This window comes from Gavia stellata, chromosome 34 (genome assembly GCF_030936135.1).
Source record: "Gavia stellata isolate bGavSte3 chromosome 34, bGavSte3.hap2, whole genome shotgun sequence".
NCBI lineage: Eukaryota > Metazoa > Chordata > Aves > Gaviiformes > Gaviidae > Gavia > Gavia stellata.
The window spans coordinates 913,137-1,046,347 of NC_082627.1; the positions used below are offsets into that span (position 1 = coordinate 913,137).

The following is a 133,211-nucleotide window of genomic DNA, read 5'->3' on the forward strand; positions in this document are numbered from 1 at the left end:
CCTTTCCTGCTCTTCTCTACAGCATGAGGTGTGGCAGAGGTGCTTAGTTCTACCTTAATTACTTCTTAGATGCCCCTATCCCCCTGGGAAGGTGTTCTCTGCAGGGGTAGAAAGCATTTCCATTGCTATCAGTGAAAGTTGTGAGCCTTGGAGGTGTGGCTTACTGCAGTCAGGAGAGTTGATCTGCCCATGCAAGTCTTGTGCTGCCATGTGCTCTCAGCTAAAAGGCCATCATACTCGTGAGTTGCCCCCAAAAGAGAAACTGTAGTGTGCTAAAAATGGACGAGTGCGGTTTCCAAGTGCAGATCTCCCAACTCCTCTGCCTTTCTTAGCCCAGTCTTGGAGAAAGTGACAAAGAAGGAGTGATGCATAAATCTCCTGACTCGAAGGACAAGATATCACAGATATCACAGATATCACAAATACCACAGCTATTGCAAAAGGAGAGCTGTTGTTTTCTGGAAGACAGTAGCATTGTGGACGTGGACGTGGCACTGTGGGACATGGCTCAATGGGCATGGTGGTGGGTTTTTTTTTTTGGTTGATGGTTGGACTTGAGGATCTTACAGGTCTTTTCCAACCTTAGTGATTCTGTGATTCTGTGATTGTGTGGTTTAAAGGAAACGTAGGCCTCATAGCCGTATGGTGTAGGCTATAGACGTAGACCTCATGGACTGCAATGCCTGGAGGCCCACAGGTTAGAAGGGGGCTTGGGCACCTCCATGCAGACACTTCCATGGCAGGACCCACAGGGTCAAGTGTCTGAAAGGCAACTGAACGCCCCACCCCAGAGAGCCTGGGAGCTAGAACAAGAGCAGCGGACACAGGTGGGGAAAACAAGGAGCAACAGTGTCATCCTCCTGCCAAGGGAGAGACAGACGGGCACTCAGGAGGGTTTTCACCTTACCCAGCTCTGCACACCACCTTCCACAGCCACTTTCAGCCCCTTTGTCAGGCAGAGGGGAAAGGGCACAAGGTGGGAGAGGTGCAGGAGATACACTCCTCTGCTTGAGGTCCTGCTGGGGAGGAGGCAGCTCTGGGCTGTGCTTGACCCCAGTATCCCTTACTGGGCCTCATCCTGACCCCAACCTGTGGATCAACTTCCTGGCTTCACCTTGGACCTGCTCCCTCATCAGAACCTTGCCAGATGATCTGGACTCTGAACTGCCTCCAGCTGTGAGGCCCCTTGCATGTCCTGCTCCCTTGCTGGGAGCTCAGGCTGGTGAGCCCCCTCCCTGCTCACCCGGGGATACCCCTGGGTTCCCAACTTCCTGTGCCTTCCAGAGCAGTTGTCCCTTGCTGCCCCCTGACAAACCTGAGCTCCCAGTCATGTCACCATGACCGGCATCTCCACTGCCCTCCCCCATGCTCTGGTTCACTCGATGGCCGCATGATGCTGATGTACCTGATAGACTCTCACTTTGCTACAACTGACAGGGCCTCACAAGGAACAACCCACCGCTATCCCCTCTCCTGGACTTTTCCTCTGCCCTCTCTCCACGCTGTTGGCTCTAATTGGCAGGTGTAGTGATGAACCTGCTAAAAAAGAAGAAAAAACAAATCTAAAGAGAGAGGAAAATAAACCCCAAGAAGAACAAGTGATGCAAAAGAAAACAATTGCTCACCACCAACCAATCAATGCCCAGACAATCCCCGAGCAATGACAGCTGCCTCTGACCTCTACTGCACCCAGTTTTATTTCTGAGCATGACATCATGCGGTATGGACTATCCCTTTGCTAGCTGTCCTAGCTGTGTCCCCTCCCAACTTCTGGTGCACCCCCAGCCTGCCTGCTGGTGGGGCAGTCTGAGGAGCAGAAAAAGCCTTGATGCTGTGCAAACACTGCTCAGCAACAACTAAATCATCAGCCAAAACCAGTACATACAGGTTGGAAGGAGGTCTCCAGCCCAGCAGGGTCAGCTCCGGGGTCAGAGCTTGTTGCTCAGGGCTTGATCCCAGTTGCTCCTTGAAATCCTCCAAGAATGGTACCTGGATGATTTCTCTGGGTAGCCACTCCCTGTGCTTGACTGTCCTCACGAGGAGAAAGATTTCCCTTGTCCCTGGTGTGAACTTTTCTTGTGTCAATCTCTTGTCCTCCTCCATGCACCAATGTGACGCTGACTGCAGGAGATGGGGAAAGGAAAAAATTCCTCATCTCCATACCCCTACACCCAAAAGGAGCTCCAGCAAAGCTTGGTCAGTGCAACAGACAATAACTGTGCCTCACGATTGAGCTGGTGGCCATTCATGAAACTTTTTAAGAAAGAAGAGTGAAAAGGCAGGTCTTTGCTGCCCAGCTGCTTCAATCTCTCTGCTGCCATCAATCAAAATTTCCTTAACACTGGAAAACTGAAAAAGTTTGATTTTTTTAACTTAAAAACTGGAAACTTAAAAATTTCCTTAAAACTGGAAGCTTCCTGGAAGCTCCAGCCTTTTGGACCAGGTAATTTTCTTCTTAGTTTCATGTCTGACTCTCTCTTCTTATGAAATACATTGATATTCTTCTTAATTTGTTCAAAGAGGAGAAGAAATCCCAGCAGGGCACAAGGATCAAGGAGAGAACTTGACCCGTAAAAATCTGTGTGTCTTGATCCCCAGCCACTGAAAGAGGACAGCGGATCATCCTGAACAGGTAACACACTGCCTGGAGGCCAGGAGTAAGTGAAGTACTGCAAGGGTCTGTCCTGGGACATGCAAGACATTGATCAGCTGGAGCAAGCTCAGCAGAGGGCTATGAGACGGTTGGGTTGGAGCAGGCTGGAGCACTTGCCATCTAAGGCAAGAGTGAGGGAGCAAAGCTTGTTCAGCCTGGAGCAGAGAAGGCACCAGGGGATAAGGAGAAATGTTTTCCCCATGAGGTCAGTTGCCAAGAGAGGTTGTGCCATCCCTGTTCGTGGAGGTATTCAAGTCTTCTTCCACCCTGCCTGTCATCTCCTCCCATTGACCAAAACAGTCTTGCTCCTGCAGGAGTCAAGCAAGAGAGCCATGGCACCAGCACAGACTCTGCATCCCCTGAGACCTCTCTTCCCTACGGGGAAGGAGAGAGGTCTTTCATCAGCCCCACGCTTCTTTCTCCACCCTCAGCCTTTGCAGTTGCTTGTATCTTGTCTTTGCTCTGATCACATTTGACCTGGAAGCCCACGAGACTCCTGGAACTCCTAACGTGGATGTGGCGTTCACCACAAACCTGGATCCCAACCGGTCATGGAGGCATCAGTCATGCAGTGCCCCAGCTGTGCCACCCAGGGCAGATTTTGTCATTCCGCTGCCAGCACCGCTGATGCAGTGCCCATGTCCCGTCCTTCTGCCACAGAGCGCCCAGGAGCCCCAGACAGCCCCAGCTGCCTCGGGGGCTGGGATGAAAGCTTTCAGCAGCAGGCTGAGGTGGGGTGGCAGGAGATGGGCCCTTGGCACTGCCTGGGCAGGGAGAAGCCAGCTCCCCTCTCTTGGGGCTGGGCACAGCTTGTTCCCAGGAACCTCCCTGAGGAGCACACGTCTTCTGTATCTCTCTGTGCCCTTGCACAGCTGGCATGGGGACTGGGGCTCCTGGGGCAGAGCGGAAGAAGCTCAGCTGGGAGAGTGTTACAGGGAAGAGCTAAAGGTCCCTGCCTCAAGCCCAGGGTCTGGCAACGTTTTCCCTTGGGCTTTTACAGAGCATCTTGCTCTTCTTTCAGCGTGCCCCTGCCTTCCCTGTGCTCAGGGCAGAGTTTGCCCAGGGCTGGGCACAGCTTTTCCCTGGGAGCTCCCTCAGGAGCTGCTCCTGGTGATCCTCCACCTCTGCCCTGTGAGGAGCAGCCAAGCTCAGGCTGCTGGGTGGAAGTGCACAGGCAGTGAAAGAGGGACAGGCTGCCCAGGGGGAACACTGAGACTGTGCATGCAGGGGTAGAGTTAGGGCAACTCGAGCTAGAGCTCAGATGCAGCTGGAACCAGCAAGGGCTGGGTAACCAGAACAGCTTCTCTAAAGCAATACCAAAAGCTATTGATAAAAGCTAAGGAAAATATGTAGCTGTTGCTGAGTGGGGCAGGGGACCTTGTAAGCAAAGGCCTGTGAAGATCTGAGATATTCAGCACCTTTTTCCCCTCAGCTTTCACTGACAAGCTCTGCCTGGGCAGAGCTGTCTCTCTGCACTGCTGCCTGCTTGCCATGAGCTTCCTCCGTCCCAGGAGCCCAGCCCAACTCAGCAGCAGACGACCAGCCCAAGGCAGCACCTTCTCTGCCCCCTCTGGGCTCACTGGAGATGTCCCTGCAGCTCTGGGACTGTCAGCTCCTGAAAGGCAGCAGGGTCACCCCTGGGGAACGGGCTGCAACATCACCTCAAATAATCACCAACAGTGGAGAGAGACTGATTCCAGCAGCATGGTTTCTCCTACCCGAATGTGGTTCTCTATGACGAGTGTCAATGTTCCCCTCTGGACACCAACATTCTTAACCCATAACAAAAAGGAGTCACAGACAGGGACAGGGAGGGGTTGGTTTCCCTTGTGCAGGGCAGGGATTCAGCTGAGGCGGTGCAGGCATCTCTGCCTGACCAGGAAGCCCTCAGGTTGAAGCGCGGTTCGGCTCCCCCCATGCACCCCACAGACCCAGAGGAGCTGGGAACCCTCCTGCTTCACTTTGGGTGTGCACAAAAGACTTGCCAGCGTGTGAGCCCCTGCTCTGAGCCCCTTGCCTTTATTCAGCACGGACTCAGGTGCTCGCATACAGATACTCTGTGATGATCAAGGTGCCAGAGGTGGCCCAAGACATGTGCAAGTGTTCGCAAGCTCAGATGGAAAATCTCTGAGCATACCCAGGTCCTTCCTGAGCATCAGCTGAGGGCCAGAGGGGGAAGGGGGATATCCTTGGCCACCCGCAATCACACCAGATGTTCAGGACACCTGAATGTGCCTTGTCAAGTGTCCCCCTGAGCTGATCAAACCAAGGAGTGCCCCAGGAGGAGACCCGGGTCTCTCTCTCTCCAATGTACTCTCTAAAGCTCCAGTCACTCTAGAGCTAAGACACATCCACATCCCTGCACTGAAGACTTTTATTTCAGGGCTCTCATTTTAATGCCATTAAAAGAAAAAAAGCCTCTAGTGCCATGCCAGGTGCTGGGTGCCAAACACAACTCCACTCAGTAGGCAAACACAGCACCGAACCTCCAGGAGAGCCATGCCCTGCTAGAGCTGGTGTGGGGCAGAGACCCCAGGGCCTGACAAAGGTGTCCAGTGACCGTGTGCCACAACCTGAATGACAACACCACGGCATTGCTGCAAGGTCCTCACCACAGTGCCCTGCCCTGTACCTGTCTTCTCAGCCCTTGACTATTCTCCTCTCTCTGCACCTCTACTCAACTGCCTAATGCTAACAAGAGGGAAGCTGGTAAGTATAGAGTCATAGAATCATAGACTGATAGAAGCATAGAATGGTTTTGGTTGGAAAGGAACCTTTAAAGATCATCTAGTCCAACCCCCCTGCCATGGACAGGGACACCTTCCCCTTGAACAGGTTCCTCAAATCCCCATCCAACCTGACCTTGAACACTCCCAGGGATGGGGCATCCATAATTTCTCTGGGCAATATGTTCCAGTGTCTCACCACTCTCACCATCAAAAATCTCTTCTTATGTCCAATCTAAATCTACCCTCTTTTACTTTAAGACCGTTGCCCCTTGTCCTATCACTACAGGCCCTGGAACAATGTCTCTCTCCATCTTCTCATAAGCCTCCTTTATATATTGCATGGCTGCAATAAGGTCTCCTGTCACGGATCCTCATTCAGAATCCTGCTGACTACGCCAATTTGTCGTGGATGGGCAATTTAGACCGCTTAAAGAACCACTGCCAAAGGTATTGGCAAAAGTGGTTTTCTTGAAACGTAACATGTTTGATGGCCAGGCTCACTCAATTGCTTACTGCACAAAGGATATAACAATGATTCAAAGCTACCAATACAAAATCTTAGTGCACTAAGGTTTTGCGCGATATCAGTCACTTACCAAAGATCTGAATTTGCTAAGAGGTCTCTCAACCTCGAGGAGTAACCGTGAGAGGTGTCCCAGCTCAAGGGGAGATCACTGCCATGCAGCCACGCTGCCTAGCAGGGAGAGCTCAAAGAAGGCTCACTTAGGCTGTCATATTTACGGGATAAAGTAGTTGGCTTGTAGTCAAATAACATGCAGTGGAAAAGGCAAGCATGAGACTCCTTGTCCCCACAACTTACTTTGTTCCTTGATAAATGAGTCTTGGAGGAACCACCTGCTCTTCACGTGTTAATTGCATGGTCGCTGTTCCAGTTTCCAAGCCCACAGGCATCAGCGGTCACCATGTCTCTCTGTTCCTGTGTGGGTTTCCAGAGATCAGATTGGAACTAGAGAGGTTCTTGGCCCGGCTACACCTCGGCCTTTATCCCCCTTCGAGCCTGAACCAAACCACACCGGTTTGGTCAGGGAGTGGAGTGCATCCGTCACAGGGACTCAGCTCCCTCCCATGCCTGCCCCAAACCCACAGGTGGAGGGATTCCTCTTGCCTCAGTTGAGGTGTGCACACAATACAGTCCTCTGAAGACTGGAAGGAATCACATGTCCCTCCTATCTTCCAGAAAGGCAAGAAGGAGGACCCAGGGAACTAGAGGCCAGTCAGCCTCACCTCTCGCCCTGGGAAGAGAGAGAGGATCGAGCAGCTCATCCTGGAAAATATTTCCAGGCACACAGTACAGGTTTTGGCTGCGATGGAGTTAATGTTCTTCATAGCAGCCCATACGGTGCTGTGTCTGGGATTTGGGACCAAAACAGTGTTGACAACACACCAGTGTTGTAGCTATTGCTGAGCCATGTTTGCACAGCATCAAGGCTTTCTCAGTTCTCTCTCTTCCCCCCCAGCGAGGAAATTGCATTTGTTGATGAGGGAAGAGCAGGGGACGTCATTCAGCAAGGCAACAATTTACACTGTGCATTGGTGTTGTGGAATTTGGATAATGAGGTGGGATTCCTGTGCACAAAGAGCAGTTAAGACTGCCCTTGCTATCTCTTGTGCAACCCGGGGGAGTGGAGACCTGCCTGGCTAACACAGGATGCAGATAAGGAGGGGGCCCTGTGGAGGCAGGACAGCCCTGCTTATGGTCAGCAAAGACAGTAAAATAACAGGAATGTGAGGGGTCCTTTGTTTCTTTGAAAAGGCTTCATGTCCGATAACTGACTTTTGCCTCATTACCGGTGAAATGCATATTACAACTCACACCCCTGCATATGCTAATGAAGATTATAGAGGTCATGCTAAACATATATTGTTACAAATCTGTAATATAAAAACTCATCTACACAATGTATGTAGGTGAGCAGGCACGTCTTTATTGCAGCGCTGGACGCACAGGGGATCGCTCCACCTAGTGTGCGTACCTAGCTTCTCCTCTATCGAAGTTATATACAATCAAATTATACATATTCATCATATTTTCCAAGAAACAATTAACATATTCATATGATTTCCAAGAACTCATTAATATATGTAAATGCTCGTGACGCATGCGCCTTCAGGTCCACAGGTGGTCGTCTGAGGTCCTCTGGTGGTCATCCATAGCCTTCCTCATGGTGTCCTTTAGTTGAACCCAATCTTTGCGCATGCTCAGGTTGGTTGCAAAATCCTATTCTTGGAATCTTCTTAAGTTTTCCCGGGTTTACTGACCAGGCCTACAACTTATCATTCTCTTGACAAGCAAATTCTACCTCTTCACAATGCTACATTGTTCATAGCCAGTTTATGATTAAATCAGGGATAGCTCATACCTAGTTACCCTTATACAGAAAATATATATATATATATATAAAAAATCTTAATCTTTTAATGATCACTTTTCTAGCTTATAAGTTTCTGTCAATTTCCATGCCTATGAATAATCAATGTTTATTTCTATTAATATCTATCGATTGGCATTCTATTAATATCTATCGATTGGCATTCTTCATATTCATATCAAGATGGGAGGGTAAAGGGGATTTTTCAAGCAGCATCACTGGTGCATATCAGGTCACACTGTTAAAAGACTCAAACAAAACTTTTCTATTCAATTCTTCATCGTTCCATCTCATTACTGTTAGTTCCTCAGTATGGATCGGCGACTCCCTGGTAAGGTTCCTATGGTTATTGTTTCTAACTTAACAATCCTATCTTATTTATCTATTAATTATATTTAACCTTTTCTATATAATCATATTTTGATTTAAAAAATCAGAATATTTACAACAATATGACTATAGCACTCGTCTCTCCACCCAAATCTTGCTACACGTCACATATGGGGGGGAACCTCGTAGTTTTGGGGATAAAAGACGGAGAAAATGATTGTTAAGGTGGTGTCGTGGTTTAAGCCCAGCTGGCAACTAAGCACCACACAGCCACTCACTCACTCCCCCCAGGTGGGGTGGGGGAGAGAACCAGAAGAGTAAAAGTGAGAAAACTCGTGGGCTGAGATAAAAAACAGTTTAATAGGTAGAGCAAAAGAACACTGCACGGAGAAGCAAAGCGAAAGAAGGAATTAATTCACCACTTCCCGTCGGCAGGCAGGTGTTCAGCTATCTGCAGGGAAGCAGGGCTCTATCACGCGTAGCGGTTGCTCGGGAAGACAAACGCCATTACTCCGAATGTCCCCCCCTTCCTTCTTCCTCCCCCAGCTTTATATACTGAGCATGATGTCATATGGTATGGAATATCCCTTTGGTCAGTTGGGGTCAGCTGTCCCGGCTGTGTTCCCTCCCAACTTCCCGTGCACCCCCAGCCCCCTCACTGGTGGGGTGGGGTGAGGAGCAGAAAAGGCCTTGGTGCTGTGTGAGCCCTGCTCAGCAGTTACTAAAACATTCCTGCTTTATCAACATTGTTTCCAGCCCAAATCCAAAACACAGCCCCATACAATCCAAAACACAGCCCCATACTAGCTGCTATGAAGAAAGTTAACCCCATCCCAGCCAAAACCAGCACATTCTCCACCCCTTATTCCATACCATTTACATCATGCTCAGGTCTCACACCATCCCAAACGTTCTCATTCCCTATCATCGCCCTTCCCATCCTTTGATATAGTACACAGCTATCCTTCCCTTAGTCTATGGACCACCCCGGTGAAATATTTGTAAAATGTCCATAAATGTCCATTGAGTTCATGTAGTCCATAACTTTGGGCTCCATCTGTTATGGTGGTCAGTCAGGAGAGAAGAGGTGTTGTATTGCATGGAGTTACTGGGCACCACAGCTAGCTCAGGTCGGGTCACTGCTGCACTTGCACTGCTTCTTGTAAGGCTTGTCCTCAGTTGGTTCAGGTGGTTCCTGCTATAGTAATTCCTGTAACATATAACTCAAATCATGGATTAGTTTCACCCAGAATTAAATTACCTTGAGGTACACACTGGACTTCCCCATTCTTCTGCATTACCCACCAAGTGCACCCAGGTCCTTGAGCAAAAACAACCCCGCGAATAGGTTTACCTTTTCCTGAGGAAGGAATAACCCAGACTGTTTTTCCCAGCAAGTTCCTTGTATGTACTACGGGAATCTTATCTCCTTCCACAGTGCGCAGGGGTTTTGATTGGGCAGGGCCAGGTCGACTGGCAGAGCCTCTAGTGTTAACTAGCCAAGTGGCTTCTGCTAAATGTGTATCCCAATGCTTAAATGTCCCAGCACCCATTGCTTTCAGTGTAGTTTTTAATATTGCGTTGTATCGTTCAATTTTCCCGGAGGCTGGTGCATGGTAGGGGATGTGATACACCCAGTCAATGCCGTGCTCCTTGGCCCAGGTGTTAATGAGGTTGTTTCGGAAATGAGTCCCGTTGTCTGATTCAATTCTTTCAGGGGTGCCGTGTCGCCATAAGATTTGCTTTTCAAGGCCCAAGATAGTGTTCCGGGCAGTGGCATGGGTCACGGGGTATGTTTCCATCCATCCGGTAGTTGTTTCCACCATTGTAAGCACATGCTGCTTCCCGTGGCGGGTTCGTGGTAGTGTGATATAATCAACCTGCCAGGCTTCCCCGTATTGATATTTCAGCCATCGTCCTCTATACCAAAAAGGCTTCAGCCGTTTAGCTTGTTTGATTATGGCACATGTTTCACATTCATGGATAACCTGTGCAATGGCATCAATAGTCAAGTCCACCCCTCGATCACGAGCCCATTTGTATGTTGCATCCCTTCCTAAATGTCCTGATGTGTCATGGGCCCATCGAGCTATAAATAGCTCACCCTTATGTTCCCAATCCAGATCCACCTGAGCCACTTCAATTCTAGCAGCTTGGTCCACCCGCTCATTGTTTCGATGTTCTTCAGTGGCACGACTCTTGGGTATGTGAGCATCTACATGACGTACTTTTACAACCAGGTTCTCTACCCGAGCAGCAATATCTTGCCATAATTCAGCAGCCCAGATGGGCTTACCTCTGCGCTGCCAGTTGCTCTGCTTCCATTGCTGTAGCCACCCCCACAGGGCATTTGCCACCATCCATGAGTCCGTATAGAAATAAAGTACTGGCCATTTCCCTCGTTCAGCAATAACTAAAGCCAGCTGAATGGCTTTCACCTCTGCAAACTGACTTGATTCACCTTGTCCTTCAGCAGTTTCTGCAACTTGTCGCGTAGGACTCCACACAGCAGCTTTCCACCTTCAATGTTTTCCCACAATACGACAGGATCCATCTGTAAACATGGCATATTGCTTCTCAGTCTCTGATAATTCATTATACAGAGGGGCCTCTTCAGCACGAGACACCTCCTTTGGTGACAGTCCGAAGTTTCGGCCCTCTGGCCAGTCCATGATCACTTCCAGGATTCCCGGGCGGTCGGGGTTTCCCATCCGAGCTCGTTGCGTTATCAGTGCAACCCACTTACTCCATGTAGCATCAGTTGCATGATGCGTAGAGGGGATCTTCCCTTTGAACATCCACCCCAGCACAGGCAATCGAGGGGCCAAAAGGAGCTGTGCTTCAGTACCAACTACTTCCGAAGCAGCTCGAATTCCTTCATATGCTGCTAATATTTCTTTTTCAGTTGGAGTGTAATGGGCTTCAGATCCCCTATATCCCCGGCTCCAAAACCCTAGAGGTCGACCTCGAGTCTCCCCAGGTGCTTTCTGCCAGAGGCTCCAGGTGGGGCCGTTATCCCCAGCTGAGGTGTAAAGTACATTTTTCACATCTTGTCCTGTCCGGACTGGCCCAAGCGCTACTGCACGAACTATCTCCCGTTTAATTTGTTCAAAGGCTTGCTGCTGCTCAGGGCCCCATTCAAAGCCATTCTTCTTCCAGGTCACTCAATAGAGAGGGCTTACAATCAGACTATAACCTGGAATATGCATTCTCCAGAAACCCACAACACCTAAGAAAGCTCGTATTTCCTTTTTGTTAGTTGGTGGAGACATGGCTGTTATTTTATTGATCACATCCATTGGGATATGACGACTCCCATCCTGCCATTTTATTCCTAAAAACTGGATTTCCTGTGCAGGCCCTTTGACCTTACTTTGTTTTATAGCAAAACCAGCTTTCAGGAGAATCTGGATTATTCTTCTCCCCTTCTCAAACACTTCCTCCGCTGTGTTGCCCCACACAATGATGTCATCAATATACTGCAGATGTTCGGGAGCTTCACCTTGTTCCAGTGCACTCTGTATCAATCCATGACAAATGGTAGCACTATGTTTCCACCCCTGGGGCAGTTGATTCCAGGTGTACTGGATACCCCTCCATGTGAAAGCAAATTGTGGCCTGCACTCTGCTGCCAGAGGGATGGAGAAAAACACAGTGCCGATATCTATTGTTGCATACCATTAGGCAGCCTTTGATTCCAGTTCATATTGAAGTTCTCGCACGTCTGGTACGGCAGCACTCAGTGGCGGTATGACTTCGTTCAGGCCTCGATAGTCCACTGTTAACCGCCACTCTCCATTAGATTTTTGCACGGGCCATATGGGATTACTAAAGGGTGAATGTGTCTTGCTGATCACTCCTTGACTTTCCAGTCGACAGATCAACTTATGGATGGGAACCAGGGAGTCTTGATTGGTGCAATATTGTCATGGTAGCAATTGGCACCTGCTGTTCTTTAACTTGCAGCAACGCCACCACAGAAGGATCCTCTGAGAGACCAGGCAAGCTAGACAGCTCTTTAATTTCCTCCGTACTCAAAGCAGCTATACCAAAAGCCCACCAGTACCCTTTTGGGTCTCTGAAGTACCCTCTCCTGAGATAGTCTATGCCAAGGATGCATGGAGCCTCTGGACCAGTCACAATAGGGTGCTTTTGCCACTCATTCCCAGTTAGGCTTACTTCAGCCTCCAACACAGACAGTTCTTGGGATCCCCCTGTCACTCCAGAAATACAGATGGATTCTGCCCCCTTGTAATCTGATGGAATTAGAGTACACTGTGCACCGGTGTCCACTAGAGCTTTCTACTCCCGTGGGGCTGATGTGCCAGGCCACCGAATCCACACAGTCCAGTAAACCCGATTGTCCCTTTCTTCTACCTGACCAAAGGCAGGACCCCTCTACTCCTGGTCTGAGTCTTCATTACTTAGTTTTTGTAAGTGAAAAACACAAGTTCCTTCCTCAGGATCAAAGGTACAGTCAGCCCTTCTACTCTGCCCAACAGACACTGGAGCAGTAATTGTCCTGGACGGATGCTTTTTAGCTGTTGTTTTCCCTTGCAGTTCCTGCACCCGAGTTTCTAGTCTCCAGGGAGGTTGATCATCCCACTTCCTCATATCCTCCCCCTGCTCACGCAGGAAGAACCACAGGGTTGCACATGGTGTGCACCACCCGTACCCTTTCGCTTGAACAGGAAAGAGCTGACTCTTAATAGCTGAGGCTTTGGTTGGAGTGCATGAGGAAAACCTACCCTTCTCAGCTTGCTCAAACAGGTTTTGGGTCAGTCTGTGTCTGTCCACAGCCGAGACACAGGCACACATGGAGGGAGCAAGGTTATCTTCGTATTCTCGGAGTTGTCTGGCCAGTTCATCTCTAGTTGGTGCCTCAGTGTCTATCCAGCTCATTATCGCCAGGGTGTGGGTGTATGACGTCACTGCATTTCGTACAAACTTTCGCCACATGGACCGTGTGCACCGGATTTCATCCGGGTCTTTGGATGCCTGGTCATTATAGATCACCTCCAACACAGCTAATTCCCTCAGTTACTGGATGCCCCCCAGAATGTTGGTCCATTTCCTTTGAGAATTTGCAAGTTCTTCCTTGAAGGGATACCTCTCCTTCACACTTGACAGGAGTCACCGCCAAAGACTGAGGACTCCTGCCTTTTTTCCAATCCCTTTGTCAATGGCCTTATCCTTAGCAAGGGATCCCAGCTCCCGGGCTTCCTTACCCTCTAATTCCTGACTAATGGCCCCAATATCCCAGCATTGAAGCAACCAGCTGAGAATTAGCTCACCTGGTTGATGACTAAAATCTTTTCGGCTATCTCGCAGCTCACTCAGGGATAGGGAGTGGGTGGTTTCTGTCTCACTGATTATCTCAGTCTCTTCCTCCTCCTTTTCTTGTGGAGGCTCTGCTGCAGAACAGGCTGCCTCTTCTGATTCTTTCTCCTGCTCCCTCTTAGGAGAAGCTTCTTCATCCCTTACTGAACGAGCTGACTTCTGCTTCCACTGTTTCTTTTTAGTTATAGGGGCAACTGATACAGTGCCTGGTTTAGCCACAGTGTCTGTTGGTTTATTTCCCCTCTCTTCTTCCTGTGGGTGCTGCATAGTATCGAGCAGTGTTTGGTAGATACTGGCCAGGGCCCAGCACAGTCAAGAAAAAACAAGTAGGAGGCCAAGAACAATAATATCACAGGTACAAAACAAAACAAAACAAAACAAAAAAAAAAAGGGCAAAAAGAAAAAACCCCAACCACAAATTAAAAATAAAGACACATACGAAGAAAAGTTAGCCCTCACTTTTCCTGAGGTACAGTGCGAGCCCTAGTGGGATAATAGGCACTATATTAATCTGAAGTCGAGCGTATTCAAATACTTTCCACAGGGCTTCTATGATTTCCTTGTTCCTCACGCTGTAGATGAGGGGGTTCACTGCTGGAGGCACCACCGAGTACAGAACTGTAACTACCACATTCAGGGACGGGGAGGAGATGGAGGGGGGCTTCAGGTGAGCAAATATGCCTGTGCTGACAAACAGGGAGACCACAACCAGGTGAGGGAGGCACGTGGAAACAGCTTTGTGCCAACCCTGCTCAGAAGGGATCCTCAGCACAGCCCTGAAGATCTGCACATAGGACAGCACGATGAAAACAAAACATCCAAAAGCTAAAAAACAACTTAATATAAGAAGCCCAGCTTCCCTGAGGTAGGATTCTGAGCAGGAGAGCTTGAGGATCTGGGGAAGTTCACAGAAGAACTGGTCCAGGACATTACCCTGGCAGACTGGTAGTGAAAATGTGTTGGCTGTGTGGAGCAGAGCATAGAGAAACCCACTGCCCCAGGCAGCTGCTGCCATGTGGACACAAGCTCTGCTGCCCAGGAGGGTCCCGTAGTGCAGGGGTTTGCAGATGGCAACGTAGCGGTCATAGGCCATGACAGTGAGGAGAGAATACTCTGCTGCGATCAAGAAGACAAACAGAAAGGCCTGGGCAACACATCCCCCATAGGAGATGGCCCTGGTGCCCCACAGAGAATTGGCCATGGATTTGGGCACAGTGGTGGAGATGCAGCCCAGGTCAAGGAGGGAGAGGTTGAGGAGGAAGAAGTACATGGGGGTGTGGAGGTGGTGGTTGCAGGCTACGACGGTGATGATGAGGCCATTGCCCAGGAGGGCAGCCAGGTAGATGCCCAGGAAGAGCCAGAAGTGCAAGAGCTGCAGCTCCCGGGTGTCTGCCAATGCCAGGAGGAGGAACTCAGTGATGGAGCTGCTGTTGGACATCTGCTGTTTCTTGGCATGCGGGCCTGTACAAAAAAGGAAGGGACAAGGAAAAATTAGGACAGACTCCTCTGAGCAAAGCCATTCCATTTTCATAGAAATCCTCCCCATTTGAAAGACATTTCATTTCTCAGTTTTGTGAGTGGCTGAGTGTGTTGTGAGGAGCTGAGGAGTCATCTTTTCTCTGCTGCAGTGGGTACATGGAGCTGGTTTGTGACAGCTCCGATGTCCACAACCAATGCCAGATGTAATCCACCTTTAACGGAAAAGATCCATAGCCTCACTCATGACTCGGAAGGGTGTGGGCTGCAGAAGAGAGGCTCAGCATGTCCTTATAGGAATTTTGTCTTTGTTTTCTATTTTCCACTATCTCATCTGATCAGTGTTCTTTTTAGGGGTAGAAATACTTATTTTATGTCTGAAAATGTGGAGTCTTGAGACAGGAGAGGCAAAAGGGCTCATGTCTTTGTAGCTTAGTGCAGTCAGGAGAACTGCAGTGTCTGTTAGTCTGTTACCTAGCTGCTCTGTTCTTTCACTTGTGCTGCCTTGAAGACAACTTCACACACAAATTACCCTTTAAAAAAAACCCCAAAACCAGACTCTGATGAGAGCAGGGGAGCCCTGTTTCAAAGGGCAGATCTGCAAACTCCTCTATCCCAGCCCAGAGGTGGAGTTGTGATGGAGAGAGCAGGACATGACACCTCACAGAGAGAAGCAAAGGACTCTGAGGGGAGAGTACTGACCTCCAAGGGAAAGCTCAGCACTCCCTAGGATCCTACAGGAGAGCTGTGCTTTTCTGGGGCCAGCTCACAAGCCCAGCAGGACAGGCAAAGCAGACAGTCAGATGTCCTGGTGATGGGATGGCCTACAGGGAGAGTCAGACCATTGCTCAGAACAGCAGACAATGCCCAGAAGACATCTACAGTGAGGGACAAAAGAGAGCTGGCTGAAGGCAGCCTACCCCAGGGCTTGTCTGCAGTTTCCTCCCACTCCCTGCCCATGTCTCTGCTGCCTGGAGCTCTCCCTGCCAGCAGCTCTTTCTCTGTCCCCACGTCTCCTCCCTGGCAGTGCTACAGACCCCATCCCACCCGCTGTGCGCTGAGCTCTGCCCTGCAGACAGCTCCTGGCAACAGGGCACTGCCCAGGGCATCTCTATGTTGGCAAGTCCTAAAGAGAAGATCAGATAAACCCTGAAGAGACAAAAAAGGTGATGTCCATGCTTTCTGTAGGCAGAGGAAAGTGTGAAGTTACTTTATCAGGTGCCTTGAAAAACCTGTTCATAAGTCACTATAATGCTGTAGGGGTCTCAGTCTCCCGTGCAAACCTGACAGCTCCATTACCCTTTCCTCCTACCAGCACAGCAGGAAATTGAAAGCACCGACCCTGGAAAGCGCCTTTCTTTCCATGTACCCCTGCCTTGCTGTGCTTCCTGAAAAGTGCCCTGGGAAATGTCCTGGGGGTGATCTGGAGCTGTGAACCACCCTGACCCATACAGCACCTTCTCGACAGCAGAAGGACCCTGCCCTGCCCTGCCCTTCCAGGGGGTCGCTCCTTCCACCCACAGCTTCTCCCCTCAGTGAGCTCCCTGGGCAGGCTGAGTGCTGACCCTGGCAGGTGGCAGAGTCCCTGCCCTGGTACGCAGCCCCTGGGGCACAGGGACCTTGCTCTGAAGGACAGCCCTGGGCACGCCTGGCTGCACCCCTGGCTTCACAGCCATTCAAACTCACCTAACAAGAGCCTCTGGACAGGGAGTCCTCCTTACAGATCCCATGAGCTCTGGACTGTGCCAGCTTTAGGACTTGCCTCCAGGAACTGCATCTGCATTGCCCTGCTCCCAGAGACTTACCCTGTCAAGGGCTCTGATGCTTTGTCTCCCAGAGAGCTCTTAGCCATCGTCCCACTCCCGACTGCCTTTAAGCTCTCTCTGCCTCACTCCTCTCCCCTCGATGCCTGCGGGCAGTGCCCTCAGCCCTACTGTGCTTTGAAGAAAAGCTGCTCCTGGGCGGAGCTGTATCTCTGCAGCGCTGCCTGCTTGCTGTGAGCTCCCCTTGTCCCAGCAGCTCAGCAGCAGAGGACCAGCCCAAGACATTTTAATGACCCCTCTGGTGGGTTTGATGCTGAGTCCATGAACCTCAGACACTGAGAGGAAGTCGAAGAAACCTCTCAGGAAGTCAAAGTCAGATTCAAACTCCAAAGTTTCTTGGAGCATTAATGGGTCCCACAGAGGGACATTACTGATAAAGCCTCCCCGGGGGCTGGTTAGAACAGAAAACTGGAGGTACTCATGACAGGTAGGCAAAGGAAAGAAAAGGTGGCTCTGATGTTGAGTAACCCTGGATGTGTTATACTAAGTCAATGGGCCAAGCCCTGACCCCCAGCCCCTGGGAGAAGAGATCTTGTCCCTCACACATTGCTCAGGGCTCTTCCTGGGGCAGTGTGATGTGAGGATGTGCAATGCCTAGAGCAGGACTATGATACAATCTTTCTCAGGCTCACACGTTGTGACGAGGAGGCAATGAAGTCCTGGTGTTATAATGCTAAGATGTCTCCTGACAGGCATCATGAGCAGAGAGAACAGCCACAGCCCAGCAGACAAAGACCTCGGCTGTGTTGGGGCTTTCAGCCTTGCCAGTGCCCACAGCTGTCTCCACCACAGGATGTCTTATGGTGTCCTACACCTGCATCTCTTTCCCTGAAGGCTGTTGACATCCACCCTGCTTACCAACCTTGGTCTCACCTGAGCGTCTTCCTACCCTTCCTGATATCTCTCCATCCCTGCAGATTGTTCATTGAAATACAAAGCCTTGACTAATCCAGACTCTTTCTGGGTGGCCTACTGCACCACGGAACTACACTTGGAGTGGTATTTCTTTCTCCTCGTTTCCAGTGTCAACCTCCCAAGCTGCACTTTGTAGCAGTTTTTCTTTCTCATGGTGTTTCCCAATTTTCAGAAAGCTCCACCATCTCTGAAATCACCTTTCAAGCAGTCTCAGGCTACTCCCAAACTGTGCTGAGCCTCTCGGCCACTGGGCAAAAGGGCCAAAGAAGCCCAGGTCTCTCAGCCCCTCCACACTGGACGTCTGCTTAAGGCCCCAAACTCTACCTTGCCAGATCTCCTCTGGGCACTCTCCAGCTCCTCCCAACTCCATCAAAACAGGGAGCCAATAACTGGGACAAACCCCTGTGTGGGGGTCCCTACCAGTGCTGTGTCAAGGGGGATAATGATGACCCTGGTCTGGGTGACCATGCTCCTCCTAATGCAGCCCTGTATGCAACTGCCCTTGTTCACAGTGAGCGTAAACCACTGGCTCTCATGGTGTCCCTTGTAGTTCCCAGGCCCTTCTCCTCACAGTCACTCCTCAGCACATCAGGTTCCATCTGGCCCTGATGTATAGGTTTGTTATTCACCCTGAGGCCAGACTGGCCAATTATCCTTACAAATTTCAAGAGGTTTCTGTTGGCCAAATCCCTGAGTTTCTTAAGGTCCTTCTGGATTGAAGCTCCATTTGGTCAGCTGTTAAGGGTTGTGTGCGGATGCCTCACCCTGATGGTGGAGTCTCACGAGATGACAGCATGAGGTGTTGCAGGGCACTACAGACCCAGGTAGGAATTGCCATGAACACAGTCTCCAAAACACCAAAGGAGGGCACAAAGCCAGCAAAACCTGGGTCAGAAGAGAAAGGATAAAAGAGGATTGGGCTGTTTGTGGGTCAGGCTATGTTAGTGGAAAATGTATACCTATATAGACACTCAGACAATATGGATCGATCCAGCTGTGTGATCTTAGACCCTCCATCTATCTGGGACCTGGCCCTGGGACGCCCTCATCTCCCCAGTTCCCCCACACACAGACAAACACACAAACACAAATAGCTCTCTCCAGCACAGAATCACAGAACCATTGAGGCTGGAAGGCAGCCAGCTTCCACCTTCGCTGTGCTTCCTCTTCATGCTGGTTTTTTTGTCAGGACCTCCTTTCTCATCCATGCCTTCCTCCTGCCACCTTTCCTTGACTTCCTGCACATCTGGGTGGACCATTTTGGAGCTTCAAAAGGAGATCCTTGAACATCAAGGCTCTCTGCCTTGTTCCCTTCTCTCCAGATCCTCAACTCTACCTTCTCACTCCTGCCTTTTACATCCCGTACCAGTTCTTCCATTTTGAACGTATGAAGTTCTGCAGGGCACCTCACCTCATTGCCTCCTCTGTCACCCTAGTCAGGAAGATGTCATCAACGAGCTCCAAAAACCTCCTGGATGGCTTTCACCTCGCTATGTTGCCTCTTCAGCAGAGGCACTTGGGACAGTTGAAGTCCCCCCATGAGGACCAGGGCCTGCAAACATGAGGCTTCTTCCAGTTGTCTGAAGAAGGCCTCATTTACTTCCTCTTCCTGATCAGGAGGTCTGGAGCAAACATCCACCCACCACAGTGTTGCCCATGTTTTTCTACCCTCTCATGCTGACCCTTCAGCTCTCAGCTGACTCATGATTTGTGCCCAGGCAGAGCTCCACACTTTCCTGCTGCTCTCTCCCATCAAGAGCAACTTCCCCTCCAGGTCCAGACCTGTGGCCTTATCAGTACCAGACCCTTAATACAGCACAGTTTTCCCAGGAGGTGGTTTGGGCCACCTTCTCCTTCCAGTAGCCAACTTGCAGACCCTCTGGGTTCTCCAGTGTCCAGTCCAGACTTAGGGTCTCTAAATGCTGGGCTCCCAGGCTGCTGATTCTACTCACTGGCTGCCCTGTTTTGATGTTTGCTAGTGCTTACTCCCACTGACATCCACCACAACATTATATGCACAGTCTCCAATGTCTCCAGTTTCTGGGCTCCCAAAGAACATGAGCCCATATGACTTATGGTTCCCACTCCAGTGGCTGGCAATTGGACCTCCATCCATACACAAACCCAGAGATTATCCACACCCCAGAAACTTGTGGGAAATTGGAGTTGAATAAGAACATGAGACAGACTGGGCTGACTAGTTGCAGGGCATGGCCAGACAAGTGTACAGGCCACCTGTTTACACGTGACCATCTCCTTTTATCCCCTTTTCCCTCAGTTTTCCCATGCTTGTTCCTCCCCAAACCATCATGATCCCTCTCTCTTGCTGCCTTTGGTCCTTTCCTAGACATTCCCCAGGAAGTCTTGCACAATCCCCAAATGCTCTTTCTTGCAGCCCATCATGAGTCTCAGACACCCAGAGGCAGAAACCCCCACCCTCACTGTGCAAGGTCAACCTGGGAGGCTCTCCCATTGATCCACCTGCTGAGTCTTACACCCAAATATCTTGGCCCCGTCTGTGAAAGAAAGGTTTTCCATTTGGGTTTTTACTTGTTTCTCTGAAAACAGAGTGATTCATGCCCTAGAAATGGCAATTCTTTATGTTTATGGAAGTGCGGGGCATTTGCTCAGATCAAAATGCATACATGGGGCATGTGTGAAACAGAGCAAACTATTTGCCTCCCGCCTGTCCGTGACCAGGTCCTCATTACATGAGGCATTTACTAGCACTGACCACACATGATAAGGACCATAACATCCATCTGTCTGGATGACCCGGTAAGTCCTCTTCATTGTGGTCTGCCTATGTTGCTGTGTTTCCTCCCTCAAAGGCTGTGTCATACAGCCAAGCTCCAAGACTGAAAAGGAATTAGAGACAGAACTGAAGCCAGGCCGGTGATAACTCTCTATGAAAGCTTAAACCACAATGAACAAGCAGCAGGCAATTAAAGACATCCTAAAGTGTTTGAGGGTACATCACCTGTAGGATGCCTATGGACTTCTTCGATGCATCCAGTCATCTGGAGGTTGTTCCGGATCCTCTCCAGTGTGCTGCAATTTTGGAAAGTGAAGGTGATCCTCCAGAGAGTGGAACTGCTGTCACATCATGCAAGACATAAAACACCTCAGATCATGGTCTAGGCCCACTTTGCCACCGTCAGAGACACAGGGAGAAGCTGGAAGATGATTCATCTCATTCTAAGGGAGACACTGAGAAAAGCTGAGTGACTCGGTCTTGACCTTCTTTCTCCAAATGACCAGCAAGTCAGTTTAGAACAAAAGTTGTCCTACATTCAGGAAAGCATTCAAATAGGAATGGGCCTTTGGAGGTGTCCAGTCAACCCTATATATATATATATATATGAAGAGGTCTTATGAGAAAGATGGAGAGAGACTTTTTACCAAGGTCTGTAGTGTCAGGACAAGGGGCAATGGTTTTAATCTGAAAGAGAGTAGGTTTAAATCGGACGTAGGGAAGAAATGTTGTACAATGAGGTTTGCAAGACACTGGAACAGGTTGCCCAGAGAAGTTGTAGATGTCCCATCCCTGGAAGTGTTGAAAGTCAGGCTGGATGGGACATTGAGCAACCTGACCTAGTGAAAGATGTCCCTACCTGGGACAGGGCGGGTGGACTCGATGATCTTCCCTTCCAACTCAAACCATTCTGTGATTCTATGAATCTATCATTTGCCAGTGCCTGCAGAGTGCCTTGACTAGTGTTTAAACCACGCAGCCATGACTAAGCCAAAGAAGAGAGTCACTACCCCGAGGTGTGAGGTGCAAGTAGAAAAGGCTCTATGTCTGCTCAGAACTGAAGGCATTTTCAGAATAGCCCTGATAATTGTACTGTAAGGAATAACTAGAAAGGCAAAGGGAAGGACTGCGAATACCACGACGATGGTGTGTAGTGCCACTTGCTTCCAGAAAGTGTCTGCAGAGACTAGTTCTAGCAGAGGAGGTGTCACAGAAGCAGTGATGAAGGTCAAGGGATGCCCAGAAGGGCAAAGTGAATGCCTGATAGGTCTGCCCTACTTGTACTGGTATGACAGCCAGCTGTGACCCCACTACCAGTGTGACGCAGAACCCCCCCGTTCATGATGAGGTTATAGTGCAGGGGGTCACAGATGGCTACGTAAGGGTCGCAGGCCACGGCAGCCAGGGGAAGGCTTTTGGTGCCTCCAGGGAACCAGGAGATACAGCTGGGCAGTACATCCATCGAAGGAGGTCCTGCTGTCTTCTCTCAGGAAGCCCACCAGCATTTTTGGCAGAGTGATTGATGTAGAACCGATCTCCAGGAAGGACAAATTCCTCAGGAAGAAGTACATGGTGCTGTGGAGGCCTGAGCATGACGAGGCCATTCCCTATGAGGACCACGAGGTAGGTGAAAAGTCAAATTGTGAAGCACAAGCTCTGCAGGTTGGTGTGGGCAGAAAATCCCAGAAGAAATCCAGATCCAGCTGTGTGATTTTCCAAGCCACTACTCCGGGGAGTTTTCTCCGTATAAAGTAATCCAAATAACAGCTGTTGGAGGTTGGTGATGTCCCGTCCGCCATCACATACCACTCAAGCACAGGGAAAGACCACAAACACCAGCATACACTATTGCAGCAGTAGGAAAGCTAGACTAAGATCTCCAGGTATGTATGGATATATACCACGGAGTGATGGGCAGACCTGGCTGGCAGCTAAGCCTCCATGCAGTCACTCTCTCACTCCCCCTCCGCAGCAAGACAGGGGGAGAAAATAAGATGGACAAGCTTGTGGCTAGAGACAAAGACAGTTTAATGAGAAAACCAAAGGCCTCTGGCAGAAGCAAAGGAAAACAAGATTCATTCTCTCCTTCCCATTGTCAGGCATGTGTCCAGCCAATTCCTGGGAAGCATGGCCTCAGCACTCCTAGCGATTGGTTTGGAAGAAAAATGCCATATTTATGAATGCCCCTGCCCAACCCCTTTCTCTCATCTTTTATTACTGATCATGACATCATTAGATATGGAATATCCCTTTGATCAGTTTGGGTTTGCTCTCTTGGCTGTGCCCCCTCCCAACCTCTTGCCTACCCCCAGCCTACTGGCCTTTGGAGGGTGAGGGGTAGAGTAGGCGAGCCAGCCTTCATGCTATGCGAGTACTGCCCAGTGATAAACAAAACACTGGCTCATTATCTACATTGTTCTAGCAACCAGTGCAAAGCACAGCACTGCATGGGCTGCTGTGAGGAAAGTTTACTCCTTCCCAGCCAGAGCCAGTACAATCTATACCTCTTATTCCATACCGTTTGCATCATGCTCAGGTCCCACATAACTTGATATGTTTTCATATCTCCTGACCATCCCATTGTATCTATTTCTCATTCCTGAAATCCCCCTCACCAACACTTAAAACTTATACTGCATATGTAAACCATCTTTACATCCAACATAAGGATTTATACGTCCTCATTAATCACTATCCCCTGTTCCTTGTCAGAGAGATAAATGTCATTTCCCCATTCCATGGGCCTCTGCCACTCCCAAAAATGTCCATAAGAACAGGCAATGACCTGGGCCCCCTCTATCAAGGTGGTCACTCAGGACAGGATAAGCTGCATGTTGGATTGTTGGGTGCCAACACCAGCTGGGTTTGGGTCATCGTTGCACTAGCCCAGTTCCCATCAAAGCTCACTCTTCATCGGTTCAGGTGGTTCCTGCTACATTACTTCCTCGAACATACAGCTCACAGCAAGGATTATTTTCCCCCAAGGATTAAATCTCTTTGAGGCACACACCAGATTTCCCCATCCTTTTGCATTACCCACCAAGTGCATCCAACTGCTTGAGCGAAGACAATCCCATGAACGGCCTTGCCTTTTCCCAAGGGAGGAGCAACCCACACTGCCTTCCCCAGCCACTTCCCCATGTGTACTACGGGGACCTTATCTCTTCCCACGGTATGGGGGGCTTGGTTTGGGCACCACCAGGAGGGCTAGCAGAGCCTCTGGTGTTAACCAGTCAAGTGGCTTCTGCGAAATTTGTATCTCAGTGCTTCCCTGCCCCAGTGCCCAACACCCTCACCATAGTCTTTAACCGTCCATTGTATCACTCCATCCTTCTGGAGACTTGTGGCTGATAGGAGATGTGATGCACCCAGCGAATGTTGTGTCTCTTGGCCCAGGAGTCTATGAGGTTATTCTGGAAATGAGTCCCATTCACTCAATTCTTGCTAGCTTACCATTTCGCCACAGAGCTTGCCTTATAAGGTCCAAGATGGTGCTTCGGGTGCTGGCATGGTCTATAGGGTATGTTTCTAGGCAACCAGTAGTCGCTCCCACCAGGGTGAGTCCGTAGTGCTTGCATTGGCAGTGGCCCAATACAGTCAATTTGCCAGGCCTTGCCATATCGAAAACCCAACCACTGCCTGCTATTCCGGGGAGACTTCACTCACGTGGCTCACTTGATTGCAGCACGTTTCAACTTCATGGGTGACCTGTGAGATGGCCTCAATGGTCCGGCTGACCCCTTGTTTGCGAGCCCATCTGTATGTTGGGCTCTCTGAGGGATAGGAGCCTTGAAGGCTCATCCCTGATCTGATTCATTGGAAAAGGCTTTTGTTGTCTGGTGCTTCATGAGGCCATCAAGCCTTGGTGGAGGCAGAAGAAAATCAGTTCCACATGGGAAGTGTTCTACTTTTATAAATTTTACATAAAACTTCTTTGCCAGAATCCCCTGCATCAGAAATCTCCAGGCTTTGAGGCCCCAAGTTGCTGTGAGGGAGCCAGCTATTCTATCATACCCTATGGCATTTCTCAGAGGGTCTGTCAAGTATCATTGTCCCACTGTGAAATCTACTCTCTTCACTAAAGGAGAAATTAAAATCCCAATAATAGTAACAAAGAATGTTTCCGGCCATCAGCTGACTATTGCTTTCCGGATCTCCTTCCCTGGGAGGTTTCAAACTTACTAATTTTGTAGGCTTTTTTGCAAAGACTTAGCTAATTCCCATGGCAATCAGCAGTCAGGGCTTCCGCAGACCATGGGGAACAGCGGCCAGTTCTCGTGGCATGGAGCTCAGCTTGTCAGATCCTGCAAGACAGCCAAGGTTATAGCAGCAGCAAGAGCATAAAGCCCTTTTTATTCTGATAGTCCGAGCCCTGTGGCTCACGTTGCATTCGCTGTGCTGGGAGCTGTGCAATGAGTAACTCAATGAGAGAGTGAGTTCTTCTGATGTTATGATATAAACTGGGAGCGTGGGATCCTCTCTCTCTCTCTCTCTCTCAGTCTGTCTCTCCACAGTTTGCCTCTTGGTCACCAGCACTGAACTATCAGCAGGAACTCAGGAACAACTGCCTTCAGCAAGGCACCAAGAATACATACCTGGGGTGTCCTCACTGCTGAAGGTAAGCATGAACAAAGTGATGTGTGAGCAAAAATATTTCCCTTGCAAATGCAATGTTTTGCCCCTTTGAGCATGTGTGACTCAGAAATACAGATGTAGGAAACGTAGGATGAAAATAATGAAACTTACATTGTGATTTGTTGGAAAGTTTGATTGACGGCAGCAGAGAGACTGAAGCAGCCGGGCAGCCAAGACCTGCCTGTTCACTCTTCTTTCTTAAGTGAAGAGCTGTAACAAGAGTTGGTGACTGCTGAGTGGGGAGGAGTGGAGATGTGTCTAGTGAGGAAAGATCTTCCTTTGAAGTCAATGAATTGAATTTTCAAGGAGATTGTGTTGCTGTTACTCTCCCGGTGACAGAAAATGCTTGGAGAGGGGGAATATCACATCTGTGACAGAGTTCATCCCAGTGGGATTTCCTTACAGCTGTGAGGTAGAGATCATCTTTGTGGTGTTCCTGCTTATTTATGTGGTGACTGCCCTGGCAAATGCTCTTATCATTGTGCTTGTCCATACAGACTGCAATCTCCAATCTCCCATGCATTACTTCCCCGGTAACTTCTCCATCATTGAGATCTCCATGGCTTCCTTTGTGGTGCCAAAAATGCTGGCAAGTGCCTTGTCAGGGAAGAAAATCATCTCCTTTGCAGGCTGCTTCAGCCATCTCTACTTTCACTTCTCCCTGGCTGCAACAGAGCTCATTCTCTTTGCCATCATGTCCTGTGACCGATACATGCCAATAAGCAAACCCTTGAGGTATCCCACCATCATGATGGGAAGGGTGTGTAGCCAACTTGTCCTGGGCACGTGGGTGGGTGGCTTGGTCATGGTCCTGCCATGAGTGGTCCTCAAAGCCAGGCTGCTCTACTGTGGTCCCAATGTCATTGACCACTACTTCTGCGACAACGCACCTCTCCTGCACCTCGCTTGCACCAACACCTGGCTTGTTGAGCTGAACAGTTTTGTGGTGTCCTTTGTCCTGCTCCTGGGCTCCTTGGCACTGAGTGCAAGGTCGTATTCTTGGATCATTTCAACCATGGTCCGGATCCCATCAGCCCAGGGCAGACAGAAAGCATTTGCCACTTGTGCTTCTCATTTCACTGTGGTTTCCGTGGGTTTTGGCATCTGCATCTTTATCTATACCAGGCTGTACCAGAGGGACGCCAGGCACCTCAACGGAATACTCTCTGTCCTTTCCAGCATTGTCACACCTCTTTTAAATCCTTTCGTACTCAGCCTAAGGAACGAGCAGGTGAAAGAGGCCTTGAAAAATGCTTCTTGCAGACTCCTGGGGATGATTAAGTGGGTGAGAAAACATTAAGAATCCTCCTGGCCAGCAGGAATTCATGCCTGGAAAAATCACAACAGGACCCTTGTGTTACGGGTTTCTTCTGAAAGACTTTGTGAGGGAATACTGTGCTTGTACATTTTAAATGCAGGATTGGATTGGGAAATAAAAAGCTCCTTTCTTCTGCTGGAAACTAACACCTCCATCAACATAATGCTTGGTCTTGGAAGTGCATGCTGTACCTGAGGCAGATGATATGGGGGATTCTCAGGAAGTAAATGCAGAAAAAGGAGAAAGTGCTAAAGATGTAAGAAAAAGAGAATGTCCAACTGAAAGAACTCTGAGCTGTGAACACAAAGATCAATAGTGCAGGATGTCGTGCTGCATAGGCAAATCCGCAAAAGCTGAAAACCAGACAGGAGCTCTGAAAGCAGTCACCAAGCAGAGAAAAAAAGCATAAATAGATAAAGATACTGCGCCACCAAGACACTGTGTCTTCAAGTACTAACACTATTGCAAAAGCAAAAGGAGTGGGAAATGCTTAGAGAGGTGCTCAAAAACTCAAATTCTAAAGAAAAGAAATAAAAATACCATGACCTAATGCTTTTGTAGGATTATTGGGTGGATTAGGAGCATTTGCGGTTTTTTTATGGTTTTGTGCGTTGTTGGATTTGGGGTTTTTGTTGGATGGTTGGTTGTTTTTTGTGTTTTTCTTTCCAGAGCAATCCTCTGAAGCACTGAGAAGACCCTTAATGAATGAAGAATTGAATATTCACAGTATCACAGGATACTTGAGGTTGGAAAGGAACCCCTGCAGATTGTCTTGTCCAATCCCCTGATGAAACGGGGCAGCTAGAGCAGGCTGCCCAGGATGGATTCCAGTCAGGTTTGGAATATTTGCAAGGATGGAGAATCCACAACTTCCCTCAACAACCTGTTCCAGTGTTAACCACCCTCACTGTTAAACAAAAGAGAAGTGTTCTCTTATGTTCAGACTAAATTTCATCCCTCTGAGCCTTCTCTTCTCCAGGCTGAACGCTCCCAGCTCTCTCAGGACCTTCTCATATTGAGATATGCTCCAGTCCCTTCATCATCTTCGTGGCCCTTTGCTGGACTCTCTGCAGCAGGCCACATCTCTCTTGTACAAGGGAGACCAGAGCTGGACACAGCGCTCCAGGTGTGGCCCCACCAGTGCTGAGCAGAGGGGAAGGATCACCTCCCTCCACCTGCTGGCCACGCTCCTCCTAATGGAGCCCAGGACACCATTAGCATTCTTTGCCACAGCAGCACATTGCCGGCTCATGTTCACCTCGGTGTCCCAGGTCCTTCTCCACAGCCACTCAGCCCCAAACATATACCGGTGCATGGGGCAGGAGCAGGACTTTGTACTTCCCTTTGTTGAACTTCCTGAGATTCCTCGTATCCCACTTCTCCAGACTGTCCAGGTCCCTCCAAAGAGCAGAACAGCCATGTGGCATATTGGTCACTCCTCCCAGTTCTGTTTCATCAGCAAACTCGCTGAGGGTACTCTCTGCCCCATCATCCAGATCACTAACAGAGGTGTTGAACAGGACTGGGCTCACTGTTGACCCTTGGGGTAGGCTGCTAGTGACTGGCATCCAGCTGAACTTCATGCCACTAATCACAACCGGGTGATCCCAACAGTTCAGACCGTCTTCAGTCCACCTCATCGTGCACTTGTCTAGTCTATACTTCATCAGCTGGTCCATCAGGATGAGGACATCCTCGTATGAGGATATTGTAGAAAACTGATGCATTATTTGCTACATAAGGCATGGGGTGCTGAACCTCTCAGGAACTTTAGAGCACTGGGCTAGCTTAACCAACAGGCCTTGGCCTCAATCCGTGGCCCAGGTACAACGATTTGTTCATGGACACAGGTAGTGCCAACCTCTGATGGAAGAAATGAAGGCCCGGTTACCCAAATCTTGTAGATGAGGGTGTTACACGAACTGACCACATGCATGGTATTGATCTGTGAATGACAATAACCCAGGACTGGACTCAGATTGGCCTTCAGTGCTTCAGTGTCACTGAACCCTAATCACAGCCCTCCCCCTTGTCCTTTGTGGGGCAAGGACAGGATCGAGCAGAGGCTCAGAGACCTAATCCGCAGGCAAGAACAAGGTTCACTCGAGTGGCATGACCAGTGAGACGATGAATATCTTCTACCACAGGGCCAATAAACCCTAATGAAAAACCTGACGCCAACCCTAAGCCTAACCTAACCCCAACCGTAACCCTAACTCTAACCTAACCCTAATTGATCTGGACATACCAACACCTGTAAAACTACAAAATTAACACCACATCAGGCTGGGATTCTCATGGTAATATCATGACAAACACTCAGCAAACCAACAAATTTGGATACAGAGCCAAAGTGGGGTGGCCAAAGCAGCATCCTGGTATCCCCTTGTCAGGCATTTTGTTTTGATACTCTAGTGAGAGCAGAGCGCTAGGCAACTCCCTAGGACAACTCACCCTGTTCAAACTGTGCTTCTAAGATGGATGGATTGAATAATTCCCATCTGACTTTTTTAGAAGCATGCACATGAAGTATGAGGGCTTCTGCTGTGTTTCCAGGCACTGAAACACTACGAAAAATGTTGAAGAAAGCAGAGAAGAACTACTCACCAACACCTCTCATTTCCTGGGGGAAAGGGAAACAAAAGCACCGAGTACATCGGGCATCTGTTCCCTGTGGAACTGGGGGATTTCAGCTATGTTCCTTCCTTGGAGGATGATCTCTGGATTCTCTTGCAAGAGGCAGAGGAAAAAACCGTCCTTTAGGAAGAAGCAGGAAAATACATCACTTTTGTTCATTTATATGGGGTTTTTGGCTTCCGTCTGCATGTGAAAATCAAATCACCCAGCCTTAGTGCTGATGGCTAACGCTTCCAGCTGAGCACCATGTTTAATGTCACTTTAAGAGCACTCCATTAAGAACGACAGACATGCAAAGGCAGTACACTGCAGCAATTGTAGTATCTCTCTGGCTTCCTGCTGCCATTCCCAGAGGGTGGGAGGCACCTCAGCCCTGCGGTGAATCATCCTGCTCTGCACTCGTCGCAGGTACCCCACGGCACAAGGAATGGACACGGGGTCCTAGATGCAAAGAAGCACATTCCCGTGGTGGTTACCTGGGGGATGTTTCTTGCAAACTGCAGGGGCCTTGGGAAACCATCTGCCCCACACGTCTTCAGGGCACCCCGAGGAACAGCTGATGGCACTTCTGTTCACTCAAGTTCATCTCATCACACGCATGAGATGTGCAAGCATGAGTCTGTAATGCAAGAATAAACTTTTGAACCAGTCTTTTGGTGTCCCTCTCTGGAGGGACAAACCACCTCCCTGAGCTGGAGTGCATTGCCAGTGGTGGCACTGGCGGCTGCAAGGGGCTGGCCTGTGACAATTGCCCTCGGGCAGCTTCCTCAGGGTGTCCAGGGACCATGGCAGAGACCAGGTCCTGCTCTGATGGTCCTTCAAGTCTCTCCCAGGAGGCTTGGCCATGCAAGGACACTGCTGAGTGCCCCAAGCCTGCACACTCACACAGCTGAGCTGTTCACTGGTGTTGTCATTCACTGGACAATTTCCAGCCCAGCCCCTCCCCAGCCAGGGCTATGGGGTGACCTGCACTGGCCATGCTGCTCAGGGTGGGAAGCAGACTCAGACGGACAGCAATAGCTGCTGACGAGCCCCTTTCCGTCTTGCGCTTCCTGATGGACCTATGGCCAAGAAAGGTGCTTGGTAGGGCCATGGGGCATTTCCAATGCCTCTGCATTTGGGTGCTCCACTAGATCTGGCATGTGGTGTTTCAAACAGGTCTTCTTTAAGCCGAGTAGGCAGCTAAGAAACACACAGGCGCCCGCTCACTCCCCCGCTGGGTGGGATGGGGCAGAGAATCGGAAGGATGCAATTGACAACAACAGAGGGCTGAGATAAAGACAGTTTAATATAGAAAAAGCAAAAGCCGTGTGTATCACCAAAGCAAAATAAGGAATTCATTCACTACTTCCCATTGGCAGGCAGGTGTTCAGCCATCTCCAGGAAAGCAGGGCTCCAGGGAAGACAAACGCTATAAATCCAAGTAACCCCCACTTCCTTCTCCTTCCCCCAGCTGGTATGGACTAACCCTTTGGCCGGTTGGGGTACACGCAGTTCCTATTCACTGGCAGGGCAAGCCGAGAAGCAGAAAAGTCCATGATGCTTTGTAAGCCCTGCTCAGCAGTAACTAAAGCATCGGTGTGTTATCAACGTGGCTTTCATCACAAATCCAAAACATAGCTCCATAAGAAATTTAACTCCATCCCATCCAAAGCCAGTACAACAGGGTATCATGAATCACGCTCCAGTGTTACATCCCTTGCCCTTCATCTTGCTAAAGCCCATTCTGGGACTGCAGAGTCAGAGGAGCTTCGCCCTCAGCTCCAGAAAATTTATCAGAAAAGGGAGCTGAGAAACTTGATTTTCAGCTGCTGCCTTTCTTTTTTTATAAATTACAGAGGGAGTCTGGCTTCTCATGTGTATCAGGTCTTTAGGCATAAAAAGAACACTAAAATGCGTAAGAAATGAGATCAGGAATAATATTACCACAGGTCTAACAAAGAAGGAAAGAAGCAAAGAAAAAAAAGGAGGAAAGGAAAGAAGGAAGGAAGGAAGGAAAGAAGGAAGGAAGGAAGGAAGGAAGGAAGGAAGGAAGGAAGGAAGGAAGGAAAAAGCTTATGAACAAGAGATCATGCAGCTATTTTCTGTGACTATGGTGGGAGTCATAGGAGAAAGACAGCTACGACACTGATGCCGAAATATAGTATATTGCAATAGTTTCCTCAGGGCATCCTTGAGCTCCTGGTTCCTCATGCTGTAGATGAAGGGGTTCACTGCTGGAGGCACCACCGAGTACAGAAATGAGACCACTAGATTCAGGAATGAGAAGGAGATGGAGGGGGGCTTCACGTAGGCAACCATGGCAGTGCTGATAAACAGAGAGACCACGACCAGGTGAGGGAGGCAAGTGGAAAAGGCTTTGTGCTGTCCCTGCTCAGAGGGGATCCTCAGCACAACCCTGAAGATCTGCACATAGGACAGCACAATGAAAACAAAACATGCAAAACTAAAAGAGACACTGACCATGAGAAGCCCAACTGCACTGAGGTAGTCTGAGTCTGAGCAGGAGAGCCTGAGGATTTGGGGGATTTCACAGAAGAACTGGTCCAGGGCATTTCCTTGGCAGAGTGGTAATGAAAATGTATTGGCTGTGTGCAGCACAGCATAGAGAAACCCACTGCCCCAGGCAGCTGCTGCCATGTGGACACAAGCTCTGCTGCCCAGGAGGGTCTCGTAGTGCAGGGGTTTGCAGATGGCAACATAGCGGTCGTAGGCCATGAAGCTGAGGAGATAGAATTCTGCTGACATCAAGAACACAAACAGAAAGACCTGGGCAGCACATCCTGAGAAGGAAATGTCCCTCCTGTCCCACAGGGAATTGGCCATGGCTTTAGGGAGAGTGGTGGAGATGCAGCCCATGTCGAGGAGTGAGAGGTTGAGGAGGAAGAAGTACATGGGGGTGTGGAGGTGGTGGTTGCAGGCGATGGTGGTGATGATGAGGCCATTGCCCAGGAGGGCAGCCAGGTAGATGCCCAGGAAGAGCCAGAAGTGCAAGAGCTGCAGCTCCCTTGTGTCCGCGAATGCCAGGAGGAGGAACTCGGTCATGGAGCTGCTGTTGGACATCTGATCCCTTTGTTTACTGCCAAAGGAGGAAAGCACACTCACAATTTAGGACGCTCTGAGCAAATCTCTTCCCATTTGTGCCCTTCAAAACCCAACCCCTGAAAACACACAGTTCCTCTCTCCTTTTTTTCAGAAACTTCTTGCATCTCCCTGCCTGGAGCTCTGGTTTATGCTGGCCAAGTGTGCCGTGAGGAGCGGAGCTCTGCCTGTGGGCTCCCAAGGAGTTATCCCTGCTCCACAGCAGGGGAGACCTGGGAAAGGGGTGACACCTTATTCACCTCAGTGACACCAAGACAGCACTTGCAAGTTTCTCCTCCTCGAAGGTCAGGCTGCTAAGCCTGAGATCCCACTCCCTTGATGGCAGAGGCTCTACTGGGCAGGAGAGGAGACCAAGGGATTGCTCTGGGGAAGGCATCTGCCTGCAGCAGCTGTCCCTGCTGGAAGCTGTCCCCACCTCTCCTCCCTGCCAGCGCTCACAGACTCTATCCCACCCGCTGTGTGCTCAGCTCTGCCCTGCAGACACCTCCTGGCAGCAGGGCACTGCCCAGGGCATCTCCGTGTTGGCAGGTCCTACAGGGCAGATCAGATCTATACTGAAGAGGACACAAAGGTGATGTTTGGGCGTTCTGCAGGCTGAGGGGGGTGAAGGGGCTTGACAAGGTTCTTCGAAGAGTGGTAGATCAAGCACTGTAATGCTGTACAAGTCTCCTACTCTGGGGCAAACCTTACAGCTCCATCTCCATTTTCACCACCAGCACAGCAGGAAACTGAAAGCAAAGACCCTGGAAAGCACCTTTAATCCCAGGTAGCCCCTGCCTTGAGGTGCTTCTGGAAAAGTGCCCTGGGAAATGGGTTGAAGTGATGTGGAGCTGTGAGCAAACCTGACCCACGCAACACCTTCTCGACAGCAGAAGAACCCTGCCCTGCCCTGCCAGGGGTCACTCCTTCCACCCACAGCTTCTCCCCACAGCACTGTGGGGAGCTCCCTGGGCAGGCTGAGTGCTGACCCTGGCAGGTGGAAGAGTCCCTGCTCCAGCACACAGTGCCCTGGCGTGCAGGGACCCTGCTTGGAAGGACAGCCCTGGGCACCCCTGGATGCACACCCGCACTCACACCCCTGCAGCCCTCCCGGGAGAAGGCAGCTGTCATGCCCTGTCCCTCTGATGGCACAGCAGAGAATCGCTGATCTGGAGCATGTCCTCCTCCTCTACACCGGAGCAACATCCCACAGGTTTTGGGCTATGACAGCTTTACAAGATCCCTGCAGGAACTGCAGCTGCATTGCCGTGCAGCCAGAGACTTACCGTGTCAAGGGCTGTGAAGATTTCTCCCCCAGTGAGCTCTCAGAGTCCTCCCACTCCCAGTTGCCTTTATCCTCTCTCTGCCTTGCTCGTCTCTTCTCGGTGCCTGTGGGCAGTGCCCTCAGCCCTGCTGTGCTTTGCAGAGGAGCTGCTCCTGGGCACAGCTGTCTCTCTGCAGCGCTGCCTGCTTGCCATGAGCTCCCTCCATCCCAGGAGCCTGGCCCAGCGCAGCAGCAGAGGACCAGCCCAAGACATTTTAATGACCCCTCTGGTGGGTTTTGGGGCTGAGTCCATGAACCTCAGACACTGAGAAGAAGTTGAAGAAACCTCTCAAGGAGTCAAAGTCAGATGTAAACTCCAGAGTTTCTTGGAGTGTTAATGGGTCCCACTGAGGATCGTTACCAACAAAGCCTCCCCAGGGGCTTGTTAAAGCAGCAAACTGGAGGGAGTGATGACAGGTAGGTAAAGGCGAAGTAAAGGTGATTCTGACGATGAGTAAACCTGAATGTGTTACATTAAGCCAAACGGACAAGCACTGAAAAGAAGCCTCTGCGTAAGGAGATCCTGTCCCTCACACGTTGCTCAGGGCTTTTCCTGGGGCAGTGCGATGTGGGGATGTGCAATGCCAAGTGCAAGACTATGGCATGGCCCTTCTGGTTGGGGCAAGGAGGTAATAAGGTCATCCTGAATAAGGTTAAGGTGTCTTCTGGTAGACCTTGGTTGCAGAGACAACAGCCATAGCCATGGTGACAAAGGGGTCATCTCTGTTGGGGGCTTTCAGCCTTGACACTGTCCTCAGCCGTCTATACCACAGGCTGCCCTGCTGTGCCTCACCCCTGCGCCTCTTCCTTTGAAGACTGTTGACATCCAATCTGCTTTTCAATCTCACCCCAATATCTCACCACCCTTCCTGACATCTCCCCGTCCTCCCTGGCTGTTCCTTGACAGACAAGGCCATGGGCTGGTTCACACTCCCTCTGGGTGCCCTCTTGTACCAGTTTCAGGCTATTCCCTGAGCACCCGGAGCCTCCTCGCCACCAGGCCAAAGAAGCCCGGGTCCCTCAGCCTGTCCACAAAGCGCATGTGCACTAGGCCCTTAACTCCATCTTGGCAGACGTCCTCTGGACACTCTCCAGTTCTACCCCTCTTCTCCAAAATGGGGAGCTGAACACTGGGACACGCCTGGGTGTGTTGGGACACGCCTGTGTGTGTGTTGAGCTGCACCGCTGCTGAATAGACGGGGATGGTAACTCAAGTTGTCTGGGTGGCCACGCTCCTCCTAATGCAGCCCCCTCTACAGCTGGCCTTGGTCATAGTGAGCATGAGCCACCAGCTCGCTGGGCGTCCCTCATGGTGCCCAGGCCCTTCTCCTCAGGGTCACTGCTCAGCACATCAGGTCCCAGCTGGCACTGATGTATGGGGTTATTCTTCCCCCCAGGGCAGGACTGGTCACACCTTCTTGCAAAACTTCCAGGCATTTCTGTTGGTCAAATCCCAGAGTTTCCCAAGGTCCCCCTGGGCTCAAGCTCCATTTGGTCAGCTCTTCATGTTTGGGTGCAGATGGCTCACCCTCATGGGGATGTCTCTCACAATATGATAGCATGAGGTGTTGCAGGGCACTACAGACAGTACAAGGAGATACGAGTTTAGTTGCTGACCCACGTAGGAATTACCGTGGCAACCGTCTCTGAAACACCAAAGGAGGGTACAAAGGCAGTGAACCTGGGACTTGGGGAGAAAAGGTAAATGAGGATTGGGCTGTTTGTGGGTTAGGCTATGTTAGTGGAAATGTATACCTATGTAGACACTCACAAAATACGGATCCCTCCAGGAGCTGGTCTTAGATCCTCCGTCTACCTGGGATCTGGCCCCAGGTTCCCCTCATACCCCCAGTTCCCCCACGCACAGACAAGCACACACCCACACAAATGTCTCCCTCCAGCACAGAATCACAGAACCATTGAGGCTGGAGGGCAGCCAGCTTCCACCTTCCCTGTGCTTCCTCTCACGCTTGGTTTGAGGCAGGAGCTCCTTTCTCAGCCATGCCAGTCTCCTGCCAGCTTTGTTTGACTTCCTGCAGGTCCAGGTGGACCATTCTTGGTCTTGAAGAGGAGATCTTTGACCATCAGTCAGGTCTCTGTACCCCTCTGCTCTGCAGGGATGTATCCCATTGGATTCTTCCAAGCAGGTCCCTCAGCAGGCCAGAGCCTGCTCTCCTGAAATCCTGCTCTTTGTTGCCTTCTCTTCTCTCAGGAGCCTCAGCTCGACCTTCTCATCCCTGACTTTTACAGCCCGGACCAGCTCTTCCTTGGTGGTAAGTAGGAAGTCCTACAAGACACCTCATCTCTCTGCCTCCTCAGTCACCCTGGTCACAAAGATCTCATCAAGGAGCTCCAGAAAGGTCCTGGGTGGCGAGTACCTCGCCATGGGTCCCCTTTCAGCAGGTATTCAGATAGCCAAGTCCCCCATGAGTCCCACTGCAGTGGCTGGCACCCCATCCATACAAAGAGCAGAGCACCTCCTCATCCCACAGGGTTTTGGGAAATGCAGTTTCTCCCTGCTTGTTGTTCTTTCCTAGACATCCCATGGAGAGTCTTGAACAATTCCCAAATGAACCCCAGACGTGGAAACCCCCATCCTCAGTCGGCAAGGTCATCCTGGAAGGCTCTGCCATTGACCCACCTGGGGAGTCCCACACCCAGGTCTGTGTTCCAGCAGCTGGAGCAGGGCTGCCAACATCTGGGACACCAATGTTTGGGTGCGTGCAACAGGCAGGATCATGGCCATAGGGATGCCAGTGCTGGGTAGAGTGAGTGCCTAAGACAGACCTGGGTCTTCTGCTGGAGACACTGCTGGGCTGGAGGAGGTTGACTGGCTTCCTGCTTCCCACCGGCAGCACGAGACCCACAGGGCCTGCCAACCATAGGTCTCACTGCTGCAAGAGCTTAGGAACTCGTGGAGGAGCAGCTGGGTTCAACTTGGCAAAGCAGGCTCTAAGTCCTTGCTAGGCTTGGCTTTCCACCCCATACCTGCTCAGGTTGATCAGGTTACCATTTTGCAGCTGCCACCAGCATCAGTTGGGTAGCAGTGAGGACCCCCAGCTCCTACTTCAGTCAGGGGAGCAATCTCTGGAGGCAAGGCATGTTGTGCCAGAAAAAGGCCAACAAGGTGTCATGGAGTCACTAAAGCCAAGCGTGAAAGGAAAAATTGCCTTCGTTTTTGACAGAAAGAAAAATAAAAGCAAGTTCATTTGGAGTTGAAATGTGAGTCAGATCTCAACTAGAGCCAAGAGTGAGTGTCAATATTATGCAGGAAAAGAAAATTCCTTCAGGTGCACTGGATCAAAACAGATCACTCGCCGAATCGCAGAATCAGGCAATAGCTGGGCTTGGGAAGGATCTCTGGAGACTGTCTTGTCCCACCCACCTGCTAAACCCCTCTTCAGTTCACGTGCCTGATGGGTGGTGGGGTCTGCTGAGCCATGGCTGCTCATGGGCCCCTCATCCTCCCAGTCTGGCCCCATGCAGGAGGAGGGGCTCCCATCGGCACTTGGACACGCTCCTGCACACCCAGAGCTCACGCTGTGAGCTGCCAGGGGCACTTGCTTCCCCACAGCCCAGCAGCCCCAAGATGAACCCCGGGTGATGGATGTAGCTCTGCCAAATGCACCACAGCTGGGGCACATCTGGAGCAGGGCTCTAGGTGTGACCAGAGATTGAACCAGGGAGGCCCCTCCCAGCAACGGCTGCACCTTACAGTTACGGAAGGACGCTGAGACAGGTGGGTACACTTCATGTGGGCAACTACTCCCATCACACGTTCCACATTCTTCACCTCCCCCTAACGGGAACCCTTTGCACACAAAGTGCCGTGATCAAAATGGATCTCTGGATGTGGGAGGACCATCTCTGTGTGCCAGCTGGTCACAAAGTGATACGTCAGCTGGAAGTGCAAAGACATGGGTACATTGTTCCTGGAAGACTTGTGAGGAAATGGAGGGAGCACCGGGCTGCGTCAGCCCCCACTCTCCACTCGCTGCATGCACTGGGAAATGGAGAAATGGGTTGAAGTGAGAAGGGATCTGGGCCCAGTTTAGACAAGCGCAGGGTGATACCATCCACGGTGAACATGGGAGATCAGGAATAAGTCCATGGGTGGAGACTTGTGCTGTGCTGGATGGTGCCAGAGGATTGGGCTGGGCTGCCAACGCTGCCTGCAAAAAAGGTCCTACTTTCATGAGCCCTGTGGAGAGAGGTGGACCAAGAGCCTGCCTGTACGAGGGGAGAGGGAAAGTCTTCTTCAGTGTCAGCAAGGATGAGACTCCCAGTGCCTTGAAGAATGAAATTCTTCTCTCTTAGCTTCAGAGGAACAATGCCAGGCTTAAGGTACCTTGGCTCAGTTTAGGTGCCTTAACATAAGTCCCTCCATGGCACAGCCAATTCTCAACAAGCTTCCCCTTCCTTCAGTTCTAATGCCACGTCTCATTGCTGCTAAATCTGATGCTGGCATTTGCCTTGCACTCCTCTCTTGGGAATTTAGACCCCACCATCTGCAGTTCACTGCAGCCACCTGACACCGACCCTCTGCAGAAGAGCTCACGTACCCATGGTTCCAAGTCCCTATGGCTCTGTCTCAGATATTGGCTCCAGAAGGTCACAAGAGGCCACCTCAAGCCTCTCATCTAGCTGGGCCCATTCCTGGAGGAAAAGAGAAGTGGCAGGATTTGACAGTCCTCTTCCCATGGTGCTTCCCCCTGCATCAGCACCCTCATCTCGCTCACAGGTGGGGATAGATCATCTGGTGGGCAACCAGCTCAAGTTCCAGATGCCACCCATCTTCTCTGGGGACTTGCTTCTTTTAGCCAACAGCCATTGCTGGCTCTTGCTCCACCTGCTCTCAACCCAACCACAGCTTCATCGCCCTTCTCACCATCAGCACCTTCTGTTCCTTCCAGAGTCAACTCTTGCCTCCCTGAGAGCCACTCCCAGGTGACCAACAGCCTCTGTAACAGTGGCTGTAGGGGAGAGGGAAGGTAGGCATGAAGGTAAGCACTGACCTTGTGCCACCAGGAACTGTCTTCTTTGTATCAGCCCTTAGGAAGCCCTGCTAAAGCATCTCCCAAACTGAGTGCTGGCAGGATGCTCTCCTGTAGACACTTATGGTCTGAGTCTCCTGACTTCTGCACCCCTGGGCTGGGTGCTCTGCCTGCCACTGCATGATCAGGCCACTCTCCTACACAGAGGCAGTGTTCCCTGGCACACTTCTACACACAAATGTCTCTACCTCATGCCCTGCCGCTCTTTGGAAAGAAACACCTCTAGGATTCGAAGACATGCTTCAGGGCTGCCCATTGCTGTCACCCTCACTCCTCTGGATATTCACAGAGTGCTGGGGGTGCTTGGACTCCTCTTCAATGAGGCCATAACCAGAGTGTCCACACAGGTCTCAGGACAACAGGTGACACCATCCGGGCCCCAAACACACCCACAGTAGGTCCTCTACTTCACAGTGGTAGCTGGTGTAAGGGCCAACTCTCACTCCCTGCTGTAATACTCAGGGCTGTGTAAGCACTATCAGAAAATGTAGCTCCAGCTCCCCACCTGGTTCTGCTTCCTGGGCTGCCTCCATAGTGAGGCTCCCATGCAACTATTGCACGTGATTGTGAAACACCCCACAGCATGCAGGATGCCTTTGCATGGATTGGATGAAACAACAGTGCTCCTGGGATGCAGCAGTCACCTTGGGCTGCAGGTTCCTCTCCTCCTGCTCTTCCTGATGACCCACACCACACCCGGAGGTCTCCCAGGCCCTGTGCCTGTATAAGGTGTCCTCATTGGCCCTGCATTCTGATGCTTGGTTCTTGCCATGGTGTTTCTGAGATTGTTACAGTGGAACTTCCATTCATCACCCCTTCCATTACACTAGTAACCCCTTTTTCTTACCTGTACTGTCCTACATCTGCTCAAGTTGTTGTGCTGGAGGAACCACGACTCAGTATGAGGTGTCTGTACATGTACCTTAAAGGCAGATGTGCTGGAGCTTCAGTGCACAGGGACCTTGAGACACTTGGGGATTTGGCCAACAGAAACCTCCTCAAGTTTTACAAGGAGAAGGGGTGAAGGGGCAAAGTGGCACTGGACGGCCTGGACTCTGACCAGAAGGGCCTGGGCGTTATGAGGTTTGCCCTATGAGCCACTGGGAAAGGCTCAGCATGAATAAGGCCAGCTGCATACGGGGCAGTGTTAGGAGCATCGTGGCCACCCTCGACTCAGCACTGGTGTGGCCACATCTGCAATCATAGTCTCACAGAATGGTTTGGGTTTGAAGGGACCTTTAAAGATCACCTAGTCCAATCCCTTCTTTTCAGGGACATCTTTAACTAGGTCGGATTGCTCAAAGTCCCGTCCAAACTGACCTTGAGCACTGCCAGTGATGGGGCATTCACAACTTCTCTGGGCATCCTTTTCCAGTGTCTCACCACCCTCATTATGAAAAATGTCTTCTGTATGTCCCATCTAAATCTACCCTCTTTCAGTTTAAAACCATTGCCCCTGTCATTACTGGCCCTGCTAAAATATCACTCTCTCTTATAAGACTCCTTCATATATTGAAAGGCTGCAGTAAGGCCTCCTTGGAGCCTTTTTGTCCTTAGGCTGAACAATTTTTGGACTTTAGTAAAGCTTTCGACACTGTCTCCCAGAGTATTCTCCTGGAGAAGCTGGCGACTCATGGCTTAGGCAGGCGCACTCTTCGCTGGGTAAAAAACTGGCTGGACAGCCAAGCCCAGAGAGTTGTGGTGAATGGAGTGAAATCCAGTTGGCAACCGGTCACAAGCAGAGTCCCCCAGGGCTCAGTTTTGGGGCCAGTCTTGTTTAATATATTTATCCATAATCTGGATGAGGGGATTGAGTGCTCCCTCAGCAAGTTTGCAGACGACACCAAGTTGGGAGGGAGTGTTGATCTGCTTGAGGGTAGGAAGGCTCTGCAGAGGGATCTGGACAGGCTGCATCGATGGGCCCAGGCCAATTGTATGAGGTTCAACAAGGCCAAGTGACGGGTCCGGCACTTAGGTCACAACGCCATGCAACTCTAGAGGCTTGTGGATGAGTGGCTGGAAAGCTGCCCGGTGGAAAAGGACCTGGGGGTGTTGATTGACAGCTGGCTGAAGATGAGCCAGCAGTGTGCCCAGGTGGCCAAGAAGGCCACCGACATCCTGGCCTGTATCAGAAGCAGTGTGGCCAGGAGGAGTAGAGAGGTGATCGTGCCCCTGTATGCAGCACTGGTGCAGCCACACCTCAAATCCTGTGTTCAGTTTTGGGCCCCTCACTCCAAGAAGGACATAGAGGTGCTGGAGTGTGTCCAGAGAAGGGCGACGAAGCTGGTGAGGGGTCTGGACCACAAGTCTGATGAGGAGCAGCTGAGGGAGCTGGGGTTGTTCAGTCTGCAGAAGAGGAGGCTGAGGGGAGACCTCATCACTCTCTACAACTACCTGAAAGGGGGTTGCAGAGAGGTGGGTGTTGGTCTCTTCTCCCAAGTGATGAGTGACAGGACAAGAGGAAATGGCCTCAAGTTGCTGCAGGGGAGGCTCAGGCTGGATATTAGGAAAAATTTCTTTACTGAGAGAGTGGTAAAACACTGGAACAGGCTGCCCAGGGAGGTGGTGGAGTCACCATCCCTGGAGATGTTCAAGGAACATGTGGACGAGGCATTGTGGGACATGGTTTAGTGGGCATGGTGGTGTTAGTTGATGGTTGGACTTGATGATCTTACAGGTCTTTTCCAGCCTTAGTGATTCTGTGATTCTGTGAATTCTAACGCTCGCAGCTTTTCTTCATAGGAGAGGTCTTCCAGCCCTCAAATAATTTTTTGTGATGCTGCTCTTGACCCGCTCCAACAGCTCCATGTCTTTATTGTGCTGGGGCCCCTAGAACCAGACACAGTGTTTCAGATGAAGTAGCATGAGATTGGAGTAGAGAGGGAGAATCCCCTCCCTCCACCTGCTGGCCATGCTTCTTTTGATGCAGCCCAGGGTATGATTGGCTTTCTGAGCTGCAAGTGCACATTGCCAGCTCTTGTCCAATTTATCACGCACCAGTGTGCCCAAGTCCTTCTCCAGAGGTTGCTCTCAATCCAGTCATCAACGAGTCTGTATTGATACTGGGCTTTGCCCCGACCCAGGTGCAGGGCCTTGCACTTGGACTTGTTGACTGTCAGGCACATGTGTCCCATTTACCAGTTACTTAAACAACTGAATGTTTCTTTCCCAAGGTTTAGGGTCTTGACTATATTTTTCCCCTGGCATATATCCCTTCAGATCATGAATCCCACCAGGGTATGATCCCTGCAGCCCAGGCTCCCACTAATCTTGGCCTTTCCAATATGTTTCTCTGAGTTGGAGACTGGGCTAGGGAGTTGGGTTTGGGTTTAGGCTGCAGACATGTGGTGAGTGTTTCTGCTTTGGCATTCGTGTTGAGGGAAGGGCTAAAGATGAGAGCTCCAGCTTAGGTACTAGGCTTAGGGTACAGGCAAAGGCTTAAGGTGACCTGTACAGTGCCACGTCTGAGGGGCAAGGGTGGGTAGGCACTCTGCCTGTATCAGCCCTTGTTGAGACCAGAGGGAAACCTCAGCTGCTGAAGACCAAAAGCATCATCACTGTGATGGGCTGGGGATGAGCACGGGCCCCCTTGGCTTGACAGGGCACATCCAAGGGGCTAACTGATATAGGACGCCTCTGTCTCCTTTCTTTGTCATCCCGAGATTGCTGCCTCTGGTTTTCTGCTCTAATCAGCCCCCAGGGAGGCACGCTTCAATTTCCTGAAGCAGCTTCATCACCCACAGCCCTCGGCAGGCCCTACTAAACCTCCAGGGCTCTTGATTCCTGCCATGGCCCTCCGCGCTCACTGACTCTCCCCTGGGAGCTTGTTAGTGTGCAGCAACTGTAAGGAGTTTAGTCTTGCATCTCAATTTCGGCATGCTTGCAGAGGGACTTCCAGGAGAGACCATCTTGCAGGAAGGCTTTTGCTAAGTGTGATGATGTTAATAAGCACCTGATGCCACACAGGTGTTACAGGGCATCTTGAGAAACAAGGGTTAAAAGTAAGAAAGAAAAATGTAGAGAGGATACTTTGTAACAACTGCACCCGGAACTTAGACATATTAGAGATAAAGACTGTCTCCACTGACTCTCTGCTGACTAGCAATAATGATTAGCACAAGGACGGATCGTAGAAATATAGAATAGACTGCCAACATAGTGCCCTAGAATTAACTTGTCTCATTATAATCTCGTTTTAATACTAAAAAACACACCTCCTAGCTAGAAAAGCCCCAACCCAATTTAGCACCCTACTCTCTGAGCATGCGTGGTGAATTAAGAGAACTGTAACTTTAAGATGAAGTAAGAAAAGTATTAGCCAATAGTTAATTAAGGGGTAGAACCAGTAGGCGCAACTAACTTTGTTAATTGTTTTAAATACCTGTCATGATTTTAACCCTGTGTGCAAGCTTTGTGGAGAAATCCCCTTGCACGCGGTGCCGCAATAAACATGCCTGCTTTCTAACTCTGTGTGAGTTGTGAAGTTTGCTTCCGCGTGTCAATCAGCCCCCAGGGAGGCACACTTCAATTTCCTGAAGCAGCTTCATCACCCACAGCCCTCGGCAGGCCCTACTAAACCTCCAGGGCTCTTGATTCCTGCCATGGCCCTCCACGCTCACTGACTTTCCCCTGGGAGCTTGTTAGTGTGCAGCAACTGTAAGGAGTTTAGTCTTGCATCTCAATTTTGGCATGCTTGCAGAGGGACTTCCAGGAGAGACCATCTTCGAGGAAGGCTTTTGCTAAGTGTGATGATGTTAACAAGCACCTGATGCCACACAGGTTCATTTCTTTCTCACTCCTAACTCAGGAATGCTTTGAACATTGACTGTAAAATGTTCCCACACAACACCCCAACTTCATTTGCCGGAGGTGGGCATGGGATCAGGAGGCACAGGCAGCCAGGTAGATGTGACCACAGGTGGATGGGCAGGGAGATCTCTAGAGACATGAGTTGTTGACAAGGCTCTGGGATGGAAATTTGGCCAAGAATAAGGCAAAGTTGATTGAATCTGCCAAACTGTCCCTTTAGCCAACTCACTAATTGTGTGTATATTTATCATTTCTTATCTGTCTGCCAAACATATTTGTTTTATGGTTGTTCAGTGCTTGAGGAAGGTGGACCTTATTGGAGGCTTGGACTTGGCATACAGTTGAGGAGTCCATTGGGTCTTTTCATTTCTTTTTTTCTCCCTTCACTTCTGTTTGTTCAAAATTAATAAGAATCCTCTGTCAATTTACAGCGAAGTCTCAGGGTAAATCGGGTGGGAATTGGTGCAAAGGAGCTGTAACACTCAGCTGCAGACTTCAGTGTGGAAGTCTGATGTAGGAAAAGAATGCAAGTGCCAGGCAGCCCCTGAGAGAAATGGTGGGGCTGGGGAGGTGGGGAGGAAAGGTGTCCATACAGTGGGGGACCTCGAGGAGACGGCTGCTGCTACCTCTCCAGACCTCCTTAGGAGACCTTCTGCATCAATATCAATTGGAGAAAGCTGCTATCTCTTCTTCTGTAGATTTAAAAATAATTTTAAAACACTTTAAAACTAAAATAAAAAAAACAAACTTGCTTTTTTATTGAGTTCTGATTGAAATCTTCCACTTTAATTAGACTCCTGAGACCTTTCCAATTATCTGTACAAGTCTGGAAGCCCTGAAGAAATTTATGGGAGAGATGTGCCTTATTAGGGCTTTCTGCACTTTAACGAGCCCCATGGGGTATTTGGTGCTGAGTCCATGAGCCTCAGATACTGAGAGGAAATTGAACAAGCTCTCAAGGAGTTAAAGTCAGAAGCAAAAGCCAAAGTGTCTTGGAGCATTAATTGGCCCCTCTGGGGGCCATTACAGACCAAGCCTCCCCATGCATTTGTTCGAGTAGAAAATCGGAGGCTGTGATGACAGGTAGGCAAAGGCACTGTGCAGGGGGATCTGATGCTGAGTAAAACTTGATCTATTTTATCATGGCAAGTGGTCAGCCCTGCGAAGGGGGACCCTGTCCCTCACCAAAGAGCTCAGGGCTCTTCCTGGAGCAGTGTGATGTGGGGTGGGCAATGCTGAGAGAAGGTACCACACCTCCCAGCCTCCCTGGGGGGGTGCAAGGAAGTAATGAGGCCCCAGTTCCATGAGACTAACATGTCTGCTCTCAGGCCCTTGTAGCAGAGCCAGCTGCCATAGCCAAGGGGACAAAGACCTGCAGGCTGTGGACACCAAACTTAGGTCCTCACCTTGCACCCACCGTGGCATCTCCCTGTCTTTTCTGATATCTCTTCTTCCTCCCTGCCTGTGCCTTGAAACACAAAGCATTGCGCTGATCCAGGCGCCCTCTGCGTGACCTCTGGCACCACAGCACTACCCTTCAAGGCACATCTCTTTCTCTTCCTGTCCAGCCTCAGCCTCCCAAGCTGCACTTTTTCATGCTTTTCCTTTCTCATGTGGTTTCCCACTGCAAAGGAAAGCTCCACCATCTCTGAAAACACCCTGAAACCACCTGAAACTCCTAATTTCAGGCTACATTCTTACTCGCGCACGAGCCTCCACATCACCAGGGCATGGAAGCCCAGGTCCTTCAGCCTCTCCACACAGGTCATGTGCTTCATGTTAAACCCACCTTTTCAGGCATCCTCTGGACACTCTCCTGTTCCTTCCCACTCTTCAGAATGGAAAGCCCCACAGACTGTTACAGGTGTGGTCACACCCAGTGCTGGGTCAAGGGGGAAGATAACTCCCCGTGTCTGGGTGTTCATGCTACAATGCAGCTCCGTATGCAGGAGCTGCGTATATTCATGGTGAGCCTTTCCCAGTGGCTCATATGGCATCCCTCATAATGCCCAGGGCCTTCTCCTCAGACTCCAGTCCAGTCCCACTCTGCCCCTTCTCCTTGTAAAACTTGAGGAGGTTTCTGCTGGCCCAATCCCCAAGTGTCTCAAGGGCCCTGTGCACTGAAGCTCCAGCAGGTCAGCATTTAAGGTACATGTGTGCAGATGGCTTACGAGGAGTCATGGTTCCTCTAACATGACAACTTGAGTAGAGGTGGGACAGCACAGGTAAGAGAAAGAAATGCGAGTTTAATGCAAGTGATGATGAAGGTGGGAAGTACCACTGTAACACTAAGCCAGCTAATCCTCAATCACACTGAACCTCACAGGAACTTCACAACGAGCAGTGAGGTTGACCTAGATCTACGTGCCTCACATGGTCACTACCACTCTTCATCTTTTAAGGACAGGGTCAAGTTCAGTGACAGGAGTGACAAAAAGCAGCATTTGGTGCTTTCCAGAACTTGCAGCAGGTTTAAATTTCCAAGAGAGGACTGCAAAACAAATGCCAGCATCAGAGCCTTGGAGTTCAGGATAGAAATTTTTTCTTGTTCAGGAAACTCCTGTGCTGGATTTCATGGGAAAATGCCCTGGAGGACAAAGGGGCCTCAGAAAACTTCTTCATCTTCAAGGAGAACCATGTGAAAACACAAGACCCCTCCAGGCTTTTATGGGTAAAGGTGATCAGGCATGGCAGGAGGCCAGCACACTTTCTTTCCACCCCTGCCACTGCAGTTGCCTGTGCCTGAGCCTGCCCACTTGCCCTCCCCACAGGCACGTTTGCACTGCAAGTCCAAGAAAATCCCAGCGCTCCTACCCTCGATCTGGCACCTGCCCCCGATTTGGTAGCCTGGCCAACCCCAGAGGCAGCAGCTGCCCAGTGCCCCTGTGTGCAGCCCAGGGCATGGGTCGCACCCCCCTTTCCCTGTTGGTGCCCCAGCTCCCAGCACTGCTGTGCTGTGCCCATGTCCCACCCTCCTGCCACCAGCCTTCCCCTGAGCCCGAGGCAGCTCCAGCTCCCTTGGAGGGCTCTGACCAAGCCTTCCAGGAGCAGGTTGCAGTGGGGTGCCAGGGGATGGGCTCTTGGCACTGCCAGGCTGGCCGGCCTGGGCAGGGAGAGGGCAGCCCCCATCTGTGGGGTTGGGCTGGGACTGCTCACAGGGACGTCCCTGAGGAGCACACCTCTTGCGCTCCAGTCTGCACTGAGGCAGGGCTGGCACCAGGACAAGGGCTCCTGGGTCAGGGCAGAAGTAGCTGAGCTGGGAGAGGCTTCGACTGACGACCCACAGGTAGGAGCCCCAGCTTCAGCAATGTGTTCCCCATTGGCCTTTTGCAGAGCTGCTCTGTCTTCTTCCCGCTTTCCCTGCTCTTCATCCCTCCACCCTACTCATGCCCAGGGCAGAGCTTCCCCCAGGCTGGGCACTGCTTGAGTGATGCAAAGGGTAGCAAGAAGGTAAGAGTGCTGGAAGCCCAAGGAAAGCCAAGAAAATTGTGGGCCGACTGCTCAGTGGGGCAGGGTGCCTAGTGACCAAGAGCATGTGGAGAGAGTATCAGTGAGGTGATTGGTCATACCCGACTCTCACTCGTACACGAGGTGAAGAGTTGCAGACAAGGGTTCAGGGGGTGCTGGCTAAAGCCATTGTGTGTCTGCTTATGTCTGCCTGGGAAAGCCATGGCAGTCAGGGAGGTTCCATTTTCATGAAGAGCAAAAAGTAGGTCAGGGAACTACAGGCTGGTCAGCTTGATATCTGTCCCTGGCAAGGTGATGGAGCAAATTGTCCAGGAAGCCATTTCCAAGCACCTGAAGTCCAAGAAGGGGATTGGGAATTGCCACCATGAACTCAAGAAGGAAAATTGTGCCTGACTAACCTGAATACTTTGAACGATGACACGATGGGCCCTTTGGATGAGGAAAGAGGTGGATGACATAGTCCTTGACAACTTTGTGAAAATGGGCTGCCTGTAATCTGCACAAAGTTGAAGCAAGACAAATGTCACATTCATCTTGTTGCTGTTTCAGTTTTGGGCCCCTCACTACAAGAAGGACATAGAGGTGCTGGAGCGTGTCCAGAGAAGGGCGACGAAGCTGGTGAGGGGTCTGGAACACAAGTCTGATGAGGAGCGGCTGAGGGAGCTGGGGTTGTTTAGCCTGGAGAAGAGGAGGCTGAGGGGAGACCTTATCGCTCTCTACAACTACCTGAAAGGAGGTTGCAGAGGGGTGGGTGCTGGTCTCTTCTCCCAAGTGACTAGTGACAGGACTAGAGGAAATGGCCTCAAGTTGCGCCAGGGGAGGTTCAGGCTGGATATTAGGAAAAAGTTCTTTACTGAGAGAGTAGTGAAACATTGGAATAGGCTGCCCAGGGAGGTGGTAGAGTCACCCTCCCTGGAGGTATTCAAGGAGCATGTGGATGTGGCATTGTGGGATGTAGCTTGATGGACATGGTGCTGTGTGGTGTTGGGTGGGTTGTGGCTTGTTGTTGTTGTTGTGTGGCGTGGGTTTTGTGGGGTTTTTTTGTGGGTTTTTTTGTGTTTTTTGGTTTGGGTTTTTTTTTTTTTTTTTTTTTTTTTTTTTTTCCAGGTTGGACTCGATGATCTTACAGGTCTTTTCCAACCGTACTGATTCTGTGATTCTGTTCTGGGACAGCTCCATGCAACAGGCCAGGCTGGGGATGACTGGCTGGAAGGCAGCGCTGCAGAAAAGGACCTGGGAGTCCGGGTGGACAGCAAATGGGACAGGAGGGAGCAGTGTGGCCTTGGGATGAGGAACGCCAACTGCATCCTGAGTGGGATTAGCAAAATGACAGCCAGGAGGGAAAGGGAAGTGACGCTTCCCCTCTATTTGGGGACCACATCAGGACTGCCAAGTCTAGTGTGGGTCTCCCCAGCACGAGGAAGTCCCTGATAGACTTTTGATAGTCCAGCAGAGGACAGAAAGGTGGTTTTGACTTGAAGCACATTATGCACCAGAAGAGGTTGAGAGAGCTGGTTTTTAGGGGCTGTTTGAGAAATCTCTCAAGAGCCAATCAGCAGAGGAAGGGCCCAGGAAAGGTTGTGTGTCAGCCAACGGAGATATTCTGAATTTGTTGAGAAAATGTCAACAGCACCTGATCTAGCACAAGCTGTGTGGAAATGGGCTTGGAGTAGAGACAAACTTTGGCAGGAGCTGTGGCATATCGGGTCTGAGTGTCAGTATGGAAGTGGCTTGTTCTTTGGTCATGATGGTGTTGGAGGAGGGTATCAGAGTTGTGCCTGTGTGCACCCCCACTGCACTGAAGCCGTTAGAGCACGAGGCATTATTTTTTCCTTTTAAAACAGCTGTGAGCATTTGTGCAGACCTCACAGGTCTCACTCAGCAGAAATTACTTTGGGATCCGTGGTTCCCATTTACACCAAGAAGAATTCTCGGGTGAGGACATCCTGCAGGGCTCACACATGCTCCCCGCACACTCTCAGCTCTTCTGCAAGAAGCATTGCTGGGCTGGCACTCAGCACATGCTGTGGGCTGAGGAGCAGCACAGCCCACCTCCAAGGACAGCCTGGCCAGGATCTCCTGAGACCCTGCAATCTAGCTATGGTGACTGCTCAAAGCAGAGGCAGGCACTGTGGGTGCCTGCATGGGCTCAGAGAAGGGCACACAGAAACACCTCACCGCCCAGCACAGATGGACTGTGGCAGTGCCTGCGGGTGACAGAGCTGGGGACTGTGGGGTGAGAAGACCTCAGCTGGGCCAGCCAAGTCCCACTGCCCCAATGGCCCCATAGCCTTGCGGTGCAGGCACTGCATGGACCAGGGTGCATTAGGGGATACAAGATCATCTCCCCAGCACAGTCCCTGTGGCAGCCCTCTCTGCTTCCTCCCCAAGCAGCCTCCTAGTTGGCTTCCTCCCACTGGTGCCTCACTCACTCCCCACCCCAGCAGGATGGGGGCAGAGAATAGGAAGAGCAAAAGGGAGGAAAGTTATGTGTTAGGACAGAAAGAGATTAATAAGTGAAGGAAAGAGGAACAAAGAAGAAAGAAAAAACACAGAAACCTTAAAATAATAAGTGATGACATTACAATCACTACCAACCTCCCACAAGTACACTAGTGCCCCACCAGTCCCCAGATGGGGACCCAGCCAAAACACCCCTCTTCTCTGTTTTTATTGCTGAGCATGAAGCCATATGGCACGGAAGACCTGTTGGGTGTGTTTGGGTCAGCTGTCCTGGCTGTGTCCCCTCCCAAGTTCTTGTGCCCCCTCAACCTCCTCACTGTAAGGCAGTGTGAGAAACAGAGATGGTCTTGATGCTGTGCAGACACTGTTCAGCAATAGCTAAAACATTGGTGTGTTATCAACATGGCTTTGGTCCCCAATCCAAAACACTGCACCTTATGGGCTGCTCGGAGGAAAATGACCTCCATCGCAGGCAGCCCCAGCCAGTGGGGAAGGAGGGCTGAGGTGGAAAGCCTGATCCCCCAAGGATGAAGGAGCTGGGGCAAGGCAGTGGCTGTCCCGGTCTCTGTAGCAGAGGAGGAGCACAGCTGGAGCCAGGATTTGCTCCTTTCTCTGGGAAGAGGGGAGGAAAAAGTGGGGGAAGGGAGATCCAGGGGATGATCTTGTTTTAGCTCTCAGAAAGAGGAACTGCTCCCCCCACTCCAGCCTCTCCACCTCCCCTTGCAGCAGGAGAAGAAAAGGCTTCTTCCTCAGCTGCTGAGCTGCTGCATCCCCAACTGATGCCTAAGAAATGGCCGGCTTTTCTAAGTGATGCGCTGAGAGTAGACCTTCATTTGTGGCTGACATGTGAGGTTCATGCTCTGGAAATGTGCATCACAGGGGAAGATGATTCCCATACTGGGAACGCAGAGTCAGAAAGATGCCCTCGCAATGGTCCTTACAAGGATTCAATTATTAGGCCAAATACACATTCTTATGTCCTCTAGAAAAGAAAATCTTGACACTTCAACAGTTCCCACGCATAAGACCAACAAGGTGTTTATTATCAAGGCACAAGCAAACCCATGACACTTTCAACATTGTTTTTTAAACAACGGTATTTACCTCCAAGGACTTTTTGCTTTCTTGCCCTTGCCAATCCACAAGCAATCTCAGAGGCATGCACTTCTGAAGTGCAACCTGGTATCCAGAGATTTCAAAGGAGCTAGAAGTGTCTTTTGCCTGTGTCACCAAGGTAGCGTGAGCTCTGGGTGCAAGGCAGGGCTTTCCTGAGCACCTTCCTGATGGCCTCCCTGACCTCCCTGTTCCGCAGGCCGTAGATGAAGGGATTGACCAGGGGTGTGAGGACAGTGTAGAAAAAGGAGAAAGCTTTGTTGAGGTGTCTCAGGGGGGCTGTTCTGGGCAGCATATAGACAACAAAAAGGGTGCCATAGAAAATGGTGACAAGAGTGAGGTGAGAGGAGCAAGTGGAGAAGGCCTTCTGCCTGCCAGTGCTGGATGGGATCCTCAGGATGGCAGCTATGATGCAAATGTAGGAGGCCAGTGTGAACAGGAAGGGAAAAACTACATCAAAGATACAAAATATGAAAGAAACAATTGTGATTGCTCTGGTGTCGCTGCAGGCAAGCTCCAGCAATGCGGTAAAATCACAGAAGAAGTTGTCAATGGCCTTGGGACCACAGAACTGCAACTGGGATAATAAGACTGTGACTACCACCAGCAGCAGTGAACCCCCCAGCCAAGATGCAGCTGCCAGGTGTAGAGAGACCTTCCAGGTCATGAGGCTTGCATAGAGCAAGGGCTGGCATATGGCCAAGTACCGATCGTAGGACATGGCCGTCAGCAGGTAACACTCAGTAGTCAAAAAGGAACCAAAGAAGTAGAACTGAGCCATGCAGCCGTGACCAGAGATACTGCTGTCCCCAGTCAGGAATCTGGCCAGCAGCTGGGGCAGGATGGTGGAGCTGTAGCAGGTCTCCAAGGAGGACAGATGGCCCAGGAAGAAGTACATAGGGGTGTGCAGATGCCGGTCAGCCACCACCAGCACAACGATGAGGATGTTCCCAACCATGGTGACTGAGTAGATCATAAGCAAGAGGAGAAAGAGCAGGCTCTGGAGCATGGGGACATCACGTATTCCCAGCAGCACAAAATCCATGGATGATGTCCTGTTGTCCCTTTCCCCGTCGGCCATGCAGTCTTGTTTGTCGTTTATTTCCTCAGTAGCCACAAAGAGGGGCTATGAGAAAGAAACTCATTTCAGCATTTACCTTCAACATTTTTTTCGGTAGGACATTGCTGTCTTCACATTAGCTGTTTGTGTTTCATAACTAGTGAAAGCACAAAATAAATGTTTTTCCTGATGGGTAAAGAACACTCATCCCAGCAGAACCACTGCAGACTCGAGAGGCGAGCTGCCCAATGGAAAGTCTTTCTCACTGCAGAATAAATCCATGATGTGCATTTGCTCACGCAGAAACAGACAATGTGATATGCCTGTGGTTATGCCCAGGAAGACGTGTTATAGGTGTTGAGGATGGACATCCTTCTGCTCTCAGGAAAGAGAAGGTGTGCCAGAGAAAACAAAACTCACTATCCAAAAAATCCCTGTTTATGAAACGCCATGCCAGACACCACCCTTCCTCCAAAGCAAGGGATGGGCACATCGCAGGGTCAGTGGCCACAGCTCGCTGAATCATTCACATGAGAAGGGAAGGATTCCCACCCCACTCCTCCCCCATCAGCCAACAGGCCAATTTCTTCCCTTGAGAAAGGGCAAATGAGGAGTTACTGCTTCAGATGGCCAAGGGACTGTGCTGCGGGACTGCCAGAGAGCATGCTGAAAACCACATTGTGGGTCAAAAGGTGGGAAGGAGGAAATCAAATAAAGATAGGGAAGGGGTAGCAGGGAGTCAACCAAGCCACATGGGAGAGGTTGTGCAGGAAGAAAAGATGGGAGGAAGAAAGGAGACAAAGCCAGACTCTCTTCAGTGGTGCCAGGAAGAAAGGACACATTGAAATATAAGGAAATTCCATTTAAAGATAGGGTGGTCAAGCACTGGAACAGTTGTCCAGAGAGCCTACAGAGGCTCCATCCTTGTGGATATTCAAAACTCAACTGGACATGGTCCTGAGCCACCTGCTCTTGCTGACTCTGCTTTTAGGAGGGGAGCTTGGACTGAATGATATCCTGAGGTGACTTCCAAGCCCAGCTGCTCCATCATTCTGTGATTAAAAGCTGCTGGGCAGAACCATTTGCTTCACATTTTTCCCTCCTCAGCAGAGGTTCCTGAGGGCTTTGGGGTGGCCTGCCTGCAAATCCCAGCCCAGCAGCAGGACCTCAGCATGGGCAGCTGTGCTTGTGGGGCTCCCGGAAAAAAGTAGGACATTGAGCTGGACTCTGCAGGGTGCATGGGGGTGAGTGGGAGAGGATCAGGTTCAGGGGCATGGGCCATGCCAGGTACATGCCTTGGTGCATGACTGGAGAAAGCTCATGCCCAGGAAACACAGCTCTCTGAAACAGCAGTTCCCTCCAAGTGTCTCACACCCACCCCTTGGGCTGGAATGCATCTCTTCCAGGCATGATAATCGCAGGAACTCTTCTGAGAGTTTGCCAAAAGCGAGTCCGAATAACTGATACCTGCAGTAAGTAAAACAAAGCAAGACTGAAATAGCCCTGTGAAAGATGAAGTGAAGGGCACAGGCAATCTGGCCCCACACAGCCTGCCCAAATGCTCCCCCCCGACCCCGCCCAGCTAAGGTGGGAGAGTGTCCCCGGGCTGTCCCTGGGATCTCACTATGCAGTGCCAGGGGCTCGGGGGTGTGCGGAGGAAAGTGGGAGGTGGGGTGGGAAGACATGAAGGAAAGGACAAGGCTGACACTCAGGGCTCTCTGCTCTCATTTCTTCTCTTCAAAGACCCAGCAGCTTGACTAATAAGACCCAGCCTTCACTCACCCTCAGCACATCCAGCACAAACGCACAGTCCTCATCATGAAGCAGTGACATCTGCTCTGATGGATCATGGCAATGTAATCCAAGGTCAGGGTCTTACCTTCTGCCCCTTCCCTACCACTTCTTCACTTCTTGGACCTCACTGCAAGCCCCGAACCAGGGCTCATTCCTTACTCTGCCTCTGCCCTCTTCTCCCAGCAGCTCCTGAGCTGAGTCTCCAGCAGCACCTCAAGGCTCCCTGCCCTCTGAGGTGTCCCAGGGTTTATGGCACAAACGAGTCTCTAAAGATTCCTGCTCCTGAGGATTTGCAGAGAGTAAAACCAATCTGATTGCCTCCCTGGTGGGATGGAAGCTGTGAGGAGGTGGAGACTGTGTCTACAGCTCCAGGCAGTGCTGACCCCCCAGAAACACAATGTAAACCGAGGCAGGGCAACTGAACCAGAGACATCTCTGAATTTGGTGAGCAGGACAGGAAAGTCCCCCGAAATGGCGTTCACCTCCCTGCCCTTCAGATGACAGCATCTTCATCAACTCATATGAAACCAGAAAGCCTCAGACATTCTGAGGCAGAGGGGCCTGGCTTGTTGGGAACTGAAGGCAGCAGAGCAGTCGGCATGTCCTTCCAGAGAGGATTCCTCTCTCACAGAATCACAGAATTACAGAATCACAGAATCACAGAATCACTAAGGTTGGAAAAGACCTGTAAGATCATCAAGTCCAACCATAAAAAAAAAAAAAAAACCCAAACCAACACCACACCCACCCACAAACCACAAAATACACCACAACCCACACCAAAACAACCCACCCACACCACACAGCACCATGCCCATCAAGCCACATCCCACAATTCCACATCCACATGTTCCTTGGATACCTCCAGAGAGGGTGACTCTACCACCTCCCTGGGCAGCCTATTCCAATGTTTCACTACTCTCTCAGTAAAGAACTTTTTCCTAATATCCAACCTGAACCTCCCCTGCAGCAACTTGAGGCCATTTCCTCTAGTCCTGTCACTAGTCACTTGGGAGAAGAGACCAGCACCCACTTCTCTGCAACCTCCTTTCAGGTAGTTGTAGAGAGCCATAAGGTCTCCCCTCAGTCTCCTCTTCTCCAGACTGAACAACCCCATCTCCCTCAGCCGCCCCTCATCAGACTTGTGCTCCAGACCCCTCACCAGCTTCGTTGCCCTTCTCTGGACACGCTCCAGCACCTCAATGGCCTTCTTGTAGTGAGGGGCCCAAAACTGAACACAGTACTCGAGGTGTGGCCTCACCAGTGCCGAGTACAGGGGCACGATCACCTCCCTACTCCTGCTGGCCACACTATTTCTGATACAGGCCAGGATGTCGGTGGCCTTCTTGGCCACCTGGGCACACTGCTGGCTCATCTTCAGCCTGCTGTCAATCAACACCCCCAGGTCCTTTTCTGCGGGGGAGCTTTCCAGCCACTCGTCTCTAAGCCTGTAGCATTGTCTGGGGTTGTTGTGGCCAAAATGTAGAACCCATCACTTGGCCTTATTGAACCTCATACAATTGACCTCGGCCCATCGATCCAGCCTGTCCAGATCCCTCTGCAGAGCCTTCCTACCCTCAAGCAGATCAACACTCCCTCCCAACTTGGTGTCATCTGCAAACTTACTGAGGGAGCACTCTATCCCCTCATCCAGGTCATCAATAAAGATATTAAACAAGATCGGCCCCAAAACTGAGCCCTGGGGGACTCCGCTTGTGACCGGCCGCCAGCTGGATTTCACCCCATTCACCACAACTCTCTGGGCTTGGCTGTCCAGCCAACTTTTTTACCCAGCGAAGAGTGCACCTGTCTAAACCACGAGTCGCCAGCTTCTCCAGGACAATACTGTGGGGAACAGTGTCAAAGGCTTTGCTGAAGTCCAGGTAGACAACATCAACAGCCTTCCCCTCATCCACTAGGCGGGTCAGCACGGGAGGTGCACAGGGGCCTCCCTTGCTCTTTGCTACCCGAGAGGAGCAGTGGACATGACTCCTTCCAGTCCCGTTGGGCTTCCACTTTGCAAGAAGCATCTCCTCTGCCTCTACCCAGGCTGGAAAGGCAGGAGAGGGAGGCCCAGTGGGCTCAGTAATGTGTGCTGTTGCTCCTATGTGTGATGGACACACTTACCTTGGTTCCGGCTGACTAAAGAGCAACAGGCGTCACATCCTTGGGGAGAACTTGAGAACTGGAAAGCACCTGGCTCGCATACATGGGAGTGAAAGTGTCTTCAAAACTATTTAAAAAGGTGGTTTCAAAACCCCAAAGTGCAAGATAACCAAAGTACAGAACACCATACCAGAACTAAAACGACAGCATCTATCTTGTCTACACTGTTGACTAACAGCCAACCACTTCACCCAATAAACATTACCATCAGGATGGGCCCAATGTGAGCTCTCCCTGAACTGCAGCTGGACAATATGCCCGGTGACTCTCCCCTTGAGCAGGGACACCTCTCAAGGTTAGAGATTCCTCTCCTGAAACTGAGAGATCCTTCCTTACCCAAGGCAGAGAGATCCCTTACCCGCAACAGATCCTCACTAAGTGCCTGACAGCGTGCTGATTTAATACTATGAAACATTATTAATCCATGTAGCTACTCAATATTATTATAAACATTGTATGGGCGATTCCATTCGACATAAAGCGTTGACCAGGTCTGAGACTAAGATTGGATACAGCCACCGCCAGGCTCCAAAAGGTATTTAGAAGGCAAGGAGGTCCACTCTGAACCCCGTGACTCAATGCGAGGTTCCTCCTTACTCTTTGCATCACCAATCTCTGTGTGAATCATTCTAACTCGATTCTAACTCAATTTTCTTCCATGCAGTACTTAATAAGGTGAACCTTGCCATCAAACTTACTGAACATTGTCAAACTACTGTAAAACTTTGTGAAATTCCATTGAACTTACTGAAGTCTGTCAAATTCTTATTTTACCTCAGTAAAACATATTGCTGCTTCTCTCTTTGGAATGAGGTGCATTCCACTCATCCATGACAGGATCCGATGGTCCAGTCCCCCTTTGTACCCAGAAGAATGCTGGGGTGAGGACATCGTGCAGGGCTCAGGCATGTCTCCTGCACAGCATGAGCTCATCTGCAGGGGACATTCCTGGGTTGGCACTCAGCACATGCTGTGGGCTGAGGAGCATCACAGCCCATCTCCAAGGCCAAGTCTGGCCAGGATCTCTTGGGACCATGCAGGCAGCCCACGGTGACCAGCTCCAAGCAGAGAGAAGCACTGTGGGTGGCTACATGGGCTCAGAGAAGGGCACACAGAGACACCTCATCACTTAGCACAGAGGGACTTTGGCAGTGCCCGTGGCGTGACAGTGGGCAGAGCTGGGGACTGTGGGGGGAGCAGGGAAGACCTCCTCAGCTGGGTCGGACAAGTCCCACTGCCCCACATGGCCCCACAGCCCCATGGTGCAGGCACTGCATGGACCAGGGTGCATTCGGGGTGGGAAAATCTCTGCCCAGCATAGACCCTGGGCAGGCACCCATGCTTCTTCCTCCAGCAGTGGCAGCCTCTCACCGCTGCCCACCCCTGCCCAACCCCAGTTGAATCCCACGTAGGCTTTTGCAACTGCACAGGGCTGGCCATGCCCCTGCACGCACTGAGCCCAGGAGGAAGATGGAGTTTGCCATGCAGCAGAGTCCCTGCCCACAGCTGCTTGTACTGCCAGAGGTGGAAATGGCCAGAGTTCAGGGCTGGTTTTGGCCAGTGTTCATGGGGAAGCTTCCTCAGGGTGTCCAGGGACCATGGCACAGACCAGGCGTTCTCTTTTCTGCCTTTGATGTCTTGCGTCCTTCTCCAAAAGGCCTGGCTGTGCACCGCGATCACACTGCTGTGTGCTCCCACCCTGCACACTCACACAGCTCAGCTAGCAGCGCTGTTTTCCGCTCCCAACAAACTTCCAGCCCAGCCCAGCCCCTCCCTGGCTCTCCCCACCTCCCCTGCCCTCTCCCCAGACCACCGCAGCAGAGCAGCCCAGTCTGGGCCGGCCCCATGGCAGTTCCCGCTGCAGGCTGCTGCCGAGCTCTGGGCACTCCCACCACAGCTCCAGCCCTTCTGAAGGGCACAGCAGCTCCAGGGCCATTGAGGCTGTTCAGCCTCCCCATCAGCCCCAGGGCTGGAGCTGGCCCCAAGGGCACAAGGAGACACAGGCCAGTCACTCTCTGTCTCTCCCGCATTCATGCTGCAAGTGATGCCCAGCCCTGCCTGCCTCTGTCCCCCTCTGCCTCCCCACCAGCCCTGCTCCCCAAGACAGCGTGAGAGCCCCTTCCCTGGGGCACCTCAGGCAGCTCCCGCATCTCTGCCGTCTCCCTTCCCTGTGCCTGCTGCAGTTTCACTGGCTCCCACAGAACTGCAGGGTCATGGTTTGTGGGTATCTGGATTTAGTGCTTTTTTCTATGAAAACTTCACCTTTGAGGGTGTTTCATCTTCTGAGTCTCGATTCACTGCCCTCCCCAGGGCACATGGAGAGTGTCCTTTCTCTCCTGACCCCTCCAGACTCCTTTCCACAGGGAACAATATATGCCATCAGCCCTGCTATACATGTGGCAGCGTAAGGAGGTAATGGAGAGCTCATGCAGCATCCACACGGCCTCTGGACACCAGGAATAGAGTCTTGCTCCACTTGCTGTCTAATAGATCTCAGAGCTGCCACAAGCTTATTGCCCCCAACACAGGGAGAAAAGAATCAGAAAAGACCTTTTTCAAGTCTAATTCCTTGGGCTTGTTCTTGGCAGCAGCTTTTTAAGGACAGCCCAGCCTTCAGGCCCTGCACTCAGGAGACCCCTTTGATTGCTGAGATGCTGTCAGGGAGGCCAGATCTGATGCAGCGTTCAAAGCATTTGTGAAAGGGTCAGACAGGACAGGATGAAGCCTCTAGGGAAGTGGTAGGAAGCAGAGCAGGTACCTATGACTACAATTATCACAGGAGAAAGATATCAGAGGCCTGGCCTAAGCCAAGCTCTGGGAGAACTTGCAGAGAAGGGGAGGGAGGTTACTGCTGGTGGAACAAGATCCATTGGATCAATTTCTCCACGCCGTCCTTGAGCTCCCTGTTCCTCATGCTGTAGGTGAAGGGGTTCAGAGTTGGAGGTCCCATTGAGTACAGAACAGCCACCACCAGATCGAGGGATGGGGAAGAGATGGAGGGGGGCTTCAGGTAGGCAAAAAGTGAAGTGCTGATGAACAGAGAGACCGTGGCCAGGTGAGGACGGCACGTGGAAAAAGGTTTGTGCTGTCCCTGCTCAGAGGACATCCTCAGCATGGCCCTGAAGATCTGCACATAGGACAGCACAATGAAAACAGAATACCCAGAAACTAACCACCCACAAGGATCCCAACTTCCCAGAGACAGTCTGAGTCTGAGCAGGAGAGCTTGAGGATCTGGGGGATTTCACAGAAGAACTGGTCCAGCGCATTGCCATGGCAGACTGGTAGTGAAAAGGTATAGGCAGTGTGCAGCAGAGCATGGAGAAACCCACTGCTCCAGGCAGCTGCCGGTGGCTAAAACAGCGTTGATAACATCCTGATGTTGTAGCTATGGCTGATCAGCGCTGCATAGTGTCAAGGTCGCCTCTGTTTCTCATTCTGACCCCACAGTTAGGAGGCTGAGGGTGGACAAGAGGTTGGGAGGGGACAAAGTCAGGACAGCTGCCCCGAACGGGCCAAAGAGATATTCCATGCCATATGGCATCTTGTTCAGCACTAAAAGTGGGAGGGGAGTTTCTCCAAAGTAGCCCTTGCTCTGAGACTGCCTGGGCATTGGTCTGCTGGTGTGAGGGAGTGCTTCTCCATCCCCTGTGTCCTTCCTTTTTTATTTTTCACCATTTATTAAGGTGTCGTTATCTTGACCCATGAAGTTTTCTCTCACTTTTGCCCTTCCATTTGTCTCCGCCATCCTGCCAGGGAATGAGTGAGGGGCTGGGTGAGGTCACTTGTTCCCTCATATCTCATAGGCGAGCAGATAGTCAATAGGCGGATATGTGATGGTCAGGTCACTGGTGCCCGAGTAGCTGTTAGGCAAGGGGAGAGACATGGCCTGGGTATGTAGTTGTGATATCACTCATGGCTGAGTAGCTGATAGGCCAGGACCAGGTACATGGCTTGCACAGGCCATGGTGAGGTCACTGGAGCCCAAGTACCTCCATGGCAAGTACATGGCAGATGGAGAGATACGTACTTGTGAGGACACTCTCAGTTGAATATCTGATAGGCCAGGAACAGGCCCATGGACTGTGTAGGTGCTTGTGAAGTCAGTGATGCCCTATTATCTGATAGGCCAGGAGCTGGCACAGGGCGGGTTGAGATGTTGTGACATCACCTGCGGCTGAGTGGCGGATAGGCCAGGAGTATGCACATGGCTTGTGTACGAGCTTGTGATTTCACTGGTGCTGGAGAAGCTTTTAGGCCAAGAGCAGGCGTATGACTTGTGTGGGTGCTTCTGATGGCATCAAAATAATAATTAGACCTCACCCAAATATGGCTTTTGGGAAGAACCGTCATCAGCAGAAGCCCGAATGCAGCACACACACATGTGACTGTAACTCATGAGCTCACAGCAGCAGAAGTAGGAGGGTGTGAGGTCACCGTCACCATAACTGCTCAGTACACAGCGGTGGCAGTAGGAGGGTGTGATGTCACGTCACTGATGGCACTTCATGGCCGTGGGTCTCGGTGCAGAACATCCGTGTGCATCAGAGGGGCATCACAGGGGACAGGAGCTGCCCGGCCCCGTGTCTGCGAGGCCGAAGGAGCAGCCCCCGCAGCCCTGGCTGGAGCAGTCGGGGTGGGGGTGGCTCGGGGGCACCGCGGGGATGTGCCTGGGCACGGTGCCAGCAGGAAACCACAGACTGCCTTCCCCGGGCGCTGCGGGGGGAGCGCGGCGAGCGCTGCGAGGCCACGTGGGCTGTGGTTTGTGCACCTGCAGGCTCCAGCTCCCGATCCGCCCATGGGGAATAACGGCCCCTCGGTGACAGGCTGAGAGTTAGGGACACATCTGAGGCTCTGGGCTGCATGTCTGCTGTCAGGGCAGGGACATGTCCCAGCTCTGGCTCCTGCGAGGGACCCACCGTGGGGCTCTCTGGGGAGGGACGGGCAAGCCAGCACTCCTGGAATGGAGCTCTTCCCCTGGCCAAGGACCTTGCCCAGCTGCTGCTCCCAGCACAGCGGGGTCTGTCGCAGGGGCAGGGGCTGTTTCCTTCCCGTCCCAACACAGACCCCGGTGCAGCCCCAGCTCCATGGTTCCCACATCTCAGGGGCAGCTGGACGCTTGCCTCTTGGGTTCTTGGATGAGCCCAGCATAGGAGATGCTCAGTGCTCCCAGTCCCCACAGCAAGGTTCAAGGGGTGACAGACCCATTTCTCCTCCACACCCAGCTTGTCCCGTGACGATCCTCCGCCACAGGGACCGTGACACCCGCAGCGGGACATATGTATGCCTCATATATGGTCATGAACGGCGCTGGAGAAGTTCATTGGAGGGCTGGGCCGTGTCGGAGGGGAGATAGCTCCCGATAACGTCTAAAAAGGTGCTGCTGCTTCGATTGGGTCCTCCTGCAGCTGGGCCAGCATCTGCAGAGACATAGTCCCCTGCCATCGCCTGAGTCCCCGGCAGCCGTGAGAGGGAGTGGGGCGCAGCAGGGCTGTGCCAGCAGGGCAGGAGGCTCAGGATGGGCACAGAAGGACTCCTGTCCCCTCGGGTGCTGTGGCTGCTCCTGTGGGTGCAGCTGTGCAGGGGTAAGTGCCGGCTTCCTTGTCCCACAGATAGGGCCAGCGGGCACCAGTGGGCTCATCGGGATACCTCTGGGAATGTGGTTTCTTGGCATGTGCCAGTGAGATGAGGGGCAGAAGGTGCTCAAGTGAATCAAACTTCTGCCTTTCCCTGTGCCTCTCTGGGTGGGAGAGGGAGCTGTGGGCCTGGGGGCACAGGGCTGTACAGGGTTGTACAGGCGGTGAATGGCACAGCAGGTCAGCCAAAGGGCACCCCCAGCCCTTTGCAGCCCATGGGGAGAAAAGAGACCCCCACACTGCCCTGGGGACAGCCCAGAATGGGGAGGGCTTCCACCCAGGTCCCTGTGACTTAGCCTGGGCAGGGTGGAGCTCCAGATCTACAGTTTGGGGCTCTGAACTCTCCTGACGGGTCCCATGTCAATGTTTGAAGGGGCTGCGGAGGTGAGGCTGGAAAATGGTGGCGGACGCTGTGCTGGAAGAGTGGAGGTGCAACACCAGGGCCAGTGGGGGACCGTGTGTGGTTACGACTGGGACATGGCCGATGCCGCAGTGGTTTGTAAGCAGCTGGGCTGTGGGTCTGCTCTTGAAGCTCCTCAGTACGGACACTTTGGGCCAGGATCTGGCCCCATTTGGATGGATTATGTTCGCTGTCGTGGCACCGAGTCTGCCCTCTCTGACTGTACGCACAACGGATGGGGTCAACACTACTGTGATCACAGTTAGGACGCTGGAGTGAGGTGTTCAGGTAAGGGGCCAGCCCGTTCCCCACCTCTGTGACTGGGATGGGGGAAGGGACCTGGCTGTGCCCTCAGGGAAACAAGGGTGTACTGGAGAAGGGCCTGGTGGGGCCCATCACACTGCAGAGCTGGGACTGTCATTGCTGGTTTCCCCAGTCCCTGAGGACACTCCAGTGGGAACCCACCACTGCCTGACCCCCGATGTGGCTCAGCCCACCCTCCATGGGTGCCTGGGGCTGGGAGATGAATGCCCGCCCTGCCCCGCAGTCTCTGTTGGTTCCCAGCTTTCTCCTCCCGTTCACACAGGAGCTATCTGGCAGCACCGAGGAGTAGGTCCCCCCATAGCAGAGGCACCGAGAGCCACTCACACGGCCACCCACAGCCCCAGGGAAGGGCCCAAGGTGGCCGGGGAATTCTGGGTTGTGTTCCCTGGCCGGCACGAGTCCCCCAAAGCAGAGGGGCTGCTCAGAGGAGAAGAGCACTGGGCTTGGGCAGCAGAGCAGCATGGCCCATAGCTACCTCATTCCTCTTCCAGGGTCAGCCCAGGAGAGCCAGCCCCCAGGGAAACAACCCTGTGCCGGCAGTGCTGACCTGCTGCCCAGGCTCTCCTGCCTACAGCCGCTGGCTGCCCTGTGCCACAGGGCATTTGCCAGCACTTTCTGGCTCTCCTTGGTGCCAGTCCTTGCATTGGGAGCTTGTATCAGTCCAGAGCTGCTCCTCTGCCCACTCTCCTGCCCTCTGCCCAGCCGTTGGCCGGGGCTGTGCATGCCTGGCAGTGCCCTCTGGTCCTGGCTGAGGAGCCCTCCCCGGGTAGGTGCTGGAGCTGGGGGCTGGTGGCGACAGCAACCGCAGGTACGCTCACACGGCATCTGTGTCCTGAGCGATGTCCCATATAACAGCAGTTCCCCAACAGCCCGAGAACCACCCAGGAATGAGGTGCATTTCTGGTGGCTCCAAGGGGTTCTGCAGCCTGGCCCTGAGCTCGGCCGGCAGAGCAGGCTGCAGCAGCCAACAGCTCCAGGGCCCCTCTCCTTGGGCTCAAGTGCTCCGGGTGCTGCAGTGCCTGGGGCCAGTCCTGGGCCGCCCAGGGTCTCCAGGGCAGCAGCAGTTTGTCTGAGCAGTTCCTGCGGCTGGGGGTTTGGGAGAGAAGCAAACCCCCAAGTGCAGTGCTGATGTCTGAGGAGCAGCAGGGTGTCCCTGCTGTGTTTGTGCCATCTGCACCCACTGGGAGCTGCTGGGGTCGTTGTGGGGCTCTTTACCTGCAGCCACCTTGGACATGAGGTGGGATGTGGGCATGTAACTGCCAGGGAGCTCTAGGAATGCGCAGGAGTTTGGTTTCTTTAGGATTTTTCCAGCTGGTCGGAGGGGACAGCCCCTGCTCAGGACGTGTGGAGATCCGTGATGGGAACCAGTGGAAAACTGTCTGTGACTCAGACTTTGGTCCCAAAGCCACCAACGTGGTCTGCAGGGAGCTGAAGTGTGGCACAGCCCTGTCCGTGCCCGGGTCAGCTCACTTTGGAGAAGGTGTGGGTCCCATCTGGGACAGAGAGCTGCAGTGTGCGGGGAATGAACCCCTTCTCGCCTCCTGCCCCAGGGGGTCCCCCAGGGACCAGCCCTGCACCCACGCAAACGATGCCAGTGTCACCTGCACACGTAAGGACTCAGGGTGGGGTGTTGAACACTGAGTGTGAGCTGGGGACAGGGCAGCAGGACAGGGGCTGTGCTGTGCGGGGTGTGGTGACAGAAGGGGTGATGTGGTTGTCTGCAGCCCTAAAAGAGTGCAGAAGGAGCAGAAAGGAAGGCTGTGCCTCTGGCCCTCTGGCCTCTCCTCCAGCTATGGAGGGTGCCAGAGCACCAAGGCACCCTTTCTCATCTTTCTCTGTCTCTGAGTACACAGGGTTCAGGCTGGTGAACGGCAGCACGGCGTGTGAGGGGAGGGTGGAGGTCCAGGTGCTGGGGACCTGGGGCACCCTCTGTGCCTCCCGCTGGGATCTCTTGGACGCCCATGTTTTCTGTCGTCACCTCAACTGTGGATTTGCTGAGTCTCTTCCTGGAGGAGGGCATTTTGGGAGAGGCACCGGCCCTGTCTGGAGAGACTCATTCCACTGTGATGGGACTGAAGCCCACCTGGGACAGTGCCCAGTGACTGCCCTGGGGGCCTCGCCGTGCTCCCATGGGAATGACGCTGCTGTCATTTGCTCAGGTGAGTGCTGGGAGAACACTGAGGTAACTCCATTTGTGCCCTGGGTGTGGCATGGCTATGCAAAGCAGGGGACCCCATGGCAGCACCAGGGTGAATTTCTCCCTGGAGAATACCTGGTTTCACCAGGAGCAATGTGGAGAGCTTTGCCTGCTAGAATGACTGCTCTGCTGTGGGAGAGCTGAGGATGGAACAGATACAGGCATCTTTGCCCCCCGAGGCACTGGCTCAGGCCCTTGGGGCCACCGCCAGGCCCAGGCTCCTCTGCTCCTGCTGCAGGACAGGCCAAGAACAGGGCTGCAGGGCTTCGCTCCATCTCTCCAGCTGCAGACAGCCCTGACCCAGCCCCACAGAGAGTCCCACAGAGCCCAATTCCCCACCCGCAGGGGTTGTCCAGGTGCCCCCAGTAGCAGTAGCACACCTGGGGTGTAGGTCGCAGAGCAGGGCTGGGCTTTGCCCTTGCTTCTGGTCAGCACAAGTCCCAAACTTGCCCTGTTTGCTCAGAACTGCTCCGGGGCCGAAGCTACCCTCTGGGAGTGCCCGGCAGGGTCCTGGGGGCAGCACGACTGCGGGCACAAAGAGGACGCAGGAGTCGTCTGCTCAGGTCTGTGCTGGGAGCAGGGGCATGAGGCAGGTGCTTGGGGAGGCCGGTACATGGGGAGAGCCGGGAACTGCCAAGGCTGTCCCTGGCTGCCCCTGAGCCGCTGTCTGAGTCCGTCCTGGGGACACCCATGCACAAACGCCCTCGGTCCCACTGCGGGTCTCCGGGGAGCTGAGCCATCCCCAGCGGTTAACGGGGAGGGCAAGGGTTTCTGCCCATGCTTGCAAGGGGGAGTTGTTAGCTGTGCCCCTGCCTGGCTAAGGGCCTGGGGGGTGAAAAGGCTTCTCTACGCCCACAGCCCCACACCAGCCCCTTCCCCCTCTGTGCCTTTCTTCCAGAGTTTGTGGCCCTGAGGTTGGAGAACAGCAGCAGCTGCTCCGGGCGCCTGCAGGTTTTCTACAATGGTACATGGGGGAGTGTTTGCTCCAACTCAATGACTCCCGAAACTTGGTCGCTGGCATGCAAAGAGTTGGGCTGCGGGGATGGAGGGTACCTGGATACACCCCCGCTCTACCACAACTTCTCTGGTCCCACCTGGTTGGATCGTGTGGAGTGTGGGGAGAGAAACAGCTCCTTCTGGCAATGTCCCTCCACTCCCTGGCACCCGCAGTCGTGCGATGACCTGCGAGATGAGACCCACATCACCTGCAATGGTAATTCTGAGCTACCTGGGCACCAGCACCACCTCAGCTCCAGTTCCCTGCTAGGCACAGTCAAGCGTAGGGACAAGGCCCACAGGGGCTTTTGCTTTATGTGCCAGACCCTGCTGCTTCTGGGGACACAAATGGGACTTCAGCTCTCAGAGCCACTCACATTCACCAGGTTCCCTTTGGGGCTGAGCTGTCAGGGTGCCCCACATTGCCCTGCGTGTCCCCTGAATGACCAGGGTTCAGCTGCTGCCGTGAGTGAGGTGGCATGGGGAGGCACGAGCAGAGCTCAGCCCCACTCTCTGCTGCATAACCCCCTGCAGCAGCCCCTTCAGCCCAGCATTTCCTTCTGCAGGGAGACGGCCAGAAACACCCCCGGCCCTAGGGACCCTGTGCCCTAACTCCACAAGCTGCACACGTAGCTGCTCCTCTGCATGTCCCTCTCACCTGGCAGGGCTCTGCCTGCTGTCCCGCTGCCCTGGGAGCTCTCTCCCTTCTCCAGACAGGGAGAAGATTCGTGCCGTGGGAGGCGAGAACGGCTGCTCAGGCAGAGTGGAGATCTGGCACCGCGGCTCCTGGGGGACGGTGTGTGACGACTCCTGGGACATGCGGGATGCCGAGGTGACATGCAGGCAGCTGGGCTGTGGCCCCGCAGTGTCTGCTCTGAATGAGGCTGCATTTGGGGAGGGGACAGGCCCCATCTGGCTGGAGCAGGTGGAGTGCCGGGGGACAGAGCCGTCTCTGCAGGACTGCTGGGCTCGGCCTGGGGACAGTGGTGCCTGCCAGCATAAGGAGGATGCTGCTGTGAACTGCTCAGGTGAGTGGAGGGGCTGAGACCCCTCACAGGGGTATTGGCAAGGAGCCGGGGCAGGTGTTTACGCTGCTGGGTCCCACCATGGCCCCAGAGATCCTGAGAGCAAGGCCATCCCTGCAGATTATGGCAGCCTGTTCCCAAGTGGGCAGCAGCTTCTGTGGGGCTGGATGTCCTCCAGCGTCTGCCCACAGGGCTCTGCAGCCCCCCGGGACATCTCCCAGGCTGGTTGTGCCATCCTGCCCACAGCCCAGAGCAGGGCCCTGGGCTCTGTCCCAGCCACCCTGAGCAGCCCCGCAGGAGAGGCAATTTGGGAGGGATGTGTTAGGGATGTCTGCACGCATATGCACGTGTGCACACGCACACACACGGCATGTGAGAGAGGAGGGTCCCTGGTACCCTCACACACATCCTCTCAGCCCAGCTCTCTTTCTCCTCCTCTGCAGCTGCACCCAGGACGGCAGCACCAACCCCCCGAGCAGGTAACCTGTCCTCCTCACCAGTGTTGCGACTTCTCGGGCTCAGGCTGTGACCCAGAGCCAGAGGGAAGGGGATCCTTGCTGGGGTGTGAAGCTCCCGAGAGGAGGCACTGGGTAGCAGTGGAGGGGGTTGGGGAGGGCTCTCATTTTCCCATCAGGGTGGGAGCTTTGCCATCACTCACCCCTGGGGTTCCCTACCCCCGCTGTAATGGGGGTCAGTACTGGGGTGCTCCGGCCCCCCACCTCTCCCGAGCCTGGTGCTGCCCTTTCTGTGTTCCTGCCCACGCAGATCCCACGCGGGGCCGTCCGACCGGCAGCAGGAGTGTCTCATTGCCCGTCATCATCTGCATCATCCTGGGAGCCCTTCTCTGCCTGCTCCTGGCCCTCCTGGCAGGGCAAGTGCGAAGTGCCAGGGCTGGGCGCAGAGGTGGGTCCTTTCGCCACGGTACCAGGGGAAGATGCCTCCTGGCAGGGCCAGGGGTGCTGTGGGGTGTCACTGAGTGGTACAGGTAAAGCTGCAGGGAGGAGAGTGTGTGCTGCCTGCTGTCCCAATGTCCCATTGACGGGCCTGGCCAAGGGCCGTCGGCAGCAAGGCGTCGTAGAGAGAGTGTAGACGCAGGAGGAGCCAGGGATGGGGTGAAGAGAGAAATGAGAGATCTGGGCTGGGGGAGATGGGAACAGAGGGGAAACAGAGGAGGACATGCCACCAGAAGTGCTCTGGGCATCTCTGGAGGGGGCTCTGTGTCAGGGGAGATGCCAGGAGGAACGTGGGGCAGCAGGGTCCATCCCCGTGGTTTCAGGCCCCTGGGCTGTTCCTCCATCCAAACCTTACCTCTTCTCGTCAGGGCATAGGCCGTGCTATGGATCCATGGGGCAGAGAGGGGGCAGGTCCAGGGGGAGAGGAAAGGTGGAGCTGCTCCAAGCTCAGCACCAGGGACCTGACCCAGAGGCCAGAGGGGCACAAGGGCTGTCTCTGAGGGGATGGTGGGAGGGTGTCGCTGCCCCAGACCGTCTCCATGGGGACATTGCCCTCACTGAAGAAGTGGCAGTGGTGACTGGACAGTGCAGTGGGGATATGCTGTGGCGACATCCCTGGGGTGGCCCAGGGGAACAGGGCTGGGGGAGCAGAGCGGGATCCCATCCCCTCTCTGTGTGTCCCTGGGCCAGCCCTGCCTGTGTCCGCAGGCTCCGAGAGAGCTTGGGAGCCCTTCCCTGAGGCCGTCTATGAGGAGATTGGTTACAGCCCAGCTTTGGAGAAGCAGGCAAGGTTCAGCAGCTCAGGTGGGTGTGCGTCCCTCCTGGAGGGCACATGTGCAGGGCTCTTTCCCCACTTCCTCACCCAGGGATGACCCCCTGCAGCCCCCTGACCCACAGTCCCTGCAGCGCTGGCGCTGTGGGGGCTGTGGGGAGAGCAGCCAGGTCCTTGGCCCAGGCCAGAAGCTTCCTCCCCACCAGCTCTGCCCGTCCCAGCTGGGGACAGCCCCTCACTGCCTGCCCCTGCATCCTGAGGGCTGAGGGAAGGGGCTGTCCCAGGGCATGTCTGGGAGCCCCTTTGAGACAGGGTTTGTCCCAGGGGAGCAGGGTGAGTCCTGAGCCCTCCTCCCCACTCAGCCCTGGCTCTGTGGGTCCCCCGTCCCCAGCAGCACTGACCATGAGCTGGGTCAGCAGAGCGCACTCCCATCACACCCGCTGCACCTCTCGCCAGGCTCCTATTCAGAGGGGTCCCTGACCAAGCTGCAGCCCTACCCCGGGGACAGCAAGGAGGAGGATGGTCCAGGGTCAGCACCAGGTAACAGGGGGCCAGAAGGGGTGGATCTCTCCTCCCTGCAGACGTGTGGGGGACAGCAGTGTCACTGAGTGTCACCGTCACAGTTGGGGAGGACATGGGGAGTCTTCTGTGGTGCTGCCAACACCAGTGCCTGAGCCCCATGTCCCTGTGCATCCTCCTGTCATTGCTCTGCAGGACATATCTTCTCACTGTCACCAGCTCCCCTCTCCTTTCAGACATCCCTGTCCTGGCTGGAGATGACCCAGTGGATGGCTACGATGATGCCAGGGAGGCTTCTGACCCTGGGGAGGATCCTGCCCCTGGACAGGAGGGCTGGGAAATGCCCAGAGCACCAGAGGAGGGAGAAGGGCCCAGGGATGCACCTGGAGGTGAGAGGGAAAGATAGCGCTGCCGGTTCCTGGGGTGCCATCCCTGGTGCCAGATGAATCACTGTCATACTGAAAGCTCAACCTCCTGGGACGGGGGAACCTGCCCATTCGAGTTTTGCCTGGGGGGACCATGGGTGGGAGAGGGAGCTGAACATCTCAGGACTGCTGAGGAGAAGGGAGGAAGGTGATGTACTGACGAGGAGGGGCAGCCCATGGGATGAACGTGCAATGGCCTGCCTTGCTGCTTGCAGGGACAAACCTGCACTCCCCGAGAAGTGCTGGGGCCCCTGGAGCTGAGGGAGATGCCTGGTGCCTGTCCCCAGAGAGCACGGGCTATGACGATGCTGAAGAGGTGTCTCTGGCACATCCCCCTGAGGACACAAAGGCTGTGACAGCAGAGCTCAGTGCACAGCAGTCCCTGAGCCGCGGGCCAGGAGAGCCCGTCCCTGCCGTGCAGCTGGGTGCAGCCGGGAGGGAGGAGAGGTCTGTGCATCTGGGAGAGCCGTGAGCACCAGGGAACTGTCTCCCTTTTCCACGGGCAGCAGAAACAGCCGGCCATGTCCTCCATTTTTATTCCCCTGCTTTTACATGATTCCTTCATGTGTGTTCTTATTAAAAGGCTTTGGGGTTTGAGCCAGAGCTGGCGCTTGCCTGCCCAGGTGTCGGGGTGTCTCCCTGAGGCTGACTGGGGGGAGCAGAGCACAAAGACATGGCAGTGGGGAAGGGGCACGTCTTGGGGACAGTGGGCTCGGGGTCGGGCTGCGGGGCTGTGAGAGTTCATGGTCCCTGGGGAATATTCCTGCTGACAGAGACTTTTCCAGCCTGACAGCCACAGTTTCCAGCAAAAATGGCTCTCTGCAAGGTCCCGTGATGTACCCCAGCGGGAGCACCCACCCCCTCACCCCGGAGTTCCCCAGTTGCTCTTTCCCCCGGCCCTGCCTGGGCCACACTGGTGCCACGGCAGAGAGGTCACGACAGAGCTGCCATATTGGGGTGAGCTGTAGACCCACAGAAGGGAGTCCTAAGGTGGCTGTGGTGCCTTGAACACCCGAGCCAGCCCCAGGGGGGATCACAGCCCATGCATCACCTCCCACAGTGGTCCCTAGAGTTTTCCTGCTGGCAACCCCTGGCCCCAGAGCAGCCCCTCCATCCCCAGCCATGGGCCCTTCTCTCCCTGTGGAGATGCAGGGCTGGAGCCTGCCCCGGTGGGAGTTTCCCAGGGGATGGAGGCTGTGTTTGCAGTCCCCATGTATGTCATCCACCACCTTGGGGGTCTCACCTGGGAATGCTGCTCTCCCGTGGGCTTTCCACAGCCGTGCTCTGCCCAGCGTGGGGCAGCAGTGCAGAGGGTTGAGGTCTCACCGCCACACACATTGGGTGGGTGCTTGCGGGTTGCAGGAGTAAGGACAGGTCTGGGGCACAGTGATGATCCTGCACTGCTCCAGGGAATGGACCCAGCCTGCAGGGCCAGACCGTTCAGGCCCCAAAATGTCATGGAATGGGCTCTTTCTGCTCAGATGTGCTGCCACCTCACACACACCGAGGGCCGGTGGCTCATCTCCCTCAGGAGGAGGAGGAGGAGGCAAACCTCTGCCAGGTGCCAGAGTAGGGGAGAAACCTTACACTTGCGGGAGGGCAGAGCCAGCAGGGAGGTGGCACAGGACAGGCGCTGGGCTCTTCTCCACAGTACCCACCTGGGGTGGCTTGAGTCCGCAGGTCAGTGCCCATACTGGCACCCACCGTCATGTTCAGAAGATATCCCCGCCCCCACCCTCCTTCTTCTTTACTTCACTTTTGTACATTATTTCTCAGAATCTGGGCCCACCATTCCTGGGCCTGGGAAACCTGCAATGAAACGCCATGGCTCACACCCCATTTTGGTTGCAGGCGGTTTTGCCAGGGGAGCAGCCAAGGCACCATGTCCTTGCCCTCCCGGTCTCTGCACGGCTGTGCACTGGCCTGTGCCTCCCTGTTCCCACCAGCATGGGGTGGACGGTGACACCAAACCCCCCAGGAACAAGAGGTGGGCACCGTCCCAACAGTCCCACCTCTGCAGGGCTGTGCCTGACCTCGGGAGCTCCAGGTTCCCTGAGCCGAGGCTCTGCTCGAGCAGGGGGTGATGGCAGAGGGAAAAGGACCTGGAGACAGGGTCAGGGTAAGAAATGTCACTCTTCAGCTCAGACACCCCTACCCTCTGGCACCGACGGCTGCTTCCCACGTGGTATGGGATCTCCACCTGGAGACAGGACAATCTCACACCCGTCCCTCTGGAAAGCCACAGGGGAAGTGTGGCCCTGGTGCCAAAGGACACCTGGGCTGGACCAGCACCCTCACATCCCATCTCTCAGTGCAGCCAGGAAGGATTGCCAGCACCCAGGGTGCTGCTGATGTCTATCCCCTCCCTGAGGGCCACCCCTCGGCTTCCCACAGGGGCTGTGCTGCCAAGCAGGGACCCCGGCTGGTATGTGGGGTGGGTCTGTGGAGCAGGGCAGTGACCTGCACTCAGGTCCAGCACAGCTGCCTGCCTCTCCTCTGGGAGGGGGCTCAGCAGAGGCAGCACACACAGCCCTCCTTACCCCATGACCAGGCCCTGGGAGGGCAGGGCAGGCCCACAGCACCTGGAGAGGAGCAGAGCCCCAGCTCCAGCCCTTGCCCAGCCGAGCCTGGCAAGTCAGAGCAAAAACACCCCTGAAGATGGAACCCGGAACCTCTTGCATGGGAAGTGGGTGCTCTTCCACTGACCTACACCCCCTTGACAGCTGCCAGCAGGTGGAAAACTCTCCTCCCATGGCATATCTATGACAAGCACAGCCCTCTTGTCACTTTGGTGCCCGGGGACCCTCAGCAGAAAACCATTTGAACCCTCCTGAGATGGGGGAAGTCCAGACTGCCTCCCCACTGGCGCCTGATCCTGGCACAGGGATGCACTGCCGAGCACGGCCCCTTCACCGTCTCTGCAGGGTGATGGGGCAGAAGGCGGCTCTTGCTGCAGGCACTGCTCCCACCCTCTGGCCTACCCTGAGCCCCCTCTGCCACCCACAGAAACAACCCTCTGTGTCACATCTGTCCCCAACTCCACATCAGGAGCAGAACAACAGGGTGAGGGAAAGACCCTCTCTGGGATGAGGTGCCCCCACGCTCTGATGGCACCCCAGGGCATGCGGAAGGGGGACATGGGGGCAGAAATCTCACACCCCCCTCATGCAGGGACCAGGTCTCCCCCTGTACCCCTCTGCCCCCCAGCACCCCTGGAGATGGGGTGAAGGGCAAGCTTCCATCTCCCTGGGGCTGCGGGTGTGGGTTGGGCTCAGGGACCTTCCCATTCCTGCAGCACTGAGCACTGTCCTGAGGGCAAAGCCGTGCCCTGGGACAGCCCTGGCTGGGGTCTCTGGGGCAGGGTGGGTGCGCATGTTCAGCTGTTAACTGAGAGGTCGATGGATTGAGCACACGCAGGGATGGTATCTTCGCGGTGCTACAGCTGGGACCATTGTCTTGCCCAATGCCATAGAATTTTCCCCACGGAGCCCCTGCCTGGCAGAGAGGGTTTGGGGGAATCCAAACCAGAGCACAGTCACTGTGAACTTCTGGAGTGCTTGAGTGGAGTGAAGGGGATGGACTACTCATCTGTTCTGCTTTGCACACATGGCCCCAAAGCTCAAGAACAACCTCGAAGGACTTTTGGAGCAGTGATAGCTCTGCAGACACCTTCCCTGTGGCCAAGCATTTTCAAGCTCGTGCTCAAAGCTGGCAAGACATTAACCTTGCTTGGACAGAGGGTCTCTCCTTCTCCCTCCTTCACTTGTGCTCAGTCAGGACAAAAGCCAAACTTCTCTGAAGGAGAATCCCTGGCGAACTGGCTGAGACATCAGAGCTGCAGGGGTCTAGGACGTGCCCATTGCTTTGGGACTATAGTCCAGGAGGTGCCATTCCTTGGCCTGACTGGCTGACCTGGGAGAGGCTGAGACTGGAGACAGAGGGGGATGTGCTGTGTTGCCATCATCACTGTGTTCCTAATGGTCGAGCAGGGTTCCATAGCAGCAAGAGGTTGCAAGAGGGGACCCCAGCATCTTGTTGGAGCTCATGAGCAGGTTTTTCTTCCTCTGGGCAGGGACTGATGGCTCTGAGGGTCTGCATCTGGGCTAGACAGTGCACTCTAGTGTGTGAGCAGGTTGAGATAAGGCAATTGGTGAAAAACTGAGACACTTGTGCTGTGGGCCCTGGGTCTGGTGCTGAGGGGATGGAAAACACAGACCCATGTGCAATGCCAGGATGTGCAGAGGAAAGTAAATGTGGAGAGGTAAAGTGACATCCAGTGTTTGAGCTGGGGCTGTTGTGAAGACACTGTGACAGTTGGTGACCTTCTGTGCAGGACTCCAGGCAGCCACTGCTGGCATTTCTGTCCCGACTTGTGCCCTTGCAGCAGGAAGGAACTGATGCAGAGGGATGTTCATGTGGGGCCCCAGAGGGATCCCCCTGTGCTTTGTGTGCCCTAGCTGATGCCCAGAGAGGAGCACATATGTATTTCACCAATCATTGCGGCAGGGGGCAACGGGGGCCAAGAAACTCTGCTCGGGACAGCGCATGACTAAACAACACTGGTGCCCAGGCACTACAGTGGATGATCCTCAGCACGGCTTTGCCAACTGTCCTGGGCACATCAGAGGTGTCGCTGCGACAGACACCTGGAAGGAGGATGCTGCCTTTCAGGCCTCAGCTGCACGGAGTGCCTCTCCCTGGGACTCAGGGGATGGCGACCTCTGGTCTGGGAACTGAGGAGCAGGTGAAGGTGTGTGAGGAGGGGAGCAGTCAGTGCAGCATCGAGAATGGCAAAGAGGAGAGAGAGACAGGGTCTTTGCAGAGACCCCGCAGAGGAGAGATCCCAGTCACTTTGGAGCAAGGAAGTAGGGACAGCAGGAGACCACCCCAACGGAGCACTGACTGGAGAGTCCTGCCCAGGGGGAAGCTGGGGACTTGTGCTGCTGGAGGAAGGCTCCTTCGAAGCTGCAGATCTGCAGCTGCAGAGCAGGGACTCTGCTCTGGCAAGAGGTGAAGGAGCAAGCAGGGCTGGGGCAGGCTGGAAGAAGGCAGACGGGCTCTGGCAAAATCTAAGGGAGAAAATCATTGCTGAAGCCCGGGGTTGAACCAGGGACCTTTAGATCTTCAGTCTAACGCTCTCCCAGCTGAGCTACTTCAGCCCTGCCCCAGCAGCCCTTCTCCCTCTGCCACCCATGCCAGGCCACAGGCTGACACACAGGAGGAGCGCTCCTCAGGGAGCTTCCCAGGGAAAAGCTGTGCCCAGCCCCAGGCAGAGGGGACCTGGCCTCTCCCTGCCTCCAAGGCCAGGTGGGGACCAAGTTTGGTGGAGGCCAGCTTACACTGGGTGTGCCAAGATGTCTGAGGGCCTTGCACAACCGTGACAGTGGCAAAGGCAAGTGGGCAGATGGGGCATGTGCAGTTGCAAAGGCTGAGGGTGGAAGAAGCGTGGGGCTGGTGGAAGACCTTGTCTCCTTCCCCACGGAAGGTGTCCTCCCACCCTTTTCTTCCTGGCTCAACTTACCTCCTTCGTTCCCAACTCTTCTACCTCCTCCTCCCTGAGCAGTGCAGGGGGATGGGGAGTGGGGGTTGCAGTCAGTCCATAACTGTTCCTCTCTGCGTCTCCTTCCTTCTGACACTTCTCCCATGGGGTCCCTCTTACCGCTACAGTCCTTTGAGACAAACCTGCTCCAGCATGGGCTCTCCTCAAGCCACCATTCTTCCAGGAAATAGCCAACATCTCCAGTGTTGGGTCCTCCACAGACTGCAGGGCTGACCTTCTCCACTGTGGTCTTCTCCAGGGGCTGCAGGAGACTATCTGCTCTGGCACCTGGAGCACCTCTTCTCCCTCCTTCTTCACCAGCCTTGGTGTTTGCAGGGCTGGTTCTCACACTTTTTTCCCCTCACTCCTCTCCCACTCTGGCTGTTGTGTCCTTTCTTAAATACGCTTTCACAGAGGTTCCACCAGCTTCATTGATGGGCTCAGTTTTGGCCAGTGGTGGGTCCGTCTTGGAGCTGGATGGAACCAGCTCTGTCTGGCACAGAGGCAGCCCCTGGTCTCTTCTCAGAGAGGCCAGCCCTGCAGCCCCCCTGTGGAGGCATGGCTTAGTAACAAGGGACACGATCTGATTCTCATGAGCAACTCAGTCTCTGATGAGAGGAAAGGCTCAGAGGGAACCGCTAACTGTCCTTGAAAGCCTGATGTGATAAGAGACAGTGGAATGGTAAACAAGAAGGAGCTACATCCACGAAGAGGAGAAGTGCTCCTGTGCGTGCACAAGAGCACTGTACCAATCACACTCGCCGCCCTGGCGCGTGAACAGAGGCTGTAAGCCAATTATACAACTGTTGCGGACGCGTGTTCTTGGCATCTGTCTATATATACTCTGTAAACTTGAATAAAGGGGAGAACGACTATACTCATATTGAGATTTCATCGTTACTCCGGGTGGTTCTCCCTCTCCAACACCCCCCCCTGCTACCACAACTTGGACATGGACACCAATGCACAGTGTAAATCCTTGCCTTGCTGAATGACGTCCCCTGCTCTTCCCTCGTCAACAAATGCAATTGCCTCACTGGGGAGGAAGAGAGAGAACCGAGAAGGCCTTGATGCTGTGCAAACATGGTTCAGCAATAGCTACAACATTGGTGTGTTGTCAACATTGTTTTGGTCCCAAATCCCAGACACAGCACCGTACGGGCTGCTATGAAGAACATTAACTCCATCCCAGCCAAAACCTCTACTGTGTGCCCGGAAATATTTTCCAGGATGAGCTGCTCGATCGTCTCTCTCTTCCCAGGGCAAGAGGTGAGGCTGACTGGCCTCTAGTTCCCTGGGTCCTCCTTCTTGCCTTTCTGGAAGATAGGAGGGACATGTGATTCCTTCCAGTCTTCAGAGGACTGTATTGTGTGCACACCTCAACTGAGGCAAGAGGAATCCCACCACCTGTGGTTTTGGGGCAGGCATGGGAGGGAGCTGAGTCCCTGTGACGGATGCACTCCACTCCCTGACCAAACCGGTGTGGTTTGGTTTAGACTCCAAAGGAGGTAAAGGCCGAGGTGTAGCCGGGCCAAGAACCTCTCTACTTCCAATCTGTTCTCTAGAAACCCACACAGGAACAGAGAGATATGGTGACCACTGATGCCTATGGGCTTGGAAACTGGAACAGCAACCATGCGATTAACACGTGAAGAGCAGGTGGTTCCTCCAAGACTCATTTATCAAGGAACAAAGTAAGTTGTGGGGACAAGGAGTCTCATGCTTGCCTTTTCCACTGCATGTTATTTGACTACGAGCCAACTACTTTATCCCGTGAATATGACAGCCTAAGTGAGCCTTCTTTGAGCTCTCCCTGCTAGGCAGCATGGCTGCATGGCAGTGATCTCCCCTTGAGCTGGGACACCTCTCACGGTTACTCCTCGAGGTTGAGAGACCTCTTAGCAAATTCAGATCTTTGGTAAGTGACTGATATCGTGCAAAACCTTAGTGCACTAAGATTTGGTATTGGTAGCTTTCAATCTTATTGTATCCTTTGTGCAGTAAGCAATAGAGTGAGCCTGGCCATCAAACATGTTACGTTTCAAGAAAACCACTTTTGCTGATACCTTTGGCAGTGGTTCTTTAAGCGGTCTAAATTGCCCATCCACGACAAATTGGAGTAGTCAGCAGGATTCTGAATGAGGATCCGTGACAGGAGACCTTATTGCAGCCATGCAATATATAAGGGAGGCTTATGAGAAGATGGAGAGAGACATTGTTCCAGGGCTCGTAGTGATAGGACAAGGGGCAATGGTCTTAAAGTAAAAGAGGGTAGATTTAGGTCGGACATAAGAAGAAATGTTTTATGGTGAGTGGTGAGACACTGGAACATATTGCCCAGAGAAATTGTGGATGCCCCATCCCTGGGAGTGTTCAAGGTCAGGTTGGATGGGGATTTGAGCAACCTGCTCTAGTGGAAGGTGTCCCTGCCCATGGCAGGGGGGTTGGACTAGATGATTTTTAAAGGTTCCTTTCCAACCAAAACCATTCTATGCTTCTATCAGTCTATGAATCTATGACACTATTATTATCAGCTTCCCTCTTCTTACCATCAGGCAGGTGAGTAGAGGTGCAGAGGACAATAGTCAAGGGCTGAGAAGACAGGTACAGGGGAGGGCACCGTGGTGAGGACCTTGCATTAATGCCATGGTGTTGTCATTCAGGTTGTGGCACACGGTCACTGGGCCCCTTTGGGAGGCCCTGGGGTCTCTGCCCCACACCAGCTCTAGCAGGGCCTGGCTCTCCTGGAGTTTCGGTGCTGTGTTTGCTGACTGAGTGGAGTTGTGTTTGGCATCCAGGCACCTGGCATGGCACTAGAGGCTTTTTTTCTTTTAATGGCATTAAAATGAGAGCCCTGAAATAAAAGTCTTCAGTGCAGGGATGTGGATGTGTCTTAGCTTTAGAGTGACTGGAGCTTTAGAGAGTACATTGGAGAGAGAGAGACCCGGATGTCCTCCTGGGGCACTCCTTGGTTTGATCAGCTCAGAGGGACACTTGACAAGGCACATTCAGGTGTCCTGAACGTCTGGTGTGATTGTGGGTGGCCAGGGATATCCCCCTTCCCCCTCTGGCCCTCAGCTGAACCTCAGGAAGGACCTGGCTATCATCAGAGATATTCCATCAGAGCTTGCAAACACTTGCACATGTCTTGGGCCACCTCTGGCACCTTGGTCATGACAGAGTATCTGTATGCGAGCACCTGAGTCCCTGCTGAATAAAGGCAAGGAGCTCAGAGCAGGGGCTCACACGCTGGCAACTCTTTTGTGCACACCCAAAGTGAAGCAGGAGGATTCCCAGCTCCTCTGGGTCTGTGGGGTGCATGGGGAGAGCTGAATCGTGCTTCAACCCGAGGGCTTCCTGGTCAGGCGGAGATGCCTGCACCGCCTCAGATGAATCCCTGCCCTGCACAAGGGAAACCAACCCCTCCCTGTCCCTGTCTGTGACTCCTTTTTGTTATGGGTCAATAATGTCGGTGTCCAGAGGGGAACATTGACACTCGTCATAGAGAACCACACTCGGGTAGGAGAAACCATGCTGCTGGAATCAGTCTCTCTCCACTGTTGGTGATTACTTGAGGTGATGTTGCAGCACATTCCCCAGGGGTGACCCTGCTGCCTTTCAGGATCTGTCAGCCCCAGAGCCGCAGGGACATCTCCAGTGAGCACAGAGCAGGTGGAGGAGGTGCCGCCTTGGTCTGGTCCTCTGCTGCTGAGCTGGGCTGGGCTCCTGGGACGGATGGAGTTGATCGCAAGCGGGCAGTGCTACAGAGACAGCTCTGCCCAGGAGCAGCTCCTGTGCAAAGCATAGCAGGGCTGAGGGCACTGCCTGCAGGCACCAAGGGGAGAGGAGTGATGCAGAGAGAGGTTAAAGGCAGTGTGGAGTAGGAGGACAGAGGAGAGCTTGTTGTGGGACAAATCTTCAGACTCTTCACACGGTAAGTGTCTGTCCGCAGGGCCATGCACAAGAGTCTCCTGATGGGATCTCCAAAAGCTGGCACAATCCACAGCTTACAAGACCTATAAGTACAATTGTCACAGATTCTCTACCGTAGAGGAGAAGTACGTGCTCCAGAGCAGGGATTCCCTGATGCACCATCAGAAGGACAGGGCATGATGGCTGCCTTTTCCTGGAGATGGCTGCAGGGGTGCAAAGCCATTTGTGCAGCCAGGGCTGCCCTGGGCTGTCCTTCAGAGCCGGGTCCCTGCGCCCCAGGGGACTGTGTACTGGGACACAGTAAACAGTAGGTCTGCTAGGAGCCTCTTAAAGTGCCTTTAGCCACTGCTCTGCCTATGGACAGCACCACCTTTTCTGGACCCATCAGGGTTGCTCTGACCTGTGCTTTTCCACCTGCAAACAGGCACATGCACCCAGGTGCTGCCCTGCAAACAGGGCCAAGGTGAGTGCACAGAGGTTGGGATGGGGTCTGTGAGCGCTGACAAGGAAAAGACATGTCACAGGGAATCATCTTCCAGGAGGAAAATCTCCATGCAGCAGGGATATGATCCTGGAATGAGAGGAAACTAAAACAAGATATGCTGTGGGCAGGAGAATTGAGAAAACCCCTGATGATCCCCTCCAGTGCAGACCCCTTCCTCTGAGCAAGCCCCCTGCCCTCCTCTCCCACCCAGCACAGACTCTGCCCTCAGGGCTGTGGGCTCCAAGGCATGAATCACCTCCTCTGCAGCCAGAGCTCCAGCAGAGCCGAGGTGCAGCTCTCCAGCCTTGTGCCCAGTTCCCTCCACAGAGCACAGGGGCTGAGAACATCTGCCCAGCAGTGTTGGTGTCTGGGAGGTGGTCTGAGCAGTTGGGTAAGGGTAACGCTTTCCTGAGTGCCCGGCTGCCTCTCCCCCTGCCTCTCTCAGCCAGACCCTCACTGTATTTCCCCACATTTCTCCTCTTCTCTGTGTTATTGTTATTTCATTCTTGCTGCCAGGATCTGTGGGGATGGGAGTTCCAGCTGCAGAGTCACACACTGATCTTGTGGGTCCTCCTGTGCAGGTGTGTCCATGGAAATGAGGTGTCCCACCTTTCACCTGTGGGGCTGTGGGCAATGCAGCCTGTGGAGCTGTGGAATGAGCTGGTTTTCCCTTAATTAGATACAATAATTAGGACATTGGCTATCTCCTTGGGGTGTCCTTCCAAGCTGTGAGCTGCCCTCAAACATGCAAAACTTTCCCACAGCCTCTTTCTGTTCTCCGAAAGCTCCAAGGGAGAAGTGCAGAGATGCTGCTTCTGAGGAAATGCTGTTGGGTTGGTGACATGAGCCATGTGTGTCTGTGGCTGGAAGTGGGGTGCTGAGACCTTGAGAAAGGGTGAGGCATTTAATGGTCTGCAGTGGACCCCTCTGCTCTCAGCAGCATCTGGTGGCTTTTATCAGTATCATGGGAGTGCGATCGCCCTCCATCTAAGAAAGTTGGAAGCCCGGGGTAGTTGGGAACCAGACCAACCAGCTCCCCTCACTCTTCACTAAGCCACAGTGAATCCCTTTGCCTCTCATGTCTCACAGCCGGTCACTCCGAGTGCAGGAGAAATGCTCATGATTTCTGATATCAGAGAACACTCTCAGGCCATGATGGGGGAAGCAGGTGAAAATCCCCAAAGCCCTAAAACTTGTTTCTGCCACCCACATTCTTTAATGCTGGGAGGGCAGATGCTGACAAGCCCTTCTGCGTTATGAGTGATTTTATCTGACATACTGTGAATATCAAACCTCGCCCCCCTGCCATGGTCCCATATCCCCACTGCAGTGGGGCTGGGCTGACTCCTCAAGAGACCACGGGCAGAGGCCGTGCTCCAGCACACATAGCCGCAGAAAACGAAGCTGAACTCAGGAGGCAGAATGAAGGTTTCTCCCAAAGAAGGGAAAAGGGTGGGTGTATGGCAGGGGGAGGGTCTATGAGAAATGTCTTTGGTTTTGCTCAGAGATGTCTCTGGTAACTTGTCACTGCCTTTTCCTCATTGGACAGGCCCCTGTGTCCAGAGGAAGCAAATGTGCAACAGCAGTTCAGTGACCGAATTCCTCCTCCTGGCATTGGCAGACACACGGGAGCTGCAGCTCTTGCACTTCTGGCTCTTCCTGGGCATCTACCTGGCTGCCCTCCTGGGCAATGGCCTCATCATCACCACCATCGCCTGCGACCACCACCTCCACACCCCCATGTACTTCTTCCTCCTCAACCTCTCCCTCCTTGACCTGGGCTCCATCTCCGCCACTGTGCCCAAATCCATGGCCAATTCCCTGTGGGACAGGAGGACCATTTCCTACTCAGGATGTGCTGCCCAGGTGTTTCTGTTTGTCTTCTTGATGTCAGCAGAATCGTTCCTCCTCACCTTCATGTCCTACGACCGCTATGTTGCCATCTGCAAACCCCTGCACTACAGGACACTCCTGGGCAGCAGAGTTTGTGTCCACATGGCAGCAGCTGCCTGGGGCAGTGCGTTTCTCAATGCTCTGCTCCACACAGCCAATACATTTTCACTACCACTCTGCCAAGGCAATGCTTTGGGCCAGTTCTTCTGTGAAGTCCCCCAGATCCTCAGGCTCTCCTGCTCAGACACCTACCTCAGGGAAGTTGGGCTTTTTGCTTTTAGTTCTTTTCTACTTTGGGGGTGGGTTTTTTTCATTGTTCTCTCCTATGTGCAGATCTTCAGGGCCGTTATGAGGATCCCCTCTGAGCAGGGAAGGTACAAAACCTTTTCCACCTGCCTCCCTCACCTGGTCGTGGTCTCTCTGTTTATCAGCACTGCCGTTATTGCCTACCTGAAGCCCCCCTCCATCTCCTCCCCATCCCTCGACCTGGTGGTGTCATTTCTGTACTCCATGGTGCCTCCAGCACTGAACCCCCTCATCTACAGCATGAGGAACCAGGAGCTCAAGGATGCCCTGAGTAAACTGATTCCATGGACTCCTATTTAGCAGCGTGAAACGTACCATCTCTCCACAAATGACTCCCAGGGTATTCTACACCAGTCCTGACCTTTTTCTTTGTTCTATTTATTATTACTATCATTATTATTTTTTTATTATACTGTTCCTACAGTAATGTTTGGATTCTTCTTACTTCTACAGAGTTATGAACCCTGTCTCTCTTACCTGGAGCCTCTATAGAGGTGTCCAACGATTGTTGAGGCTGACCTTGTCACGACCGCTCTGTAATAAAATGGGATCTCTTCTGTGCTCTGTGTTAACACTGGATTGGTTTTCCAATGCGGGTGTCAGGAGTAGGCAGGAAAAATGGTCTGTTGCTCAGGGTTCTGACTGACTGCAGGAGCAAAAGCCTCTCAATCCCCTTGTGACCTTCTGGAGATCATGGATTGGATTTAGAACTCCCCTGTCAGTGCCCTGTGCCAGTGGAGGCCATGGCTGGTCACTGAGTGACACACCCAAGGCTGTCACATCTTGGACATGACAGACACCATCATTCCCAAGGGGAAACTGGAGGTGCCTGGAGATCCCCCAGGCTCTCCGGGGACAGAGGGTGCCCAAGGTGGGCAGTGAATGGAGCCCCACAAAGGGAGAGAGCAGCCAAGGTGGAGTCACCAAAGGTGAAGTGCTGACTTGGTGGGTCCACAGGGAAACAAGGACTCTGCAATGCCAGAAGAGACAGCGTGGACCCGGCAGCATGGGGAAGGGAGGCTGGAGAGTGATTAATGTCACCCTCATTCAGTGGAGGCCCACTCATCTCTGGTGCTGATGCAGAGGAAGGCTGTGGGTCACTCCAAATTGCTCTGTCAGGGCTTGAGACACTTGTACATGTCTTGGACGGCCCCGGCACCTCAAATGCCAACAGGTCTTTTGTGTTGTGCTGGTTTTGGCTGGGATACAGTTAACTTTCTTCATAGCAGCTAGTATGGGGCTGTGTTTTGGATTGTATGGGGCTGTGTTTTGGATTTGGGCTGGAAACAATGTTGATAAAGCAGGAATGTTTTAGTTACCGCTGAGCAGGGCTCACACAGCACCAAGGCCTTTTCTGCTCCTCACCCCACCCCACCAGCGAGTAGGCTGGGGGTGCACGGGAAGTTGGGAGGGGACACAGCCGGGACAGCTGACCCCAACTGACCAAAGGGATATTCCATACCATATGACATCATGCTCAGTATATAAAGCTGGGGGAGGAAGAAGGAAGGGGGGGACATTCGGAGTAATGGCGTTTGTCTTCCCGAGCAACCACTACGCGTGATAGAACCCTGCTTCCCTGCAGATAGCTGAACACCTGCCTGCCGACGGGAAGTGGTGAATGAATTCCTTCTTTTGCTTTGCTTCTCCGCGCGGTGTTTTTTGCTCTACCTATTAAACTGTTTTTATCTCAACCCACGAGTTTTCTCACTTTTACTCTTCCGGTTCTCTCCCCCACCCCACCTGAGGGGAGTGAGTGAGCGGCTGTGTGGTGCTTAGTTGCCAGCTGGGCTTAAACCACGACAGGTGTGAGTAACTACCTGCCACCCTCCATCCCCACTGATTCGAGAAGGAGCTCAGACCAGGACCTCGCAGGCAGGAGCTTCTCTTGTGCACATCTGCACTGCAGCAAGAGGGTGGGTCTGTGGGGTGCATGGGGGAGCTGAACACCCATCCAGTCCGAGGGTTTCCAACCAGGCCTTGGATACCTGCACTGGCTCAGCGGGGTCACTGCCCTACAGAAGGGGAAATGGACCTCTTGCTGTCCCTGCCTAGGGACAGAAAGAGGGGTTAACAGAGGGGGAGATCTCCACCTCTTTTAGACACTTGTTCTCTGTCAAATCATGCTCTTGGAATTCGATGCCCTCCACTCTTTGGAGAGAGAATTCAAGGACGCAGTGAGAAAAACGATTTCGTAGCCATGTATCATCTCTCATAACTTGCCCAGCCCTATGCAGTCATGACATTGCACATGGTATCTAAGGGCAGGTCTGCAATCTGCTTGGTTTTCCTTGTGGTTATGGTCTCTGTCATGCTTATGTTCCTACAGAAATGTTTGGATCCATCCCAGCTCTGCTAATGGCTAAACCTGCTGTGTCTGACCTTGAAGCATTTGGTAAATGTTGACAACATTATCAGAGCTGGCTCCCTAATACTATGTCTTTAAAAAGAGTCATCTCACCACAGAGACCTTCAGTGCAGGTCCTGAAGACCAGGCTAGAAGTCAAAAGATCATGAAAGGACATTGTAATTCATCTGCACCCTGAAAGATCCTCTGGCTTTCGTTTGGTTCCCCACTGACCTGGAGGATGAGCTCAGCACCCCAGTGTGCTCTGTTGGGGACCCAGGTCTGGATCCAGGGCTCAGGTGTCAGTGGCGAGTGCAAAGAGAGTTGGAGAGTTGTCCCGTGGTTGCCTGCCTTGGGCTGCCACACATGCTATAGGCTGATGGCCAACACTCCTTCTTTCTGGAGGTGCATGGGGAGAGCTCAGGGGATGTGAAGGGACAGCGTGTGCCCAGGGGTGAGTAGGAAGCTTCACAAAATGAGAGACCACCCAAGGCATAGTCATAAAAAGGGAAAACACTAAATCCAAGTGTGCAAAGGTAATTGTGGGGCTTCATGATCTAGGCAAGTTGGTAGAAACTGAGGAATTTCCAGAGGAGATCTGCCAAGATGTGATTTGGGGCCGAGTGCACGTGCCCTGTGTGGGGAGGCTGAGGAACCTGGGCTGCTTCACTCGGGTGAAGTGGAGACCCCGGGGAGTAGAGTAGTTGCCTGAGACTCTTTGAAGGGTGCTTGCAGAGAGGATGGAGCAAAGCCACGTTAGAAAGGAAGAGTGCCACAAAGTGCATTTGGGAGGTAGGGATTGGACATGAGGAGAAAGAAATGGCAGTCAAAGGGCAGTGCTGTGGTACAATAGGCCACCCACCTGGAGTCTGGATCAGCCCATCAGACATCTTTCTTTCCATTTCTTTGTTGCTTCATTGTTTTGTAAACGGTCTCATCATTTCCATCATGCTGAGGCCCATGGTATTGGAAAAGAGAATCTTCTGCCTTTCACAGAGCCCAGTGCCCCAAAAAACTCCCTGCCCAGGACTGTCCATGCCACCACTCCCTCTTGGTACAGAGCAAGTCATTCTTTTAGGTTTCCATCTCTCTTGCGCGACAGAGGAATGCAAGGAACAAATCTTCAATCAAACGCACTATTTTTGAACAGCCAAATTCATACCATTTTCATCAAATCTGTGCTATCTGTCTTCCTCTGTGAGTATATATACAAATCTCTCTATAGCTATAGGTATATCTAAACGTATTAAAAAAAAATGTATAGGTGTGTACAGTTTCTCAACAAAATACATTTCCTATGCTTAGCATAGAATTATCAAGGTAATTTATTCTCTTATTTTAGCTGTACATACAGTGGTGACTCAGCCTAATGCATGGAAGACCCCCATACAGAGGAAAGCAGGGTTTATATACATTACAATACAGTTGTGTAGACGGATCAAATCACTCATGTTAGGGGGAGGGCTAATCAATTACCATTGCTCGCGTAATGGGTATGCACTTGACGCACACAGGATCAGCATGCGCTTGTCCTGTGCAGGTGGTACAGACAAATGCTCAGTGGTGTGTTAATTCTCATTGTTCTAAACCAATGTCCTGTGCAGGTGGAGGGGTTTGTCCTGGATACTGGTTGATTGCTATTCTGGCCATGGTTATATGTCTGGTTTCTTGAAAGGTAAACCTTCCATGGTTTTGTTGTCGGTATGGGGTGTTGTCAGCCGCTAAGAGCTGGTTTAGTTTGGGTCTTCAGGTTGCATTGGCCCTGAGGTGAAAGCTCATAGTCTCAGTTAGTGTTCATTCTTCTACACAAGTTGTACGGCAGTTAGCATCTTGCCTTTCACAGGTATAGTAAAGCTTGGAAGGTCCCAAGGTCAGAGCGAGATGATGAAGCAGGGGGAGGTAGCAACAGTCTGCAGGGAAACTGGCACAGGCATAGGACAGTGTTGGACTGTCTGTGGTGCAAATAGCTGATGGCCTTGGTGAGGCTGTCCCCTCGCTGTGCAGCAGGACAGAAGTCCTTGTTATCTCCATGGTGGCTGCTGTGTCTCCCACTGAACCCCATGAGAAGGCACCAGTTCTGTACAGTCCCAGGGCCTTGTTGCCACCTCAGCCACACCCACAGAGCCTGGGCGGTGTCCTACCACAGTCCTGCACTCGGCATCACGCCCCCCACATGTACAAAACTCCTGGAGTGAAGTTTTGTTGCTGCGGGGGAAGCAAGAGGGGTTTGTGAGATTCATGGGAGTGCAGGGAAAGAGCAGGGTGTGCCCAGCAGTGAGTGTGTTAAAGGCAGGAAAAGGACCTGAAATAGCAGGGGGTGGGGCGGTGGGGGTGTGTGTGCTGTCATGTTGAAGTGAAATAGGTTGAGCGTTGACTTTAAAGGATGCAGGAGAAGATTGAAGTGCATCTCAGTGCTGGGATGTGGATATAAATAGAAAATTCAAGCAAGTTTGGGGCTGGGACATCTTGGGAGCTAGAGGAGCATCAGGAGGGCTTTGAAAGAAACCATATAGGTTGTGGGAAACTCACATGCACTAGCAAAACTTCAGCTTTGTGTTTGAAGCATCATCCAGTGAGGACAGAACACCGTCAGTAAAACTTGGGATACCATGGGGTCAGAGTAAGGTGGGAAGCAGCGGGGTGGCTAAAATCTGCAGGGAAACAGGCAGAGGCATAGGACAGTGTAGGACCATCTGTGGTGGGGATGGCCGAGAGGCTGGACTGATTTCAGCAGAACTGAAGTCTTTGTCCTCCCTGTTATGGCAACTGTCTCTTCCCCTGACAGCCATGAGAAGACACTGGTTCCATACAGCCCAGAGCCTCATTGCCTCCTCACCCTCACTCCACAGAGCCTAGGAAATGCCCTACTGCTGTCCTGCACTCGGCATCACGCACCCCCATATCCCACTGCTCCCAGGAAGAGCCATTAACATCGCATGGGGGAAGGGATCCCCCTCCTCAGGGGACGAGGGTCAGGGCTTGGCCATCGTGATTGCTGAATCGCATTTAGAGCTTTCACAGCCATCTCCACATGGAGGTGGGCCACATGGTCGTTCCCTTGATGGTCACTTCAGGGATGGTCTTCAATGGAGCCCACTAACAGTCTCAGAAACTTGGACAATTGCTGCTGACTTCTACTTCTGTAAAGGCTTGTTCAATCTTTCAGGATCTGCAGTTCAGGAACATGGCACCAGAGGGCTCATTAACATGCAAAACTCCCTAAGGAGCCAAGGCTCTGTGCATCATTTTCCTTTAGGTCTTCAATTCTTATGTGGTTAATACGAGAGGTTTCAGGAGTGCAGTCAAAGTCAAAAGATGTCACTACTAAACAGTAAGAAAGGATTCATTTTTTCCCTCACTTTTCTTCATTTTTTGTGCTTACACATTCTGTGAGATCAGAAATCCTCAATCCATATTGATCCTGAGCGTCTCTAGTGGAGTTTGAATGTATACAAATATCAGGACCCTTTATGTTCACAATCTGTGGCCATTCTTCAGCCCTACCCCCAGCCCCACCTTTTCTCTCATCAACCACCTGGCACTTACAGCAGCCTCATTCAAATCAGAGCTTTCTGCACTGAAGTCTGTGGCTGCATGTTTCAGCCCGTGGGCACCAACTCACAGCTTTACTTGGAGAACGACTCTACGCAGTCACGGAGGGTTGTGATACACTTATCGGCTGTATACTAAATCCAGGTTACCTCCTCTGAAGTCCACTTCCCACAGTGGATAGCCTTGGACCAATAGAAAACATGACAATAAAATCATCAGGAGTAGTAAAGGCCCAGGGACTTCAGTATGTCCAGCTTGCCTAAATATTCCCTTATCTGATCCTCTTCTACCAAGGCACATCTCCATGCTCCAGACTTGCCCCCTGCTCTCTGGCAGCTGGTATTCCTGAAGGCTGGTCTTGCTGGCAACTACTGGGACTTTTTAGGGACATGGGATAGTGGTGGACTTAGCGGTTTTAGGTTAACGGTTGGACTTGATGATCTTAAAGGTCTTCTCCAACCTAAATGATTCTATGATGCTATAGCGAGGCAATGAAGGCATTCAGTGCCTCAGCCCTCCCCATGTCCAGAGTCACCATGTCCCCAGTCTCCTTGAACAATTGGTCCACATTTTCCCCAGTTTCCCTTTTGTTACCCATCTATTTAAAGAAGGTCGTCTTGTTTTCTTTGACATCCCTCACCAAATCCCATTCCATTTGGGCTTTAGCTTTCCTACCTCTGTCCCTGCATGCTTAGACAACATCTCTGTGTTCTCCCATGTTACCTGTCCTTGTTCCCTCCCTTTGTATGCTTCTTTCTTGTGTTTGAGTTTGGCCAAGAGCTCCTTGTTCATCCACGCAGCCCTCCTGGCATTTTTGCCTGACATCACGTTTCATGGGATGCACCCCTCTTGAGCTTGGAGGAGGTGATCCTTGAATATTAGCCAGCTTTCCTGGGCCCCCCCTTCCCTCCAGGGCCACATCTCATAGGGCTCTTCCCAATGAATACTTGAAGAGGCCAAACTCTACTCTCATTAAATCGGGGGTTCTGAGATTGCTTTTTACCTTCCTCCCTCCCCTCAGGATCCTGAACTCCACCATCTCGTGGTCTCTACAGCCCCATCTCATGGTCACAAGGCCGCCTTTGACCTTCAGATCCCCAACAAACCCCTCCTTGCTGGTGAGGAGGAGGTCCAGCAAAGCACCTCTCCTCATTGGCTCCTCTGTCACTTGGGTGAGGCATTTATCATCAGTGCACTCCACAAACCTCCTGGACTGCTTATGCTGTGTTGTCCTTCGAGCAGATATCGCGGTAATTGACGTCTCCCATGAGGACCATGCGAATGTGAGGCTGCTCCTGCCTATCCATTGATGACCGCATATACTTTTTCTTCCTGGTCATGTGGCTTACAGCAGACATCCACTATAATGCCACCCTGTCCTCTCTTTAATCCTCACCCTTAAGCTCTCCCTTGGCTCTCTATCCATCCCCAGACAGAGCTCCATGTACTCCAGCTGTTCTCTCACGTAAAGGGCAACTCTCCATCCTTGTCTTCCCATCCTCACCTTCCTCCAGAGCCTCTCTCTCTCCATGGCAACACTGCAGTCACGGAAGCCGTCCCACCACATCTCCATGATTGCAACAAGATTGTTGTCCTGCAGCTGCACACAGATCTCTAAATCCTCATGGTTATGCCCTGTACTACATGTGTTAAAGTACAGATGCTTTAGAGAGGTACCCCAGCGTGTGGAGTTCTTGTAGAGGGTGTGAGAGATTTCTCCCTCATGGTGCTTTGTAGGCATTTCCTTGCTTACCTGAAAGTGCTGGAGGGGACCCCACTTGAGGCCATTTTGTTGATTTTGTGATCCCTTCCCATTACATCACTCCACGCCCTTTGCTCATTGATCCTGTCTGTCACTCCCTTAGAGGACTGCTCTTTACTCCTTCCCTCCCCGCTTCAGTTTCAAGCCCTCCATATGAGGTCAGCCAGGCTGTTGGCAAGAATAGCTTTGCCCTCTTAGTGAGGTGGATCCCATCTCTCCCAAGCAGACGCTGGTCTGCAGACAGGGTCCCATAGTCGTAGACCCCAAAACCATGTCCCCCAGAGCAGTTCTGCAGTTAATTATTAGCTTGTCCTACTAGTGCTTTTCTGCTCACACCCGTTCCCCTCACCAACAGGATTGAGAAGAACACCATCTGGGCCCCCAGGCCCTTCACTACCACCCCCAGAGCTCTGTAGCCACCTCTGATCCTGTCCAGGTTTGCCCTGGCAGTGTCATTTGTGCCCACTTGGAATAAGAGCAGGGGATAGTAGTCAGAGGGACAGATAAGCTTTGAACATTCCACCACAACACCCTGGATCCTGGTCCCCAGCAAGCAGCAAACCTCTCTGGATGGTTGGTAGGGCCGACAGATGGGTGCCTCTGTCCCCTGCATGAGGTAGTCACCCATTACGATCCAAAACCCCCGATGGCACTACATATAGATGAGGCTTGACTACCTGCATTGTGGAGATCGCACAGCCTTTCTGAGGGCCTGTTCCCAGTGCCTGATAGACTTCACAGTGCAGATTCTTTTCTCTTACGTCTAGTCAGAATTTCCTGTGTCCCAGCTTTTCCCATGGCTTCTCATCCTCCTACTGTGCCCACCTGAGAAGAGTCTGACTCCTTCTCCTCTACATCATCCCAAAAGATAGCTGTAGACAGGGATGGTATCTCCCCTGGGATGGCCTTCCCTTCTCCAGGCTGAGCAGAGGAGAGCATGGAGGGCGCTTCTTTAGCAGAGAGAACTGATGATGCTTCCTGAGAGGTTTTCAGTGGCTTGCTTGTCAGTAGTCTCCCATGTACTGTAAGAATCGTAACAACCTAGTCAGCATTTGGTGATAGAGAATGTGCAACACAATCAGAAATTAGCCATGTTTGCCATGCACTTGCATTCAAATATCCCGTGCGTTCACTCTCAGGGATCTGGTTCCTTGTGACTTATGGCACAATCCAGAGCCCAACAAAGACAGTCTTGTACAAAGAGCTCTTCTGACAGCATTTAGCAAGAGAAGTCTGTCTCTGGGTATCAGTTAGTCCACTGGACTTCCTGTAGACTTTGTTATTGCAGTGAAAACACTGCCTGCCCAGGACTGGCAAGAGCTGGAATTTCTGACGTCCTTCTCTTTGGCCCAGTGCTATCTGGTGGTCTTCAGCAGACGCCCTGTTTCCAGCAGTTGGAGGTTGTTGGACTTCTGGGCCCAAAACTGCATCTGTAACCGCTGTGCTGATCTCCACGAGCTCCCACTGAAGCCTCGGGAGATATCTCAGGATGTGAAGTCAGGGGTGACCCACCCCATTCTAGGGGTCATTGTTCCAATGAGACAAAATCTGTCCTCACATCAGTGTAGTGCCTGTCCTCTTTCTGCAGTCACTCTACAGGGAATGGAGGTGACCAGCTTGGATGTCCATGTTCATCCCCAGAGGAAGCTCCTTTCCTGCTCTTCTCTACAGCATGAGGTGTGGCAGAGGTTCTTAGTTCTACCTTAACTACTTCTTAGATGCCCCTATCCCCCTGGGAAGGTGTTCTCTGCAGGGGTAGAAAGCATTTCCATTGCTCTCAGTGAAAGTTGTGAGCCTTGGAGGTGTGGCTTACTGCAGTCAGGAGAGTTGATCTGCCCATGCAAGTCTTGTGCTGCCATGTGCTCTCAGCTAAAAGGCAATCATACTCGTGAGTTGCCCCCAAAAGAGAAACTGTAGTGTGCTAAAAAAGATGAGTGCGGTTTCCAAGTGCAGATCTCCCAACTCCTCTGCCTTTCTTAGCCCAGAAATGGAGAAAGTGACCAAGAAGGAGTGATGCATAAATCCCCTGACTCAACGGACAAAACCAAGATATCACAGATATCACAGATATCACAGCTATTGCAAAGGGAGAGCTGTTGTTTTCTGGAGGATAACTGACAGCCTGGAAGAACTCCCACAAGAAGACAGTAGCATTGTGGACGTGGACGTGGCATTGTGGGACGTGGCTTAATGGGCATGGTGGTGGGTTTTTTTTTGGTTGATGGTTGGACTTGAGGATCTTACAGGTCTTTTCCAACCTCAGTGATTCTGTGATTCTGTGATTGTGTGGTTTAAAGGAGACGTAGGCCTCATAGCCGTATGCTGTAGGCTATAGACGTAGACCTCATGGACTGCATTGCCTGGAGCCCCACAGGTTAGAAGGGGGCTTGGGCACCTCCATGCCGACACTTCCATGGCAGGACCCACAGGGTCAAGTGTCTGAAAGGCAACTGAACGCCCCATGCCAGAGAGCCCGGGAGCTGGAACAAGAGCAGCAGACACAGGTGGGGAAAACAAGGAGCAACAGTGTCATCCTCCTGCCAAGGGAGAGACAGACGGGCACTCAGGAGGGCCTTCACCTTACCCAGCTCTGCACCCCACCTTCCACAGCCACAGCACAGCCACTTTCAGCCCCTTTGTGAGGCAGAGGGGAAGGGGCACAACATGGGACAGGTGCAGGAGATACACTCCTCTGCTTGAGGTCCTGCTGGGGAGGAGGCAGCTCTGGGCTGTGCTTGACCCCAGTATCCCTTACTGGGCCTCATCCTGACCCCAACCTGTGGATCAACTTCCTGGCTTGACCTTGGACCTGCTCCCTCATCAGAACCTTGCCAGATGATCTGGACTCTGAACTGCCTCCAGCTGTGAGGCCCCTTGCCTGTCCTGCTCCCTTGTTGGGAGCTCAGGCTGGTGAGCCCCCTCCCTGCTCACCTGGGGATACCCCTGGGTTCCCAACTACCTGTGCCTTCCAGAGCAGTTGTCCCTTGCTGCCCCCTGACAAACCTGAGCTCCCAGTCATGTCACCACGACCGGCATCTCCACTGCCCTCCCCCATGCTCTGGTTCACTCAATGGCCGTGTGATGCTGATGTACCTGATGGACTCTCACTTTGCTACAACTGACAGGGCCTCACAAGGAACAACCCACCACTATCCCCTCTCCTGGACTTTTCCTCTGCCCTCTCTCCACGCTGTTGGCTCTAATTGGCAGGCGTAGTGATGAACCTGCTAAAAAAGAAGAAAAAACAAATCTAAAGAGAGAGGAAAATAAACCCCAAGAAGAACAAGTGATGCAAAAGAAAACAATTGCTCACCACCAACCAATCAATGCCCAGACAATCCCCGAGCAATGACAGCTGCCTCTGACCTCTACCCCACCCAGTTTTATTTCTGAACATGACATCATATGGTATGGACTATCCCTTTGGTCAGATGGGGTCAGCTGTCCTAGGTGTGTCCCCTCCCAACTTCTGGTGCACCCCCAGCCTGCCTGCTGGTGGGGCAGTCTGAGGAGCAGAAAAAGCCTTGATGCTGTGCAAACACTGCTCAGCAACAACTAAATCATCAGCCAAAACCAGTACATGTTGGAAGGAATTCTCCAGCCCAGCAGGGTCAGCTCTGGGGTCAGAGCTTGTTGCTCAGGGATTGATCCCAGTTGCTCCTTGAAAACCTCCAAGAATGGAACCTGGATGATTTCTCTGGGTAGCCACTCCCTGTGCTTGACTGTCCTCACGAGGAGAAAGATTTCCCTTGTCCCTGGTGTGAACTTTTCTTGTGTTAATCTCTTGTCCTCCTCCATGCACCAATGTGATGCTGACTGCAGGAGATGGGGAAAGGAAAAAATTCCTCGTCTCCATTCCCCTATGCCCAAAAGGAGCTCCAGCAAAGCTCGGTCAGTGCAACAGACAATAACTGTGCATCATGATTGATCTGGTGGCCATTCATGAAATTTTTTAAGAAAGAAGAGTGAAAAGGCAGGTCTTTGCTGCCCAGCTGCTTTAGTCTCTCTGCTGCCATCTATCAAAATTTCCTTAGCACTGGAAAACTGAAAAAGTTTGATTTTTTTAACTTACAAACTGGAAACTTAAAAATTTCCTTTAAACTGGAAGCTTCCTGGAAGCTCCAGCCTTTTGGGCCAGGTAATTGTCTTCTCAGTTGTTGTGTTAAAAGGAATGCAGTTTCGAAATTTGTCTGTCAGAGTCCCAGGACTTTCACTGACCCATTTATCAGAGCCCCAACAAAAGGACTTGCACTGAGCAGATGCACAAAAATCGAAATTAGTTATTTTATTGAAAGCGACAGAAACAGATTCGAGATTGCCATTGATAAATTCACTAACTATAATAGTGCTACTAATTAAGGTTAATATTGCTAGCAGACTTGATAGTAATACAAGAACCCGGGGATAACTTTCACCCAGAGGGTGAGAGGCACAGCGCTTACCCAGAGAGGCGTCCCTGCCTGGCGTGGAGGAAGAGAACACAGCCCGTCGACTGGTCTGTCAGGCGTTGAGGTTCTTCTCTCCCACCTTAACAATCATTTTCTCCGTCTTTTATCCCCAAAACTACGAGGTTCCCCCCCAATATGTGACGCGTAGCATGATTTGGGTGGAGAGACGAGTGCTATAGTCATATATGTTTAGCATGACCTCTATAATCTTCATTAGCATATGCAGGGGTGTGAGTTGTAATATGCATTTCACCAGTAATGAGGCAAAGGTCAGTTATCGGACACGAAGCCTTTTCAAAGAAACAAAGGACCTCTCACATTCCTGTTATCTTACTGTCTTTGCTGACCATAAGCAGGGCTGTCCTGCCTCCACAGGACCCCCTCCTTATCTGCATCCTGTGTTAACCAGGGAAGTCTCCACTCGCCCGGGTCGCACAAGAGATAGCAAGGGCAGTCTTAACAGCTCTTTGTGCTCAGGAATCCCACCTCATGATCCAAATTCCACAGGAGGCCAGGGGGCTTGCTCAGAGGAAAGGGTCTGCACTGGAGGGGATCATCAGGAGTTTTCTCAGTTCTCCCTCCCACAGCATATCTGGTTTCAGTTTCCTCTCATTCCAGGATCATATCCCTGTTGCCTGGAGATTTTTCTCCTCGAAGATCTTTCCCTGTGTCATGTCTTTTCCTTCTCAGTGCTCACAGACCCCATCCCAACCTCTGTGCACTCACCTTGGCCCTACAGAAACCCGCCTGTTTGCAGGGCAGTGCCTGGGTGCATGTGCCCGTTTGCAGCTGGAAAAGCGCAGGTCAGAGCAACCCTGATGGGTCCAGAAAAGGTGGTGCTGTCCATTGGCAGAGCAGTGGCTAAAGGCACTTTAAGAGGCTCCTAGCACAACTACTGATCCTGTGTCCTGGTACACAGGCCCCTGGGGCACAAGGACCCTGCTCTGAAGGACAGCCCAGGGCATCCCTGGCTGCACAAATGGCTTTGCACCCCTGCAGCCATCCCTGGGAAAAGGCAGCCATCATGCCCTGTCCTTCTGATGGTGCAGCAGGGAATCCCTGCTCGGCAGCACGTCCTTCTCCTCTACGGTAGAGAAACAGTGAGAGTTGTACTTCCAGATCTCATAAGCTGTGGATTGTGCCAGCTTTTGGAGATGCCGTCAGCAGACTCTTGTGCGTGGCCCTGCAGACAGACACTTACCGTGTGAGTCTGAAGATTTGTCCCACAAAAAGCTCTCATCCATCCTCCTACTCCACATTGCCTTTAACATCTCTCTGCCTCACTCCCCTCCCCTCGGTGCCTGCAGGCAGTGCCCTCAGTCCTGCTACGCTTTGCACAGGAGCTGCTCCTGGACAGAGCTGTCTCTCTGCGGTGCTGCCCACTTGCGATCAACTCCCTCCATCCCAGGAGCCCAGCCCAGCTCAGCAGCAGAGGACCAGACCAAGGCGGCACCTTCTCTGCCCGCCCTGGGCTCACTGGACATGTCCCTGTGGCTCTGGGGCTGACAGCTCCTGAAAGGCAGCAGGGTCACCCCTGGGAAACAGGCTGCAACATCACCTCACCTCAACAGTGGAGAGAGACTGAATCCTGCTGTCAATGTTCCCTGCTGGACACCGACATTATTGACCCATAACAAAAAGGAGTCACAGACAGGGACAGGGAGGGGTTGGTTTCCCTTGTGCAGGGCAGGGATTCATCTGAGGCAGTGCAGGCATCTCCGCCTGACCAGGAAGCCCTCATGCTGAAGCACAATTCAGCTCCCCCCATGCACCCCACAGACCCAGAGGAGCTGGGAACCCTCCTGCTTCAGTTCGGGTGTGCACAAAAGAGTTGCCAGCGTGTGAGCCCCTGCTCTGAGCCCCTTGCCTTTATTCAGTGGGGACTCAGGTACGTGCATATAGATACTCTGTCATGACCAAGGTGCCAGAGGTGGCCCAAGACATGTGCAAGTGTTTGCAAGCTCTGATGGAAAATCTCTGAGCATACCCAGGTCCTTCCTGAGCATCAGCTGAGGGCCAGAGGGGGAAGGGGGATATCCCTGGCCACCCCCAATCACACTAGACATTCAGGGCACCTGAATGTGCCTTGTCAAGTGTTCCCCTGAGCTGATCAAACCAAGGAGTGCCCCAGGAGGAAACCCTGGTCTCTCTCTCGCCAATGTACTCTCTAAAGCTCCAGTCACTCTAGAGCTAAGACACATCCACATCCCTGCACTGAAGACTTTTATTTCAGGGCTCTCATTTTAATGCCATTGAAAGAAAAAAAGCCTCTAGTGCCATGCCAGGTGCCTGGGTGCCAAACACAACTCCACTCAGTAGGCAAACACAGCACCGAAACTCCAGGAGAGCCATGCCCTGCTAGAGCTGGTGTGGGGCAGAGACCCCAGGGCCTCCCTAAGGGGCGCTGTGACCATGAGCCACGACCTGAATGACAACACCACGGCCTTGATGCAAGGTCCTCACCATGGTGCCCTCCCCTGTACCTGTCTTCTCAGCCCTTGACTATTGTCTCTCTGCAACTCTACTCACCTGCCTGATGGTAAGAAGAGGGAAGCTGATAATAATAGTGTCATAGATTCATAGACTGATAGAAGCATAGAATGGTTTTGGTTGGAAAGGAACCTTTAAAGATCATCTAGTCCAACCCCCCTGCCATGGGCAGGGACACCTTCCACTAGAGCAGGTTTCTCAAATCCCCATCCAACCTGACCTTGAACACTCCCAGGGATGGGGCATCCACAATTTCTCTGGGCAATATGTTCCAGTGTCTCACCACTCTCACCATAAAACATTTCTTCTTATGTCCAACCTAAATCTACCCTCTTTTACTTTAAGACAGTTGCCCCTTGTCCTATCACTACAGGCCCTGGAACAAAGTCTCTCTCCATCTTCTCATAAGCCTCCCTTATATATTGCATGGCTGCAATAAGGTCTCCTGTCGTGAATCCTCATTCAGAATCCTGCTGACTACTCCAATTTGTCGTGGATGGGCAATTTAGACCGCTTAAAGAACCACTGCCAAAGGTATCGGCAAAAGTGGTTTTCTTGAAACGTAACATGTTTGATGGCCAGGCTCACTCTATTGCTTACTGCACAAAGGATATAACAATGATTCAAAGCTACCAATACCAAATCTTAGTGCACTAAGGTTTTGCGCGATATCAGTCACTTAATAAAGATCTGCAGTTGCTAAGAGGTCTCTCAACCTCGAGGAGTAACCGTGAGAGGTGTCCCAGCTCAAGAGGAGATCACTGCCGTGCAGCCATGCTGCCTACCAGGGAGAGCTCAAAGAAGGCTCACTTAGGCTGTCATATTCACGGGATAAAGTAGTTGGCTCGTAGTCAAATAACATGCAGTGGAAAAGGCAAGCATGAGACTCCTTGTCCCCACAACTTACTTTGTTCCTTGATAAATGAGTCTTGGAGGAACCACCTGCTCTTCACGTGTTAATCGCATGGTCGCTGTTCCAGTTTCCAAGTCCATAGGCATCAGCGGTCACCATGTATCTCTGTTCCTGTGTGGGTTTCTAGAGAACAGATTGGAACTAGAGAGGTTCTTGACCGGGCTACACCTCGGCCTTTACCTCCTTTGGAGCCTGAACCAAACCACACCGGTTTGGTCAGGGAGTGGAGTGCATCCGTCACAGGGACTCAGCTCCCTCCCATGCCTGCCCCAAACCCACAGGTGGTGGGATTCCTCTTGCCTCAGTTGAGGTGTGCACACAATACAGTCCTCTGAAGACTGGGAGGAATCACATGTCCCTCCTATCTTCCAGAAAGGCAAGAAGGAGGGCCCAGGGAACTAGAAGCCAATCAGCCTCACCTCTTGCCCTGGGAAGAGAGAGAGGATTGAGCAGCTCATCCTGGAAAATATTTCCGGGCACACAGTAGAGGTTTTGGCTGGGATGGAGTTAATGTTCTTCATAGCAGCCTGTACGGTGCTGTGTCTGGGATTTGGGACCAAAACAGTGTTGACAACACACCAGTGTTGTAGCTATTGCTGAACCATGTTTGCACAGCATCAAGGCCTTCTCGGTTCTCTCTCTTCCTCCCCAGTGAGGCAATTGCATTTGTTGACCAGGGAAGAGCAGGGGACGTCATTCAGCAAGGCAAGGATTTGCACTGTGCATTGGTGTCCATGTCCAAGTTGTGGTAGCAGGGGGGCTGCAGGGCTGGCCTCTGTGAGAAGAGACCAGGGGCTGCCTCCGTCCCAGACAGAGCTGGTTCCAGCCAGCTCCAAGGTGGACCCACCGCTGGCCAAAACTGAGCCCTTCAATGAAGCTGGTGGAACCTCTGTGAAAGCATATTTAAGAAAGGACACAACAGCCAGAGTGGGAGGAGTGAGGGAAAAAAAGTGTGAGAACCAGCGCTGCAAACACCACGGCTGGTGAAGAAGGAGGGAGAAGAGGTGCTCCAGGTGCCAGAGCAGATAGTCTCCTGCAGCCCCTGGAGAAGACCACAGTGGAGAAGGTCAGCCCTGCAGTCTGTGGAGGACCCAACACTGGAGATGTTGGCTATTTCCTGGAAGAATGGTGGCTTGAGGAGAGCCCATGCTGGAGCAGGTTTGTCTCAAAGGACTGTAGCGGTAAGAGGGACCCCATGGGAGAAGTGTCAGAAGGAAGGAGCCGCAGAGAGGAACGGTTACGGACTGACTGCAACCCCCACTTCCCATCCCCCTGCACTGCTCAGGGAGGAGGAGGTAGAAGAGTTGGGAACGAAGGAGGTAAGTTGAGCCAGGGAGAAAAGGGTGGGAGGACACCTTCCATGGGGAAGGAGACAAGTTCTTCCACCAGCCCCACGCTTCTTTCACCCTTAGCCTTTGCAATTACACATGCCCAATCTGCCCACTTGCCTTTGCCACTGTCACGGTTGTGCAAGGCCTTCAGACATCTTGGCACACCCAGTGTAAGCTGGCCTCCACCAAACCTGGAGCCCACCTGGCCTTGGAGGCAGGGAGAGGCCAGGTCCCCTCTGCCCGGGGCTGGGCACAGCTTTTCCCTGGGAAGCCTCCTGAGGAGCGCTCCTCCTGTGTGTCAGCCTGCGGCCTGGCATGGGTGGCAGAGGGAGAAGGGCTGCTGGGGCAGGGCTGAAGTAGCTCAGCTGGGAGAGCGTTAGACTGAAGATCTAAAGGTCCCTGGTTCAACCCCGGGCTTCAGCAATGATTTTGTCCCTTAGATTTTGGCAGAGCCCATCTGCCTTCTTCCAGCCTGCCCCAGCCCTGCTTGCTCCTTCACCTCTTGCCAGAGCAGAGTCCCTGCTCTGCAGCTGCAGATCTGCAGCTTAGAAGGAGCCTTCCTCCAGCAGCACAAGTCCCCAGCCTCCCCCTGGGCAGGACTCTCCAGTCAGTGCTCCGTTGGGGTGGTCTCCTGCTGTCCCTACTTCCTTGCTCCAAAGTGACCGGGATCTCTCCTCTGCGGGGTCTCTGCAAAGACCCTGTCTCTCTCCTCTTTGCCATTCTCGATGCTGCACTGACTGCTCCCCTCCTCACACACCTTCACCTGCTCCTCAGTTCCCAGACCAGAGGCCGCCATCCCCTGAGTCCCAGGGAGAGGCACTCCGTGCAGCTGAGGCCTGAAAGGCAGCATCCTCCCTCCAGGTGTCTGTCGCAGCAAGACCTCTGATGTGCCCAGGACAGTTGACAAAGCCGTGCTGAGGATCATCCACTGTAGTGCCTGGGCACCAGTGTTGTTTAGTCATGCGCTGTCCCGAGCAGAGTTTCTTGGCCCCTGTTGCCCCCTGCCGCAATGATCGGTGAAATACATATGTGCTCCTCTCTGGGCATCAGCTAGGGCACACAAAGCACAGGGGGATCCCTCTGGGGCCCCACATGAATATCCCTCTACATCAGTTCCTTGCTGCTGCAAGGGCACAAGTTGGGACAGAAATGCCATCAGTGGCTGCCTGGAGTCCTGCACAGAAGGTCACCAACTGTCACAGTGTCTTCACAACAGCCCCAGCTCAAACACTGGATGTCACTTTACCTCTCCACATTGACTTTCCTCTGCATATCCTGGCATTGCACATGGGTCTGTGTCCTCCATCGCCTCAGCACCAGACCCAGGGCCCACAGCACAAGTGTCTCAATTTTTCCCAATTGCCTTGTCCCAACCTGCTCACCCACTAGACTGCACAGTCCAGCCCAGCTGCAGACCCTCAGAGCCATCAGTCCCTGCCCAGAGGAAGAAAAACCTGCTCATGAGCTCCAACAAGATGCTGGGGTCCCCTCTTGCAACCTCTTGCTGCTATGGAACCCTGCTTGACCGTTAGGAACACAGTGATGACGGCAACACAGCACACCCCCCTCTGTCTCCAGTCTCAGCCTCTTCCAGGTCAGCCAGTCAGGCCAAGGAATGGCACATCCTGGACTATAGTCCCAAAGCAATGGGCATATCCTAGACCCCTGCAGCTCTGATGTCTCAGCCAGTTCCCCAGGGATTCTCCTTCAGAGAAGTTTGGCTTTTGTCCTGACTGAGCACAAGTGAAGGAGGGAGAAGGGGAGACCATCTGTCCAAGCAAGGTTACTGTCTTGCCAGCTTTGAGCACGAGCTTGAAAATGCTTATCCACAGAGAAGGTGTCTGCAGAGCTATCACTGCTCCAAAAGTCCTTCGAGGTTGTTCTTGAGCTTTGGGGCCATGTGTGCAAAGCGGAACAGATGAGTAGTCCATCCCCTTCACTCCACTCAACCACTCCAGAAGTTCACAGTGACTGTGCTCTGGTTTGTATTCCCCCAAACCCTCTCTGCCAGGCAGGGCCTCCGTGGGGAAAATTCTATGGCATTGGGCAAGACAATGGTCCCAGCTGTAGCACCGTGAGGACACCATCCCTGCGTGTGCTCAATCCATCGACCTCTCAGTTAACAGCTGAACATGCGCACCCACCCTGCCCCAGAGACCCCAGCCAGGGCTGTCCCAGGGCACGGCTTTGCCCTCAGGACAGTGCTCAGTGCTGCAGGAATGGGAAGGTCCCTGAGCCCAACCCACACCCGCAGCCCCAGGGAGATGGAAGCTTGCCCTTCACCCCATCTGCAGGGGTGCTGGGGGGCAGAGGGGTGCAGGGGAGACCTGGTGCCTGCATGAGGGGGGTGTGAGATTTCTGCACCTATGTCCCCCTTCCGCATGCCCTGGGGTGCCATCAGAGCATGGGGGCACCTCATCCCAGGGAGGGTCTTTCCCTCACCCTGTTGTTCTGCTCCTGATGTGGAGTTGGGGACAGTTGTGACACAGAGGGTTGTTTCCGTGGGTGGCAGAGGGGCCTCAGGGTAGGCCAGAGGGTGGGAGCGGTGCCTGCAGCAAGAGCTGTCTTCTGCCCCATCACCCTGCAGAGACGTTGAAGGGGCCGTGCTCGGCAGTGCATCCCTGTGCCAGGATCAGGCGCCAGTGGGGAGGCAGTCCGGACTTCCCCCATCTCAGGAGGGTTCAAATGCTGTTTTCTGCTGAGGGTCCCTGGGCACCCAGGGGACAAGAGGGCTGTGCTTATCGTAGATATGTCATGGGAGGAGAGTTTTCCGCCTGCTGGCAGGTGTCAAGGGGGTGTAGGTCAGTGGAAGAGCACCCGCTTCCCACACAAGAGGTTCCGGGTTCCATCTTCAGGGGTGTTTTTGCTCTGACTCGCCAGGCTCGGGTGGGCAAGGGCTGGAGCTGGGGCTCTGCTCCTCTCCAGGTGCTGTGGGCCTGCCCTGCCCTCCCAGGGCCTGGTCATGGGGTAAGGAGGGCTGTGTGTGCTGCCTCTGCTGAGCCCCCTCTCAGAGGAGAGGCAGGCAGCTGTGCTGGACCTGAGTGCAGGTCACTGCCCTGCACCACAGACCCACCCCACACACCAGCCAGGGTCCCTGCTTGGCAGCACAGCCCCTGTGGGAAGGTGAGGGGTGGCCCTCAGGGAGGGGATAGACATCAGCAGCACCCTGGGTGCTGGCAATCCTTCCTGGCTGCACTGAGAGATGGGATGTGAGGGTGCTGGTCCAGCCCAGGTGTCCTTCGGCATCAGGGCCACACTTCCCCTGTGGCTTTCCAGAGGGACGGGTGTGAGATTATCCTGTCTCCAGGTGGAGATCCCATACCACGTGGGAAGCAGCCGTCGGTGCCAGAGGGTCAGGGTGTCTGAGCTGAAGAGTGACATTTCTTACCCTGACCCTGTCTCCAGGTCCTTTTCCCTCTGCCATCACCCCCTGCTCGAGCAGAGCCTCAGCTCAGGGAACCCGGAGCTTCCGAGGTCAGGCACAGCCCTGCAGAGGTGGGACTGGTGGGGCCGGTGCCCACCTCTTGTTCCTGGGGGGTTTGGTGTCACCGTCCACCCCATGCTGGTGGGAACAGGGAGGCACAGGCCAGTGCACAGCCGTGCACAGACCGGGAGGGCAAGGACATGGTGCCTTGGCTGCTCCCCTGGCAAAACCGCCTGCAACCAAAATGGGGTGTGAGCCATGGTGTTTCTCTGCAGGGTGCCCAGGCCCAGGAACGGTGGGCCCAGATTCTGAGAAATAATGTACAAAAGTGAAGCAAAGAAGAAGGGGTGTGGGGATATCTTCTGAACATGACGGTGGGTGCCAGTATGGGCACTGACCTGCGAACTCAAGCCACCCCTGGTGGGTACTGTGGAGAAGAGCCCAGCGCCTGTCCCATGCCACCTGCCTGCCGTCTCTGCCCTCCCGCAAGTGTAAGGTTTCTCCCTTACTCTGGCCCTGGCAGAGGTTTGCCTCCTCCTTGGGGAGATGAGCCACTGGCCCTGGGTGTGTGTGAGGTGGCAGCTCATCTGAGCAGAAAGAGCCCATTCCATGACATTTTGGGGCCTGAACTGTCTGGCCCTGCAGGCTGGGTCCTTTCCCTGGAGCAATGCAGGATCATCACTGTGCCCCAGACCTGTGCTTGCTCCTGCAACCCCCAAGCACCTACCAGAGTGGCATGATGGTGAGACCCCAACCCTCTGCAATGCTGCCCCATTCTGGGCAGAGTACGGCTGTGGAAAGTCCACGGGAGAACAGCTTTGCCAGGGTGAAACCCCCAAGGTGGTGGATGACATACATGGGGACTGCAAACACAGCCTCCATCCCCTGGGAAACTCCCACCGGGGCAGGCTCCAGCCCTGCATCTCCACAGGGAGACATGGGCCCATGGCTGGGGATGGAGGGGCTGGCTCTGGGGCCAGGGGTTGCCAGCAGGAAAACTCTAGGGACCACTGTGGGAGGTGATGCATGGGCTGTGATCCCCCCTGGGGCTGGCTCAGGTGTTCAAGGCACCACGGCCACCTCAGGGCTCCCTTCTGTGGGGCTCACCCCAATATGGCAGCTCTGTTGTGACCTCTGTGCCGTGGCACCAGTGTGGCCCAGGCAGGGCCAGGGGAAAGAGCAACTGGGGAACCCCAGGGTGAGGAGGTGGGTGCTCCTGCTGGGGTACATCACGGGACCTTGCAGAGAGCCATTTTGCTGGAAACTGTGGCTGTCAGGCTGGAAATGTCTCTATCAGCAGGAATATTCCCCAGGGACCATGAACTCTCACAGCCCCACAGCCTGACCCCGAGCCCACTGTCCCCAAGACATGCCCCTTCCCCACTGCCATGTCTTTGTGCTCTACTCCCCCCAGTCAGCCTCAGGGAGACACCCCGACACCTGGGCAGGCAAGCGCCAGCTCTGGCTCAAAACCCAAAGCCTTTTAATAAGAACACACATGAAGGAATCATGTAAAAGCAGGGGAATAAAAATGGAGGACATGCCCGGCTGTTTCTGCTGCCCGTGGAAAAGGGAGACAGTTCCCTGGTGCTCACGGCTCTCCCAGATGCACAGACCTCTCCTCCCTCCCGGCTGCACCCAGCTGCACGGCAGGGACGGGCTCTCCTGGCCCGCGGCTCAGGGACTGCTGTGCACTGAGCTCTGCTGTCACAGCCTTTGTGTCCTCAGGGGGATGTGCCAGAGACACCTCTTCAGCATCGTCATAGCCCGTGCTCTCTGGGGACAGGCACCAGGCATCTCCCTCAGCTCCAGAGGCCCCAGCATTTCTCTGGGAGATGTGCCCCTCCTCGTCAGTACATCACCTTCCTCCCTTCTCCTCAGCAGTCCTGAGATGTTCAGCTCCCTCTCCCACCCATGGTCCCCCCAAGCAAAACTCGAATGGGCAGGTTCCCCCGTCCCAGGAGGTTGAGCTCTCAGTATGACAGCAATTCATCTGGCACCAGGGATGGCACCCCAGGAAATGGCAGCGCTATCTTTCCCTCTCACCTCCAGGTGCATCCCTGGGCCCTGCTCCCTCCTCTGGTGCCCTGGGCATTTCCCAGCCTTCCTGCCCAGGGGCAGGATCCTCCCCAGGGTCAGAAGCCTCCCTGGCATCATCGTAGCCATCCACTGGGTCACCTCCGGCCAGGACAGGGATGTCTGAAAGGAGAGGGGAGCTGGTGACAGTGAGAAGCTACGTCCTGCAGAGCAATGACAGGAGGATGCACAGGGACATGGGGCTCAGACACTGGTGTTGGCAGCACCACATGCAATGCCCAATGTCCTCCCCAACTCTGACGGTGACACTCAGTGACACTGCTGTCCCCCACACGTCTGCAGGGAGGAGAGATCCACCCCTTCTGGCCCCCTGTTACCTGGTGCTGACCCTGGACCATCCTCCTCCTTGCTGTCCCCGGGGAAGGGCTGCAGCTTGGTCAGGGACCCCTCTGAATAGGAGCCTGGCGAGAGGTGCAGCGGGTGTGATGGGAGTGCGCTCTGCTGACCCAGCTCGTGGTCAGTGCTGCTGGGGACGGGGGACCCACAGAGCCAGGGCTGAGTGGGGAGGAGGGCTCAGGACTCACCCTGCTCCCCTGGGACAAACCCTGTCTCAAAGGGGCTCCCAGACATGCCCTGGGACAGCCCCTTCCCTCAGCCCTCAGGATGCAGGGGCAGGCAGTGAGGGGCTGTCCCCAGCTGGGACGGGCAGAGCTGGTGGGGAGGAAGCTTCTGGCCTGGGCCAAGGACCTGGCTGCTCTCCCCGCAGCCCCCACAGCCCCAGCGCTGCAGGGACTGTGGGTCAGGGGGCTGCAGGGGGTCATCCCTGGGTGAGGAAGTGGGGAAAGAGCCCTGCACATGTGCCCTCCAGGAGGGACGCACACCCACCTGAGCCGCTGAACCTTGCCTGCTTCTCCAAAGCTGGGCTGTAACCAATCTCCTCATAGACGGCCTCAGGGAAGGGCTCCCAAGCTCTCTCGGAGCCTGCGGACAGAGGCAGGGCTGGCCCAGGGACACACAGGGAGGGGATGGGATCCCGCTCTGCTCCCCCAGCCCTGTTCCCCTGGGCCACCCCAGGGATGTCGCCACAGCATATCCCCGCTGCACTGTCCAGTCCCCACTGCCACTTCTTCAGTGAGGGCAATGTCCCCATGGAGATGGTCTGGGGCAGCGACACCCTCCCACCATCCCCTCAGAGATAGCCCTTGTGCCCCTCTGGCCTCTGGGTCAGGTCCGTGATGCTGAGTTTGGAGCAGCTCCACCTTTCCTCTCCCCCTGGACCTGCCCCCTCTCTGCCCCATGGATCCATAGCACGGCCTATGCCCTGAGGAGAAGAGGTCAGGGTTGGATGGAGGAACAGCCCAGGGGCCTGAAACCACGGGGATGGACCCTGCTGCCCCACGTTCCTCCTGGCATCTCCCCTGACACAGAGCCCCCTCCAGAGATGCCCAGAGCACTTCTGGTGGCATGTCCTCCTCTGTTTCCCCTCTGTTCCCATCTCCCCCAGCCCAGCTCTGCCATTTCTCTCTTCATCCCATCCCTGGCTCCTCCCACGTCTGCACTCTCTCTACGACGCCTTGCTGCTGACGGCCCATGGCCAGCCCATCAATGGGACATTGGGACAGCAGGCAGCACACACTCTCCTCCCCTCAGCTTTACCTGTACCACTCACTGACACCCCACAGCACCCCTGGCCCAGCCAGGAGGCATCTTCCCCTGGGACCGTGGGGAAAGGACCCACCTCTGCGCCCAGCCCTGGCGCTTCGCACTTGCCCTGCCAGGAGGGCCAGGAGCAGGCAGAGAAGGGCTCCCAGGATGATGCAGATGATGACGGGCAATGAGACACTCCTGCTGCCGGTCGGACGGCCCCGCGTGGGATCTGCGTGGGCAGGAACACAGAAAGGGCAGCACCAGGCTCGGGAGAGGTGGGGGGCCGGGGCACCCCAGTACTGACCCCCATTACAGCGGGGGTAGGGAACCCCAGGGGTGAGTGATGGCAAAGCTCCCACCCTGATGGGAAAATGAGAGCCCTCCCCAACCCCCTCCACTGCTACCCAGTGCCTCCTCTCGGGAGCTTCACACCCCAGCAAGGATCCCCTTCCCTCTGGCTCTGGGTCACAGCCTGAGCCCGAGAAGTCGCAACGCTGGTGAGGAGGACAGGTTACCTGCTCGGGGGGTTGGTGCTGCCGTCCTGGGTGCAGCTGCAGAGGAGGAGAAAGAGAGCTGGGCTGAGAGGATGTGTGTGAGGGTACCAGGGACCCTCCTCTCTCACATGCCGTGTGTGTGCGTGTGCACGCGTGCATGCGCGTGCAGACATCCCTGACACAGCCCTCCCAAATTGCCTCTCCTGCCGGGCTGCTCAAGGTGGCTGGGACAGAGCCCAGGGCCCTGCTCTGGGCTGTGGGCAGGATGGCACAACCAGCCTGGGAGATGTCCCGGGGGGCTGCAGAGCCCTCTGGGCAGACGCTGGAGGACATCCAGCCCCACAGAAGCTGCTGCCCACTTGGGAACAGGCTGCCATAATCTGCAGGGATGGCCTTGCTCTCAGGATCTCTGGGGCCATGATGGGACCCAGCAGCGTAAACACCTGCCCCGGCTCCTTGCCAATACCCCTGTGAGGGGTCTCAGCCCCTCCGCTCACCTGAGCAGTTCACAGCAGCATCCTCCTTATGCCGGCAGGCACCACTGTCCCCAGGCCGGGCCCAGCAGTCCTGCAGAGACGGCTCTGTCCCCCGGCACTCCACCTGCTCCAGCCAGATGGGGCCTGTCCCCTCCCCAAATGCAGCCTCATTCAGAGCAGACACTGCGGGGCCACAGCCCAGCTGCCTGCATGCCACCTCGGCATCCCGCATGTCCCAGAAGTCGTCGCACACTGTCCCCCAGGAGCCGCGGTGCCAGATCTCCACTCTGCCTGAGCAGCTGTTCTCGCCTCCCACGGCACGAATCTTCTCCCTGTCTGGAGAAGGCAGAGAGCTCCCAGGGCAGCGGGACAGCAGGCAGAGCCCTGCCAGGTGAGAGGGGCATGCAGAGGAGCAGCTACCTGTGCAGCTTGTGGAGTTTGGGCACAGGGTCCCTAGGGTCGGGGGTGTTTCTGGCCGTCTCCCTGCAGAAGGAAATGCTGGGCTGAAGGGGCTGCTGCAGGGGGTTATGCAGCAGAGAGTGGGGCTGAGCTCTGCTCGTGCCTCCCCGTGCCACCTCACTCACGGCAGCAGCTGAACCCTGGTCATTCAGGGGACACGGAGGGCAATGTGGGGCACCCTGACAGCTCAGCCCCAAAGGGAACCTGGGGAATGTGAGTGGCTCTGAGAGCTGAAGTCCCATTTGTGTCCCCAGAAGCAGCAGGGTCTGGCACGCAAAGCAAAAGCCCGCTGTGGGCCTTGTCCCTACGCTTGACTGTGCCTAGCAGGGAACTGGAGCTGAGGTGGTGCTGGTGCCCAGGTAGCTCAGAATTACCATTGCAGGTGATGTGGGTCTCATCTCGCAGGTCATCGCACGACTGCGGGTGCCAGGGAGTGGAGGGACATTGCCAGAAGGAGCTGTTTCTCTCCCCACACTCCACACGATCCAACCAGGTGGGACCAGAGAAGTTGTGGTAGAGCGGGGGTGTATGCAGGTACCCTCCATCCCCGCAGCCCAACTCTTTGCATGCCAGCGACCAAGTTTCGGGAGTCATTGAGTTGGAGCAAACGCTCCCCCACGTCCCGTTGTAGAAAACCTGCAGGCGCCCGGAGCAGCTGCTGCTGTTCTCCAACCTCAGGGCCACAAACTCTGGAAGAAGGGCACAGAGGGGGAAGGGGCTGGTGTGGGGCTGTGGGCGTAGAGAAGCCTCTTCACCCCCCAGGCCCTTAGCCAGGCAGGGGCACAGCTAACAACTCCCCCTTGCAAGCATGGACAGAAATCCTTGCCCTCCCCGTTAACCGCTGGGGATGGCTGAGCTCCCCAGAGACCCGCAGTGGGACCGAGGGAGTCTGTGCATGCGTGTTCCCAGGACGGACTCAGACAGTGGCTCAGGGGCAGCCAGGGACAGCCTTGGCAGTTCCCGGCTCTCCCCACGTCCCGGCCTCCCCAGGCACCTGCCTCACGCCCCTGCTCCCAGCACAGACCTGAGCAGACGACTCCTGCGTCCTCTTTGTGCCCGCAGTCGTGCTGCAGGGGAGGTGGGGAGAGCCAGGGAGGGGCTGGGCTGGGCTGGAAGATATGTTGGGAGCAGAAAACAGCGCTGCTAGCTGAGCTGTGTGAGTGTGCAGGGTGGGAGCACACAGCAGTGTGATCGCGGTGCACAGCCAGGCCTTTTGGAGAAGGACGCAAGACATCAAAGGCAGAAAAGAGAGGACCTGGTCTGTGCCATGGTCCCTGGATACCCTGTCCCATGAACAGTGGCCAAAACCAGCCCTGAACTCAGGCCATTTCCACCTCTGGCAGTACAAGCAGCTGTGGGCAGGGACTCTGCTGCAGGGCAAACTCCATCTTCCTCCTGGGCTCAGTGCGTGCAGGGGCATGGCCAGCCCTGTGCAATCTCTCCTGACCCAGATGCTGCCAGACCCTGCAGCGAGGCTGTTGCAAAACCCTACATGGGATTCAACTGGGGTTGGGAAGGGACAGGCAGTGGTGAGAGGCTGCCACGGCTGGAGGAAGAAGCATTGATGGCTGTCATGGGGAGTGTTCTGGGCAGAGATTTTCCCACCCCGAATGCACCCTGGTCCATGCAGTGCCTGCACCATGGGTCTGTGGGGCCATGTGGGGCAGCAGGACTTGGCCGGCCCAGCTGAGGAGGTCTTCCCTGCTCTGCCCACAGTCACCCCACGGGCACTGCCACAGTCCCTCTGTGCTGGGTGATGAGGTATCTCTGTGTGTCCTTCTCTGAGCTCAATGGGCACCCACAGTGTGTGTCTCTGCCTGGAGCTGGTCATTGTGGCCTCTCTGCATGATCCTGACCAGGCTGCCCTTGGAGATGGGCTGTGATGCTCCTCAGCCCACAGCATGTGCCGAGTGCCAGCCCGGGAATGCCCCCTGCAGATGAGCTCGCACTGTGCTGGGGGCATGGGCAAGACCTGCAGGATGTTCTCACACCAGGATTCTTCTTGGTACAAAGGGGGACCATTGCATCCTAAAGCAATTTCTGCTGGGTGGGAGCTGTGAGGGATGCAGAAAGGCTCACGGATAGAAAGATAATTTTAAAAAGGAAGAATAATGTATTGGGCTCTAATGACTTCGGTGCAGTGGGGGTGCATACAGGCACAACTCTGATACCCACCTCCACCACTGATATGAACAAAGAAGAAACCAGTTGCATACTGACGCTCAGACTTGATGTGCCATAACTCCTGCCTAAGTTGTTCTCCAAGCCTATTCTGAGCAGTGGCCCCACATTATTCTTTGCCTTCCGCTGGCTGCCAGCACACTTAATGAAGCCCTTCTTGTGACCCTCCGCATCACTCAAGCAGTGCCCAGCCTGGGGGAAGCTCTGCCCTGGGCATGAGGAGGGTGGAAGGATGAGGAGTAGGGAAAGCGGGAAGAAGACCGAGCAGCTCTGCAAAAGGCCAAGGGGGAACACATTGCTGAAGCTGGGGCTTCAGGGGGTGCGACCCATGCCCTGAGCTGCACACAGGGGCACTGGGCAGCTGCTGCCTCTGGGGTTGGCCAGGCTACCAAATCAGGGGAGATGTCAACTCGAGGGCAGGAGCGCTGGGATTTTCTTGGATTTCCAGTGCAAACGTGCCTGTGGGGAGGGCAAGTGGGCAGTCTCAGGCACAGGCAACTGCAATGGCACGGGGGGATAAGAAAGTGTGCTGGCTTCCTGCCATGGCTGATCACCTTTAGCCATAAAAGCCTGGAAGTTTCTTGTGTTTTCAAATGGTTCTCCTTGAAGATGAAGCAGTTGTCTGAGGCCCCTTTGTCCTCCAAGGCACTTTCCCATGAAATCCAGCTTAGGAGATCCTTGAACAAGACAAAAATTTCTATCGTGAACTCCAAGGCTCTGATGCTGGCATTTGCCTTGCACTCCTCTCTTGGGAATTTAGACCCCACCATCTGCTGTTCCCTGTAGCCACCTGATACTGACCCACTGTGGAAGAGCTCACATACCCATGGTTCCAAGTGCCCGTGGTTCTGTCTCAGATATTGGCTCCAGAAGGTCACGACAGGCCACCTCAAGCCTCTCATCGAGTTGGGCCCATTCCTGGAGGAAAAGAGAAGTGGCAGGATTTGACAGTCCTCTTCCCAGTGCTGAGGCAGGTGTGTATTCTCCACGTGTTTGCGCATGGTGGCAAAATTAGCTCTTTCTCTTAGTAGTATCCTCAACTGGATGAGAAGAAAGGAGAAGGTAGAAGTAAACTGAAGGAAAAGGTAGAAGTAAACTGAAGGAGTCTGCAGATGGTATGCACATATTCTGTATTTTTCAATGAATGCAGGTCCTGTATGACCTGATTCCCAGTTCCTAAGTCAGTTGGGTATTTTTGAACATAGGTCTTTTTTCTGTTCCTTTCCACTGAAATGGTCACACTCACATGTTTGCTTTTGATTTCAGAGAAGAAACATTTAGTTTTAGTTCACAACAAAGCAACAAGAACAACAACCACCACCATTCTTCATGTTTCTGGAACAGACAGAAGAGTGTTCAGTTCTGCTTATATGGAAATTGCATCCTGCTTTTAATAAACAGGTTTGTTGTTTGACTGATTCCTGGGCAGGAGGAGAAGTACGTGGACACACTCTGCACTGACTTTGAGCTGATGAACTCATTGACCTCATAGGTCCAATGTTAAATTGTTTCTTTAGTAGTAAAGAGGCGTAGGGCATATGGGCAGTATACTTAAATGGGATGCTTGTTTACTGGCAATTGTCTGATCTGCTCTTGGGTGGTTCCTGTGATCAGAGCAGTATTTTGATAAAATAATCGGGCCAGTCTGGCAGAGATCTGGATTCAGGTAACACTATTTGTCTTCAGAAAGACCTGCTGTGATCCTTCAGCAGGACAGCAGCACCCTGGACATTCAGGTGCTCATCTGTGCAAAAAAGGACTTTGCAGATTGCCTTTCTTGGGAAGACTGGCTCCTTGCAAGCATTTTTGCCAAGTAGGCAAGTTTTTATGGGCCCCACTGCCCTCTGCATCTGTCACGCACATCCCTGTCAACCGGATGGATCATTCATCCTCTGGAACCAAAAGCTCGGAACGCTAATGATCCAGGCCATTTGCTAGCACACATTTCCTTCGTGTTGTCCTTTGTAGTAACACGAACTAGTCTTGGAAGAGTCAGTCTGTGCTCTACCTGTCGTTACAAGCTACTCAGCCCTTGCCACCGTCTGCCTTCAACCAAAAAATTTTGTCAGCACACACAACGTTCTTGTCAGGGTGGCTTCTGCATCCGTGCCCCTCTGCTGCCTGCTGGCAGGAGCTTGCTGCAAGTTTTGGAAAGCACCAAATGCTGCTTTTTGTTGCTGCTGTCCCCAAACTTGATCGTGTAGTTGAAAAGGGAGGAGTGGTAGTGCCCATGTGAGGCACGTAGATCTAGGTCAACCTCACTGCTCGTTGTGAAGTTCCTGTGAGGTTCAGTGTGATTGAGGATTAGCTGGCTTAGTGTTACAGCGGTACTTCCCACCTTCATCATCACTTGCATTAAACTCGCATTTCTTTCTCTTACCTGTGCTGTCCCACCTCGACTCAAGTTGCTGTCGTGTTAGAGGAACCATGACTCCTCATGAGCCATCTGCACACATGCCTTGAATGCTGATGTGCTGGAGCTTCAGTGCACAGGGCCCTTGAGACACTTGGGGATTGGGCCAGCAGAAACCTCCTCAAGTTTTACAAGGAGAAGGGGCAGAGTGGGACAGGACTGGACTCTGAGGAGAAGGCCCTGGGCATTATGAGGGATGCCATATGAGCCACTGGGAAAGGCTCACCATCAATACAGGCAGCTCCTGCATACGGAGCTGCATTGTAGCATGACCACCCAGACACGGGGAGTCATCATCCCCCTCAAACCAGCACTGGCGTGGCCACACCTGCAAGAGTCTGTGGGGCTTTCCATTCTGAAGAGTGGGAAGGAACAGGAGAGTGTCCAGAGGATGCCTGCAAAGGCGGGTTTAAGGGGGCATGAAGCACATGACTTGTGTGGAGAGGCTGACGGACCTGGGCTTCCTTGCCCTGGTGATGTGGAGGCTCGTGCGTGAGTAAGAAAGTAGCCTGAAATTAGGAGTTTCAGGTGGTTTCAGGGTGTTTTCAGAGATGATGGAGCTTTCCTTTGCAGTGGGAAACCACATGAGAAAGGAAAAGCATGACAAAGTGCAGCCTGGGAGGCTGAGGCTGGACAGGAAGAGAAAGAGATGTGCCTTGAAGGGTAGTGCTGTGGTGCCAGAGGTCATGCAGAGGGAGCCTGGATCAGCGCAATGCTTTGTGTTTCAAGGCACAGGCAGGGAGGAAGAAGAGATATCAGTAAAGGCAGGGAGATGCCACGGTGGGTGCAAGGTGAGGACCTAAGTTTGGTGTCCACAGCCTGCAGGTCTTTGTCCCCTTGGCTATGGCAGCTGGCTCTGCTACAAGGGCCTGAGAGCAGACATGTTAGTCTCATGGAACTGGGGCCTCCTTACTTCCTTGCACCCCCCCAGGGAGGCTGGGAGGTGTGGTACCTTCTCTCAGCATTGCCCACCCCACATCACACTGCTCCAGGAAGAGCCCTGAGCTCTTTGGCGAGGGACAGGATCCCCCTTCGCAGGGCTGACCACTTGCCATGATAAAATAGATCAAGTTTTACTCAGCATCAGATCCCCCTGCACAGTGCCTTTGCCTACCTGTCATCACAGCCTCCAATTTTCTACTCAAACAAATGCAATGGGAGGCTTGGTCTGTAATGGCCCTCAGAGGGGCCAATTAATGCTTCAAGATGCTTTGGCTTTTGCTTCTGACTTTAACTCCTTGAGAGGTTGTTCAATTTCCTCTCAGTATCTGAGGCTCATGGACTCAGCACCAAATACCCCATGGGGCTCGTTAAAGTGCAGAAAGTCCTAATGAGGCACATCACTTCCATAAATTTCTTCAGGGTTTCCAGACTTGTACAGCTAATTGGAAAGGTCTCAGGAGTCTAATTAAAGTGGAATATTTCAATCAGAACTCAGTAAAAAAGCGGTTAGGTTCTTTTATTTTTTTACTTTTAAAGGGTTTTTAAATTATTGTTTCATTCTACAGAAGAAGTGATAGCAGCTTCTAGACTTGTACAGCTAATTGGAAAGGTCTCAGGAGTCTAATTAAAGTGGAAGATTTCAATCAGAACTCAATAAAAAAGCAAGTGTTTTTTTTTTTTTTTACTTTTAAAGTGTTTTAAAATTATTTTTAAATCTACAGAAGAAGTGATAGCAGCTTTCTCCAATTGATATTGATGTAGAAGGTTTCCTAAGGAGGTCTGGAGAGGTAGCAGCAGCTGTCTTCCCGAGGTCCCCCACTGTACGGGCACCTTTCCTCCCCACCTCCCCGGTCCCACCATTTCTCTCAGGGGCCGCCTGGCACTTGCATTCTTTTCCTACATCAGACTTCCACACTGAAGTCTGCAGCTGAGTGTTACAGCTCCTTTGCACCAATTCCCACCCGATTTACCCTGAGACTTGCCTGTAAATTGACAGAGGATTCTTATTAATTTTAAACAAACAGAAGTAAAGGGTGGAAAAAAAAAAATGAAAAGACCCAATGGACTCCTCAACTGTATGCCAAGTCCAAGCCTCCAATAAGGTCCACCTTCCTCAAGCACTGAACGACCATAAAAGAAATATGTTTGGCAGACAGATAAGAAATGATAAATATACAGACAATTAGTGAGTTGGCTAAAGAGACAGTTTGGCAGATTCAATCAACTTTGCCTTATTCTTGGCCAAATTTCCATCCCAGAGCCTTGTCAACAACTCATGTTTCTAGAGATCTCCCTGCCCCTCCCCCTGTGGTCACATCTACCTGGCTGCCTGTGCCTCCTCATCCCATGCCCACCTCCGGCAAATGAATTTGGGGTGCTTTGTGGGAACATTTTACAGTCAATGTTCAAAGCATTCCTGAGTTAGGACTGAGAAAAAAATGAACCTGTGTGGCATCAGGTGCTTGTTAACATCATCACACTTAGCAAAAGCCTTCCTGCAAGATGGTCTCTCCTGGTAGTCCCTCTGCAAGCATGCCGAAATTGAGATGCAAGACTAAACTCCTTACAGTTGCTGCACACTAACAAGCTCCCAGGGGAGAGTCAGTGAGCGCAGAGGGCCATGGCAGGAATCAAGAGCCCTGGAGGTTTAGTAGGGCCTGCCGAGGGCTGTGGGTGATGAAGCTGCTTCAGGAAATTGAAGCGTGCCTCCCTGGGGGCTGATTAGAGCAGAAAACCAGAGGCAGGGATTTCAGGATGACAAAGAAAGGAGACAGAGGCGTCCTTTGTCAGGTAGCCCCTTGGATGTGCCCTGTCAAGCCAAGGGGCCCCGTGCTGATCCCTAGACCATCACAATGATGGTGCTTTTGGTCTTCAGCAGCTGAGGTTTCCCTCTGGTCTCAACAAGGGCTGATACAGGCAGAGTGCCTACCCACCCTTGCCTCTCAGACGTGGCACTGTGCAGCTCACCTTAAGCCTTTGCCTGTACCCTAAGCCTAGTACCTAAGCTGGAGCTCTCATCTTTAGCCCTTCCCTGAACATGAATGCCAAAGCAGAAACACTCAGCACATGCCTGCAGCCTAAACCCAAACCCAACTCCTTAGCCCGGTCACCAACTCAGAAAAACGTATTGGAGAGGCCAAGATTAGTGGGAGCCTGGGCTGCAGGGATGATACCCTGGTGGAATTCATGATCTGAAGGGATATATGCCAGGGGAAAAATGATAGTCAAGACCCTAAACCATGGGAAAGAAACATTCAGTTGTTTAAGTAATTGGTAAATGGGACCCATGCGCCCCTCGTGAAGGTCAACAGTGCAAGTGCAAGTCCAAGTGCAAGGCCCTGCACCTGGGTCGGGGCAAAGCCCAGTATCAATACAGACTCGTTGATGACTGGATTGAGAGCAACCTCTGGAGAAGGACTGGGGCACGCTGGTGCGTGATAAATTGGACATGAGCTGGCAATGTGCACTTGCAGCTCAGAAAGCCAATCATACCCTGGGCTGCATCAAAAGAAGCATGGCCAGCAGGTAGAGGGAGGGGATTCTCCCTCTCTACTCCAATCTCATACTACTTCATCTGAAACACTGTGTCTGGTTCTAGGGGCCTCAGCACAATAAAGACATGGAGCTGTTGGAGCGGGTCAAGAGCAGCATCACAAAAAATGATTTGAGGACTGGAAGACCTCTCCTATGAAGAAAAGCTGCAAGCGTTAGAATTCACAGAATCACAGAATCACTAAGGCAGGAAAAGACCTGTAAGATCATCAAGTCCAACCATCAACTAACACCACCATGCCCACTAAACCATGTCGCACAATGCCACGTCCACATGTTCCTTGAACATCCCCAGTGAGAGTGACTCCACCACCTCCCTGGGCAGCCTGTTCCAGTGTTTTACCACTCTCTCAGTAAAGAAATTTTTCCTAATATCCAGCCTGAGCCTCCCCTGGCGCAACTTGAGGCCATTTCCTCTTGTCGTGTCATTAGCCGCTTGGGAGAAGAGACCAGGACCCACCTCTCTGCAACCCCCTTTCAGGGAGTTGTAGAGAGTGATGAAGTCTCCCCTCAGCCTCCTCTTCTCCAGACTGAACAACCCCAGCTCCCTCAGCCGCTCCTCATCAGATTTATGCTCCAGACCCCTCACCAGCTTCGTTGCCCTTCTCTGGACACACTCTAGCACCTCTATGTCCTTCTTGTAGTGAGGGGCCCAAAACTGAACACAGGATTTGAGGTGTGGCCTCACCAGTGCTGCATACAGGGGCACGATCACCTCTCTACTCCTCCTGGCCACACTGCTTCTGATACAGGCCAGGATGTCGGTGGCCTTCTTGGTCACCTGGGCACACTGCTGGCTCATATTCAGCCGGCTGTCAATCAACACCCCCAGGTCCTTTTCTGCGGGGGAGCTTTCCAGCCACTTGTCCCCAAGCCTGTAACATTGCCTGGGGTTGTTGTGGCCAAAATGTAGAACCCGGCACTTGGCCTTGTTGAACCTCATACAATTGGCCTGGGCCCATCGATCCAGCCTGTCCAGATCCCTCTGCAGAACCTTCCGACCCTCCAGCAGATCAACACTCCCGCCCAACTTGGTGTCGTCTGCAAACTTGCTGAGGGAGCACTCAATCCCCTCATCCAGATTATGGATAAATATATTAAACAAGACCGGCCCCAAAACTGAGCCCTGGGGGACTCCGCTTGTGACCGGCCGCCAACTGGATTTCACTCCATTCACCACAACTCTCTGGGCTTGGCTGTCCAGCCAGTTTTTTACCCAGCGAAGAGTGCGCCTGTCTAAGCCATGAGTCGCCAGCTTCTCCAGGAGAATACTCTGGGAGACAGTGCCGAAAGCTTTACTAAAGTCCAGGAATTGTTCAGCCTAAAGACAAAAAGGCTCCAAGGAGGCCTTACTGCAGCCTTTCAATATATGAAGGAGTCTTATAAGAGAGAGTGATATTTTAGCAGGGCCAGTAATGACAGGGGCAATGGTTTTAAACTGAAAGAGGGTAGATTTAGATGGGACATATGGAAGACATTTTTCATAATGAGGGTGGTGAGACACTGGAAAAGGATGCCCAGAGAAGTTGTGGATGCCCCATCACTGGCAGCGCTCAAGGTCAGTTTGGACGGGACTTTGAGCAATCCGACCTAGTTGAAGATGTCCCTGAAAAGAATGGAAATGAAGTAAATACAGAGAATGGAGAAGGCAAAACTCACAAAAGGAGTGGTGGAAGTCAGTGGGGCCACATAAGACCATGCCTGACAGCCAGGAGCTGTTGGCCACCATGGCCAGGGCCCCACTGATCCATGGCCCAGCTGCCAGCTGCAGGCAGGATCTGGCCCTCCTCAGGGCTGCATAGAGCAGCAGTCTGCAGCCAGGCACGTGGTGATGAGAGGACATCACAGCCAGGAGTGAGCACTCTGCTCCTGTGAGAGAAACAAAGCAGGAGAATTGCAGGATGCAGCAGCAGATGGAAACAGCCCTGTCCCCTGTCAGGACAGTAGCCTAGGCAGGGTGGTGGAGCTACAGCAGGACAAGTGTCCCAGGAAGAGGTACCTGGGGGTGTGGAGATGCCCATCAACAACCACCAGCACAATAGTGGAGAGGTTTGCAGCCAGGGTCATGGTGTGGGTCATCAGGAAGAGCAGGAGGAGAGGAACCTGCAGCCCAAGGTGACTGCTGCATCCCAGGAGCACAGATGTTTCATCCAATCCATGCAAAGGCATCCTGCATGCTGTGGGTTGTTTCACAATCATGTGCAATAGTTGCATGGGAGCCTCACTATGGAGGCAGCCCAGGAAGCAGAACCAGGTGGGGAGCTGGAGCTACATTTTCTAATAGTGCTTACACAGCCCTGAGTAGTACAGCAGGGAGTGAGAATTGGCCCTTACACCAACTACCACTGTGAAGTCGAGGACCTACTGTGGGTGTGTTTGGGGCCTGGATGGTGTCACCTGTTGTCCTGAGACCTGTGTGGACACTCTGGTTATGGCCTCATTGAAGAGGAGCCCAAGCACCCCCCAGCACTCTGTGGATATCCAGAGGAGTGAGGGTGACAGCAATGGGCAGGCCTGAAGCATGTCTGCAAATCCTAGAGGTGTTTCTTTCCAAAGAGCGGCAGGGCATGAGGTAGAGATGGTTGTGTGTAGAAGTGTGCCAGGGAACTCTGCCTCTGTGTAGGAGAGTGGCCTGATCGTGCAGTGGCAGGCAGAGCACCCAGCCCAGGGGTGCAGAAGTCAGGAGGAGGCTCAAACCAGGTGTCTACAGGAGAGCGTCCTGCCAGCACTCAATTTGGGAGATGCTTTAGCAGGGCTTCCTAAGGGCTGATACAAAGAAGACAATTCCTGGTGGCACGAGGTCAGTGCCTACCTTCATGCCTTCCTTCCCTCTCCCCTACAGCCACTGTTACAGAGGCTGTTGATCATCTGGGAGTGGCTCTCAGGGAGGCAAGAGTGGACTCTGGAAGGAACAGAAGGTGCTGATGGTGAGAAGGGCGATGAAGCTGTGGTTGGGTTGAGAGCAGGTGGAGCAAGAGCCAGCAATGGCTGTTGGCTAAAAGAAGCAAGTTCCCAGAGAAGATGGGGGGCATCTGGAACTTGAGCTGGTTGCCCAGCAGATGATCTATCCCCACCTGTGAGTGAGATGAGGGTGCTGATGCAGGGGGAAGCACCATGGGAAGAGGACTGTCAAATCCTGCCACTTCTCTTTTCCTCCAGGAATGGACCCAGCTAGATGAGAGGCTTGAGGTGGCCTCTCGTGACCTTCTGGAGCCAATATCTGAGACAGAGCCATAGGCACTTGGAACCATGGGTATGTGAGCTCTTCCACAGTGGGTCGGTGTCAGGTGGCTGCAGTGAACAGCAGATGGTGGGGTTTAAATTCCCAAGAGAGGAGTGCAAGGCAAATGCCAGCATCAGAGCTTGGAGTTTGAGTTATCCACTCCAATAATCAGGAAAACAGATTTAGGAGCTATGAGAAGTGGCATCAGAAGGAAGGGGAAGCTTGTTGAGAATTGGCTGTGCCATGGAGGGACTTATGTTAAGGCACCTAAAATAGGCCAAAGTACCTCTGTTTTGAGCCTGGCATTGTTCCTCTGAAGCTAAGAGAGAAGAATTTCATTCTTCACGGCACTGGGAGTCTCATCCTTGCTGACATTGAAGAAGACTTTCCCTCTCCCCACGTACAGGCAGGCTCTTGGTCCACCTCTCTCCACAGGGCTCATGAAAGTAGGACCTCGCATCCCAGCCCCATCCTGTGGCACCATGCAACACAGCACAAGTCTCCATCCATGGACTTGTTCCTGATCTCCTGTGTTCATCTGGACGGTATGACCCTGTGCTTGTCTAAACTGGGCCCAGATCCCTTCTCACTTCAACCCATTTCTCCATTTCCCAGTGCATGCAGGGAGTGGAGAGTGGGGGCTGACACAGCCCGGTGCTCCCTCCATTTCCTCACAAGTCTTCCAGGAACGATGTACCCATGTCTTTGCGCTTCCAGCTGACGTATCACTTTGTGACCAGCTGGCACACAGAGATGGTCCTCCCACATCCAGAGATCCATTTTGATCACGGCCCTTTGTGTGCAAAGGGTTCCCATTAGGGGTAGGTGAAGAATGTGGAACGCGTGATGGGAGTAGTTGCCCACATGAAGTGTATACATCTGTCTCAGCGTCCTTCCGTGCAGCCATTCCTGGGAGGGGCCTCCCTGGTTCAATCTCTGATCACACCTAGAGCCCTGCTCCAGATGTGCCCCAGCTGTGGGTGCATTTGGCAGAGCTACGTCCATCACCCGGGGTTCATCTTGGGGCTGCTGGGCTGTGGGGAAGCAAGTGCCCCTGGCAGCTCACAGCGTGCAGCTCTGGGAGTGCAGGAGCGTGTCCAAGGGCCGATGGGAGCCCCTCCTCCTGCGTGAGGCCAGACTGGGAGGATGAGGGGCCCATGAGCAGCCATAGCTCAGCAGATCCCACCACCCTTCAGGCACATGAGCTGAAGAGGGGTTTAGCAGGTGAGTGGGACAAGAGAGTCTCCAGAGATCCTTCCCAAGCCCAGCTCTCGCCTGATTCTGCGATTCTGTGAGTGAACTGTTTTGATCCAGTGCACCTGAAGGAATTTTCTTTTCCTGGATAACATTCACACTCACTCTTGGCTCTAGTTAAGATCTCACCCACACTTCAACTCCAAATGAACTTGCTTTTATTTTTCTTTCTGTCAAAAATGAAGGCAATTTTTCCTTTCACGCTTGGCTTTAGTGACTCCTAGACACCTTGTTGGCCTTTTTCTGCCACAACATGCCTTGCCTCCAGAGACTGCTCCCCTAACTGAAGTAGGAGCTGGGGGTCCTCACTGCTGCCCACCTGATGCTGGTGGCAGCTGCAAAATGGTAACCTGATCAACCTGAGCAGGTATGGGGTGGAAAGCCAAGCCTGGCAAGGACATAGAGCCTGCTTTGCCAAGTTGCACCCAGCTGCTCCTCCACGAGTTCCTAAGCTCTTGCAGCAGTGAGACCTATGGTTGGCAGGCCCTGTGAGTCTCGTGCTGCCGATGGGAAGCAGGAAGCCAGTCCACCTCCTCCAGCCCAGCAGTGTGTCCAGCAGAAGACCCAGGTCTGTCTTAGGCACTCACTCTACCCAGCACAGGTATCCCTATGGCCATGGTCCTGCCTGTTGCACGCACCCAAACATTGGTGTCCCAGATGTTGGCAGCCCTGCTCCAGCTGCTGGAACACAGACCTGGGTGTGGGACTCCCCAGGTGGGTCAATGGCAGAGCCTTCCAAGATGACCTTGCTGACTGAGGATGGGGGTTTCCATGTCTCGGGGTCATTTGGGCATTGTTCAAGACTCTCCATGGGATGTCTAGGAAAGAACCACAAGCAGGGAAAACCTCCATTTCCCAAAACCCTGTGGGATGAGGAGGTGGTCTGCTCTTGGTATGGATGGGGTGCCAGCCACTGCAGTGGGACTCATGGGGGACTTGGCTACCTGAATACCTGCTGAAAGGGGACCCATGGCGAGGTACTCGCCACCCAGGACCTTTCTGGAGCTCCTTGATGAGATCTTTGTGACCAGGGTGACTGAGGAGGCAGTGACATGAGGTGTCTTGTAGGACTTCCTACTTACCACCAAGGAAGAGCTGGTCAGGGCTGTAGAAGTCAGGGATGAGAAGGTCGAGTTGAAGCTCCTGGGAGAAGAGAAGGCGGCAAAGAGCAGGATTTCAGGAGATCAGGATCTGGCCTACTGAGGGACCTGCTTGGAAGAATCCAATGGGATACAGCCCTGCAGAGCAGAGGGGTACAGAGACCTCTTTGATGGTCAAAGAACTCCTCTTCAAGATCAAGAATGGTCCACCTGGATGTGCAGGAAGTCACACAAAGCTGGCAGGAGACTGGCATGGCTGAGAAAGGAGCTCCTGCCTCAAACCAAGCGTGAAAGGAAGCACAGGGAAGGTGGAAGCTGGCTGCCCTCCAGCCTCAATGGTTCTGTGATTCTGTGCTGGAGGGAGACATTTGCGTATTTGTGTGCTTGCTGTGCATAGGGGAACTGGGGGTATGAGGGGATCCTGGGGCCAGCTCCTGGTAAGAGGGTGGATCTAAGACCAGCTCCTGGAGGGATCCATATTGTCTGAGTGTCTACATAGGTATACATTTCCACTAACATAGCCTAACCCACAAACAGCCCAATCCTCATTTACCTTTTCTCCCGAACTCCCAGGTTCACTGCCTTTGTACCCTCCTTTGGTGTTTCAGAGACAGTTGCCATGGTAATTCCTACATGGGTCAGCAACTAAACTTGTGTCTCCTTTTACTGTCTGTAGTGCCCTGCAACACCTCATGCTGTCATCTTGTGAGAGACATCCCCATCAGGGTGAGCCATCTGCACCCAAACATGAAGAGCTGACCAAATGGAGCTTGAGCCCAGGGGGACCTTGGGAAACTCTGGGATTTGACCAACAGAAATGCCTTGAAGTTTTGCAAGGAGGAGTGGCAGTCCTGCCCTGGGGGGAAGAATAACCCCATACATCAGTGCCAGCTGGGACCTGATGTGCTGAGCAGTGACCCTGAGGAGAAGGGCCTGGGCACCATGAGGGACGCCCAGCGAGCCAGTGGTGCATGCTCACTATGACCAAGGCCAGCTGTAGATGGGGCTGCATTAGGAGGAGCGTGGCCACCCAGACAACTTGAGTTACCATCCCTGTTTACTCAGCAGCGGTGTGGCTCAACACACAAAGGCGTGTCGCAGTGTGCAGCTCCCCATTTTGGAGAAGAGGGGTAGAAATGGAGAGTGTTCAGAGGACGTCTGCCAAGATGGAGTTAAGGGCCTAGTGCACATGCGCTTTGTGGACAGGCTGAGGGACCCAGGCTTCTTTGGCCTGGTGGTGGGGAGGCTCCGGCTGCTCTAGGAATAGCCTGAAACTGGTACAAGAGGGCACCCAGAGCGAGTCTGAACCAGCCCATGGCCTTGTCTGTCAAGGAACAGCCAGGGAGGATGGGGAGATGTCAGGAAGGGTGGTGAGATATTGGGGTGAAATTGGAAAGAGGATTGGATGTCAACAGTCTTCAAAGGAAGAGGTGCAGGTGTGGGGCATGGCAGGGCAGCCTGTGGTGTAGATGGCTGAGGACAGTGTCAAGGCTGAAAGCCTCCAACAGAGATGACCTCTTTGTCACCATGGCTATGGCTGTTGTCTCTGCAACCAAGGTCTACCAGAAGACACCTTGACCTTATTCAGGATGACCTCATTACCTCCTTGCCCCAACCAGGAGGGTCATGCCGCAGTCTTGCACTTGGCATTGCACATCCCCACATCACACTGCCATAGGAAGAGCCCAGAGCAATGTGCGAGGGACAGGATCTCCTTACGCAGAGGCTTCTTTTCAGGGCTTGTCCGTTTGCCTTAATGTAACACATCATTACTTCGCCTTTACCTACCTGCCATCACTCCCTCCAGTTTTCTGCTTTAACAAGCCCCTGGGGAGGCTTTGTTGGTAACGATCCTCCGTGGGACCCATTAACACTCCAAGAAACTCTGGAGTTTACATCAGACTTTGACTTCTTGAGAGGTTTCTTCATCTTCTTCTCAGTGTGTAAGATTCATGGACTCAGCCCCAAAACCCACCAGAGGGGTCATTAAAATCTCTTGGGCTGGTCCTCTGCTGCTGAGCTGGGCCAGGCTCCTGGGATGGAGGGAGCTCATGGCAAGCAGGCAGCGCTGCAGAGAGACAGCTCTGCCCAGGAGCAGCTCCTCTGCAAAGCACGGCAGGGCTGAGGGCACTGCCTGCAGGCACTGAGAAGAGACGAGCAAGGCAGAGAGAGGTTAAAGGCAACTGGGAGTGGGAGGACTCTGAGAGCTCACTGGGGGAGAAATCTTCACAGCCCTTGACACGGTAAGTCTCTGGCAGCAAGGCAATGCAGCTTTTGAGTGTGCTTTCCTCCTTTGGCACTAAACAAAGGGATCAGATGTCCAACGGCAGCTCCATCACCGAGTTCCTCCTCCTGGCATTCGCAGACACCCGGGAGCTGCAGCTCTTGCACTTCTGGCTCTTCCTGGGCATCTACCTCGCTGCCCTCCTGGGCAATGGCCTCATCATCACCGCCATAGCCTGCGACCACCACCTCCACACCCCCATGTACTTCTTCCTCCTCAACCTCTCCCTCCTCGACCTGGGCTGCATCTCAACCACCATGCCCAAAGCCATGGCCAATTCCCTGTGGGACACCTGGTCCATCTCCTATGGGGGGTGTGCTGCACAGGTCTTTCTGTTTCTCTTTTTGATATCATCAGAGTATTTTCTTCTCACTGTCATGGCCTATGACCGCTACGTTGCCATCTGCAAACCCCTGCACTACGGGACCCTCCTGGGCAGCAGAGCTTGTGTCCACATGGCAGCAGCTGCCTGGGGCAGTGGGTTTCTCTATGCTCTACTGCACACAGCCAATACATTTTCACCACCGTTCTGCCAAGGCAATGCAGTGGACCAGTTCTTCTGTGAACTTCCCCAGATCCTCAAGCTCTTCTGTTCAGAATCCTACCTCAGGGAAGTTGTGCTTCTTATATTAAGTTCTTTTTTAGCTTTTGGATGTTTTGTTTTCATTGTGTTGTCCTATGTGCAGATCTTCAGGGCCGTGCTGAGGATTCCTTCTGAGCAGGGATGGCACAAAGTCTTTTCCACATGCCTCCCTCACCTTGTTGTGGTCTCCCTGTTTGTCAGCATAGGCATCTTTGCCTATGTGAAGCCCCCCTCCTTCTCCTCCCCATCCCTGGACCTGGTGCTGGCAGTTCTGTACTCGGTGGTGCCTCCAGCACTGAACCCCCTCATCTACAGCGTGAGGAACAAGGAAATCATAGAAGCCCTGTGGAAAGTATTTGAATATGCTCGACTTCAGACTAATAAGGTGCCCATTATCCCACTAGGGCTTCCACTGTATCTCAGGAAAAGCCAGAACTAACATTTCTTCGTATGTTTAGTTTTTCCTTTCTTGTTGTGGTATTTTCTTTTTGCATTTTGTTTTTTGTTTTGTACCTGTGATGTTATTATTCTTGGCTTTCTACTTGTTTTTTCTTGACCCAAATACCTCATGTACATGTGATCCAGGCTCTCTCTTTAGATAAACTCAATAAAGAAAGCAGTCGAAAATTATTTGCCTCAGTTCCTATCTCCCACACCTCCTCTGGAGCTGGGGGAGCAGCCCCAGTGTGCCGGAGAGGTTCAGGAAGCGAATGCCCAGCTGCCCCATGGAGGAGCAACCTCGGTGGTCATTGGGGCTGCCCCTCTATGCCTCGGTGGGCACTCCCTCTCTGCTGCCTGTGAGTCGGGGCTGCTGCTTCCCTGGAGCCATGACCACGGCCAACAGCGGAACACGGCCTTTCCAGTGCTGGCCTCCCCTCACTTCCTCGCTGTCCTGCTGTGTCCTTGCCATCCTTGCCATTGTGTCACCCGTAAGGTCTTGTGTAATTTGTGACAGGTCTTCTGTCTCTACAGGGCCATCCCTGTGGCTGAAGGCACGGGCGGGCCATGGGAACCACTCTGTCAGAGCTGGCCTCTCTACTAGCACCACCATAACCAAAAGGGCTCCTGAGAACAGGGCCAGAAGGCTGGCCAGCCCTTCCAAATCTGGTCTCAGGAATAGACCCAAGAAGCTGCTCTCTCAGAAGGACTTTGGCTCTTCTGGGGTTCTTGATGGATTCTGAGGGACAAGCTCAGAGTGCCAGGGGGATCTGTTTGTGACCAAGGGCTGGATGAAGACCTCCCTTCTTGGTTGCACATGTCAACTCAGACAGCAACGGGTCTTTGACTTATCTGCCAGGCACTGTCCCACCTGCAGTGGGGCTGATGGCAGATGCCATCCTGGAGAGGAATCGGGAGCTGCCAGGAGAAGTCAGGGCATCTCCAGGGACAGTGTGAGTCTGGGTGGGCAGTGAGTGGCACCTCATGGAATGAATGACAATCCAAAGAGGAGTCTCGCAGAGGAAATGTGAACCTGAGGAGACCATAGGTTGACAAGGGCTCTGCAATGCCAGGAGAGGCTGTGAGGAGCCAGAAGGCAAAGGGATGTACGACTAGACAGTGGTTCTTCACACTCTGATGGAAAGCCTGTGGGCTGGATCTAGTGCAGCCCTCCCCTGCCCTTAGTGCCATTGGAGATGCCCCATTGTCCTACCAAGCACTGTCCTTGGCTACTGAGCCACCAGGGAAGATGGAAAGGGGCTCAGAAGCAGTGACCTCCTCCGGCTGGCTCTGCTTGCCACCCTGAGCAGCATGGCCAGTGCAGGGTCACCCCATGGCCCCAGGGCACCACAGCCCCCTCACTCTGCAGAGCAGCACTGCCAGCTTGGGGCCCTGCAGGGAGCATGGGGTGGGAACAAGGAACAGCCAGCCAGGCCAGTGCAGATGTGCTCACCTGGGGAAAGGCTCTCTGGAGAGCAGGGATAACTCTGGAGAAGAGAAAGGGAGCATTTCTGTACCTGCAGGGAGGAACCAGTGAGAAAGAGAAACCTCTTTCTGCAGGCACCCACTCGGGGCAGGGTGCTCTGTCCCCTGGCCAGGACTCCTGTGCTGGTGTGGGGAGAGGGGCTGACACCAGAGGGCACGGTTAGGCTGTGGGGGGATCTTCTGGACTTGAGGCCGGGAGTCCTGCAGTTTCATTAACCTCCCTTTCCTCATGCCATGGTGAGCCTCCAGCCCGGGGGCTGATGGGGAGGCTAAGACCCCCCTCTCCCCCCCAGCAGCTGCTGTGCCCTTCAGAGGGGCTGGGGCTGTGGGCTTAATGCCCAGAGCTCTGCAGCACCCTGTGGTGGGCACTGCTGTGGGGCCAGCCCAGATTGGGCTGGGGAGCAGGCAAGGGAGGTGGGAAGAGGTGGGGAGGAGCAGGGCTGGGCTGGAAAATGCTCAGGAGATGACAGCACCACTATTTGCTTAGACATTTGACCATGCAGGGTGGGGACATGCTCCAGTGGGTGTGTGGTGCAGAGCCCAGTCTCCTGGTAGGGAGCCAAGACATGCAGGTGCAGGAGAAAGGAGCCTGGTCTGTGCCCTTGGTGGCATGGAGAGACTGAGAAGGTGCTCCAGGGCATTCATCACCCCCCCAGCCTCTCCCATCAGCCACTTCCAGCACTGGTCACTCACCCAGTTATTGGTGGTTTTACTCTGTGGCCATCTCCTTCCTGCTGTTGGTCTTGGTGCCTGTGTTCGGGAAACGGCCAGCCCTGCCCCAGCCTCCTGCCTTGCCCAGACCTTGGCAGACCCCAGAGCAGGGCTGTCTGGGAGCCCTTGTATGGGACACGGCAGGGTCTTGGCCGGGGCTGGGCACTGGTGGGCTACAAAAGAAGGAGAGCTGGTGAGGATGGACATGGAGGTCTGGCGTGGGGATTTGTGGTGGAGGATGTTTCCCCACCCCATACATACACCATCCTGTGCAGCGTCTGATGATGGGGGCCCTGGGAGCACGTGTTGGGCAGTTGGGCTGCGCTGGTGCAGGGATGGGTCACAGATGGGAGCCACCACACAAAGATTAGGAGGTGGAAGCAGGGACAGGCTAGGAAGGAGGAATTTAGAAATGTGGCCTGAGCATGCGGACATGTGTTTAGGAAAGCCAAAGCTCAGCTGGAGCTGATGGGGAGTGCAGGCAGCATCGAGAGCAAAATGGAGAGCTTCAGTCCCTGTGTTTGCAGTAAAAGGATGAACAGGGAAGATGAATGATGGGGGTGTGTGTCATACCAGCAGACCCAGACGGAGCTGAGGGACTCAATGCCTTCAGTGCCTTAGACGTTGGTAAAAAGGTCTCCCAGGGCTCTGCTCAGCGAAAGGGCTCAAGGAGGAGGAGAGCACGTATTGGCAGGAACCTCACGAAATAGCACAAGTGCCAGTTTCTACCCCTGCAGGGGACTCAGCCTGGCGATGGCACAGGGTGGGGGCTGCCTGGCTGGGGACCAGTTCTGGGGGAAGGGTCTTGGTGGGCAGGGAGCTGGACAGGAGGCAGCCACGTGCCCTGGCAGCAAGGGAGGCCAGCAGGGCCCTGGGCTGTGTGACCAGGAGCATGGCCAGAAGATGGAGGGGAGGGACTCCCCTCCTCTGTTTGGCACTTGTTAGACCACATCCAGACCACTGTGTCCGGTTTTGGGAACCCCAGGACTGCAAAGGGGCCGGCAAGCTGGAGTGGGTTTAGCGAAGGGTCCCGAAGATGGTCCGGGAGCGGGATCATTTCCCCTGTGAGGAAAGGCTGATGAAGCTGCCCTTGTTCAGCCTGGAGAAGGGATGGCTGAGGGGCACCTCACAGCAAGTGGGGGACTCACCTTTTTCACCATGAGGCAAGCATTGGTCACCCTGAGAGACTGTGAAGTCCTCTGTCCTTGCAGGTTTTCAAGACTCAGATGGTCCAATCCCTGAGAAACCAGGTCTGACCTACACCTGACCCCGCTTTGAGCAGAGGGGTTTTCTATAGACCTCCCAAGGTCTATTCTGAACCTCAATGATCTTAGCATCTCTTGTCCGGTATCGTATCAGCAGATGAGACAGCAGGTGTTTATGGGGCACAAAACCTCCTGTGTTTTATGTGACCAGCAAAGACAAGTCAGGTGAACATCCACCCCATTGACTGCAAGGGGAGCACTGCCTCAGGTGGCTCTACATCGCCCCTGAAGCTCATTGCATCCTGCTTTAACCACCTCAAAGGCCATGGTCTGGACCCTGAAACTCCTACATGTCAGTTTTGGGCATCAGGGAATCTGAATGCCACCTGTGACTATTAAAAAAGCATTCCCGGTGTTCATGGACAGCATGGAGTTTCTCTTTCTGGTGCATTCCCACATCCCATGGACTCCACCTGGGATTTGGCTCTCCCTGTTTAGCCAACAGCTGTTTGGGCGTCTTTCCACTCTTCCTTGTACAAGCTCCTCTTACAGCTGACAGGGAGTCTTGACCCTTCTTCAGTGTAATTTTTCCTCCCAGCACTTTTAAATCACTTGCTTCCTTCATTGTCTTGGCCTCCAGGAACCTGGTCAGCCCCCACACAGCTTGGGTATTAGCTCCCTCCTGGGCTCTTCTTTCCAGGTGAACCCCATCCAAGCTGAATTCCCAGATCTGGTTCTGAGCCTACTTTGGCCCAAGGGGACCTTCTGAAAGGAGGGATAAAGCAAAGAAAGGGTCAATTACCTCTGCAGGATGCTAGTGCTGTCCCAGAAAGCTCTGCTCTGTTGTGCACACCCACCCACCTTCAGACTGTACCTCCGTGCACGCACTACGGACTCTTGCAGCACGCTATGAAAAACCTTCTGCCTGGTTATAATACATCAAGTGCAACTTTGGGGAAGGTGGAGCGGCCAAAGCAAGCCTGCGGGTGATCCCCGTGTTGTGTCTGGGCATCAGGGGCAGAACGTGGGACTCAAGGAGACCTGGGCAAGGAGGTACGTGCTGCTTGCTGTCAGGTCTGCTCCAGAGGAGATAGGGCTGAGCAGGGCGTCCATGAGCGTGGCCTGTCCTCCTGCCTGCTGCAGCAGGTTGGGTGGCTATAACAGAGGTGTCCTCAGAGCCAGCACACAGACAGGTCCCTTTCACCTGCCTCACCCCGCTCTTTTTTGACACAGGCAGTTGATGACTGACTAGGGCTGGACTTTGTTACTCACAAACCAGGCAGAACTGGATGAGGATGTCAATGCTGAGGGCAGCCATGGCTGCAGTGACCATGGCAGAGAAAAAAGACAAACAGAAGAATCTCAGCCTTGGGGTACAGAAGAGCGGATTTCAGTTTGTTCAAGACCTGCTTGGCGCAATCCTGGAGAGCCAAGGTCCATGGAGCCCTCTTGGATCTTCAGGGACCACAGCATGAAAGCCCAGAAGCACATCTGTCTGCTAGCCTGGGAGTCGAGCAGGGCCTGGCTGGAGGCTGGTGGGGATGAGCAGGGATCTTCTGGCTGAAGAGTTCAAACAGCAGAAGGCATTGCACAGGGGTGGAAGAGGGAGCAAGCTGTCAAGGAGGAAGATGGACACATGGCCTGGGTGTACTAGGGATGGGGACAGCAACCAGAAAGCCTTCTGTCAGTTCAAGGGCAGCACAAGGAGTCAGCTGAGGAAAATGTGGTCTCATGGCTCAGAGGACAGGACATGGAGTGATAAGACCTGGAAAAGGCTGAACTCACTGGGTTTTTTCCATCCTCTTCTCCTGATAGGATCTGCCCCCAGACCTCCCTGGTCCTTGAGTCTCCTACCAATATCTGTGCTGGCAAGGCTGCACTCATGGCAGGGGAAGATGTGTCTGGGGGGACATTTATGCAGGCTGGGCAAACACAGGTCCGTGGGACTAGAGGAGATGTGCCCAAGGGTGCTGGGGGAGCTGGCTGGTGTCATTGCAAGGCTGCTCTCGGTCATCTTTGAAATACCCGGGCAAACAGGGAGTTCCCTGGTAACTGGAGAAAGGCAAACATTGCACCCATTTTCAAGCAGGGCAAGAAGGAGCATCCAGGGAACTAGAGGCTGGTCAGCTGCATCTCAGTCCCTGGGAAGGTGATGGAGGAAATTAATTCCATTAGTTCCTTTGCCCACATCTGTCAGCTATTGCTCTCTGAGATGCCCTGGGGTGGATAAGTACCCATAGGGTGCTTGGAAACCTGACCCAGGACCTACGGGAGCCCTCCTGGAGCATTAGCTGGTCACCAGGAAAAGTATCTCCAGGCACCTCAGTCGAGACAACTTCTTTCTCTCCATTGACTAGAAAGGGAAGTCTAGAAAACTTGACTTGACACAGACATCTGCACTGAGGTGTCTGATGCTGGAGGAGATCAGTCTCCTCCCTTTCTTCACCTAAAAAGGCGTCACTTTTCATTAACCTGGAGGGAATGAAAAGGGAGTGTTCATAGGTGATCCAGAGACCCCTTTAAGTCAACAATGTAAAAGGCATGTGTTGAGATGACTGCAAATCTGGCCACCCAAACCCAGGGTGTTTCACTGAAGCTGGTCACCTTGCTTCCCTGTGTCAGCTGAGAGAGGCTGCCACCTTGGTGGGTGACTCTTTTTGTGCAGAGAGTGAGGAGTGGCATGGATGCTCCTGGGTGGGCAGGGTTTTTAGCACACTGGGAACTCTGCAAGACATAGAGATAACTTTTTTTTTAATGCTGCAGGCCTTATTGTGATAGAAATGTTTAGAAAATACCAATAAAAAAGAAACAAAGAAGAAATGAGGAAAGATCTTAAAGAAAGACCTTTTTTAAAGTAGTTTTCAGTGGTTTTTTTGATTCTTTGTGTTTATTTCCTCCTAGTTTAGCTTTGTTTTGTTTTGATAAACCAGTCTTTGGGGGATTTCACAAACATTTCTTTTAATTACTATCTGGAAAGAAACGAGGACTTCCAGAACTGGGGTGGGATGTAGCTACAGGGACAGAGATGTCTTAAGTTACAGGGACAGAGATGGCTGGTGCCAGTGCAGGTGTCCTGGGACCCTCTGCCTGGCCTCTGTCAGCAGCTCTCAAGGGGCTCTGGTCTCCTGCAGGAGACCTCCTGTCCTGTGTAACAGTGACCAGCCATGGGGAACCACCTCAGACACACTGGGGCCTCTACAAGTGTCCCTCAGGGTCCATGGTGAGACAACTGAGCTCTGCCTGGAACTGCTTGCAACTTTTCAAAACACATGAGCACCTTTTCACCAGCTGAGATGACTCACTATTTTTTTATGAAATGACAATGTTTTCCCACCATGCAAGAATGGGAATTTCCAGGAAGAGTATTAATTGCAGGAGAAGAAATCTTGCCTTCCCCCATACTTGCTTTGCCAGTACTTTGTCCATGATCCTCTGTATTTAATCTCTTGAATCTTTCCACCTGTCCTGATAAAATGGCCAGGTCTAAAGGTGTCTTCTCGGCAGGCAATCTGGACCTATGCCCCTCCATTGCTCTCCAGTTTTCCCCTCCCCTTACTCCTTGCTCAGCCAGATCTCTTCGACTACCCAGGTGCTGCTTTGAGCTTCAGGGAGTTAGCAGCCTGCCCTTGTCTTTCAGCAGGCTAACTATCTCTTCAGCCAACTCCTTCATTCTGTCTATATCTATCATTTCCCATCTTTCTCGCTAAAACATTTCCCGTTTATCCCTTTTGGATGACGACCCTCACCGGAGGAGGTTCACCAGGTTGAAGAAGCCCATGTCCCTCAGCCTTCCCACCCAGGGCACATGGTTTAGGCCTCGAACCTCAAAACCAGGAAATTCAACCTGAACTCAAGCAAACGGATTTCTGCATCACGGGTGCATGAGGCTGTCACCGGCTGCCTGGAGAGGCTGTGGAGTGTCCATTCATGGAGATACTCAAAACCAGCCTGGACATGGTCCTGGGCAACCTGCTCTAGCTGAGTCCCCTTAGGCAGGGGGATTGTACTAGGTGATCTCCAAAGATCCTTTTCAATCTACATGATTCTGTGCGGACATGAAAGTCCAGCAAAAGGCTTTATGTCTAGGGTAGCTGCTGGTGAGGTCACTTCTGCTTGAGAACCCAGTAGGCCAGCAGCAGCCCAATGTCTGGCATGTTGAATGTGAGGTCTGTGCTGGTTTTGGCTGGGGTAGAGTTAATTTTCTTCACAGTAGCTAGTATGGGGCTGTGTTTTGGATTTGTGCTGGAAACAGTGTTGATAGCACAGGGATGTTTTAGTAACTGCTGAGCAGTGCTTACACAGAGTCAAGGCCTTTTCTGCTCCTCACACCACCCCACCAGTGAGGAGGCTGGGGGTGCACAAGAAGTTGGGAGGGGACACAGGTATGACAGCTGACCCCAACTGACCAAAGGGATATTCCAGACCATATGATGTCATGCTTAGCATATAAAGCTGGGGGAAGAAGAAGGAAGGAGGGGACATTCGGAGTGATGGTGTTTGTCTTCCCAAGTAACCGTTATGCGTGATGGAGCCCTGCTTTCCTGGAGATGGCTGAACACCTGCCTGCCGATGGGAAGTGGTGAAGGAATTCCTTGCTCTGCTTTGCTTGCCTGCACGGCTTTTGCTTCACCTATTAAACTGTCTTTATCTCAACCCATGAGTTTTCTCACTTTTACTCTTCCGATTCTCTCCCCCATCCCACCTGGTGGGAGTGAGTGAGCGGCTGTGTGGTGCTTAGTTGCCAGCTGGGCTTAAACCATGAGAGGTCACTGCTGCTGTAGTCCCAGGTACCTGCACAGCTGGCGTACGCTTTGGATGCTCATTTGGAGTTCACCCCTGTCTCTGCAGGTGGCAGGCCAACCCCAGGCTCAAGGCTGGGTTCAGTGCCTATGAGGTCATTCCTTCAGGAGTACCGGACAGGCCAGCAGCAGGCACCTGGATTGGATGTTAATTTTGCGGCCAGTCCTGCCAGAAGCTCTGATAGGCCAGAAGCAGGCGGACCACTTGGACATTGATTTGGAGGTCACCGCTGCCTGAGTGCCTGATAGACCAGCACCAGTCTCATGGATGAGCTAGGTGCTTGTGAGGTCACTTCTGCCTGAGTCTGTGACAGGCCAGCAGCAGACATATGGCCTGAATGCCACTTATGAGGGTGCTGCTGCCTGAGAACCTGAGAGACCATGAGCAAGCCCGTAGGTGTGTCAAGTCATGTGTTGCAGAGTTCCGCTTAGGCCAGGCAAGGGTTGGTGACTAGGCTTGGTACTTGTGAGGTCACTTCTGCCTGAGTATGTAACATGACGGCTGTTACAGGTTGCTTATGGCGTCACTGATGCTTGGGCACTTGATTGGCCAGCAGAAGGCTCATGAGTGGCATCTGTGTTTGTGAAGTCATTCCTTTCTGAAGTCCAGGATCAGGCTGGTGGCTGTGTTAGGTGCCTGTGAGGTCCCTTCTTCTGGAACCTTCCCTGGACTCTTCCACAGGTGGTGGGACACCTGCACTAGTGCTCCCAAGCCTTCAGCCAGCTTTTGCCTTCTCAGCAGTGAAATGTCTCAGCATTTCTTTTCTTTGGGTTGGGGTTTCTGGGCTCACTGGAGAGACGTCCAGCAGAGCCAAGATGCCTGGGCCCCTAACCCCAGTCCTGGGTCGGGGTGGGGATGGGGGGTGTTGCACCCACCATACTGTGTGGTCCCCATCACTGCCTGGTGGGCTTGTATCCCCTGTCCTGCTGAAGCTATTGTATTTCCTGCAGCAGCAAGAGCCATTTCCCATTGCCCCTTATGTGGTCCTGTAGAGCTCAACCCCTGGCCAAGATCTCCACTGGGACACAGCGGCCTCCTTTCTCTTTAGTCCTACCCATGGACGCCATGACCTGGACCTCAGATAAACACCCAAGGGTGCCTAAGTGTGGGAGCAGTGTGACCACTGCATGGGGAAAGATGTTGGTAGGAGGCATGTAGGATGCACCCAAACCCTCGCCCGCTGGAGAAGAGACTTTGGGTTGTTCAAGGCTCTCCTTGCAAGGATCCCATGGGAGACAGCAGTGGAAGCCATGGGGCCAGGAGAGCTGACAGACCAGCTGCTCAATGCATGGTAGGAAGTTCAGGGAAGATAGAGACATGGATTTTCTACCCTGGATGGAGAGGTTGTCCAAGTCTTGGCATGTGTGGCATTAGGAAAGCTGAAGCATAGCTAGAGGTCAAAATTGTTAAAGGGGGAAGTAATGAACAATGAAAAAAGCTGTTGCACTTTGGGGGAAAAAAAAAGGTGAAGGAAAATGGGGACCCACTGGTCAATGGGGGAACATCAAGGTAGAGAGCACAGAAGCAAACTGGGCTCACATGTGTCTGGGAGCAGAGGGGATGCACTCAAGGTTGCCAGGGAAGCTGGGCGATGTCAAGGTGGGATTGTTCTCCAACAGGGTGGAAAGATCATGATGATGGGGAGGTTTCTGATGACTGGGAAAAATCCGATGTCACACCCACCTTCAAGCAAGGCAGGAATCAGGTGCCAGGCTAACCCAGGCACGTGTACCAATCAGTACCTTGTTGACATGGGGCTGGTCCCCTTCATTGGCCCTCCACTGTGGTTTCCCATGCTGTCTCCTCTCTGAGTGACCTGGATCCCTCCAGTTCCCTGCCTTTGGCACTTCTGAACCACCTAGCATAATCTTGGTGTGCTCCTACAGTCCTCTTCAAACACCCCCAAACAAGCTTTATAAATTTC

At 53.2% G+C, this 133,211-nt stretch overlaps 5 protein-coding genes, 2 non-coding genes and 1 pseudogene across 7 annotated transcripts; 5 read left to right on the forward strand and 3 right to left on the reverse strand.

Moving 5' to 3' along the window:
• Positions 1–13,890: 13,890 nt before the first annotated feature.
• On the reverse strand, positions 13,891–14,901 carry LOC132320203 (olfactory receptor 14A16-like). The gene has a single exon (XM_059832474.1). The coding sequence runs from the start codon at positions 14,878–14,880 to the stop codon at positions 13,891–13,893; it is 990 nt and encodes a 329-aa protein (XP_059688457.1). The 5' UTR covers positions 14,881–14,901.
• A 6,653-nt stretch (positions 14,902–21,554) lies between these two features.
• LOC132320204 (olfactory receptor 6M1-like) lies at positions 21,555–28,086 on the forward strand (annotated as a pseudogene).
• A 22,318-nt stretch (positions 28,087–50,404) lies between these two features.
• LOC132320205 (olfactory receptor 5AP2-like) lies at positions 50,405–51,394 on the reverse strand. The gene has a single exon (XM_059832476.1). The coding sequence runs from the start codon at positions 51,392–51,394 to the stop codon at positions 50,405–50,407; it is 990 nt and encodes a 329-aa protein (XP_059688459.1).
• Positions 51,395–63,828: 12,434 nt separating this feature from the next.
• On the forward strand, positions 63,829–68,561 carry LOC132320206 (antigen WC1.1-like). The gene is made up of 8 exons (XM_059832477.1): positions 63,829–63,852; positions 64,354–64,453; positions 64,789–65,103; positions 65,600–65,914; positions 66,677–66,814; positions 67,573–67,668; positions 68,093–68,176; positions 68,392–68,561. Exons 1-8 carry the CDS (start codon positions 63,829–63,831, stop codon positions 68,559–68,561), a joined length of 1,242 nt encoding a protein of 413 aa, XP_059688460.1.
• Positions 68,562–73,666: 5,105 nt separating this feature from the next.
• On the reverse strand, positions 73,667–73,739 carry TRNAF-GAA (transfer RNA phenylalanine (anticodon GAA)). Its single transcript has one exon. It is a non-coding gene; the product is annotated as a tRNA-Phe (tRNA).
• A 6,369-nt stretch (positions 73,740–80,108) lies between these two features.
• LOC132320207 (olfactory receptor 14J1-like) lies at positions 80,109–81,035 on the forward strand. The gene has a single exon (XM_059832478.1). The coding sequence runs from the start codon at positions 80,109–80,111 to the stop codon at positions 81,033–81,035; it is 927 nt and encodes a 308-aa protein (XP_059688461.1).
• A 16,893-nt stretch (positions 81,036–97,928) lies between these two features.
• On the forward strand, positions 97,929–98,001 carry TRNAF-GAA (transfer RNA phenylalanine (anticodon GAA)). Its single transcript has one exon. It is a non-coding gene; the product is annotated as a tRNA-Phe (tRNA).
• A 24,096-nt stretch (positions 98,002–122,097) lies between these two features.
• LOC104252108 (olfactory receptor 14A16-like) lies at positions 122,098–123,087 on the forward strand. Its single transcript, XM_059832479.1, has one exon. It carries the CDS (start codon positions 122,098–122,100, stop codon positions 123,085–123,087), a length of 990 nt encoding a protein of 329 aa, XP_059688462.1.
• Positions 123,088–133,211: the final 10,124 nt, after the last annotated feature.

What these genes read in the sequence shown, in the direction of transcription:
- LOC132320203 (XM_059832474.1), bottom strand. Translation starts at nt 14,880, where the DNA reads ATGTCCAACAGCAGCTCCATCACTGAGTTCCTCCTCCTGGCATTGGCA.
- LOC132320207 (XM_059832478.1), top strand. Translation starts at nt 80,109, where the DNA reads ATGTGCAACAGCAGTTCAGTGACCGAATTCCTCCTCCTGGCATTGGCA.
- LOC132320205 (XM_059832476.1), bottom strand. Translation starts at nt 51,394, where the DNA reads ATGGCCGACGGGGAAAGGGACAACAGGACATCATCCATGGATTTTGTG.
- LOC104252108 (XM_059832479.1), top strand. Translation starts at nt 122,098, where the DNA reads ATGTCCAACGGCAGCTCCATCACCGAGTTCCTCCTCCTGGCATTCGCA.
- LOC132320206 (XM_059832477.1), top strand. Translation starts at nt 63,829, where the DNA reads ATGACGCTGCTGTCATTTGCTCAG. An exon ending in GACCCACATCACCTGCAATG is followed by an intron (nt 65,104 to 65,599) that starts GTAATTCTGAGC and finishes TCCCTTCTCCAG; the next exon opens with ACAGGGAGAAGATTCGTGCC. An exon ending in TGCTGCTGTGAACTGCTCAG is followed by an intron (nt 65,915 to 66,676) that starts GTGAGTGGAGGG and finishes CTGCCCACGCAG; the next exon opens with ATCCCACGCGGGGCCGTCCG.